The following is a 119,180-nucleotide window of genomic DNA, read 5'->3' as shown; positions in this document are numbered from 1 at the left end:
TGGGTCCCCTCTTCACCCCCCTCCCTCCCATCCAGCAGGACCAGGCCCCCAGAGCAGGCCTGGAAAGCTAGGTCAACAGTGGCACGATGGTAGGTTGATTCTGCACTCCCTGCACAGGTTTCCAATGAGGACCTGATTTCTTACCTCTCCAGAGCCACCCCCAACCCTCACCACTTGCCAGTAGGATATATCCCGCCTCTGACCATGTCACCTCTCCCAAGGATGTTGTAGCCCCACAACACGCGTTCCCATCCCCAGCCCAACTAAGGCTCAGTCCTAACCTTGGCCTTTGCCACTGGATCACAAGATTGCAGGATATCCAATGCAAAAGGTAACAACTTCATCATGGAACAGAAGAGGAGCCCAAGATCCAGAGAGGGAACGCTCTCGACCCAAGGTCATGGCTCCTTGGAAACAGCATATCAGAATCCTTCCATTACAAAGACAAGCAAGCCTACCCTGGTTTTCTGACTGCATATCCAGGGTTCTTCCCACCCAAACATGCTGCTCGTCATTATTGCCTCCCCTCTGAGGGGGAGACTTCTTAGAAGCACCAAAGAAGGTCAGAAGGACAAAGTGAACCATGGAGGAGAATGCTGAGGAGAGGAGCCAAGAGGTGAAGAGGAGGGAAGCACTTGCAAATGAGCACCACTCACATGTCAGACACTGCGCACACACTTTGCTGCATCCTGGTGCCTTAAGGAAGCAGGTTGTTATCATCTTCCATTGTAGAGAAGAGGAAGCTGAGGTTCAGGGAGGGGAAGTGACTTATCCAAGGTCACACCACCAGGAGGGTGGGATATGGACGGACGCAGGTCTGTGGGATTCAAAAGCCCCAAGCAGTTAAGGCGCCCTGTGCTGTATGCTTAGTAAGCACAACATTTACAATGCTCTGTGCCAGTCATGTTCTAAGCACTTTACCTACGTCACAACCCCGCTGTGAGGTAGTTGCTGTCATTAACTCCACTTTATGTACAAGGAAACAGGCACAGAGTATGAAAGGAATCTAAGTAGGGGGTAGAGCTGGGATTGAAAACCAGGCAGTGTGGCTCCAGACACCACACTTTCAGATCGCTGTGCCTTTGCTCATGCAGTAACTGCATTAACAGCTGACACTTTAACTGTTGTTTCCTGAGCCAGGCAGGGCTAGTTTCCCATTTTACAGATGAGGAAGCTGACGCCCAGAGAAAGAAAGTGACTTGCTCAAGGTCACACAGCCAAGTTTCCTGGTCTAATGGAGAGGGTTGCGACTCCAGGCCAGAGCTCCTGCAGCAAGTAATAATTGCACTGGGAGTGTTTACTGTGTGCTCACCAGGTACCCTATGCACAGGAGGGGCTTTACCTGCATTTTTAACCTGGAATCATCACAACCAGAGATCCTAGACACTCTCCATATTCCCATGTGACCAATGAGGAAATGGGCTCAGGAGCAATGAAGTGACTTGTCCAAGGTCATGTACTTGGTCAGCAGAGCTGGCATTCAAACCCTGGTTTCCTCCCTCCCAGTCCACTGCTCCCTCCACTGTACCAGATGCCCCAGGAAGGCAGCAGAGCTAAGAGTAGACAGTCAGCAGGTGGGTGCTCTGGGCTCAACTCTACCTTCTGTCTCCGTGCCCACGGCCATCTACGGGTTTAGCTAAACCTGTTCTTAAAAACCTATTTATAGCTTAAAACTGTACCACCACTTGAGATAATGAATCCCTTAAGTTGACTTCCCATGGTGTAAATTAAGGCTTCCTTTTATTTGTCCGAAATGTTTCTCTTTGAGGATTGGGGAGAGGAAGGGTCGGGCAAGGCCTTAGAACCAGGACACTTGGATTCAGAAAATAGGCTGTGGTCCGAGCAGTATTCGCCGGTGATGGCAATTCCTGAAACCCAGGAAGCAGGGGACATTTATGCAAGCACCTCTTCTGATCATCACAGAGACATGAAGGATGGGCAGTGTGTGGCTGTTATGCCTTTTAATGGATCTCGTTTCCTGTGATATTCCCAACACTTAGCACAGTTTCGCAGTCATGAGGAAGCCACTAGATCCCTAACTGTTGAATGAATCAGTGAACCCTCCTTTTATAGGCTAGGAAACAGAGACACAGAGTGTCAGGGGTCTACCCTGGAAAATGAGACCCATACCAGATGATTCTAAAGAGGGAATCTAATATGGAGAGTTCATTACAAAGTTGTGCGGTGAGCAGAAATCAACCAGGGGAAGCGGAGGCAAACCCGAGGTTAGCAGCAACTCAGGAAGCCAAGACCCTCTCTTGCTTAGGGCTGGAGCTCTACAGGGAGGAGATGGCATCCCCAAGACCAGAAACCAGAGCCACCCAGAGAGGAGCAGGGACCACAGTGGGCCTTTCTTGCAGGACCCGTAACTATGGAGGAGACCTTAAAATTGCTGCAACTGCTCCCCACCTCCAAGGCTGAGAGAGATGGGGAGAAATACCCCAGCTTCTCCTTTCATCTTACTCTGATCTCTCCAGGGCTTCCCATTGGCCGAAACAACCAGAAGCCAGTTGTCAAAGGAGCTCAGGAAGCATGGTTCACATGGACCAGCCTCTGCCATAAGGAGTGGAGCAGAAGGGCAATGAATGGATTTGAGATAAACAGAAAAATTAAGTGGTCCAAATAGTCCCACACCTAGGAAGGAGCCACATAATGTGTTATGCTGTCAGGCAGTTCTCCCTGGCCTCAAACTCCATTTGATCCTTCTAAGGCTCTCTATCTCTTTATCTTTCCACATTCACCTTAAGCATTACCTCCTCCAGGGAGCCTTCCAGGACTGCTTCCCAGCAGAGCTGCTATCTCCCTAGTGTATGTTTCCCCAGTATGTTCTGCATGCCTCTGTCGTGACGTACACCACTGTGTGATTACATCACAGCTGCCGATTATCCCCCAGCCTCCTCAACAGATTTGGCCTCCCAAGTCCAGGCCCAGGTCCAATTTTTTTTTCCCACTGCTGGGAAGGAAATAGTTGTTGAATGAATCAGGGGCAACCTGGGGTCTGAAGTCAGGCCACACCTAGGGTCCAAATAGTCCAGTATATTTATATGTTGTATGACCTTGGCCAGCCCTCATTCCCTTTGTCTTAGTTTCCTCACCTGTAAAATGGGAATAACAATACAAACTTTGAAGAGTAAATGGGAGAGTGTGCAGGAACACAGTTGAGCTCAGGTCCTGGAATCAGACTGTCTACAGTCAGTCCCTGCCTCCTCTTCAAGTTACTTACTTCTACTCCCTCACCTATAAGTTGAGGATATGAATACTTCCTCTGGTATCTGGGAGCATTAAACGAACCAACGTATGGAAAACAGTGCCGGCTGGCAGTGAATGGGCCTGGTGTCAGCATGGGTGGTCCCATCCAGCAGCTGAACACTGAATTGGTAGGTTCTCAGTGATATATAGCAAACAGGGATCTTGATTTTCTTGTTTACCACTGCAGCCCCATAACCAAGAACAGTGGCTGGCACATAGTAGGTGCACAGTGGCTGGCACATAGTAGATGCTCAGTCAGTCTTTGTGAGGCCAATCAACAGTACTGAGTTATATGTGGGGATGTTATTCTGCCCCGGCCCCTGCCACCACCGCAGAGGATGCCTGTTCTATACCAGCCCAACCCAAGCCTGGAGACATCTTATTCAGGAAGGGAAAGTGGGGACTGCTGGGCCTATTGGGAGGAGCTGTAAAGGGCAGGAGACAAAGGTCTAGAGCAAAGGACTAGCAAAGGGATCTAACGTTTATTGAGCACCTACTGTGTCCAAATGCTGTACATACCTGATTGCATTTCATCCTTGCAGGAGCCTGCAAAGTGATGAACCTTACCCTCCCTTTACAGGTGATGAAATAGCAGTTCAGGGAGATGAGAAAACTCACCCAAGGTTGTGCAGAAATGAAGGGGTACAGCTAGATTTGAACCCTGGACTGTTTTGTTCCAAACGCCTACCCCTTCCATGGTACCAGCTGCCTCCCAGAGGGCGGGGGAATGAAATCTGAGCCTCGAGCCATACCGGCAGCTCCAGCAACCAATCTGGAGGCCAGGCTCAGGCTGAGTGACAGCTTGAGACAGCTTGAGACCCGATTTTGACAGCTGTGCCCAGGCTGGCCTGGAAGAAAGTGTGCTCAGTTCTGGCGCCTGGGAACTGGACTTGTGATCACACAGGCAAGGGATGGCCGCCGGCAGCAGCAGGGCGCCAAGGAGGTGCTGGGCCCCAGGGAGAATGTCCTCGGGCCTCGCCCCCAACAGAGAAAGCTCCCTACTAACTGGCTCGGTGGCCTCTAGCAAGTCCCTCCATCATCTCCATTCAGGGTCCTCCCTTTTCACACAGGGTCACCTTGCCTTCTGGGTTGTCATGGAGCTACATGAGACAGTGCAAAGAAACAGAACTGGGGCGAGTCCAGGCCAGGGCTCCAGCACTAATTAGTTGTGTGATCTGAGGCAAGTCACTTCACCTCTCTGAGCCTCAGTGTCCCCAGCTGTATAATGGGCATAGTATATGCCTCACCAGATTGCCAAGAGGATGTAGTGATTAAAATTATGGGCTCTCAGGGTACCTGTTGGCTCAGTCTGTTGAACACCCAATTCTTGTTTTTGGCGTCCTGGGATCAAGCCCTGGGATCGAGCCCTGGATCTGGCTCTGTGCTCAGCATGGAATCTGCTTGAAGATTCTCTCTCTCCTTCTGCCCCTCATCCTGCTCCACGTGCTCTCTCTCTCTCAAATCAATCGATCAATCAATCTTAAAAGAAAAAACCTGAAAAGTATGGGCTCTGGAGTACAATTGCCTGGGTTTAAATCATGCTTCACCCCTTACCTGCTGTGAGCCTTTGCCAAGTAGCTCGACTCTCTGGGCCTCACTCTCCTCCTCTGTAAACTGGAGAAGAATAGAACCATACTCACTTCAGGGAGTTGTGGTGATTAAATGATATAATCAGCAGAAAGAACATAGAACAGCAGCTGGCCCCAGTAAGCTCTCTGTCACTGTGACTAATCATTAGCCCTGGGTCTGGCATCTAATAGTGACTGGTCCTTGCCACACGCCAGGCACTACTTTAAACTCTAATCCTCAAAGCAGTCTTGTGAGATCGGTGGCACTACCGCCCCGTATTTAGTTCACGAGGAACCGAGTTATCCCGGGGTTCAATAACTTGCTGTAGGTCACACAGGGATCAGAGGACCGACCCTGATCTGAGTCCACAACTCCTCCGCCAGGGCACTCCTTCATTCCTAATAAAGGCTCCATAAAAGGAAGATATATCAGGATGTCTGTGTTCCGTGTGAACGTCTTACGAAGGCAGAGCAGATGGCAATAATTTGTGTCCACGTGGAGTACCCTAAATGCACGTTAAAAGATGGGGAAAGCCTGGGTGAGCGCGGCAGAGTGGAGGCGCAGAGGGACCTATCTGCTCAGCTTGCGCTTGTCTCCAGCAGGGGGCGCCCGCTGCCTCCGTCTGGTCCCTGAGCCCGGAACCAGGCCGCTGGGCTGGTGGCCGGTGCCGCGAGTGCCCCGTCCAGGTCGACCTTGAGGACCCCGTGGAGGAGCAGCGGAAAGTGACAATGTTAGCTGGTACAAAACCAGGGACATGCCAAGAGGGGCTTATCTCCCATGGTTCCCAAATGGCGCTGCCCAGCTGCATCGCACAGAGCTTCCAAAAGTTGCAGAAGCCATCTGGCCCCTTCCCCGTGTCAGAATTCTCTGGGTGACGGGCCAGGGATCTGAAACTTTTAAAACTTTAAGGAAATACTATACAGGCGTGAAAATCAATCGTGCCCCAAAACGTTATGCTGAGTGGAAAAGCGAGTAGTCAAATGCACAGAATTTAATGTGTGTGCTTGGGGGGCGGGGGGAGGATAGCCCGAGGCGAGAATACAGAGGCCCACCCTCCATCTGCATCCCACTGAAGCCCCCCACCCCACTTTGTGTGCCCCGCCCCTAGGTTCAACTCTACTTACTCCCCATCCCACCCCTTCCCAAGCAGTAGGCCCTTGGCCACCCCTCTGATCCAGGGGTGCACATTCGGGTAGATGGCCCGCCTTCAGAAGGATGGACCCTGGAGAAAATCCTGCCTAGATGCTGCGTAACACGGGAGGCTGTCTGGACTGGGAGTCCTGGAGGCCCGAATACCCTCATGTGGTCTCCAAGAGGCTCACAGTCACTGCAAGTCACATTCCCTCGGGCTCCTTGTCCTGTGGAGAGGGGCACAGACAGAGAAGGGCCAGAGGGAGACCTCTGGATCCAAGGCCTGACTTGCCTCTAAGGGCTATACTGTAAAAATTAACACTATTTCTATAAGGATAAAACATGCAAAATAATGTTTTTTATTGATATGGAAATTTTATTTTATTTTATTTATTTTTAAAAAGATTTTATTTATTTATTAGAGAAAGAGCATGAGCAGGGGGAGAGGGAGAGGAATAAGTGGACTCCCAGCTGAGCAGGAGCCCAGTGCTGGGCTCAGTCTCAGGCCCCTGGGATCATGACCTCAGCTGGAGGCAATTAACCCACTGAGCCACCAGGTGCCCCACATACAGAAATTTTTTTTTTTTTTTTTTTTTTTTAAGATTTTGTTTATTTATTTGACAGAGATCACAAGCAGGCAGAGAGGCAGGCAGAGAGAGAGAGGAGGAAGCAGGCTCCCCACTGAGCAGAGAGCCCGATGCAGGGCTCGATCCCAGTACCCTGGGACCATGACCCGAGCCGAAGGCAGAGGCTTTAACCACTGAGCCACCCAGGCGCCCCCAGAAATTTTAATAAGAATTTTAAGGCACAGGAATAAAAACATGCCTATCAGGGCACCTGGGTGGCTCAGTCAGTTGGGCATCAGCCTTCCGCTCAGGTCACGATCCCAGGGTCCGCAAGTCCCTGCTCAGTGGGGAGCCTCCTTCTCCCACTCTGTGAGATAAAACAAAACAAAACAAAACAAACCCCCACAAAACCATGCCTATCTCATAACACCAAATTCAGAATGGTGATACCTTTAGGGAGAGAGGTAGGGGAGGAGCCTTAGAATGATGCACAGGGATCTTCAAATGCGTCTATCATGTTAAATTATTTCATCTGGTTGGTGAGAACCTGAGTTTGTTTCGTTATTATCTATACTTTTCCTATGTTTAAGAAAGTTAAAATTAAATTTAACAATTTAATAATTAACCTGGGGGCGCCTGGGTGGCTCAGTGGGTTAAAGCCTCTGTCTTCCGCTCAAGTCATGATCTCAGGTTCCTGGGATCTAGCCCCGCATCCAGCTCTCTGCTCAGCAGGGAGCCTGCTTCCTCCTCTCTCTCTGCCCATCTCTCTGCCTACTTGTGATGTGTCTGTCAAATAAATAAAATCTTTAAAAAAAAAAAGACATACATGCTCATAAAAAAAAAAAAATTAACCTGGGGGCTCCTGGGTGGTTCAGTTGGTTGAGTCTGCCTTCAACTCAGGTCATGATCCCAGTATCCGCAAGTCTCTGCTCAGTGGGGAGCCTGTTTCTCCCTCTCTCTCTGCCCCTCCCCCTGATGGCGCTCTCTCTCTTTCTCTCGGTCAAATAAATAAATAAAATCCTTTAAAAAAATTAAAATTAACCATAAAAGGTAATATATAAAAAAGCAATATACGTTTATAGTTTAAAAGTTCAAGAAGTACAAAAAGAAAGAAAGTTAAGGTAAAAATCTCTCTCCCTGTCCCTCAGTGTTAAGGGGGACTTCCTAGAGGTGACCACTGTTACCAAGTCCTTGTGTATTGTCCAGAAATGTTTTATCTTAAAATCTACACACACTCTGGCACCTGGGTGGCTCAGTGGTTTAAGCCTCTGCCTTCGGCTCAGGTCATGATCTCAGGGTCCTAGGATCGAGCCCCGCATCCGGCTCTCTGCTCGGCAAGGAGACTGCTCCCCTCTACCGCCTGTCTCTCTGCCTACTTGTGATCTCACTCTCTGTCAAATAAACAAAATCTTAAAAAAAAAAAAAATCTAGGGCGCCTGGGTGGCTCAGTGGGTTAAGCCTCTGCCTTCGGCTCAGGTCATGATCTCAGGGTCCTGGGATCGAGTCCCGCATCGGGCTCTCTGCTTGGTGGGGAGCCTGCTTCCTCCTTTCTCTCTCTCTGCCTGTCTCTCTGCCTACTTGTAATCTCTCTCTGTCAAATAAATAAATAAATAAATAATGTTTAAAAAAAAAATCTACACACACTGGGGGCGTCTGGGTGGCTCAGTCTGAATCCTGATTTCAGCTCAGTTCATGATCTCAGTGTCTTGGGATCGAGCCCTGTGTCAGACTCTGAGCTCAGCCTAGAATCTGCTTGCCGCCCTCACCCTCTGCTCCTCCTCCCCCCAACTCTGTCAAATAAATAAATCTTAAAAAAAAAAAAAAAGAATCTGCACACACTAGATATATAATACTAACTTCTGCGGACATTGCTCCTTCCCCACCCCAACACACACTTCATCGTCCTTGTCTTGGATAATTTTCCACAGGCACATGTAGATACATCTTGTTCTTTTAAGGACTGGATAGGATACAATGCCCGGTGGATGTATCCCATTTAACCAGTTCTCTATGGAAGGACACTTACATTTATTTGTTTGCTATTATAAACAGTGTACCCAAAAACACCTTTCAACTTGTATGTCTTCTTGAGTTGCAAGAATAACGCCATGAACTCTTGTGTAAGTGTATTTGTAAGAAGAGAAATCTCGGCGATGAAACTGCTGGGTCAAACTTTATGTCCATTTAAATTTCAGTATTTCAAAATTACATTCCCAAAAGTTCATGCCAATTTATATTCTTACCAGTGATATATGAGGTTGTCAGTTGTTCCAGGCACTCACCAACACTGGATTGTTTATCTTTGTCTTGTTGATTTTTAAGAACTCTTTGTATATTAGGGAAATGAATTTTTTGTCTCCCCTTGGTGTTACCAATTTTTTTCCCAGTGAGGCATTTGGAGTCTCCTCTTCCATTCGGAATTTTTAAAGTTGATTTTAAAAATTACATTTCTATTTATTTTCTTTAATTGAAGAGAAATTCACATAATATAAAATTAATCACTTTAAAGTTTCCAAGTCAGTACTATTTAGTACACTCATAATGTTATGCAACCACCTCCTCTATCTAGTTCCAACATATTTTTATCACCCCCAAAGAAAACCTCATACCCATTAAGCAATATATCTTCATTCCCCTGCCCATCAGGACCTTTCTTTTTTCTGCCTTTTTTTTTTTTTACCATTTGTTTTCATGTAGTAAAATTTATTAATCTTTTCATAACAGCTTTGTGATTTTGGTGTGCATAGAAATGCTTCCCTCACTCTAAGATTATTAAAAAGCAAAGAATTTAAAACATTATTATTAATGGTTAGTGAACTCTTACAACCTGGACACCAGTGTCTTAGATCACCCTCAGTAGTATGAGCTCCTGGAGGGCAAGCACCTTTGTTCCCATCTCTAGCACCAAGCACAAAGTTAAAGAATAAGTATTCAGTAAATTCTGGTTAAAGGCAATTCCTACCTCTAGATTATAAAAGGAAAACGTCTCACATTTTCTTGTAGTCCTTTTAGGGTTGTGTTTTTTTTTCCTTAATTAACATTTTCATCCATCTGGAATTTATTTTGGTAAATTGGAATGAGGTAGAGATACAGCTTTATTTTTTTCCAAGTGGCTAGCCAGTTGAACCAACACCATATTGAATAATCTGTCTTCCCCCACTAATTTGAAATGCCACCTTTAGCATATACTGAATTCCCACATGTATTCAAGTCTATTTCTGGACTCCTTATCCTTTCTCTGTGACCTCTCTGTCTGGGATTCTGTATTTTTTAAAGCTTCCCTGGTGATTCTGACGCAGCCCATCTGTAGTCGGTGCTTATCTATGGTGAGATATGTTTGCGGATTCTTAGCAAAATGAAGGGAAATAGTGTCACAATGTTAAATTTCATTTTGAGGGCCCCTCTTTTATTTTGAGATGATGTCCTTGCTAAACTTCTTCTTTTAAGATTTTTTAAAAAATGAAAGCTGAAAGTAAATAGTCATTTCTTATTTATTTATTTTTAAGTACATTTTTAAAAAGATTTTATTTATTAATTTGAGAGAGAGTGAGAGAGGGGTGAGGGACAGAGGGAGAAGCAGACTCCCCGCTGAGCAGGAAGCCCAATGCAGGACTCCATCCCACGACCCCAGGATCATGGCCTGAGCTGAGGGTTTAACCAACTGAGCCACCCAGGAGCTTCTTAAGTACATTTTCTTTTTTTCTTTTCAAGATTTTATTTATTGGGACGCCTGGGTGGCTCAGTGGGTTAAGCTTCTGCCTTCGGCTCAGGTCATGATCCCAGGGTCCTGGGATCGAGCCCCGCATCGGGCTCTCTGCTTAGCAGGGAGCCTGCTTCCCCCCCACCACCCCCCACCTGCCTCTCGGTCTACTTGTGATCTCTGTCTATTAAATAAATAAAATCTTAAAAAAAAAGGATTATATTTATTTATTTGACAGACAGAGATCACAAGTAGGCCAAGAGGCGGGCAGAGAGAGAGAGAGAGAGAGAGAGAGGAGGAAGCAGGCTTCCCACTGAGCAGAGAGTCCTACGCAGGGCTCGATCCCAGGATCCTGGGATCATGACCTGAGCCGAAGGCAGAGGCTTTAACCCACTGAGCCACACAGATGCCCCCCAGCCCCAAATACCTTTTTGAAGGAGTATAACAAACATAGATGGAGACATGCGCACAAATCTTAAGTGTACAGTTTGATGAATTCTCCTTAAGCGAACACACCCATGTTAGCGTCCTGGGGCTGCCAAGACAAATGACCGCAAACCTGGTGGCTTGAAAGGACAGAAATTTATTTCTTGGTTTTGGAGGCCGGAAGTCTGAAATCTAGGTGTCCGCAGGGCCATGCTCCCTCGGAAGGCTCCCTGGGAGAATCCTTCCTTTCCAGCTTCTGGTGTTTCCAGGAATTTCTTGGCTTGTGACCACGTCCCTCTAAGCCTCTTCCCGTGGCCTCCTCTCTCTCTCTCTCTGTCTCTGGGGAAATCTCGCTCTACCTTTCTCTTCTTAGATGGACACTAGTCCTTGGATTGCGGGCACACCCCAATCCAGAATAACCATATCTCACAATCCTTAACAACATCGCAAAAACCCTTTTTCCCCACATGCAGTCACATTCACAGGTTCTGGGTGGACGTCGCTTTCTGGGGAGAGGGGCAGGGGTACAATGTAACCCAACAGCTCACCATGTGATCGAGATCCCCCATCAAGAACTTGGGCATGACCCCACCCTGCAGGACCCTCAGGCTCTGCCCAGAGGGGGAGGAGCCACTGTGTTGACTTCTGATTCCCCCACCAACTTTATATTTCAAAAAATCTCAAACTTCCAGCAAAATTGCAGGAAGGGTACAGTGAGCTCACCTGTAATGTTCACCTAGAGTCACCAGCTCTGTTTCTGCTTTCGTTTTACTATTTATTATTTGTTTTCGTTAGGTTCACCAGTGACTATATTGGCACATTTGCTTCTTCTCTCCTTCTCTCTCTATATTTATGTTCATTGATGTTTATATTTATACTTCTATAAATATGTATTTTTTCCCCTGAACCACAAGGAAGGGAGTTAGTGCAGACATCCTCGCATCTCACCCCTAAAGCCGCCACCCTTTAGGAGTGAGGGGTGGCCACCGTCTCCCTGCCCACAGCACAATTATCCAATATACAATCCTTTTAAAATATTTTTTTCAGATTTATTTATTTTAGGGAGAGAGGGAGAGAGCGGCGGGAGGGGCAGAGGGAGAGAGAGAGAGAATCCCAAGCAGACTCCCCGCTGAGCACAGAGCCAGACTTGGGGGGGCTCCATCCTAGGACCCTAAGATCATGATCTCAGCCGAAATCAGGAGTCAGCCGCTTAACCAACTGAGCCACCCAGGCACCCCTCCAATATGCAATCTAAATTCAAAATTTTCAATTATGCCATGAATATATCTTAATGTGGGCCATTTAAGCCCAGGATCCAGTGCAAGATTTCATATTACTTCTACTAACTGTGTTTTTTTTTTTTAATTTATTTTTTATTTTTTATAAACATATATTTTTATCCCCAGGGGTACAGGTCTGTGAATCGCCAGGTTTACACGCTTCACAGCACTCACCATAGCACATACCCTCCCCAATGTCCATAACCCCACCGCCCCTCTCCCAACCCCCCTCCCCCCATCAACCCTCAGTTTGTTTTGTGAGATTAAGAGTCACTTATGGTTTGTCTCCCTCCCAATCCCATCTTGTTTCATTTACTCTTCTCCTACCCCCTTAACCCCCCATGTTGCATCTCCTCTCCCTCATATCAGGGAGATCATATGATAGTTGTCTTTCTCCGATTGACTTATTTCGCTAAGCATGATATCCTCTAGTTCCATCCACGTCGTCTCAAATGGCAAGATTTCATTTCTTTTGATGGCTGCATAGTATTCCATTGTGTATATATACCACATCTTCTTTATCCATTCGTCTGTTGATGGACATCTAGGTTCTTTCCATAGTTTGGCTATTGTAGACATTGCTGCTATAAACACTCGGGTGCACGTGCCCCTTCGGATCACTGTGTTTTTTTTTTTTAAATCATTATTACTGCATTTAAGTTTTTCTGGTAAAATGAAGAGTTAGAAATCTTTTTTTTTAAATATTTTATTTATTTATTTGTCAGAGAGAGAGAGAGAGCACACAAGCAGGGGGAGCAGCAGGCAGAGAGAGAAGCAGGGTCCTCCTTGAGCAAGTAGTCCAATGCAGGACTTGGTGCCAAGATCCTGGGATCATGACCTGAGCTGAAGGCAGACTCTTAATGGACTGAGCCACCCAGGTGTGCCCCCAACCCTTTTTCTAAAGTAATTTCTACACTCAAAGCTGGAGCTCACGACCCCAAGATCAAGACTTGCATGCTCTACCAACTGAGCCAGGCACCCCAAAAAGTTGGCGATCTTATGTCCTTTCTCAAATACCTTTGAACATGGACTCATCCCTGAAATTCAAAACCTGCGAGTCACTGCTCTAGACTAGCAACACAGTCCAAAAGAATTCACTGTGGTGATGTCAGTGTTCCTTAACCTGTACTGTTTATACACTGTGGTCGCCAGTGGCCACAAGTAGCTTTTGAGCACTGGAAATGTGGCTAGTGAGACTGGGGAACTGAATCTTATGTATTATTTAATTTTAATTAATTTAAATTCAAACAGGCACATGGGCCTGGTGGCCATAGGGTCAGTCTGGGTCTAGGCCAATCAGCGCACAAAGCTGGGAGCTCAGGCAGAGTCTGGGTCTGAGTTTTCCTGTCCTTAGCCTGTCATCATTACCATCACGCCACAGCATCCAAGTGCTGCGTGGTGGGAGGTCAGCGAGGGAGAGGAAGGGGTTCTGAAGTCTATCCTGGCCCTCGCCCCTGTCAGCCCACTGTTCCCACATCATTTTTTCCTCTGTGCTCCACACATTTATTGAGCACCTACTTTGTACCAGGCCCTGAGAATAAGGGATGGATGGTCTTCGCTGTGGCTTTTGTCAAAGGGGATCGTCAATGTCTGTGAATGTGTTTGTCTTACACACATCACTCTGTCACCCTCTGAGGTCAGGGGCCCAGCTCAGTGCCTGACCCTTAGAAGAAGCCTGGTAAAGGTTTGCTGACTGACTGACTGACTGCCTGCCTGCCTGAAGGGTAGGAATGAAGGTAGAGGGTAGTCTTCCAATTTTATTCCAGAGGCTAGGACAGAGGGGAGACAGGAGATGGTGGTGCTTATCCAGAAGAGTGCTAGTTGGACTCAGGATGAGTAAGGAAAGGGTTAAGGCATAGGCAGGGAGAGAAAGGAGGCCCCTAACTTCCTGGCCTGGGCTTAGGCTACTAACCAGGCTCCCAGAAATCCCAGATGTGGAGAAATGTTATAGATGAGATATTAACCAGAGAGCAGGGAACATAACAAGTCCATCCTGTTTGTTCTAAATATAGATGGGATATTTTAATGATATTTACAAATCTACCTTGTTTATCTTAAATGTTATAGACAAGATATTTACCAAGTTCCCTGGTCACTTTTCTATAAAAGACTGACCATAACTGCCCTCAGCAGCAACCCACCAGATCCTTCTCCCTCTAGAGAGCTTTTTTTTTCTTTCTTCCTTTCCTTTCTGTTCTCATTTCACTTAATAAAAATTCATTTCACCCTTTTGTGTCCCTGGGATTCATTCTTCAACTTGGTGAGACAAGAAATTGCAACAAGGAAACGTAACTTCTGTCCAGGTGCTAGCCCTGACTTGTCCTGTGTTCTTAACAAATCTCTTCCTTTCTCCAGTTTTTTTCCAAGAGTAAAAAGAAGTAGGTGGCTTAGACGAGGCCTTAGGGCAACTCCCAGGGACAGGGTTGATGGAAGTGGGGTGCCGAAGAACACCTCTTTATTTGTCATATATTGGGGTTTTCCTAAAAGTGTTTCCTAACAGTATTCTGGGGGTTAAAAAGTTGGGAGACTCCACAGGATGCCTGGGTGGCTCAGTTGGTAAAGCGGCTGCCTTCAGCTCAGGTCATGATCCTAGCTTCCTGGGATGGAGTCCTGCATCAGGTTCCTTGGTCCACAGGGAGCCTGGTTCTCCCTCTGCCTCTGCCTGGCACTCTGTCAACCTGTGTTCTCTCTCTCTCTCTCTCTCTCTCTCTCTGACAAATAAAATCTTAAAAAAAAAAAAATGTTGGGAGACTCCTAGGGTTTGTAAGGTCAGGATGAGGACAGCCGAGTGGGGTTTTGGGGAAACTCCTCGATTCTTCTCACAGGCTCCAGGTCTGGGCTGGGTCTGCACCTGCTTGAAGGTGTGCCTGCTGGGACCTTCCTTCTGAGGTGGTGAGCCAATCCCTGCAAGGGATGGGGGCACGGTTCAGGAGGGAGCCTTGAGTCTTGGGGCAAGAGAGGAGAGAAGGGGAGGGTATGTCTCACCCACACAAAGACTGAAGGACCAGAGCCCTGGGGTATGTGTAACTTACCTCGTCCCACTCTTGCATGACTCAGGCTGAAACTGGACGCTATGACAGTCACTCTGTCTGAGCCTCATAGACCAGTATCTGGAGCGCTGCCCCTTGCCTTCCATTTGTCCTTCAGGAAAACGGCTGTTGCATTGACAAACTGGTGGTTGTCAAGTCTGCAAAAGCCCCTGCTCCTTTTCTACTCGGCAGACTCCTGTTCTTCAAAACTGGGCTCGGGTGTTGTGCCTGAAGGCTTCCCTGACTTCTGACTTCTCCTCTATAGAATTAATCACTCCCTCTTCCAATATGCAGACTCTGGAGCCAGATAGCCTGGGTTTGAGTCCCTAATCTGCCACTTAATCGCTGTGTTTCCTTGGGTGAGCTACTTAACTTCTCTGTGTCTCTATTTCTTCATCTGTGAGATGGGAAAAGTCACAGCACCCACTCACTGGGTAGTTGTGAGGATTAAATGAGTTAATACGTATAAATACTTAGGACGGTTCCTGGCACGTAGTATGAATTTAAGAAAAAAGCAGATAGCACTACTATTATTTTTCTATGCTTAAGAAATACTTCCTTGGGGCGCCTGGGTGGCTCAGTGGGTTAAGCCGCTGCCTTCGGCTCAGGTCATGATCCCAGGTCCTGGGTTCAAGCCCCGCATCGGGCTTTCTGCTCAGCAGGGAGCCTGCTTCCTCCTCTCTCTCTGCCTGCCTCTCTGCCTGCTTGTGATTTCTCTCTGTCAAATAAATAAATAAAAAAAAATCTTTAAAAAAAAAAAAAAAAAAAAGAAATACTTCCTTGTGAGTATAATGAACACGGCAGATAAGGGTCCTGTCCTCATAACCATCTCAGTCTATGAGGAGAGATAGATGAATAAACAGGAAATTCACTCTGAATTATGAAAAATGCCACAGTAAGGGGAGTGGTGGGTTGAGGGGAATCATGAGAACACAGAAGGGCCCCACTTCCCAGGTTGGGGTGGTCAGCGGTAGTTTCCTGGAAGAAATTATATCTCAGCCGAAATCTAAAAGATGAATAAGATTTAGCCAGGCACAAGGGGAGGGGAGATGGGGAAGGGTTGGAGGCTTGGGGTGGGGGTGGGGAGTGCACTCCAGGGCCCAGGGTATGATGTCTTCTGAGAATGGAAGTAGGAGGGATGGAGGACAAGGGTGACTGGATGCCCCCCAACGAATGCATGTTTTTGTGATCTTTCTCCCTTCCTGGTTTGTGAGCTTCTGCAGGACAAAACTCATGTCTCCTTTTCATTCCATACACCTGCCCGATGCCCAGCACTCAGCCTGGCCCTCAGCAGAGTCTCGGTAAATGTTTGCTGAATGGGAATGAGAGGCCAGAACCTTGCTTTTTCCATCAGGGGGCCCTTCCCAGAAACCTTTTCATGTGTCCAGACTTGTGAGTTAGGCATTCTTCATAGCCCTGGGAAGTCAAGTTCATTTGTTTGTTCAGAATCATTATCTGCTATGCATTCCAGGCTCCTGTGAGTTGGATGGTTCTGTCAAAGGCATCTTTCTGATCCAATTGGATGAGAAAGGCAACTTTCTGATCCAACAAGGTGACCCTGGGTCTCACTTGTGTGGGTCCTCTCTGGATACCATCGGTGTGCGGAAAGTTTGCAGCCTTGGTGTGCTCACGGATCTCCTGGGGTCTGTGCAGGTGACGCACCTTCTGATTGAGCAGGTCTGGGGCCCGGCCTAAAAGTCTGCATTTCTGACCAGCTCCAGGTTGATGCTGAAGCTATATGTCCAGGAATTACACATCATTGCTTCGTTTTTTTTTTGTTTTTTTTTTAATCATGAGTTACAACAACAAGGCGCTAGACAGCATGGTCATTTTTTCGGCCCTGATCACTGTGACGATTGTCAAAGGAGGTTACAGCCAGGTTCTGAAGGGCCTTGGGTGCCAGGCTGAGGAGTTCAGTCTTTATCGTGGAGACAGTAGGGGGCATGGAAACTTTCTGAAGCATGCTCAGGGAGAGCTGACCAAGGAGAGGGGTCCGGAGTGTGGGTGCTGGGGGACCAGAGGAGCTGAGCTAGTACCAGGCGAGAAACGGTGGGGCTGAAGCTCGAGCAGCAGCAGTGAGAATGCAGAGGATGGAGGACATTTGGGGCTGCACTGTGCCCCACCCCCCAGTCATATGTTGAAGCCCTAACTCCTAGGACCTCAATGTGGCTATCTTTGGAGAAGGGGTCTTTAAAGAGGTAATGAAATTAAAACAAGGGCATTAGAGTGGATCCTAATCCAAGTTGACTGACGTCGTGTAAGAAGAAGAAATTAGGACACACAGCAGCACAGAGAGGAGCCCATGTGGGGACACAGGGAGAAGAGAGCCGTCTACGAGCCAAAGAGAGAGGCCTTGGGAGTCCCCAACCCTGTGGATACCTTGATCTTGAACTAGCCTCCAGACAGAATTGCGAGAAAATAAATGTCGGTTGGACAAGCCCCCCAGTCTGTGGTACATTTTGACGGTAGCCGAGTAGATGGCTAGAGAGGGGATGGATTTCAGAGGATTATACAGGTTGTCAACTGGTCGGAGGACATGGGGGGAGGTGCGCGCTGTAGGAGTCTATACAGATGGTGGGGAAACTGGGAAGACCAGGGAGGAGAGAGTGCTGCGAATAGAACAGAAGCAGGCAGTGGGGGAGCGTGGAGGGAGGAGCAGGGCTGGAGACAAGTACACCAGGACCAGGAGGCAGAGGAGGCACCCCTGGGAGCTGCAGGAGGGGCTGTCCAGGGGTCTTTAGGAAACTGGCTGGTGGTGCTTACAATCAAAGCCAGGCCCTTGGGAGGATGTGTCAATCCTGGCCCTTCCCTGCGAGCAGTCAAAACCTGCCCTGGCTAACTTAAGCAGAAAGAAAGGTCGCCAAAAGGATTCCGGAGGCTCCCAGCAGTGAGGGGTAAGCGAAAAGGCAAAGGAGGCGGGTCCGCTGTGAGCATAGCTGGAACCGTGCTGTGGGGACAGCCGGCCGGGTGGGCCTGCTGGGCTCCCAGCACCACCTTCTGTTTGCACCCATTAACAGCTTCCTTCCCAGCCTCCCAAAGGGCCTGGGAAAGATATCCCACTACTGAGGAACCGAGTAAAATGAGCTTATTAGTCCCATTATAAAGATGAGGAAACTGAGTAGCTCAGGAGGGGAAGTCATTTACCCAAAGGCATAGAGTTCAAATCCAGACAGGTGGGACTCCAGCGCCCAGTTCCTTCCACTGCACCAGCTGGTGCCTGGCTCCTGCTTCGGAGAGCCCATGGTCGGAGCTGGGACAATGTTATCAGTGGTCTCCAAGCCAGGCCCCTTCTGAAGCTGGGAAGGAATCTCATCTACCCACCCCCCACCCCCCACCCCACCCCATCTGTTGCTGCTCCCATCTTTTCCCACTGGAGAAACCCTGCATTGCCTCTTCTTAGGAGCTGGGCAGGAGCCGCTGGTTCTAGACCCCAGGAGGCCTCCTGCGTCTGCCTTCTTGCTGCATCCACGCTGAGCCTGGGAGCCGTCTTCCCTTCAAGCCTGGCAACCCAGCTTCAGGTGTGTCAAAGTCCCAGCGCTGCGTGAGGTTCAAACCCATCTCAGCAGGCTTCGTGCATACATTAGTCTTATGCCCCCCCAATCCCCACAGCGTGCCAAGGGGTTGCGAGGTGGAGGAGGAGGGGGCACCGCAACTCAGTATGCAAATGTATGCAGATCACACGGAAATGAGGATGTGCTGGGATTAATGGGAGAGAAAGGCAACCAGAGCAGGCCTGGGGCTCCGCTGCTGCGTGACGCAGCCAGCACGCGGCTCCCGGGGAGGGCGTCTTAGGCTCTGTTTCAGAGCATGTTCTTTGAAGCGATGTTTCTGCAGCACAGGGGAAGGAAGAGCTGCGGAAATTGGTTCTGGATACTTCCTGGCAAAATGTTCTTGGTCGCTTCAGCTAGGCTGGGGGTGGGCTGGGAGAGAGGGGGTGGGGTCTCCGAGCCTCTCTCAGTCACCACTGCCTGCAGGGGCTGTCTCTGTCCCTGATTTTTAAATCAGGGGAGCTTGCTAACACCCAGTTCCAGGCCCCACTGATTACTGAATCCGAATCTCTTAAGAATCTGTATTTTTTTTGCAAGTCCGCGACCTTGGGAAATACTGATGCACACCAGTGGTTCTGAATCTGGAATGTCTCCCAGGCTTTGGGGTACCTGTATAGGATTGTTCTCTTTAAACAAAACAAAGCGAAACAAAAAACCCAATGCCCAGGCCGCAACCCAGACCAATGAAGTCACAGTCTCTAGGGTGTGAAACCCAAGCATCGCTATTCCAAAGAAAATCCCGGGAGACTCCAATGGGCAGGCTGAGTTGAGAAGCACTGTCGAACAGGTACTCTCATGAGACATTTGTTACACCCGTCCTCTCTTCTGGGCTGCGTTCAGCTCCAGGACCTCTACCGGGTGTGCAAGTTTCAAGAGCCTCCCGTGGGAAGCAGACCGTACTTAGGGCTGGTGTTCAGCTGGTAAGTTGTTGAAACGCTGAAATCTTTTCCTTGTCTACCCATTGGTAACAGGTACTACTTTGACCCTTCCAAATGTCCTAGAGCCTTAGCCCCTTCCCCCAGACTCCTGGGACCAAGGAACCAGGAATGGAAGGGTTAATGATCGTTACCTCCCCCTTCTCCCCTCCACCCCTTAAGGAGCCTCCTGACGCTCCTTGGATGGAATCAGTCTGATTGGTTGGGGGCCTGATTGTTAAATATTTGAAGTCATCCCTCATTATGATTCTGCAGTGAGGGTCATCAGCTTTACAGTCAGAAAGACCTAGAATCCTTCCTAATTTTATCTATGTATCTACCTACCTATCATCTGTCTGTCTATCTATCTATCTATCTATCTATCCATCTATCTATCTATCTATCTATTTTAGATTTTATTTATTTAGTTTAGAAAGAGAGAGACAGACTGCAAGTAGGGGGAAGAGCAGAGGGAGAGACTCCCCAGGGCAACTCCCTGCTAGGCACTGAGCCCCAGGAGGGGCTGATCTCACAACCCTGAGATCATTTAGGACCTGAGCCGAAATCAAGAGTTGGATGCTTAACCCACTGAACCACGCAGGCGCCCCTTTGAGCCTGCATTTCAAAACAAAGAGCGCTGGGTTCCACCTAGAGGTGCTGATTCAGTAATTCTGGGGTTGGAGCAGTGGAGAATCTGCATTTCTAACAAATTCCTGGCGGTGCTGATGCTGCTGGTCCTAGGACTACCTTTGGAGAACTGCCTAACTAGGAGATGCCGCGTGCCTGGCCAAGAGTAGGGGCTCAGCCCAGGTTTGGAAAAGGGGCAAAGAAGCCACCGCTTAGCCTGTGTACGCTTAGCCTGTGTACGGTGTGGACTTCTCCCTCCCACTCTGGTCCCCCAGGCTCTCGATTCAGGCCAGCACCGACTGAATGTTTAACCTAGGATTAATGTTTGACCACTAAATGTTTAACCTGGGATTTCCAAGGATTAGGGCTTTCTGCAGCCCCCTCCCCATTGTGAACAGGACCAGATTTAGACCTTTAGGGGCTGCTATCCCTGAGAATAGGATGCCCTGCCCCATATCGCATTCAAAGTCAAACAGCACTAAACCCTGAAATGACTATATAAGGAAATCTACCAAAGATCCCACTTTTCCCATGGTGGCTACTGGAAGGATTTTTTGCAAGTATCAAAACCAGCCTGTGGTGGGGAGGGATGAATAAGCAGAGCACAGAGGAGTTTTAGGGCAGCGAAACTATTCAGTATGATAGCATAATGACGGATGCGTGTCATTCTGCGTCTGTCCAAACCTGTGCAATGTACATCACCGCCAGGAGCCCCTCTTATGTAGACTGTGGACTCTGGGTGATAGAGATGTATCCAGGCAGGCTCATGGATTGTAACAAATGGACTGCTCAGGTGGGATTGCTGATCATGGGGGAGGCTGTGCCTGTGTACGGACGGAAGGTCCTGGGGAAGTCTCCGTGCTTTATTCCCAATTTGTCTGTGAATCCAAATAGAATGCTCTAGAAAAATAGAGTCTTAACCTAAAAAAAAAAAAAAAACAAGCAAACAAAGAAACTTTTAAATTTGGGGGCCGTACCTGGTTTTTGTATTCCCGGGCTGCTCCTGCTTTGAGGAACCCACGTCTAGTGTGGGTGGGTAGTGCACTGCCAAGGCTCAACCCCCCACCCCCGCCCCTACCAGGGGCACAACTCTCCATAGCTCCATCCCCTCTTGTGGACTGGAAGCTCTCTAAATTCCCTTAGACTGTTCTCTGCTCTGTCCAGCTACCTTCATCCTTTTATCACCCCCGTTTTCTCCCCCTACAGAACCCAGCCAGGTACTCTACACCTGTTCTGTCTGTTGGTCTCTCCAGCTAGATTTCTGGGCAGCCCACCCCACCCCCAGGCTGCTTCCCCCACTGACTTCCTTCTTGCCAGATCCAGTGACCCGATCTTAGCACGGGATTTGGAGTCAGAGGCTTGCGCAGGAACGAGGTCACTCACCCGCTGTGTAACAGTGAACAACCTGAAGCACGTCTCTGGTCTGTTGGCTTGAAAATGGGCTACTGTCTCTGCCACCCCTGAAAGCTCAGATTCAAATACAATGTTAAGTTCTGGATTCAGTGCGGCTCAGACATGATAAGATATGTCACTTAAAGGGTGCAGTGACTGTGCAGTGCAGTGACTGTGCAGTGACTGTCGGGACCGTTGGGCACCAGCGTGGCTAGCCACCCATGCCCAATGTGGTGGAAAGAACAGGGCGCTGGTGTCAGGTCTAGGTAGAATCCCAGGCCCGCCCCTGGCTAGCTGTGTGGACTTGGGCAACTCCCTGGGCCTCACAGATTCCTCATCAGTGAAAGAGGATCGTGAATCCTAATTCATAAAGGAGAGAGCATTAGAGTAATGGCAACAGGACAGCCGATATATATATGTTTTTGGTATGTATACCTACTGTGTGCTAAAAACTTGGAATGTATAATATCATTTAATGCTCAGCAGAGCCTTTGAGTGAGGACTGTTCTCCCCATTCTACAGACGAGGCCATGGAGGCACAGAGAGGCAAAGTGACTTGCCTAAGCTCACACAGTCAAATGTAGTAGGAGCTGGAATTTGAACCCAGGAGTTCGGATTCCAAAGCCTCTACTATCTGGCTTCCTTTTGAAGTAGCTCAATAGAGATAAATGGGAGGCAAGACATTATTACTAAGGCCTGTAAGAGTCCACAGGTGATTGCCACCACCCCGGGGCTAGGGATGGTAGGTGCGTTTGTGGGTGGGGGCGGGGACTTAGGTGATGCTCTTCCCTGGGGCTGTGTCTTGCCCTATACACACCTTTCTGCTTCATCACAGCCAACAAGTGTCTTTCCCGTTTCCTGCTGGGGCATCTCGGGCCTAGGGGCCCCTCCCCTCTCTGGCAGGTTCAGGAGGAACAGGCTTGGAATTCCCCATCCTACATAGGGGGAAAGGTTCCTCACCTCGTGAGGCTGACCCCAGTCTGGGGGCCTGGTGTTACTAACAGCAGCCTGCAGGGCTGTGTCATCCGGCTGGTGACTCAGGGCTCCAGGACCAACCCCCTCCCCATTTTATTGGACCTCCACCTGGGAAAGGGATTTAGAATCTGAGCTAGGACTCCCGGGTCAGGGTCAAGGGATACCCACCTGGAGGAATATCCTGTTCTCTGCCTCCTCTCCCATTGCCTTGGCTAAACCTGCGGTGTTGGGAGGAGGGGCTGAGGGAAGTGGGGAAGAGGATGTGGTAACCAGAACCACTTCCTGCCATTGCTGTGTTGAAAGGGCGCTCTCCCAAGTTCCTCTTGATGCGGGGGTTGGGGAGCCAGGGGGTAAAGGAGGAAGTTGGGAGGGGGTGAGGAAAGGAGGGTTCTTGTTTGGATTGACTGCAGGAATCAAGCCAGAGGTTCCTGGCTGGGTGCTCTCTTCCTGCCCGCCCCCCAGTTGGTGAAAACACCCAGCTGGCTGGGAGGTGATGATCATTACAGTAGCAGCAAGCACCTACTACCTTATACCAGGCTCGTTATAGCTGTTAATTTGACCCTTATAATGCCAGGAGGTAAGCAAGCACTATTATTACCCCCATTTTACAGATGGGGAAACTGAGGCACGGACAGGTTATATCAGTTGCCCCGATCACACAACGAGGTAGTGCCAGCACTGAGATTGGAACTCGATTCGCTTGGCTCTGCAGCACAGGCTCAGAGCTTCTATTCCTTAATGTCCCACCCATGCTGTCCCTGTCTTGCTCTGTGACCAGAGAGAGGTAAATTCTCTACTCTGGGCCTCAGTTTCCTCATCTGCATGATGGGGGCACCTGGAGTGGATTAGTACGCTGCCCCCTTGTGATGTCTGTCTCTCTGGTAATTACTTATTCACTCAATTTCTCCCCTGCTGGGCTCAGTTCCACTAGCACAGTGACAAAGGCTATCTTGGTGACTACTGTATTCCCAAATCCTTAGCGCAATGTCTGGCCCATAAAAACTCAACACATACTCGAGTATTTGAGGGTCATCATCAATGGTTTGAGTCTATGATAAACGTTTTGGACCCTTTATATTAAAAAAAAAAATCAACAACTATCCGTGGTTCTCAACGGCGGTGATTTTGCCCTTCCCACCCACCCAACCAGAGGACGTTTGGCAATGTTTGGCAACATCTCTGGTTGTCACAACCAGAGGCAGGGGGAGGTGCTCCTGGCACCTAGTGGGTAGAGGCTGGGGAGGTTAATACACGTGCAATGATGCACAGGACAGACCCTCAAAACAAAGAACTCTTCTGGCCCCAAATGTCAATAGTGTTAAATTTGAGAAACAGGACATCCATACACAGATATGACATATTTTGTACCACTGATGGCAAGTGGGGGGTCGTTCACGGATTCTCCTAAAGCTTGAGTCTGCCACCAGAGGAAGACACCCTGGACTGGAGGGTCTCTTTATTTCCATCTGTCAAATGACATTGTTCGGGGCATCTGGTAGCTCAGTCGGTTAAGTATCTGCCTTCAGCTCAGGTCATGATTCCAGGGTCCTGGGATCTAGGCACCCCCTTCTCCCCCCACCTCAGTCTCCCTGCTCTGTGGGGAGATTGCTTCTCCCTCTCTCTCCCTCTGCCCCTTCACCCCACACCCTTGCTCGTGCTATCTCTTTCTCTCAAATAAATAAATAAAATCTTCTAAAGAAACAAAATAAAATGCTACTGCTCAATGACCTCACACTCTCAGATATGGAATATATCCCCTGAGTCTATTCTAGCCTCTGATTCCCCAAAGGTCTGAGACTGCTTTCCGTTCTTGGGGGTGGGGGGTTGCTGGGGATCAGGGAAGAAGGTGCTGCGTTTTAGGGCTCTTCTCCCTGAGCTCCTTCTCCCCCACCCCTCTGGTCATCTGACCTCCCTGTAAATGGTGATAAAGATGAAAGACTTCAGAGCCAGGCAGCCCTAGGCTTGAGTCCTGGTCCTATGAATTAACTCGCTGTGTGGTCAGAGGCAAGTTCCTTGACTGCTCTGAGCCTCGGGCTCCTCCTCTAAAAAGAGGAGGGGTACTCCTTAAATATACCACCCAGATGGTGGTGGGGATGAAATGAGATGCATACAGGGAAGTTCTCACAGCACTCCACATGGTGAATCTCAAGAAATGCCTGATTATTATGGCTCCAAGGTGAAGTGACTTGCCCAAGGCGACACAGCTGAGCCATGGCAGAGCAGGGACTGAACACCAGGGCCGCTGACTCCAAAGCCGATGCTCATTAATTAGTGAACTCTAGAGCTTCAATTTTCCTGTACGGGAAACGAAATGCCTTTGTCTCACAGATTCATTTATTACATAAGCTTAGAAAGTGCCCAGCAGGGGCGTCTGGGTGGCTTAGTCGGTTTGGAGTCTGACTTGACCTTAAGTCCTGGGACCCAGTCATCAACGAGTTCCAGGCTCAGTGAGGCATCTGTCTGTCCCTCTCCCTCTCCTTCTGCTCCTCCCCTTGCTCATGGTCTCTCTCTCTCAAATAAATAAAATCTTTTTTTTTTTTTAAAGATTTTATTTATTTATTTGACAGAGAGAGATCACAAGTAGGCAGAGAGGCAGGCAGAGAGAGAGGAGGAAGCAGGCTCCCCGCTGAACAGAGAGCCCGATGCAGAGCTCGATCCCAGGACCCCAGGATCATGACGTGAGCCGAAGGCAGAGGCTTTAACCCACTGAGCCACCCAGGTGCCCTCAAATAAATAAAATCTTAAAAAAGAAAATGACTGGTATATAGTGAGCTCTTTAAATCTAGCTTCTTGAGTTGTTATGTTGCCTTCCCCAAGTGATGCCACAGGGGCTGGCAGGGGGAAGAGGACAGGGAGGGAGGCATATGGCTAAAAACTGGGGCTAGAGCTTGTGCTTGGTGGGGAAGGGGCTGGAGGACTGAACAGCCCCCCCATCACCCCCTCTCCCCCGTTTTGCCGTTGAAGAGCCCCAAGCCCAGAGAGATCAGAAGGCATTTGTTATAGGTCACAAGGCGGATTAGAGCCCCAAACCCCAGTCTCCTGATTCCAAGTTAGAATCACAGTCTCGGGCCCAGGTAATTAAAAGCAAACCACGGCCATTACTGACGACTTGTAACAACCTTTAGTAAGCATTTTCTGTCTTTGATCTCATTTTATCCTCACATCAATTTAGGGACAAAGGGCCCTTTTTCGCAGCTGAGGAAGCAGATTCAGAGTGGTAGGACATTTGCCGGAGGCCTTGAAGGAGGAGAGTGAAGGCTGTCTGCTGGCTTCCAGATGCCATAAACTTCCCCCTTTACTATCCTGAAAGATTCAGCCTGTGGAAGACAAGGGTTGCAGTGGTGGAATTCCCCAATTCCTGCCTAGAGGAGCCCACTCTTTCTGCCCCGAGGCGGGGCAGGGAACGGAAGCTGCCAAGAAATGCTTCCAGTGAGGAGAAAAGAGGACAGAGTCTAGCAGTGTGGGAAGGGTCTCATGGATGGGGTCTCACCAGGAAGGGGGAATCACTGGGTTCAGGAAGGTGCCCTGGGGACTCTTCCATTCCCTTCCCTTGGGCTGCCCACTCGGGGCCTTCAGGTGGTGAGCTCAGGGAGTCCTTCGAGGCTCAGCTCCCTCCCTGGCTTTCATTCAGTTCCCACAAGCTCTGCAGTTTGCAAAACCCAACCCTTCCCCTATGGGCCTGTGGTTTCCTGTGGGTCTGGGGTCCTGCCTGACTCGGCATTGGGAACTGTGGACAGGGGGGCAGAGGTGGTGGTGGTGTAAGCCCTTTCTTTGCCTTCTCATGCTGGGGCTGCCCCCTCCACCCCAACACACCCCATCCCCTGAGTCAGCCCCCGCCTGCCAGCGAGGGGCGGGGTTACTGATTCAGTTAATAGCGCCTTCTTAAAGCCCCCACCCGTACAGCTCGAAGCTAGACACCACCGCGCTTACCATGAGCCCCAGCCAGCCCCTGGTCCTGGTGCTCCTGGCGCTGGGCTGCTGCTCTGCGGCTCCCAGACCACACCAGCCCACCCTGGTGGTCTTCCCGGGAGATTGGAGAGCTAATCTCACTGACAAGCAGCTGGCACAGGTAGGCTAACACCCCAATCTGGAGTTGGGGAAGGCTGGCCAGGATTCGCAGGGAGGGCATGGGGGCTCAGAGGAGATAACGTTGAGGCAAGTTGGGGGCGATGGGCATATCTGGAGAATAGAGGTGTCCAGGATCAGGTCCTGGAGGTCCTGTGGAGGCTCGGGACAGTGATGGCAGGAATGGCTAATAAGGGTTTCCGAGGTGGGCAATAGGACATGATGGAGGGTTCTGGAGTGGGCAGGTGCTGGGGTTGCACAGCAGCAAATGCTAGGGGGCCCTGAGGTAGGCACAGGCCAGGGGTCTCCAGGGGTGGGAAGGAGCCAAGGATGTCTACAGGGAAGGGAGTTAGTGGGTGGGCACCAGCACTGGTATCCTGGGTACCAAGTCCTGGGTAGTTGCTAGTCCCTGAGTGCCTGGACAGATGGAATCCAGGCAGGGGAGGGTAGAGAAAGTCAGGGCTCTGGACTATCCCTCCCCCCCACCCCCAGGACTATCTGTTTCGCTATGGCTACACTCTCGTGGCCGAGATGAACGACAAAGAGCAGTCCCTGGGTCCCCCGCTGCGGCTTCTCCAGAGGCGCCTGTCTCTGCCCGAGACTGGAGAGCTGGACAAAACCACCCTGGAGGCCATGCGGACCCCACGCTGCGGCGTCCCGGACCTGGGCACGTTCCAGACCTTTGAGGGCGACCTCAAGTGGCACCACCAGGACATCACTTACTGGTGCGCCGCCGGGCCCCGCGGAGGCGGAGGAGGGGGACGGGAGGGCCAGACACCGGGCCGGCGGCGATCTCGTCCTTAGCCCGAACACTGGGTTTAAATGTGCAGCCCCGGGCAAGTGTCTTCACCTCGGCGCCCCTGTTTCTCCTTCAGAAAAATGGGTCTCGCACGCAGTCCTAAGTCCTCCTGCTCGGGCCACTGTGAGCGTCCCAGGAGAAAAATGGGTCTGAAAGTGCTTTGTAGATGAAAGCCTGGAACGCAGGAAGCCTTGTGCTTTATTGAGGTCGCTGAGACACGGGTGTCGCTACTGGACCGGCTCCGGCCTCACTTCTGACCTCTGTCCTCCCGCCTTCTCCCTGCAGGATCCAAAACTACTCTGAAGACTTGCCGCGCGACGTGATCGACGACGCCTTCGCCCGCGCCTTCGCTCTCTGGAGCGCAGTGACGCCCCTCACCTTCACTCGGGTGTACGGCCCCGAAGCAGACATCGTCATTCAGTTTGGTGTTAGGGGTGAGAACACGAGAAGGGGAAAGCCAGGAGGGTCTTGGACGGGGACAGCGGAGGGAGGACCACGAGAGAATAGAGCGGGCGCTGGACCCGGCTTAGTCTCGCTTGTCCCCGCAGCTCTGCCCGCCGCTGGCCCTTATGCGCCCCCTCCTGCCCGACGCGGCACAGCGCGGGGACGCGAGGCTCAGACAGCTGCTCGGAGACGGGATCTCAGCCCACATTCGTTGCAGCGCCCTTGGGCAGCGCGCCAGCTGCACAACTGCACTCGGCCAACTCCCTTCTTCTCCACCTGCTTTTCCAGAGCACGGAGATGGATATCCCTTCGATGGCAAGGACGGGCTCCTGGCACACGCCTTTCCTCCCGGCCAGGGCATTCAGGGAGACGCCCACTTCGACGATGAAGAGTTGTGGTCCCTGGGCAAGGGCGTCGGTGAGATCCTGAGCCTCCCTGGCCCCCATTCCCTTCTCTTCTCTTAACCCCCCCGGCGCCCTGACCCTGTCCCCCCTCCTCCTACAGTGGTTCCGACCTACTTCGGAAACTCAGACGGCGCCCCCTGCCACTTCCCCTTCACCTTCGAGGGCCGCTCCTACTCCGCCTGCACCACGGACGGCCGCTCCGACAACGTGGCCTGGTGCAGCACCACGGCCGACTATGACACCGACCGCCGGTTCGGCTTCTGCCCCAGCGAGAGTGAGTGCGGGATCGCGGCGGGGGTGAGCGGCGCCCACCATCCTCGAGGGGCCAGAACCTTTGGTTTTAATCCCGGTTCTGCCACTAGTGCTGTGCGGCCTGCAAGTCACTCTCTTGCTTTCTGGGCCCAGTTTCTCATCTGTGAAATGGGGAGAGGAGGGAGGGAGTACACAGAGGGTGTGTGGGTCAATAAACTCATGGTGCCTTCGGGTCATCATGTGGGCCTCCCCAGGACTCTTCACCCAGGAAGGCAATGGGGACGGCAAGCCCTGCGTGTTTCCATTCACCTTCGAGGGCAAATCTTACTCCACCTGCACCACTGACGGTCGCTCGGACGGCTACCGCTGGTGCGCCACCACGGCCAACTACGACCAGGACAAACTCTACGGCTTCTGCCCGACCCGAGGTACCTGGACCCCACCTACCGGATTCAAGCCTCGCCCCCTAGCTCCTCATTGGTCCCGGAATCGTGGCTCCTCCACCCATTGGCTTGTCTCTCCCCTCTACGTTGGGCCTCAGGATCGCAGCGTCCCCGTCCACCATCATAGCCCCTCCCCCCGAGGTCCACGAGCAGGTCCCGCATCCCTCTGTCTTGGCCTATTAGCCTAGCCTGCTGCCTCTCCCCCTAGGCTCCTGTCCCCAGGCCCCGCCCACCACCTAGCCCGCTATGTCTCCAGCCTCCCCTAGGCTTTTAAAATAGGACCCCAGGATTGTCTAGCTCCCTGTTTGGCCCGCACCTGGTCCCTTATTGGGCCCACTCACCTGGCTCACCCAAGGCCCTTTGTCTCCCCAGTCGACTCCACGGCGACCGGGGGCAACTCCGCGGGGGAGCCGTGTGTCTTCCCCTTCATCTTCCTGGGCAAGGAGTACTCGACCTGCACCAGGGAGGGCCGCGGAGATGGGCACCTCTGGTGCGCCACCACCTCTAACTTCGACAGAGACAAGAAGTGGGGCTTCTGCCCGGACCAAGGTGAGCAGGGATCAAGGGTGGGAGCAGCGGTTTTGGGGGAGGGATGGCCAGGGCTGGGAGGTCCGCCCAGGACTCCTATCTCAGAGACTTCTTTCCTCCAGGTTACAGCCTGTTCCTTGTGGCCGCCCATGAGTTTGGCCACGCTCTGGGCTTAGATCACTCATCGGTGCCAGAAGCGCTCATGTACCCCATGTACAGCTTCACCGAGGGACCCCCACTGCATGAGGACGATGTGAAAGGCATCCAGTATCTGTACGGTGAGGCTTGGAGCCGGGATGGGGGGTGGGGGGGACAGAGAGCAGGGCTGGGCTTTGTTGCTGTACCCAGAATGGGGAAATGGTAGGGGAGGGGGCAGTGGGGACCTCAACACTTAATCTGTGGGAAAGCCTGGGGCCAGTGGGGCCAAATGCTGCCTGTCAGTGTTTGGAGATGGGGATAAGGAGCCCAGACTCTAGACTGAGACAGACGTGGGTTCAAATGCCAGTCCAGCCACTTCCTGGCTAGGTGACTATGGATGTTACATCATCCCTCATTTTTCTCACCATGAAATGGGGCTAATAATGGTATCTGCCTCACAGGGTTGTTAGGAGGTTTAAGTGAGTTAGAATAATGCCTGACATATAGTAGCCACCATATAAGTGTTGAATATTTTGTTATCACTTATGATCATTAGTATTATTCTCTCACTTAAAATGGAGATATTAAAGAATGTACTTGCCTTTTTTTTTTTTTTTTAAGTCAAATGAACTATGGTGAGTTTATAAAGCTTTTAGCACTGAGTGCCCAGAACACACTTCTTTCCCACTAGCCTGGAGCGGGAGGGAGAGCTCCTCCATGTCTTGGGTTCATAGGGCCCAGTCAGGGCCCAACACAGCCGGGATTGGACAGACATAACTGGAATGAAAGGTGAATGTATGGGGGGGGGGAATCAGCCTATCAGCGTTGCAGGAATGCAGGTCCAACACCCAAAGTGAGGAGAGGGAGTGCCAGGGGCCTCATTCATGGGGTTTGGGGCCCTGTATATTATACCAGCGCCGACGTGCACACAGTAGAGGGTATCTCAACAGCTGTCTCTTTCTAGGGTCTCGCCAGGACCCTGAACCAGGGCCTCCAACCGTCCGTCCCACCGCTCCACCAACCGTCTGCCCTACCGGGCCTCCAACTACCCGCCCCTCAGAGCGCCCCACTACTGGCCCCACAGGCCCCCCTGCAGCTGGCCCCACAGGTCCCCCCACTGCTGGCCCTTCTGAGACCACTACAGTGACTTTCCACCCGGCGGAGGATATATGCAAAGTGAACTTCTTCGACGCCATCGCAGAGATCAGGAACCGTCTGCATTTGTTCAAGGATGGGTAAGGAGGCAGGGATGTGTGGCCGGGGGAGGGGACTTGTGAGGAGGGACGTGCCTGCCCCTCTCTGGCCACTGGCCTTCGGTTCAAAGTTCAGTGCCCCACTACTCCCTTTTCTCATGCCCAGGAAGTACTGGCGATTCTCCAAGGGCAAGGGGCGCCCGATGCAGGGCCCTTTCCTTATCACTGATTCGTGGCCTGCGTTGCCCCGCAAGCTGGACTCCGTCTTCGAGGACCCGCTCACCAAGAAGATTTTCTTCTTCTCTGGTTAGTCTCCTCCTCTTTCCTCCCCGGTGCCCGCCATCTACATCCTCGCCAACCCAGGAGGATCAAGAGACCGAGAGTAATCCGCGAAACATTTTCTGCGGATTAGAAAAAGGCGCCCCCTTCTGGCGGGTGCCATTTAGCCGCTCTTCACCGTCCCCTTGCATGGTCCTACCGAGCGGTTCGGCTCCGTGGGCACCAAGACTGCGGGCACGTCAGGCGCAGAAAAGGCCTCGCTGGCTTCTTTCTCTTGACATTCAAGGACAATGTGTGTCCACTCCCTGCCCCCAGACCGATGTGGCTCTTCTCCCCTGCAGGGCGCCAAGTGTGGGTGTACACAGGTTCGTCGGTGCTAGGCCCGAGGCGTCTGGACAAGCTGGGCCTGGGCCCTGACGTGGCCCAAGTCACTGGGGCCCTCCCGCAAGGCGGGGGGAAGGTGCTGCTGTTCAGCTGGCAGCGCTTCTGGAGGTGAGAGTCACGGCCACCACCGGCAGGGGGACCCCGGGCGCCGTCTGCCGTCCCTCGGCTCAGCACCGGTCTCTTCCCCACTTCTGCAGTTTCGACGTGAAGGCGCAGACCGTCGATCCCAAGAGCCTCGGCTCGGTGGAGCAGGCGTTCCCCGGGGTGCCCTTGAACTCGCACAACGTCTTCCAGTACCAAGGTGAGGGCTGCAGACCGCGGTCGGGTCCCGCCCCGCCCCGGCCCGCTTCCCACGCTAGTTGGCCTAATTGATTGGTCAAATTCTGAGAGACGGAAAAGAAAAGAAAAGAAAACAAAACAAAAAAACCCTCCCCAGCACAGATGAAGTTCCCTCTAGAGGCAGGGACCTTTCCCAGATCATAAAGGGCCACAAGGGAACAACCAGAACTACAACCCAGATTTCCTACGTCCCTGGCTGGAAGCTCTTTCCCCCACAGTGGGGGCGAGGGGAGACACATGGTTCGCATGGAGGCTCATTCCTTTATATGACAATATTTATCAAGTGCCTATAATATGCCAGGTGCTGTCCTGACACGGGAGATACAGTGATTAAAAAGAAAAAAAAAAAAAAAGGCAATCCATAACTGTGCCTCAGCTTTCCCTTCGGTAAAGTAGGGATGATAGCTGGAGTTATACTTGTTTTCTCTTCCTCACCACTCACATGCAGTCGGTTGACAAGTTCTGTTGACTCTACCACCAAAATACTCACTTCTCACCATCTCCTTTGCAAATATCCTGGTCCAAGCAATACTGCTTGTTGAATACCATGAAGATATTTTCTAGGAGTAGGCAGTGGTTAGGAGCCGAGGGCCATGGTGTTGGGGGCGATTCCAGACCCGTTCCAAAGTCAGAGAAACTACTGGGACACCTGGGTGGCTCAGCTGGTTAAGTATCTGCCTTCCACTAAGGTCATGATCCCAGGATTTAGTCCCACATGGGCTCCTTGCTCAGCAGGGAGCCTACCTCTCCCTCTGTCTGCCACTACCCCTGCTTGTGCTCCCACGTGCTCCTTCTCTCTCTCTGATAAATAAATAAATAAATACATATATAAATAAATAGATCTTTAAAAAACAAAAGAAAGGAAGAAACTACCAGGATCTGATCTGCCCTCAAACCCTTCCAGCACTCCTGCCTTCCCTCTGCTCCACACTAGCCACATCAGCCTCTGGCTGCTCTTTGAACGCATCAAGGTCACTCCTAGCTTTGGGCCTCCACGCCAGTTGTTCCCTCTGCTTGGAAGCTTCTCCACCAGACTGTCCAAGGGCTGCCTCCCTTTTACCCTTCGGCTCTCAGCGCTTAGGCTCTATTTTCAAACAGGCCTTCCCTGGCCCTCATGAGTTATTCACTGGCTTGTATTTCTTTCTTTTTTGAAAAAAGATTTTATTTATTTATTTGACACAGAGAGAGATCACAAGTAGGCAGAGAGGCAGGCAAAGAGAGAGGGGGAAGCAGGCTCCCTGCTGAGCAGAGAGCCCGATGCAGGGCTCCATCCCAGGACCCTGAGATCACGACCCGACCCAAAGGCAGAGGCTTAACCCGCGGAGCCACCCAGGCGCCCCTTGTTTTTATTTCCTTCATAGCTTTCTACATTGTCACAGTCTCATTTACTTACATGTTTGCTTGTTAATCGTCTCTCTTATCCCATGGGAGTGCGAGCCTCGCAGAACAGAGATCATGCCTGCATTTTTGTCTCTGCTCCACCCCCCAGTGCCCCTAAAGGAGCTGAGCACTATAAATATTCAATGAAATGAATGACTGAATGAATGAATGTCGAATGACAGCCCTGGGACAGTCTGGCAGAGAAGCTTCCAAGCAGAGGGAACAACTAGCATGGAGGCCCAAAGCTAGGAGTGACCTTGATGCGTTCAAAGAGCAGCCAGAGGCTGATGTGGCTGGTGTGGAGCAGAGGGAAGGCAGGAGTGCTGGAAGGGTTTGAGGGCAGATCAGATCCTGGTAGTTTCTTCCTTTCTTTTGTTTTTTTAAAGATCTATTTATTTATATATGTATTTATTTATTTACTTATCAGAGAGAGTGAGGGAGCACGTGGGAGCACGAGCAGGGGTAGTGGCAGACAGAGGGAGAGGTAGGCTCCCTGCTGAGCAAGGAGCCCATGTGGGACTAAATCTTGGGATCATGACCTGAGTGGAAGGCAGACACTTAACCAGCTGAGACACACAGGTGTTCCAGTAGTTTCTCTGACTCTGTGCCAGGCTCGGTGCCAAACTTTGGACACTGAGGTTTTCTGCCCTCCGACATCTCTGTGGGGTGGGGGGGAGATGGAGGCGTCCTAGGAAAAGCTTGGAAAGATCTAGAACGGGCAAGAGGGATGATGGTAAAAATCTTGCTGCTGTTTCTGTATGTGTCTGTGGGAGGGTTGACATCACCTCTCTTGTACTCACCTTTCCCCCGCAGGGAAAGCCCACTTCTGCCAGGACCGTTTCTACTGGCGTGTGAATTCTCAGCACGAGGAGAACCAGGTGGACGAAGTGGGCTACGTGACCTTTGACTTACTGCAGTGCCCCGAGGATTAGGGCTTCCCATCCTGCTTTGGCACTGCAGAGAAGATCCTAGGGGGGCCATCCCAATGGCGAAGGAGCCAGTTTGCCGGATACGAACTGGTGGGTTTGTTCTGGAGGACACGGAAGAGTCGAGGTGGGCTGGGCCCCTCTCTTTCCACCTTCCTTTTTTGCTGGAATGTTTTTAATAAACTTGGATTCTTTAACCTTGAGGAGGAGATTTATTTATGTATGTATGTGTGTATGCATGTAACAGAGAGCTTACTCTGTGCCAGATACTGTCCTAAGCACTTCATAAATATTAACATTCATTCTCCCTATTAGGAAGATATAATGTGATTACTTCTATTTTACAGCTGGGGAAATGGCCAACCTATTATTCATTCATCAAACATTTATCGAGCTCCTGAGTGGAGCCAGGCATTGTGCTGGGTACTGGGGAAGGAGAGATGAGCTGGACTATGTTTCTGTCCTCAAGGACCTCTCGGTGTCTTCCAACTTTAGGTACATAAGCGTGCCCTTAGAACCTGCTTAAAATGCAGACTCCAGGTTCAGTCTCCAAAGAGTCCCGCTCAGTTACCATGATGTTTTGTCTGGTGGGGGTGGGAATCACACTTGGAGGGTGTGCAGCATGTGGCCCTTTTCTCTAGAATCATGGTGCGTATATGTGATTCTGAATGTGATATGTGATTCTGTCACGGTTGAAGTCAGGGAACATTTCTCAGCCAAGATGACACCTGAACTTGAACTGAATCTGGAAAGGTGAGCGGGAGTTTCTTTCTGTTCAAGCAGAATAGTCTTCTTAGGGGGTAATTTACCAGAAACCGTTACACCTAGAAATGTCCTATGCTACCTCTCACACACATGCGCATAAAACAACAGACACAGGGACGCTGATTGCAGTATGGCTCATAGAGTGAGGAATGGTAACATCTGAAGTGTACAGAGGTCAGGCAGCGGATGAATGGAATATGGTTGATATACATGATGGTAGTGGCTACCGTTCGCCCAACACTGACTCTGTGCCAGACACTGTGCCGTGGGCTTTATGCGTGTCAACGCCACTAATCCTTAATACAACCCCACGAGGCAGGTACTGCTCTAACCGTATGGGTATTATTGCCATCACTCCCTCCTCCCATTTTACAGATGAGGTAACTGAGGCACACAGAATTACACAGCTCAGCGGAAGTCCTATAGCTGGTGACTGCTGGCAGTGGGATTCGACTGCCAGCTCTTGGGGCAAAGGCGGGAGAAGAGAAAAAGCAGGGTGGGTGTTTGGGGGAAGGACAGATGGCTCTAGTGTGTGGTTTTAGGAAGCAGATGGAAGCCAAGAAGAGACGGATTCTTGAATGGTTGAGGGGAATGGTGGTCTGGACTAGACGAGACAAGGTCCAAATGCCAGGGTGAGGAGCAAGGACGTGATCCCACAAGACGGACTTGACCGGAGGGTTGGGGCAGGTGAACGGAGCTGACGGGCATGTTGATTGCCTTCTGGACTCAGGCCCAAGCAGGAGTTTGAGGGACTCGGAGAACTTCCTCCCGGGCTTCCTTTGGGTAGATTCAAACCGCCTTGTCCATTTCTGCTGAGGAATGACCCATTCCCAGGGGCATGCCCCCGTTCCTTAATAGGGCTTGTTGAAAGCCCCTCTGAACCTCTCTCTCTCTCTCTGGACACTGTTCCATCTCTCTACCTCTCACTCCCACCCACAGTAAAACTTCTCCAAAGTATAGTCTCCACTTCTTCAATTTCCATTCTCTCTGCAACCACTTCCAACCGAACTCCCACCCCACCACACTGCCGAAATCATTCTTTTCTAAGCCACCTATGAACTTCCTGCAGCCAGATGTGATGGCCCTCTGGGCTCATCCCACACATCTCTCAGCTTCTTTGACACAGTAATGCCATTCTTTGTCTTTCTAACCTCTAGATGATAGCATGTCCTTGCGCTCAATCACAGGGAATCCATTCCCTGTGACCTCGCCTAGACTTACAGCTTTATATCTCTCTACTAAAGACTCCGCAGTTTATACACCCAGCCTTAACCTCTCCCCTGAGCTCCAGACTTGTATGTTCAAGGGAGACTTGCATGATCTTTACGTGCCTGAGAGTCTCCTCAACCCAACAGGTCCAACTGAACTCTTGGCATCCATCTGCTGAATGTGTTTCTTTGTCAATCATCACTACCTCGAAAAGAATGACATTATCTGCTTTCAATCAGTCTTAGAACCTGATCAGTCCTAAAATCTAGGTATTGGTTAAACTTCTTATTCTAGTACAGCTTCTCAACCTGAACACTATGGACATTTCAGGCCAGATAGTTTTTTTAGTGGTAGGGAATGTTGTAGGAATGTTTGATATGTGGGGGCAGTGGGATCAGGGATAGATGGCAGACCTGCTCAGGGTCAGTCCTCCTCTCCCAACATTGGGTCCCAATGTGTGTGGGGGGGAGTGTAGAAGGGTAATGTGGAACCCTTGGCTCATGGCCAGGCTGAATTGGTGCTAGCCTAGATGGCACATGTGACTTATCCCCGCTCGATGTCAGGAACACCGCCCTCCAGTTGTGACAATCAAAAATATCCTGAACATTGTTAGGTATACCCTGTTGGGAAACACTAGCCCCAGCTGAGAACTATTGCTCTAACAGAATAAACATAAAGACAAATCCACATGCCATAAGTGTAAATTTCAGTAAATTTCCACATACTGAACACAACTGGGTAACCCACATCCAGATCAAAAACCAAAACACTATAGCACCCTAAAAGCTCCTCTCCTGCTCCCTTGCGATCGCTATCCCTCTACCCTAAGAGTTACCACCATTATTTCTAACAGCTTAGATAGATTTTGACTAGTTTTTACTTTAAATAATATTTTACAGTATATAGTCTTGTGTCTGGCTTCTTCTGCTCAAGATTACATTGTGATATTCATCAATATTGTTTGTGAATTATAGATTGTGCATTCATACTATAGCTTTCCACTATGTGAATGTCCCACTGTTTATCCATTTATTATTTTTTTTAATTTACTCATTTTATGGTTAATGGGCATTTGGGTAGTTCTCCATTTGAGGTTATTATGAATAATGCTGCAATAAACATTCTTGTAAATGTCTTTTGGTGAACATGGGCAGCCATTTCTCTGGGGCATATACCTAGTATACCTCATACAGAAATTAATGGTGCAATTAGAAATATATTGAGAAATTGCATAAGTAGAAGTAGGATACTGTGTATTCAAATGTATTAAGTCTTACTTAATACTTACTTACTCATACAAGTGCTTTGGCAAGGCACATACCTGGGGGTGGAATTGCTGGGAAGACAGGTATATGAATGTTCGGCTTGAGCAGTTAGGATTGAACAATTTTCCAAAGTGGTTCTTCCCATCTGTGCTCTCACCAGCAATGTGCGACAGTTTCCAGGCATCCTTCTTGACTCCTCTTTCCATCCCACACAATGTTCAATTCAGCAACAGGTTCTGTACGTTCTCCTTCCAAAACATACCTTGAATTGGATGGCTGCCACCACTCTCGTCTGGCTTTTACCACCTCTCGCGTGGGGCTCTGCAGGAGCTACCTCCCCAGAATCCCAGTTTCCACTCCTGGTCTGGAGACTTCATGCAACAGCCAGAGCGATCCTGTTAACATAGAAGTTAGATCACATCCCTCCTCTGCTCAAAAACTTTCAATGTCTCCTCTCTGAAGCCTTCAAGAGGCCACATGATCTTCCTTCCTCCCCTCCCTCATCTCCTATCACTCTCACCTCAGTTCACCCTGTTCCAGACACGTTGGCCTTCTTGCTGCTCCCTGAACAATCCAGGCTGCTTTTCCATCCAGGTCTTTCCTCTTGCTGTGTTCTCTGCCAGAGAGCTCTTCCTCCAGATCTTTGCATAGCTGGCTCCTTCTCATCAGGGAGGTTTCAGCTCAGGTATCACATCTTCTGAGGAATCTTCTTAGACCACCTTCTAAAGTAGTCCTTTCCCCTGGTCATTATCCCTGGGCCCTTTTTTTTTTTTTATCCTTAACATATACCAGAATCCCCAATCATCTTGTCTATGCGTTTGCTCACTTACAATCTTTCTCCCCTCACTCCTCATTAGAATTTAAGCCACACCAGGGCAGGAAGCCAGTAGATCTCAGTCAGCGCTGTGTCCCCAGTGCCAAGGACCGTTGCCTGAAACACAAGAGAGCTATCAAACTGCTTTGAATGAATGAATGAGTGAATAAAACCTAGGTGTTTAGGAGATCCCAGCAGAAGCGGGCCCCGGCTCCAGGAGCCAGACACTGGAGCTCCGGTGTAGGGACAGTTCTCAGCTGCAGGTGGGATCCTCAGGCGCTTCCAGGAATTGAGAGCCCAGGGACTTGGAGTGAGATGGTCACGTTCTGAGGCTCAGCACAGCGGGCACTAGGACCCTGCGCGGCGCCGCGCCCGGTGGGGGGCGGCGGACGGGAGGGGGGGGAATCCGCTCTTTCTGTCTGCTGGAGCCAGGCTGCAGACACTTGTGCGATCTGGGCCCGTACTGCCGCTGCCCGGTCCCTTTCCGCACTATGAGCCGCAGGTTCACTGTCACCTCACTGCCCCCCGCGGCGCCCGCCGGGACCTCTGACTTAGAGTCCCACCCGCATTCGGCAACCGGTCTCCGCCACCTCTCTGGGGAAGACGCCAAAGGTAGAGGCCGCAGGGGGCGGGGCCTGCCGGAGTGGGGCGGGGCGAGAGAAGAGGCGGGGCCATGGTGGGCGGGTCTTCTTTTGGAAGGGGCAGGGCCGGGGTTGGAGGTTGGGGGTCTCAGCCGAGGGCTAGAGAAGGAAGAAGAGCGGACCTAACCGGGAGGGAAGGAGGCTGGACGGCAAATGGTGAAGGGAGGGGCCAGACTCGAGGTGGGCGGGGCACAGGGAGGGGGTGGGGCTATAGGCGAAGGGGCGGATCTTGTGATGGAGGGGCTAGGGTCAAACGAGGGCTGAACTGGAGAGCACTTAAGGGGCGGGGTCATTTCGGGTAGGGGGCGGGGCCAGAGGGAAGAAGGTGAAACCAGGGAAAGGGGAGGGCCATATGATTAAGGGGTGGGTCCAAAGGCAATGGGAGGAGGCAGGACTGTCTGTTTGGGGGCAGAAAAGGGCGGGAGCAGAGAGGAAGGGGTCGAGCCAGGAGAATAGGTTGGGGTTAAGGGCTGGAGGTAAAATGAGTCCGGGACGCTTGGTCTGGTGCTGGCTCAGCAGGTTTTTGGGGCCTGGAGGATCTTCCAGTCCTCGGCCTCCCGAGAGACGTCGCGGACAGCGCCTGGGGATCCCGGGGAGGAGACGGGAGCAAGATACGTTACTTTTGGGCAGCTAAATCTTGGGAGGATTCTGTGGGGGTCTCCGGTCCCGACCCGTGGGGACCCAGTTAAGTCCCTCTGCTCCAGCTCCAGAAAAGGGTTAGGTGGAGCAAGCTCAGGCTAGATTGGGGGCGTCCTCCTCGAGGACCCATTGCTGGGTCTTGCCATGGAAGTTACAGGCAGGGTACACAAGAGGGGAGGTGAAGGATCCATCTAGCTTTCAGTAAAGAATCAGTATCCTGGATGCATCCACAGTCTTCTCTTCAGGGGGCACTTGTCAGGAGTCCCCTTCCTGACCCTGCGCCTCTCAGGTCTGGAAGAAACGCTGCCAATCTGCTTGGAGTGGCCCCAGCACGGGGAGGAGGAAGAGCCTCCCCGGGCCGCCAGGGGTCGCTGCTGAGCCGCAGGTGAGCTCACTCTGCAGCCAAACTAATCACCAACAGCCCTGAAGGGGGCCTTTTGGGGTGGGGGGGTGCTTTGGCGAAATCCTGCGTTGTGTAGATGACCAAACTGAGGCCTAGATTTCCTCAGGCCTCCAGCCCCTGAACCAACCGCCTCCTGGACGTGGCCACTTGGATTTCTTGGGCTCCTTCCATTCTTCCTATTTCCCTGTAAACTGTCTGCCTCCTTTCTCATTTTTTCTCATTTTCATGAATGTCCTTTCCATCCTTAGAGTTTCAAAAGTCAGAACTCTAGGAGCTATTCTGAACGCTTCCTTTTCTTTTCCCACCGGATCTGGTTGGTCCTCACGCGTTGGCTGACCCACCCCCAAAACTAATCCTAACTCTCTTCTCTCTCTTCTGGTCACCATCACTCTGTACAAACCTCCATCATTTCTCACATGGTCAGGGCCACAGCCTCCTCGTTGGTCTACCTGCCTCGGATTCTGTCCTAACCACCCTCCACACAAGCTCCCCATAGCTTTTAGGATAACGACCAATGCCATAGTCTTGTCATTCAAACTCTTTCCTCATTTGCTCCTGGGCATACCTGTCCGTGTTCACCTTCTCACCTCCATTAGCTGGGGAAACTCCTACTTACTCTGTAGCTTATGGCTCATTGCACCTCTCCTGAAAACCTTTCTCCCTTTTCCTTGCTTCCAGGCAGAGGCTGTCATTCCTCTTCTGCCCACCCACCGCACCATTAGAGGACATGTCCCAGTGGATGGAAGTTATTTACTTGTGTGGCTCCTCCAACTTAAAAGCAGGGACCATTTCCTTTTATCTTAGTGTTCCGAGTTGCAAGCCCACAGCCCGGCTCTTGGTAGGTGCTTAATGTCCATCAGACCAGAGAGGGAGGGCTGCAAGCTCCTACTTCTCCTACCCTTGCCTTCTCTCCTCCCATTCCCCATCCCCTTGCCCGAGAATAAGGTGGCCCTCTCTCATTCCTACGTGATCGACATGTCTTCCCATTCCCATTTCCAAGCTCCTCTCTGTTGAAGTAAAAGATGGCTCCCAGTTTGGGGGTGTGCAGGTGTGCGTGCTAACTGGATGTGAATCTAGAATGCGGCAGAGGCAGTGTGCATGTGTCTTCGTGTGTCTGGAGGGAGGAGCATCCCACATGAGCTCTGATGGCCAGTGGGGCGGTCAGTGCTTATATGTGTCACTGCATTCCAGTATGTTGATGGGCATGTGTAAATTCCTGTGGGGTGGGTACCTGTGTGCATGAGTTTATGTAAGTTTCCTCTTTTTTTTTTAAACATTTTATTTATTTATTTAAGAGAGAGACAGTGAGAGAGCGTATGAACGAGGAGAAGGTCAGAGGGAGAAGCAGACTCCCCGTGGAGCTGGGAGCCTGATGTGGGACTAGATCCCGGGACTCCAGGATCATGACCTGAGCCGAAGGCAGTCACCCAACCAACTGAGCCACCCAGGCACCCTATAAGTTTCCTCTTGAGAATGATTTGGGTCACTTTTAACCTCTTTCATGCCTGAGAGGTGCCTCCAGGCCTTCCTCCTTGGTAGGTCACTGCACAGAGAAGTAGACAAGGGCACTCTAGGGGAACCGAAATCTGGCGATATCTTTCCTGCAGCTGTTCTTGTGTCAGCCCTCTGGCCCCAAGGAGATGTGGTCCCCACCTCCTGTCCTCACTCAGGCCCATTGGGGAGAAAAGGCAGCCTGTGGAAAGTGGGGAAGGGTTGGGAGAGGTTTGGCAGGTCGCTTGTGCATGAGCACGGTCTTTAATTCTGGACCCAGGGCGTGGGGTTTGCTCCTGGAAGTGCCTCCTGCTGCCACGGGACCGACCAACTGTAGTGGGGACGTAACTGACAACGGATGGGGGTGAAAGAGACAAGTCCGAAGCTGAGCCCTGAATCCACCACGATCCCTGGCAGCAGCCCCTGTACCTCAGTTGTCTCCTCTGTACTATGGAGAGGTTGATGATGACTTAGCTGGACAGAAGTGGACTTGGGGCCAGTTATTACTACTCTGAGCGATTCCTGCCCCCATTATACCACTTTCCACTGTGCCTCTGTTTCTGGTGGAGCAAGACAGGGCACTGGAAAGAAACATGGGCCTGGATTAAGACTAACAGGATCTGAGATGTGTTCCCACAAGTGAGAAGGAGCTGACTTACGCTAGAGAGATGGAACAAGACCCCAAAATAGCCCATCCACGCTCTTCGCTGGGGCTCTGTGGTGTCGCCTTAGGGCACGTTGGTTTCCCTGTCTGAGCCTCAGTCTCCTCGTCTGTAGTCCAGAGGAGGTGAACAGGAAGTTATCTGAGGGTCATGCTAGCCGTAAAAATGCTAGGATTCTTTGGTGGTCTAGAAGGGTGAAGTTCTCTGCCTCCCCCATACCCAAACCTCATGTTTCAGTCTCTCTATCTGTAAACTGGGAAGAATGACACTGAGTTACTGGTATGAATATCTGATCTGGGTGTTCTCCAGTCACCCCCTCCTCAAGCTGGGACTCAGAACCTCACTGCCCAGTACCTCAGCCCAAGGTGAGCCCTGGGAATCTCCATGGCAACAAACTGGTTATGAACGAGGCTGCAGTTGCCATGGTGACGGGCTGCTCTCTCTCTCTCTCTCTCTCTCTCTCTCTCATCCCCCTCATCTCCCCTCCCCTCTTCTCAATGAACCAGAGCGATCTGTGGGCACCAGCTCTCCAGGTGGGGTGAGGGTGGGGGGGTGACTGCCGTGAGAAGGGGGTCCAGATTGAGAAAGGGGAAAGATGGGCTGAATCTGTAGGGGAATGGGGGGCTGTTGGGGTGCCATTGCCATGGTGACAGGGCTGCAGCCTGTTAATTAAGCCCCTGGTTGCCACGGAGACGATGGTGGTTGACGTGCTCTGCGGCGAGCCCTGTGTGTGTGGGGTGTGCTGCGTGCTGGACTCATCAGTTCACTGAGAGGACGGGCATGTAGTTTGGGGAGAGGAGTGAAAGAGGGAGTTCAGGGCCTTGGCTCCTGGAAGACAGAGCTGGGGTGGCTGTGTTAGGTCACAGGGGTAATGATATGCGGATAAGGATGGATAGGGACTGAGCCATAAGGAGGAATACTGTGCCTGCCTCCTGTGGAAGGAAGTCAGGTGGCTCCAGCTTCAGTGGGTAGAGCCCGGGGCTGGAGGTCAGGGAGCCGGGTTCTAGTCCCCAGTCTGCCGCAAGTTCACCCCATGAAGAAAATTTGTATCTTTTCATCTCTGGACTCTAATTTTCCCATAAATGGGGGGGCAAAAATAATTTATGAAGTCTCTTCCAGTTCCCACATCCTGAGACTTGGACAGCTTCCCTGATTTTTTTTTTCTCTCTGAAAAGCATACGGTGGGACGGGGGTGAAATTCAGAATTCAGAAACAGGACCCTTCCCAGTTCTGCGTCTTGTGTGGCTTGAATGAGAGAGTTTCCCTAGCCCTAGATCTTCCTAGGGCTCTCAGTTGGGATGCTAAGCTGGCAGCCGTGTTCTCAGGGCTCAGAGCTGAGGGTCACCTTGCTGGTGACCTTACTGGCCAAGGCCAGGCTGACAGTGCAGCAGGTACCTGCAGTGGTGTCTTCTCAAAGCCACACTGTAGATGGTTGGTCTGAAGCCAGAATGGGGGCCAGGCTCCTTGAGAGGTAAGGGGTGGGACTCCAAGGGATAGGGTCTCCCCTTGGGGCCATCTCCTTACTGGGTTTGTGCTCCCCGGGGAGGGCTCTATGGCTTTCGTCTGTGATAAATGGAGAGAGCACTAAGCTTTCAGAGTGGGAAGAAGTCCCTTGGATTTATGCAACCTAACCCTTTCATTTTGCAGATGGAGATACTGAAGCCCAGAAAGAGGGACTTATTTTTTTCCCAGGGATACACAGAATTTGGGGGCAGAGGACAGGATAATTTCACTGTGTCTTGAATTCCAGTGCCTTGTGAGATAGGAGCTCCGGCAAGGGTTGGCACATGGGGACCCCAGGGGAAGAGGAATCACTCCTGCCTTCACCTGTACTCCCCTGGGATCTAGATGTGGGTGGGCTCAGTCCCTGAGCAGCCAGGGCTCTGGACCACAGATGAATGGAAATACCTCCAGGGGAATATCCCAGATCTGAGATTGCTGAACAAAAATCTCAGTCTTTAATTTCTTTCACAGCATTTCTCAGACAAACATGCTACACATTTTGCTATGTTACCTGTCCCTACAGCGTAGTGGAAAACCATAATGCTGCTGCTAGTGTCGGTGCTGGTGCGGGGTGTGGGTAGTGGAGTGCTTAGAAATTCCTGAACACGGTCTATCCACCTGCTATCCTTTTAACCCGTCATCAATCCAAACTCATCTCACTTTGTGTGTGTGTGTGTGTGTGTGTGTGTGTGTGTGAGAGAGAGAGAGAGAGAGAGAGAGATATTTTCTCCCTGGGAAAGCCAAGACGACCACTTCTTATACCTTGTCTGAATAGCTAGCTCTCCATCCTAGCAAGTCCTTCCAGCGCCCCCAAAACCCAGTGGCAATGATACCTTATTGGTGGATCCCTCTGAAGCCCTTTCCAGTCAGCTACCAAAGACTGTGATTGACCTGATCTGAAGCCACTGATAATTGTGTGCAAGGACTCTGAGTGGCGGATCCTGTCAGTGGCTCTGAAGTCATGTCCCAGAACGGGGTCTCTAGTCATGTGGTTGGCTTTTTAGGACCCTTGAAGATCTGCTGGGCCTACCTCTGGTTGCAAGCCGAGGGGCCACTTCAATCCTGCACCTCCAAGGCCTGGCCACAGGAAAAGGGAAAGAGCTCATCTCACACCTTTCCCTGTACCCCTTTTAGTAGCCAAGAATCAGAGACGGCTCCGCAGTTTGGTTTGACTCTATCCTTCTCCCTTCTGTTGGAGACAGGACAAATTTGGAAGAATATATGTTGAGGAACTGTCCTAAACTAGAGTAAAGCGAACTGATTCTAGACCAAATCCTGCCATTCACTGGCATTGTGTGTCCAAAGGCTGTCATTTCTCCTCTTTGGGCTTTAGCTTTTTCATCTGTAAGATGAAAGTTGTCCATTAGATAAAATGATTGATGTGATCCTCTCTAGCCCTGGAACTCTCCTGAAACTTAGAGGGCCAGTGCTGGGGGCTAAGAGTGAGTCTGAAAATGCTTTCCCCGTGGATTTTCCCTGCTCTTGCCCTTGGATGTTTAGATATTCCAGAGACACAAAGGGTCCACACTTCCGATGCTTCTTCCTGAGATGTCTCCACCACTGGCTCAAGTCTGGATTCTAGGGGTTCTCCCAGAGAGGTCCCAGGACAATCAAGCTTTGGAGGACTGGTGTCAGGGGAGGGGGAGGGACACAGAGCATGCTGGCTCTGGAATCCTCAGAAAGCAATCCTGGATTAGGGGATTAGACACTCCCGCCCCAGGAGAAAATCTGATCCCAAACGGACAGGCGGCCTCATTCCTCCCTCCCCCACTCTGTCCCTGGCCAGCCTCCTACCAGCCTGCCCTCCCTCAGGGCTGCACCATCCCCAGTGGGGAGTCAGCCATCCCTGGAATCTCACTGGTGCCTTCTCTCCTCCTCACCACATCTTCCCAGGGTCATTCTGCAGTCAGAGGGTCCCTGTCTGTGGACTCCTGGGATTTGTCTTGGGGGTGAAAATCTAGGACTCAGTCTAAGAACAATGAGAGGGTTCACTGCAACTCCTCAGGTTCCAGTCTTCCCATTTTAAGACAGGATGAGCCAGACAGTTCAGCCCAGTGATCCTGAACCCCTGGGGGCAGCACAGTGCTTTAGGTAAGGGCTCTGGCCTCAACACCCCACCCCCACCCCGTTCTTCAACCTCTTGAATAGCGATTTGGGAAAGGGTCTGGTTTTCCGCTTCTCTTCAGGGTGGCCTCCCCAGCTTTGCAGACAGGCTCCCTAGGGACCAATATCCCATGGCGCCCCACCCCCGCCGCCTCAGTACTTCTGGCCTTCCCCCTAGGGGTCACCCCAGACCCCCAGCCAGGCAGCCGCTGCGGGGCCACCTCCCCGCGGCCGCGACCTAGTTCCCTGCCGTTATTTTTAGGGCGCGGGATGGCACCTGCCCACGTGCCGGCCCCGCCTGTGCCGGGGAGTGGGGGGCGGGCGGAGCTGCGTCTGCTCGTGGGAGGCGAGGCCCCCGTCCCCCGCAGCACCCCCTCCATCCGACCCGTGCAAGCCCCCGGTTTTCGTGCTAGGGGGCCTCCAGCAGCGCTCTGCCCTCCTCTCGTCTCCTCTTCTTCCTCCCTCTCTCGCTCCCCCCCAAAACCCCGCCAGTGGCTCACGCCTCCTGCATACGGGATGAGGTGAGCAGCGCCGCCGCTGAGAGGGGGCGCGCGCGGGTGTGAGCGTGTGTCCGTGTGCGAGTGTGTGTGCGCCGGGCGGGCGGGCACTGCAGCTTCTTCCTCCGTGGAGCGGAGAGCGAGAGAGAGCTAGAGCGAGCGAGAGAGCGGCGAAGGCGGGCAGAGGGGCGCGGGCGAGGCGGAGCAGCCATCCCCGGGCCCGGCGCCGCGCTGCCACCATGCTAAACAACCTGACGGACTGCGAGGACGGCGATGGGGGCGCCAACCCCGGTAAGCAGCGGCCCGGGGGCGGCGAGGGAGGGGGCGGCGAGGAGAGGAGGCAGCTCTAGGGTTAGAGGCAGAGCGGGGGCCTCCTCCTTCAGAGAAGAGGCTGGGACTGACCGGGGCGGTGGGCGCCCAAGGCGGCCTGGAGCCCGGCTCCATTGGAATGCGCCAGGCGCTGTCCGAGGTGCTGGAATGCGCCGCGCCCGGGGCAGGGCTGGGGGCCCCGAGGTGTTGCTGTTGCCCACAGCCCGGGGGCAGACGTGGGTTAACTAAGCGGGGGAGGCTGTGGGAAGAGGATGGAAGAGCTAGAATGGGCTGACGTGGACCTCGACAGGCGGGTGGAGGGTTCCTTCCCCAAGAAGGGACCCCGGCGTCCTGGCGCAGAGCGTTGACCAGCGGCGCGGGGAGGGGGTGGGGGGGTGCAGTCTGCTGCAGTCCCTCGCTCTGAGACTTCCAGCTGAAAGGTGGGGGGAAGGTGCCCATGGGGGGTTGAAGCCATATGACAGCCCCCGTCCGGGCTGCGGTGTCTCCTTAAGGGGACACTTGGTGCAATCCTGGCCCCCTCCCCCAAAGCTGCCCGAGGTCCGACCTCAGACTGAAGCGTACCTCCTCCGGAGATTTTCGGCTCTACTTTGCGGAATCTCCCTCTCCCTCTCGCGTACCCATGGGTTCCTATTCAGGACGGGAAGCAAGATCACCCTTTCTTCCCTCTTTCCCCTTCCTCTCGGCACCCTGGGATGACAGTGAGGTTTCCAGGGCGGGGGAAGGGGGAGCCTTTCTAGTCAGCTCTGCTACCTTCCCCAGTGAGGCCTCAGGAATGGGGTCCCAGCAGCTGAATCCCCGGCGCCGCGGCGCGGACACTGCGGACGCGCTGCGGTGGGTGCGGAGACTCGCTAGGAGCCCAGGGGCTTGAAGCAAGTCCTTTCGCTGCTCTTGCTTTCCGCCGCCCTCCTCCACGGTTTCCCTGCTCCGAGGTCTTTGGGGCCAGCCACCCCCTCTGGCTCCCAGGCCCCCCGCCGCCCCCCAGCGGTCTCAGCCATCCATCACGGCTGTCAGCCGCCCCCACCCCCCACCCTCCAGCGGCGCTGCGTCCCTTGCGCACTAGCGCGCCTCCCGCTCCGGCTGTCTGCGCTCCGAGTCTTCAAACGCTCCCCTGGGCATTGCTTGACCCTCTAAGCTGAGACTCGTGCAGACCTCCCCGGGGGATGGCCAAAGAGACCCAAGGATTGAAAGAGCGGGGTCTTCCAGGGACTGGGAGCCTAGACTTGAAGTGTTCCGGATCTTGGATCCAAGTCAGAGCCAAGTGGCCGCTTGGGAAAGCTGTGGACACCAGGTTCCCCAATTCTTTGTCTAAGACCCCCTTTTCCTCCCTGAAGTTGAGTGGTATACAGAGATTGGAGCCACTGGCTGGCCAGCTAGCTCATCCATCTCTCCGGTGACCTGGGGGTTGCCTCATCCAACAGCAGCCCCCCTCCCCAACAGGGAGGCTTAGGCTATGGGGGAAGAGGGTTTGGCAAAGTCGAGTCTGCGGCAGATCCAGGCATCCGGATGCGGTGCCCAGGGGACGAGTTGTGTGTGTGTGTGTGGGGGGGGGTCATTGCCATCTGGGATCCCCTTCAGATGCCTTCAGTCTGAGGACAGGGGCTCAGCCGGAGAGATAATCTCTGCACCCCCACCCCCCGGCACAGGGTATTGTCCAATCCCCCAGCCCTTGCTTTCTCTACCCCTAGGTTTTTGCATTTCTGGGTCTTGGGGTTTCCATGGGGTCTCAGGAGAGCTAGAAAAGAGCATTTATGTGTGTGGAACAGGAGTCGAATGAGGAACTCTCTTTGGTTCTACCCACTCCCCATTAGTTTCTAGACTCAGTGTAGAGGGTCTGTCTCCAGACCTTCTCTCTGTGTGTAGGGTCCAGGACCTGGAACTAGAGTGGCCAGGACCTGGGTCAGATGTTTGGGTTCCCAGAGAGAGGCAGACTCCCAGCGATGCCCCAAGATGGTCATAGGGGACCTAAGGACCTGCTGGGCTTGAGGGAAGAGGGTCTATCAGACCAAGAGCCTCTGCCATCTCTGATCTTAGGTTCTTGGGGATGTAGGTGAGGACCTGGGTACTGACCTCAGGGAGGTGGTACTATCCCGAGGGGTAAGAGGACTCCTCCGGACTAAAGAAGAATCCTCTCGACTAAAGAAGACCCCTATCCCCTTGGGGTCTGACGCCCTCCCCCACTCCCCAATCTGGCTTGGGGATTCCCCCAGGCCTGGTCCGAGGCCCCTGAGGGAGGATCCTTAGCCCGCGCCGCTCGCCTGTTTCCTCCCCTGGAGCTCTGACCGCCGCAGCTTAATTGAAAGCCGATTCGGGCTGAGAGCTCCCAGGGGGCGGGGGCCGGGGCGGGGGCCAGGCGGAGAGGGCTCAGCCTCAGTCTGGCCCTGCCTCCCGCGCGCGCGCCGCTCGCCGGTACCCATGAACCTGCGTCCTGGCTCTGAGGATTCAGGGCGAGTTCCCCCGGCTCCTTTGAGAACTCCTGAAGCTCGCCCCTCTCCCCGCAACCAGTGCGCCCGCCGTTCCAAGGAGGGGACGAAATCAGCCCGCGGCAGACGCGGCCGGCGGCCTGGCGTCCCGTCCAGATGGCGGGTGGAAGGGCGGGACCCAGGACGAGCCTATCGAGCCATCCTCTCCCCGGCCCTCCGCTCCTAGCTGGGATCCGGCCCCGAGCCTGGCTCCGCGCTGCGCGTCGCGTTACATAAGCGGCTGCGGGCGCGTGGCCGCCTCGGCTCGGCGCTGCGCTCTCTGCCCGCGCGGTCGCCATGGAGACCGGCGCGGGGCTGCCTAGTAGCCGGATCTCGGGCCAGGACGCCTGCCTGGCCGCCGCGCACCGGCCCCGGGACCCCTGGAGGGAGGAGGGGCTTGGGAGGGGGCGTGAAAGGCAGAGAGGAGGGGCTCCCGTGTCCGGCTGTTCTCGCCGCTGAGCGGACGCCGCCGGGAGGGGCACCCAGACCCACAGGGGACTTAAATCTTGGGGCTTGGGGAGGGGCATGGGATGGGGACCCCGGTCTGAGTGGAGCACCAGATACATGAATAATAATCGTACTCATAATAGCCCCAATGGTTCCGTTTATGTGCCAGGCACACCCAATACGCATTATTTCCCTTAATCCTCAGGACAGCCCTGTGAGTTAAGCACAATTATTATCCCTTTGCAAAGGAGGAAACTGAGGCTTAGAGAGTTTAAGCGACTTGCCCAATATGTCGACACAGCCTAGAAAGCTGGAACTGGAGCCTAAATCTTGACCCCAACCCTCTTCCTTAACCATCAAGAAATTTGCTCTCATTCGCCTCAAACCCTCTTGTGCCCTCCATAGTGTGGTGAGAATCTGAAACATCTTGTCAGCATTTTAAAAGGAGGAGGAACCCACTTCTCTTTTTTCATTTCTCCTGTTCTCTGGCCACAGACAGCTCTTCTGAGACCCTGGGGGTCAGGAAGGGAGGCTGGGGGAATTTACCTCCGAAGACTCCCCCCCCCCCGGAGCATTTATTATGTGCTAGGTTCTCACTGTGGGAAAGGTCTGTCATTTCCAGAAACTCATATGTAAGAAGGAAGAGGTGATGGTGCCCCCCCGCCCCCGTTTGGGAATCAGGAGTTCCTGGCCTGATGGATGAGGTGGAGGTGGGGGCAGGAGAAGTTGTCCCTTGATTCGGTGAGGCATCTCTTCCCTCTTCCATGACTTTGAGTCAGGCTGAGATTGGACTTGTAACAGGTTGTGCTCTAGGGATGGACCCCTGCTGGGTGACTAAGGAAGGTTTCCAGGAGGTAGGAAGAAGGATGGGGAAGGATTTGGGAAGATGGAGGTGGAGAGAGACATGACAGGAGACGAGGGGACAGGAAATTCAGAATACATAGGGCCTCAACTTCATTCGGGATTTATTTATTGGAGAGTCTCCCCAGGGTCTAGAGAGATGTCAGCTACTGGGATTCAGCCCTAGAAGTGAGAAAGGGTGCTGACTGAAGCCAAGGTTAAGTGCCTGTGGGGGTCTCCTACATCTCTTTGAAAGGACCTCTCCTAGGTGTCCAAGAGCTTTTCTCCTTGGGTGATCTCAGCCAGATACATGGTTTCACACACTTCCTCCACATAGTCTCATGGGTTACCGTCATCTTTTCTCTGCCCAACCTCTTTCCTGGGCCCCAGACTCTGTATATCCAAGTGGCTTCTGGACATATTTGCTTGAGCGTCCTATTCTGCCCTACTGTTGATTGAATTCAGCATCTTCCCCACCCTCCGTCTCTTCTCTGCCCCCGTTTACTAAATAGCACCATCACCCACCCATTAACCTATGCAAGAAACCCAGGCATTTTCCTTGATTCCCCCTTCCCACATCCCCAAACATCTGGCATAGAAATATGCGCCAGTAATTCTTGAGTCTGCCCCTTGCCCTGCATTGCTCTGGTCTGGGTCATCATCAACCCTTGCCTGGATTGCTGAAAGTCTCAAACCAGCATCTGTGTTTCTTCATCTAAAGGCCAGAGTGGTTGCTCTAAAACACAGCTCCCTTCATGGTACGTCTTTGCCTGAAACTCTTCGATGATTTCCCATTGTCCTCTGGGTGAAGGCCCAAATCTGTAACATTGTCTACTAATCATTTAAGGACCCAGCCCACACCTTCGGAGGCTCATCTCTTCATAGGTCAGTCTCCACGTTTCAGCCCCTCTCTCCATGCCCTTTCGTCAGACTCAAGCCGGACCAAACTTCTTTCAGCATCTCTGACCCACTCTGTTCACTCTCCCCTCTCAGCCAGCGAACATGCTGTTCTCTGTGCTGGAACACCCTCCCTCCTCCCTCCCTATCTAGCTCTTACTCATCCTTCAGTTCTCAGCCTCCTCGTCACTTCCTCTGGGAAGCCTTCCGTGACCTCCCAGGATGGGCTGAATGCCTCTCCTGTATTCCCACAGTCCCTTGTTCATCTTCTATGACAGAATTTACCACTCTGGGTTGGAAATTCCCACATCCTGGTTTATCTCTCCTGCCTGTGGGTTCCGTGTGGCAGGGATGGTGTCTTGGTCTGTGTTTACTCCCCCCTCCCTCCCCATGCCCGTATTGGCACATGGGAGAGAGCCAGTGAATATGTGTTGACGGAAGATACATGAGGAGCACAGAAGATGCCAAATGGGTCACTTCTCCAAGAGGTGGAGTTTCCTTTGGGCCTCTGGCTGTAGTGTTCTCTATCTTTGCCTCTGGGAAAGAGCATGCTTCCATCCCAGAACACCAGCAAGGTCCCAGGTATGGTCAAGGAGGGGAACCTGGAGAATCTAGGGTGTCCTGGTGAATGGAGAAGGACCCCCAAGGGCAAGGAAGCACTCACATGTTCATTAAAAACTGGGCTCTTTGTACGTGCTGTCCGCTGAAACAGCTCGGCGGGATACCGTTAGCTCCGTTAAACGGAGGTTCAGAGAGTTCAAGTGGCCAAGCAGCTGGATGCGCGGGCAGAGGGATGACAAGCAGCTCACGCCAGACCCCTGGCTCCTCTGCCTTCTCAGGTGATGGCAACCCCAAGGAGAGCAGCCCCTTCATCAACAGCACTGACACAGAGAAGGGAAGGGAGTACGATGGCAAGAACATGGCCCTGTTTGAGGTGGGTTGCTGGGGCGCGCCCCCCTCCCCATTTCATTTCCCCGTTCATCTGCCATCCCTCCCTCCCTCAGGAGGTGTCCTCCTCTCCACGCCCTCCTCAAGCCCACCTTATTCTCCTTCCCGTCACCCCTGCTGCTCCTTCTCCTTATCCTGCCATGTCTTTCCCTGTTTTCCATGCTTGTTCCTCCTCTTTTCCCGAGTCATCCCAGCCCCCGTGGTTCAATATCCTTGACCCCATCTCTCCCGGCCTCCTACAATGTAGCTCGCCTGTCCCTTCCTTAGGACCTTGTGTCTTACCACTGCCACCCTCCCTCTACAGGAGGAGATGGACACCAGCCCCATGGTGTCCTCCCTGCTCAGTGGCCTGGCCAACTACACCAACCTGCCCCAGGGAAGTAGGGAGCATGAAGAAGCAGAAAATAATGAGGGTGGAAAAAAGAAGCCAGTGCAGGTGAGGGCCTTGGGGAAAAAAGGATGAGGGAGGAAGGAGGGGTGGTTGAGAGAGAGGATGGGGAGACAAAAGAGTGTCCATTGAAGCGGTGGATGATGGAGGCAGAGAGCTAGGAGTTAGGGGGTAGAGGGTGAGGAGGGGTTGGGGGATGAGGGATAGAGATAGAAGAAGGAAGGGAGAGGGAGAGGGGTTGAGCACCAGAGGGAAGAGGGATGAAGGGGTGGGGGTGGAGAAAGGCAGAGAGCGGGGGTTGGAGAAAGGGGAGAAGGAGTGGGTCTGGGGTGTTGGCGGTGATTAGGGGCTGCAGGAACTGACGCTGGCCTCCTCGGCAGGCCCCACGCATGGGCACCTTTATGGGCGTGTACCTGCCCTGCCTGCAGAACATCTTTGGCGTCATCCTCTTCCTGCGACTCACGTGGGTGGTGGGCATCGCGGGCATCATGGAGGCCTTCTGCATGGTCTTCATCTGCTGCTCTTGTGTGAGTGACGCCTTCCCCTCCCCGCCCCGGGACCGCTGGGCCAGAGCAGGAACCTGGGGTGGAGGGGAGGGAGGCGGGGAGGCATGAGACCTGAGCTTTTTATAGGAACCACTGCGTATGAGCTTTGAGAGTAAATTAGGTCTGACTGGTCCTTCCTGCATCTCACAGGCTGCTCCCCGATGGCCACTAACCAGGTTTCACCTGGATCTGTGTTTGGGTGTGTGTGTGAGTGAGTGTGTGTATAATTACACAAGTAATGCAGATTCATTGATGAAAAAGATAGGCATAGTGAAGGAAATCAAATCCTTTAACCTGGAGCCTTGAAAACCACAGTCCTTAACATTGTGTTCGCCCCGGGCTCACAAAAAATGGCAGCGTGGGTCACAGACAGCTTTGTAACAGGATCCTTTCCATCCTCCCTAAAATATCAAATATTCACCGAACACCTACTTCTCGCCATGTTTCCATTTCCTCGCACGCGGCCCAAGAGCCACCTCTGCGCGTGTGGTAGCCAGGACTGACGCTAGTACCCGTATTTTATTTCTTTTTAACTTTTATTTTGACAGAATTTCAGACATGCGGGAAATTTGCAAGAATAGAACAGACGTTAACCTATTATCGTTTTTATTCCCTTCTCTAAGTACCGTTTTCGCCTTGAATTTGAGAGCAAGTTGCAGACATGATGCCTCTTTATCCCAAATCCTTCAGTGTGTGTTTACTAAAAACGAGGACATCCCCTTACATAACCACAGTGCGATGATCAAAACCAGGCAATAACATCGAGACATTAACGATGTCTTAATAGTGACCCCTTAATCATGGTTTAGCAGCAGGCCTCATTCAGATTTTGCCAATTGTCCCAATCATGTCCTCTGTAACCGGAGAAAACTCAAGATCACGTTCGTATTCATTTATGAGCTCATTTTAGCCTCCATTAATCTGGAGCAGCGCTTCCTTCTTTGTCTTCCATGGCATTTCCACTCTGGAAGAGCATGGATCAGTAAGTCTGTAAAACGTCCCTCAGTCTGGGTTTGTCCCACATCTGCTGAGGATCAGATTCAGCATGTGCCTTTAGGTAGGAAGACAGCACGCCTATTTTATCGATAAAGACACGGAGGCTTAGAGAAGTGAAGGGACTTGTCCCAGGTCAGACAGCTGGTCAGAGGCCAAACTGGGATTTCCAGAGCTCTCTGATGAGCACAAGTAGCTTGTGATGCTTCCGTGTGCGTGGTGAATAAGAGGTTTTCTTGACAAGAAGGACTTGGCAGGAGTAGAAGTTGGAACACGACCAGGGAGAAGCTCAGCAAGGACTTGTGGGTTTGGCAGGTGTTTATGGGGTATAAGGTTTGGCCTTTACCCAGGGCACTGCGGCCCCTGCCCTAGCTGCCACTCTGATGATCTCTCTCCTGACAGACAATGCTCACGGCCATCTCCATGAGTGCTATTGCAACCAATGGAGTTGTACCTGGTATGTGATGGGGTTTCTTGGAGGGGGAAGGGGCCTGGATGTTTGGGAGGGTGGCCTGGATGGTTGGAAGGGGAGACAGGGCTATAGGGTTTATGGACCTTCAGGACCAAGAGAGACAATACTGCTAACCTGGGGGCTGGGCTGTGATTCTGGTGGGGTACAGGGGGGCAGTGGTATTAAGGGGAAGGTAGGGAAGCTGTTTATGGAGTTGGACAGGGCGATGCCATATCTCCCTTTGCCTGAGACCCTCCTCTCTGTCATCCTATTTTTCTGAGCCATGACCTCCTTAGAGGGGTAATTAGCAACATGGTAATTAGTGCAGCAAAATCCACTCAGAGTGGCTGGCTTAGTCTCCCACCAGTCCTAGGGCTGCAGCCTGTAAGGCGTGAGGCCCAGAACAACTCCTTTCTCACCTCTGTCCCTGAGCCCTCCCACCCCTAATGGCAGCCCAGCTTCCCTCGAACGACTCGCTGACACCAGGTTCTTTCTGCAGCTGGCGGCTCCTACTACATGATTTCCAGGTCTCTGGGCCCAGAGTTTGGGGGCGCCGTGGGCCTCTGCTTCTACCTGGGCACTACCTTCGCTGGGGCCATGTACATCCTGGGCACCATTGAAATCCTGCTGGTGAGAGGGGTCGAGGAGGGGGTGTGGGGTTCCAGGCTGTCAGTCAGTTAACTAATGCTCCCTGGACACCCCCTAGGGAGAGATCCAAGCCACTCAGTGAGGCCAAAAGGAAATCAGATGTGGTTCTGTCTTTTTTTTTTTTTTTTAAGATTTTATTTATCTATTTGACACACAGAGAGAGAGATCACAAGTAGGCAGAAAGGCAGGCAGAGAGGGAGGGGGAAGCAGGCTCCCCACCGAGCAGAGAGCCTGATGCAGGGCTCAATCCCAGGACTCTGAGACCATGACCTGAGCCAAAGGCAGAAGCTTAACCCACTGAGCCAGCCAGGTGCCCCCATGGTTCTGTCTTTCAAGAATTCACAGTCTAGTTGGGGAGACAAGATACAGTAATTACGTAACCGAACAGCTGCCGTTCATCGGGCACCCACTGTGCTCTCAGCAGAGTTCCAATCGCTTTACAGTCATTTTCTTGAATCCTCGTGAGGTTTAAATATTATTATGCCCATTTTACAAACGAGAAGCTCAGAGAGGTGACGACTTGCTCAAGGTCACTCAGCTACTAAGTAGCAGAGGTGGGTCGATAAGAGTAGAATCGTGGTAGGAATAATAAAAAAAAATAAAACTAATGTCACACAATAGCTGCATCTTGGTTGCCTGCCGCGTGCCTGGGACTGCGTTGGCTTCCCAGTGCGCGTTCACTGTCCAGGGCCGGTGTCCAGTAGGTTGCGAAAGAGAAGAAGGATGTGAGGGAGCCGAGTAAAGAGACCTGTTAGGAGTAGTGACTGATGAGAAGAAGTCAGGTTGCTGGTCAGTATTTGAAGGGGAGGCTGCCGATGTGGGTCTTGGCTCTTTGGGCCCCTCGGTGAAGAGGTGGGAGCTGAGGAGGGTTGCCTGGTACACAGAAAGTGGGGCTGACATTTTCCAAGCCCCTACCATATCCAGGCTCCTTGGCCTGCAATTTCTAACAACAGTTCCATGAGTTAGATAATGTCCCCATTTTACAGATGAGGAAAGCAGAGTTCAGGAATTTTAAGGAACATGTGGAAGGGATATGGAGCTGTGCCTTTCTGACCCCAAAGCCAGTGCTTTTCCACTTTATCACACTGTCTTGGAGAACAGAAGCTAAAAGATGCAGCGTCTGGTTTGGGGGCAGAATGGAGGAGTATGGGGACAGAGAGGATGGATGGTGAATAAAAGACCCAAAGAGCCACATTCTGAGAGGATAATAATAGACTTCCATGACTTAAAAAATTAAATAATTTAAAAATTTTTATAAAAACAGTTCTGCCCATTGGGTAAAACTGCCAATATATCAGAGAACATAAAAAGGGAAATAATAATTGCCCGAAGAAAATCACCATTAACATTTTGGTGTATTTCCTTCTATTTTTTTTTGGTTTGTTTTACAACATGATATTGTATTTTGTCTTTGTAAAATAGATCTGTATGGGTTTCCCTAAATAATTAGAAGCTCCCTTTGTAAATATCATTTATAAGTGAAAATAACTTTTCTAAGAATAGCAACATATTAATATTTGGTATGGAAATTTCAGAAAATACACATGTGCAGAAAGAATACAGATGATCACATCTCCTCCTATCAGTGGATGTCATTTCCAGTCTTACGCTACTGTAAATATGCCGTGATGAGCATATTTTTTTTCCCCCAAAGTGTCTTTCTGCACTTTGGGTTATATCCTTGGGGGTGATTCTTCTTGCTGTGTCACTCACCTGACCTCCTTGGCCCTCTTCTGCAGGCTTACCTCTTCCCAGCTATGGCCATTTTTAAGGCAGAAGATGCCAGCGGGGAGGCAGCAGCCATGCTGAACAATATGCGTGTGTATGGCACCTGTGTGCTCACTTGCATGGCCACTGTGGTCTTTGTGGGCGTCAAGTATGTCAACAAATTTGCCCTTGTCTTCCTGGGTTGTGTCATCCTCTCCATCCTGGCCATCTATGCTGGGGTCATCAAATCTGCCTTTGACCCGCCCAACTTCCCGTAAGTGCTTTTGCTCTGAGCCTAAGGCATTGTCTTCCTCCTCCCTGGCTTGGTTTCTGGGTCTGCAATGCCAGCCGCTGCCAACCTCCCTCTCCTCATCTCTCAGAATCTGAGTGATTGTGGATTCAGAGCAACCTCCCTTTGGAGCGAAAAGCTCTCCTGGTTTGGGGGGAATCTCTACAGGGGGGTAATATGTTCTGCAGGTGGGCAGAGTTTCCCCTGTGAGGGTCAACTACTTGTGGGTGGGGTGGGCTTAGGAAGAACCAAGTGGGACGATTTCTGAAGGGATGACTCTCTATGTTAGGGGAGCATTTCCTGGATGGAGACAAATTCCTGGAATAGGACAACTTATTAGTGTTGGACACCTTTTCTATCATGGGCAAGGTCACAGAAGAGAGGGTCTAGGGGCTCAGATCTCTGTGGGCTCTGCCTCTTAAGGACAGATTCCCTTACATGTCACTGCCAGGATGACGCACGGAGGCTGTTGTCCATGGTGCTGAAACACAGCGTTGCGCTAAAACGGTGCTTCTTGGCGGTGGCTGCATATTAAAATCATTTGGGGGAGCTTTGAAAAAACACTGATTCTGGGCTCCATCCCAACTAAATCAGAATCTCTGGATATGGGGCCCTGGGATCTGTGTTTCTTAGAGCTCCCCCAGTGGTTCTATTGTGAAGCCAAGGCAAGGTTATGTCCTTCCCCCATCTTCCTCCCTTGTTTCTCTCCCTAGGATCTGCCTCCTGGGGAACCGCACACTGTCTCGCCATGGCTTTGATGTCTGTGCCAAGTTGGCTTGGGAAGGAAATGAGACGGTGACCACAAGGCTCTGGGGCCTTTTCTGTTCCTCCCGTTTCCTCAACGCCACCTGTGATGAGTACTTCACCCGAAACAATGTCACGGAGATCCAGGGCATCCCTGGCGCCGCCAGTGGCCTCATCAAAGGTCTGGGGGAGGGAAGAGGCCTGGTGTCCAGGGAACACTACAGGGATTGTGGGTTAAACGGTCAGGATTAAGGAACTCTCCTTGGGATTCACTTAAATTCAATCAGTTTTAATTGAGCACCTACTCTGGTCCATGTTCTGTCCTTGGTATCATGGAGGAATACCAGGAAGCCTTCAAATATCTTACCACCTAGTAGCAAAGAAAGTCATCAGTTTAACAACTATTCACTAAGCATCTTCTTAGTTTCTAGGACTGTGCTAAGCACCAGGAATACAGCATAAATAAGTCACAGTCCTTGGCTTCAAGGAGTCTAATAGCAGACACAGATGTATTAGCAAATAAATTGCAATTTGAGTAGATGTGCATTCAATGAACAGAGACCTCACAGTGGAGGGAGCAGTCATGTGTACAAGGTGGCAAGACAAGCCTTCCTAGACTCATCTTAGAAGAGTTTTGAGGGAAAAATAAGAGAGATTTTGAGTTATACTAGGGGAATAAAGGAATTAAGGGAGAAGAACAGCTTGCCTGAGAGCATGCAGACAGAGAAGAGCATATTGTGTCCTTCCAACCACAAATAATTTGGTATGACTGGGGCATAAAGTGCAAAGGAAGGAGGGGCAAGAAATGATGTTGGAGAGGCTGGCATAAGCCAGATTGTGGCAGGCCTTGGAAGCCATGTTGAAGTGTTTGAACCATGTCCTAAGGACAATGAGGAGCCACCAAAGGGTTTCAGATAAGAGAAGAACTTAGTCAGCTCATCATTTCTAAAGGTTCACTCTGGCTGTTAATATGGACAAGGTAAAAGGGAGAGAGAACAGTGGCAGGGAGTCCAGGAAGAGGGTGATGCTGAGTCCAGGTGAGAGATGGTGGTTTTCTAATCTAGAGTGATGGAGTGATGTCAGTGGGTGTGGAGCAGCAGTTCTCCCCCATGACTGTTTTGTCCCCCAGAAGACATGTAGCAATGTCTAGGGACATTTTTGGCTATCACAACTAGATGCTTATTACTGGCATCTAATGCACAAAAACCAGGATTTTGCTAAACATTCTACAGTGCTGTAGGACAGCCCTCCATGACGAAGAATTATTTGGCCCAAAATGTCAATAGTGCAGAAGTGGGGAAACCCTGGAAAAGAGAGAAGGGGCATATTTGAGAAACATTTAAAAGGAATAGTGGGCAGAAGTCGGAGATGGTTTTGAAGTGGAGATGGGCAGGGGAGCATCTGAGGGCAACATAAAACTGTCTGAGTTGATGGTGGTGGTGCCATTTGTTGAGACAAGAGGCACAAAAAAGGAGCTGGTTTGAGGTGGCTGGGTGCTGAGATTGGTTTGGGACATAATGAATCAGCCTGAGATAGCTTTTTATATGATTTTTTACCCCACTAGACAGGACTATTTTGAGGGCAAGGACTAGATCTAATTCATGTGCAAAGCCTCTGGACATGGCCTGGCCCAAAGCAGGAGCTTGGGAAATGTTGGTGGAAATAAAATAGAGCCAAGACCCCAGGAAAGTGAGAAGTGGTTGACATCGACCCTTCCTTTTTTGCTCACCCCACCTCCTGGCCCTAGAACTCTAATAACCTGGCTTCTGGTCTTCCTCCTGACCGTCCTTTCTCCCCCCCACAGAGAACCTCTGGAGCTCCTACCTGACTAAAGGGGTGATTGTGGAGAGACGTGGGATGCCTTCGGTGGGCCTGGCGGAGGGCACCCCTGTCGACATGGACCATCCTTATGTCTTCAGCGATATGACCTCCTACTTCACCCTGCTGGTTGGCATCTACTTCCCCTCAGTCACAGGTGAAGGGGAGCTCAGAAGACTCTGCCTGGGACTGATGGGTGGAGAGAGTCAATAATGATGTGGGAAATTTCTTAGTCCTACAATCTCATCACATGGGCAGGAGCCAACAATCCAGTTCCCATTGCACAGATGAGGGAATTAAGGCCAGGAGAAGCCAAAGAATATGGCCAAGGTCTCAACACCAGTTGGTATGCCAGGACTAGATCCCAGGCTACCTGACTCCAGGGTTGGTGTCCTTTCTTCTTGTTCTGTTTGGTCTCCTGTGGACCCTGTCCTAGCTGTTCCTCTGTTCACAGGGATCATGGCTGGTTCTAACCGCTCCGGGGACCTACGGGATGCCCAGAAGTCAATTCCCACTGGCACTATCCTGGCCATTGCCACCACCTCTGCTGTCTGTATCCTGCACTGCTGGGCTGGGAGCACCCTGGGCGGGGAGGCCTGGGGGGAGGGCAGCTTCAGCTTCTGCCTCACCCAGCTAGATTGGGAGGAGAAAGGGGAATGTCACCCTGGAGATTCTCCTTCATCCTCTACTACAGATATCAGCTCTGTTGTTCTGTTTGGGGCCTGCATTGAGGGGGTCGTCCTGCGGGACAAGTAAGTAAGGGAATCAGGGCTGATTCTGTCCTGGGTGGTGGGTGTAGGGGACTAAATTCTGGGAAACAGACACAGCAGGGAGTGCTGAGCCTGTGCAAGGGGAATTGTGGGAGGGAGGTCTCACAGGGTTGCTTGCAAACTTACCTTGTATTACATTTTATCTTGCTCAAGAAGCTTGGATGGTGTGTGTCTCTCTCTTAGTAGTTAGTACTAAGAGTAGTACTAAGTAGTACTAGTACTACTACTACTATTAGTATTAGTACTAAGTAGTACTAAGATAGTACTACTTACCCCCCCTTTAAAATCTATTAACTCATTTAACATTTCCTAGATGTCTATGTGTTGGTTGTTATCCAGAGTTCTGTGGGGAATAAAGATCAATAACACATACTTTTTGTCCTGAGGGAGCTCTTTGGGGGCTGGTAACCATACTCAACAACAGACTTGGAACGCAGGGTGGCAAGAGTGGGATAAAGTAAAGTACAAGGGCTCTGGTTGTGCACGGGACACTGCAACCCAGTCCCCAGGAGGCTGGAGAGGAGGAGGTGATGCTGGAAGTGCCTTATGCATGTTTTCTCATTTATCCTCTATTTATTTATTTATTTGGTTTTTTAAAAAAGATTTCATTTATTTGAGAGAGAGAGAGAGAGAGAGAGAGAGAGAGAAGTGGTGAGAGAGGAAACACAAGCAGGGGGAGTGGGAGAGGGAGAAGCAGGGAGCCCGATGCAGGACTCGATCCCAGCACCTGGGATCATGACCTGAGCTGAAGGCAGATGCTTAACGACTGAGCCACCCAGGCGTCCCCATATCCTCTTCACTTTAAATGTTGTGTAGAGATTACTTAGGTGACTAGGCATGGGAAGGGCATTCTAGGTGGTGGAAATAGCATGAACAAAGGTAGAGAAGAGAAACAGCTGTGTCTGTGTCTGTGTCTGTGTCTGTGTCTGTGTCTGTGTCTGTGTGTGTGTGTGTGCGCACGCACACACACACACACATGCAAGTGGGTGCCTGTAGCTATAAGCAATTCAGAGCTTCTGGAACATACACTTTTGAAGGGTGTGGGCATGCGCCACCAGCAGGGTGAAGTAGGAGGTCTTGTCACAGAAGTCAGTTTCCATGGTGCTGTCCTGGCTTCCGTAAGGGCTGGGGGAACGGGAACATGAGGCAGGAGCCAGTCCTGGAAGCCTGATTTTTGGTACCAGGACATTAGAGCTTTATTTTATTGAGAACTGCAGGCACCCTGTCAGGTTTTAGCAAGGGAGTGACCTGGCCAAATGGACAATTTGCATATATTACACTTATTCACTTTTGAGGGCAACTTAATCAACACTTATTTCATTTAATCATAGACCTCCCACAGGATCGCAAGGGATTCAGCAAGTCATCCAGTAAAACCCTTCATTTGATTCTCATAGTCCTTCAGCAATGGCCCATTTGAGCATAACCTCTGGTTCCACACTCCAGTCACAGGGCTCTCTTTACCGACCTAGGAGGCCTCTTCCAACTGAAGATAGTGCCATTGTTAGAAATTGCTTACCTTTGATGTTCTCACCACACGACCATGACCACCCAATGAGGTCGGAACCCCATGTTTCAGATGGAGGCACAGGTTCTAACAAGCTAAGAGATTTGGCCACATTAACATAATATTACACAATTGACCATTTACTGTGATCACTCTTGTTCCGGGCACGGTACTGAGCATTTCACCTGTGTTATCTCCTTTTATCTGGTCACCAATCATGTGAGATGGGTTTATCATCATTCTGTTTTACCACTGAGGACGTTGAGGCAAGGAGAGGTTAAATGAGTTGCCCAGGGTCACATAGAAAGTGTCCAGGGTATCAGGAGCTTTGTCTCCTCCCCTCGCCTTGCTCCCTTAGAACCTAGGCCTACGGTGGGCACACAGCTGGTCTTGAGGCTGGTGTAGGAGACATGCCCTTGAAATTGAGGAGGTATTGCTCACCCAGAATCTCCTGTCCCTTCATTCCAGGTTTGGCGAAGCTGTGAATGGCAATCTGGTGGTGGGCACACTGGCCTGGCCATCCCCCTGGGTCATTGTCATTGGATCCTTCTTCTCCACCTGTGGGGCTGGGCTGCAGAGCCTCACGGGGGCCCCACGCCTGCTGCAGGCCATCTCCCGGGATGGCATAGTGCCCTTCCTGCAGGTCAGTCAGGGGCAGAGTGTGGGAAGAACAGCCCATCCACTACACCAGCCAGCCAAGCCACTGCCCAGAGAGGCCACCCAGGGAGCCAAGGCCCCCTGGGGCCCTTCCGTTCTGCACTCCCACTAAGAAGAATGGGTGCGCCTTATTTGGGATTTGGCCTATGGCAGTGTCATCTTTTTGGGGAGAGTTGTCTGCTCTTAGGGGAGGAACAAATGGCCCTCCTTTGGCTGAGTGACCAGGGAGGGAGGCAGCCAAAGGGCAAGAAGATGTAGCTCTCTCCATGGTGCTTAAAAAAAAAGATTCACAGAGTACACAGTCTTGGCCACTTGCTGACCCTGTAGCTCTTCTCCATCTGTCCCACAGGTGCTTCTTTTCCCCTTAAGGGATGATTCGAACTTCATTGCACTGAGTTACCAATGCCAGAGTGGGAGAGACACAGCCAAAGCCTGACATCCCCTTGGGTACCCCTAAAGGGTGAGGAATACATGTCCTCTCCCTCCTTCCTCTGGTTAGGGGAGTCCTGCCTCTATTGCACTAGTCCCCAAGACTGGAGAAGAGAGATGACAAGTCTCTGAGATCTCAGACCTCTATGGTGGCTGCTCTGTCCCCAGGTCTTTGGCCACGGCAAAGCAAACGGAGAGCCAACATGGGCCTTGCTGCTGACTGCCTGCATCTGTGAGATTGGAATCCTCATCGCGTCCCTTGATGAGGTCGCCCCCATCCTCTCTATGTGCGTGCTGGCCTCTTGCCCACTCCATCAGCTCTGGGGGAGGGGGGACGTCTCTCTACCTGGATCCTCCAGTTGCGACCCTGGATAGCCCACCCAGTTGTTTAACGGTCCGTCTTTTGTTATATGGAGATTCATTCCCACATGCACCATGGTGTGTTTTAAGGGGATTTGGCTTCCAAATCCCTCCCTCAGCACCAGAATGTGATCTGACCACCTCCCCAATTTCTTACCCTCTTTCCCACTTTCTTTGTTTATGCTTCTCTTTCTGTTTCTGCCTCCCTTTGCATCTCTGTCTCTCCTGGGGCTTTTCTGTGTTCTAGGTTCTTCCTGATGTGCTACATGTTTGTGAACCTGGCCTGTGCAGTGCAGACGCTGTTGAGGACGCCCAACTGGAGGCCACGCTTTCGATATTACCACTGGTGGGCGCCTTGTCCCCTTCCCTGGCTGCCGGAACCACCCTCTCGCCTCCACCCCGACCCTCGCCTCACCCTAGCCCATCCCCGAGGTCTAAGGATCCCAAACTTAAATAGGGAGCCCATTTCTCTGGCTTTTGTAGCCCAACTAGCACTAGAAAGATTCTGGATCACACATAGTAATATAACAGGACCATCTGGGGTCTCAGCTGTGGTCCCACCCCTGCCCATCCTGCTCAACATCTTACAGACTAGAAGAAGAGACATCAGTTTCCTTGGCTGTGAAATGGGGGTGACAACCGCAGTGACCTCATGGGCCCTTGTGAGTGTTACGGGGCTTGGTGCACAGAAGATGCTTGCTACATGGAGCCCGGGGCTCTTTGGATCATTTCACTTTATGGCCCTTCAGCTTCACAGTTGGCCTGTGGGGCAGACAGGGTAGGAAGGACCCTACTTGCTCTACAGAAAGGAAACAGGCACAAAGAGGGGAAGGGACTGGCCCCAAGTCACCCAGAAAGACTATGGCATACCAGGACTAGGACCTGGGCTGCCCGACTTCCATCTTAGTGCTCCTGCTCTGCCAGTCGCCTCTTCCTGGGGGCACACTCTTACTGGGAGATCCTGCCTCTGACTCCCTCCAGGGAACTCTGCCTTGGAAGGCCTCTGGCAGGGTGGTCTGGCAGAGTCAAAGGCACTGGAGCAAGGTAGTGTGTTGACTCACAAGTTGTGTGAGGCTTGGGGTGGTGCACAGTCTGTGGCTGCTCATTCATCCAGAAGGTCCCAAATCCCCATGGGGCTGCTCGTGGAGATGATGCTGCGAGTTCCCCCAGACCTGAGCCACCCTAGACCTCCAGTTCTTGTCCACTCCACACCCCATCTAACTCCTGCTGTCTGAGCCCTGGCACGAGTGACAGTCCTGCCAGGGCTCAGGGGCTGGGTCTTTTTCCCATTGTCCAGGACACTTTCCTTCCTGGGCATGAGCCTCTGCCTGGCACTCATGTTTATCTGCTCCTGGTATTATGCGCTGGTGGCCATGCTCATTGCTGGGCTCATCTACAAGTACATTGAGTATCGTGGGTAAGTGTTGGCGGGGGAATGGGGAGGGATGGGAGAGGCTAAGGGATGGGAGGGAGTGGGGATAAAGTAAGAGTGGGGGAGGGGATGGGGTGATAGGGGTGGGATTGGGAGATAGAGGACAGGAGCTGAGGGAGGGGGTGGAGCTTTGAGAAAAGGAGGTGGCAGAATGGTTGCCTATCCTCTGTCCTGGGGTGGCCACTTGGGTGTGCGTGGGTCTTACTGATACCCCTGACTTTCTGCCCTGGTTGATCCCCTCGGACCTGCAGGGCCGAGAAGGAGTGGGGTGATGGGATCCGAGGCCTGTCCCTCAGTGCTGCACGCTATGCCCTCTTACGCCTGGAGGAAGGGCCCCCACATACCAAGAATTGGAGGTAAGTGGCCAGGCCTGCGTGGGAGGGCAGAAGGGAAAGAAGGGGAGGAAGGGAAGGAAGGGAGCAGGGTCTGACTCTCGTCACCTGCTTTGGTCAATGAGTGCTCTCCTCCCCGCCACGGTCTGCCCTCACCTCCCCTTCTCAGCCCTGCCTAGTCTGACCTTTTCCCCCTGCAGCACCCGGGGCCGGGCCGAGCTGCCATCTCTTCATCCCTCTGTTCATTCCGTCATGTGTTTAAAAAATGTACAATCGCAGGATACATGCCAGGCCCCCTTCTAGTCTGCAGGAACCCAGTGAGCTGGCAGTTCCACGGAGAAAGCACATGCAGAGACAGACAAATGTAACGTCGTGTGGCATTTGCTCTGGGAGAGGTGACTTCATTCACTTAGAGAGATATAGGGGCTCCTAGAAATCTCTAGATTTGGAGCAATCCCTCTACTTTACTTGTGTGGAAGTCAGGGACTAGAAAAGGTCTCAGAGGTCACAGAAGGCAGAACTAGAAGCAGGAATTTTACCTCCCACTTCTCCACCCAGGCTGCTTTCTAGATGACGGTTATGTAAGCCCGGCCTCACTCATCTCCCTCAGGTTGCTTGGCCAAGAGGAAGGCCTGAAGCCTGAGCTATGCCTAGGACATTGCTGGCTTGCGCTTGCTGGTGTCTACTCAACTGGGGCTTCCAGAGATCAGGGCTTTGTATTACTCATCTGTGAATTCTTAAATGCTCAGCACAGGGTCTAACCCCGAGTGCTTAGAGAATGCTCCTAAACCGATGGCCAGTGCGATGGATTGGGGGGGGCAAATGAAAAAGGAAATGAATGGATAAATAGTTGGGTCGATGGCCAAGTGTATATGTGAATTGGAGGGTGACTGCTGACAGGTTAATGTGTGAATGGACGGGGGCATGTGGATGTCAGGTAATTAGGTGATTAATGCAGGTATAGGGAACTTAGTACGGATACGATTGGGGACTGACAGATGAGAGGGCTGGATGGGTGAATGGATGGATGGATAAGTGAGGTGGATGAGAGATAAGTGAGTGGGTGGGTGGGTGGGTGGCTGTGCGGGAGCTGGTGGGATGGGTTGATGTTCAAGGAAATGGGTGGGTGGATGTTTAAATGGACAGGTAGGGGATGGGGGTATGGAGGATGGATGGCTAGTGAACTCACTGGCTTATGGCACGAGGGTGTGTGGTGTATGGTGGAGGTTGGGCGTGTGTGGTGTGGACCACCTTGCATCCTCTTCAGGCCACAACTGCTGGTGCTGGTGCGTGTGGACCAAGACCAGAATGTGGTACACCCCCAGCTGCTCTCGCTGACTTCCCAGCTCAAGGCAGGGAAGGGCCTGACCATTGTGGGCTCCGTCCTTGAGGGCACCTTTCTGGATAACCATCCCCAGGCCCAGCGGGCAGAGGAGGTGAGCCGAGGCCCTGGTGGGGATGGGGAACGGGAGGGCACTCAGGAAGACAGTCCTTGTCCCTTTACACTTTTCCCTCCTTCCCACCCTTGGGATCGAAGTGGGCTCTGGCTTTTCTGTCGTCTTCCTTAGAACAGGACTCTAAGGGCTCAGAGAGAGAGAGTTCCTTAGAATCCAGCTCTCAGAAGCGAAGACCGTCAGAGCCCAAAGGGCCCATTTGATGCATAAGGAAACTGAAGCCTAGAGAAGTCAGGGCATTTGTCTAAGGACAGAAAACGGAGACTCAGATTAGGACGGCTTGACTGCTACTCCAGTCTTCTCCCTGCCAAAGGATACACCTTTCAGGGTGTTCTCACATCCGTGATTCTCTGGATCCCCACACTGTGTGGAATTGGCAGTGTGAGTACCCACATTTAGTACAGGAGGAAACAGGCCCATAGAGGGAAGGCAGCAGACAGCCACAGAGCTGGCTGGAGGCACAGTCAGGATTTGAACCTGGGGCCCTGGCTCTGGGTCACCTGCTCCTGTCCACATCCACGGTCCATGCTCTCAGAGCAGAGTCCAGAGCCAGGGCCGGTGGGACAGGCGGCTTATGCGGGATGGGGCACCGACAGGTGTTTGAGACCTGGTGGGCAGCAGGGGAAGTGGGCTCGGTCTTCGATCCAGGCTTCTCTCCCCTCGGGCTGTGACTAGTTGTGGAGTAAGGAAAGAAGGCCGGAGGGAGGTAAGGCGAGATAGGGAGGGGCACCCCTAATGGCTTGCGACAGTTGGTGTTTCTGCCTCACTGGGCCGTTCACACCAATCTGTCAAGGCCCAGAGCTGGAGGCCTCCGCTGGTCAGCTTCCTTCAACACGCAGAGGCTGAGAATGTGCTGTGAACCAGGCGTGGGGAGATTGGGGGCGGGGTGTGAGACCAAATCCCAGCCCTCGAGGCGCTCCCATGCTAGTCGGAAGATGGAACATACCCAGAGGGCTCTCAAACCCACTTGAGTTCATATCCGAGTAATAGAATGTGTCGTGTTTACAATCTGTCAGGTAACATTCTACCTTACCCACATCATGTCTTGTCATTCTCCCTGTTCCTAAATGAGGTAGCTGTTATGATTCCCATTTGACAGATGGGAAAACTGAGGCTCCTAGAGGTTAGGTGATTTGCCCAAGGTCCCACAGCCAGGAGGTGGCAGAGGTAGGAGTTGAGGCCCTCTCTGACATCAGGGTAGGGGTCCAGAGTGGGGATGGAGTCAGAGCCCTGGAGTTTCACCCCTACAGTGACAGCCATTAGCTGGGTGGCCTAAGCAAGACTTAATTCCTCTGAGCCTGAATTTCCTCCTCTGTAAAGTGAGAGTAAGAAGAGCCTTACCCTCATAGTGCAGGCGGTATGTGCATTTAAACTGCTTATCATCCAGGCTAACTTTTTAAAAGTCGTTCGAAGCAAATCGTCTGGGCATGCAGGGGAGCCCCGTTCCATGCTGGTCTGGGTGGGGGGTGGTCTAAGGCAGGGTGGAATGGACAGTGGGGGGAGGGGTCCCAGCAGAGCTGGAGGGCTTGCAGGGGGACTGCGAACGATGGCGGGGTGGGGGCAAGTGCGGGGTAAGGTCATGAAGAGCTTTGACGCATCAACAAGGAATGGGAGCCACAGGACATGGGAGCCATGCACAGTTCGGGTGCCCTGGGCTGAGTGTCAGGAAGATCGGGATGATGCAGGGGACAGACAGGAGGAAGGGAGGCCACGAAGGGCTGAGCAGGGCCAGGGAGGCCTGAGGCTCATCCTTGTCTGACACGCTCCCTTCACCGCCACCTTCCCCAGTCCATCCGGCGCCTGATGGAGGCAGAGAAAGTGAAGGGGTTCTGCCAGGTAGTGATTTCCTCCAACCTGCGTGACGGTGTGTCGCATCTGATTCAGTCTGGGGGCCTCGGGGGGCTGCAGCACAACACGGTCCTCGTTGGGTGGCCCCGAAACTGGCGGCAGAAGGAAGACCATCAGACGTGGAGGAACTTCATTGGTAACATGGGGAGGGCGTGGGGCCATTGGGGGGGAGCTGTGGGGAGGGCGTGGGTTCTCCTTCCTGGGCCCGGGTGCTGTTTCGCAGATGTGACAGGTGCGGACTCTGCATCTGCAGGTGTGGGCGTTCAGAGCTGGCCATGTGCCAGACGCTGCACTGGGTGCCGGGACTCAGGTGTGAAGGAGGTAGTCCTGGGCCCCGCAGAGCTGGCTCAGCCCTGGGAGGGCGTCCGTGGAGGCCCGTGGAGAGAGCTGCAGCTGTGAAGTCAGAGAAGCCGGGGTCTGAATCTCGCCTCTGGCCCTTCCTAGCTGTGTGATGGTTCACAAGTGACTCACCCTCTCTGAGCACTAGATCCCTCGGTAGTAACACAATAACGAACGATTACAGACCACGCTCCGTGGGCCAGACTCTAAGCCTCTCGTTCTCTCAGCAGTCCCGGGAGGGTTATTCCCTGTTATCGCCACTTTATTGGTGTGAAACCAAGGCACAGAGAGACTGAGGAATTTGCTACAGGTCACACAGCTGGTAAATCTAGAGGCTGCCCTGGCGACTACTCCAGGCTATTCTGGGTCCTTAATGGGGGTGGGGGTCATAGTTAGAAGGCAGTTGAGAGCGTAAATGAGGCCACGCATGGGAGAGTCCCTGAAAAGAAGGGCACGTGGTGTTATTGCCATTGACAGGTGGGGAAACTGAGGCCCAGCGAGGCTGAGAGGCCTTCCCAAATCCAAACAACAATGAAGTGATGAGACCTACATGGATGCTGGTTTTCTGACGACTCCGTCCAAGGCTGGGGTGGGGGTGAGGTGGGGCGCTGGGTGCCAGGAGCCACTGCGGCCGCCAGTGGGTGCGGGAAAGGGACCAGGGTCACTGTGTTCCCATCTGGCCCTCTCCTTGGCCCTCCCCAGAGCTGGTCCGGGAAACCACAGCTGGTCACCTGGCCCTGCTGGTCACCAAGAATGTGTCCATGTTCCCCGGGAACCCTGAGCGCTTCTCGGAGGGCAGCATCGACGTCTGGTGGATCGTTCACGACGGCGGCATGCTCATGCTCTTGCCTTTCCTGCTGCGGCACCACAAGGTGAGGGCGGGCGTGGCTCCGGGGCTCGAGCAGTGGCCAGCCTCCAGGCGAGCTCCTCCCCGAGAACTCCTGGGAAAGGGGGTTAACTACCCCCCTTGTCTGGGAACTGATTGTGTCTCCTCCTGCTGTGTCCTTGCCTATAAAGGAGAGCAGTGCTTGACCCACACAAGTGATGCTTTAATGGGGGACCCTTACTTAAGGGAGTTCTTGTAGGCAGTGACCCCTGAGATAGAGGATTTCGGGTCTGCATATAGGCATGGGAAGGTGGACGGGAAGGGCGAGGGACAGGGTCCTCTCTAGGTTCGGGTTCTGGATCTCTCCTCACTGCATCTGGGCTGGACCTTTCTGGGTCCCTTTCACCCCTCCAGGTCTGGCGGAAGTGCAAGATGCGTATCTTCACGGTGGCCCAGATGGACGACAATAGCATCCAGATGAAGAAGGACCTGACCACCTTTCTGTACCACTTACGTATCACCGCGGAGGTCGAGGTGGTGGAGATGGTGAGTTCCCCGGAACTGCCCGGAGGTTTTGGAGTCCTTCCTGGCCCTCTTTGCCCTTGGCCCCAGCACCGAATAGGGCAAGCCCCAAATCCTTCAGCTTATGACGATGGATCTCCTCCCCACCCTATCCACCTCTTAGCCTCTCACATAGTCACCCAAGAGCCAGTCTGTCCCTCCATCCGTCCGTCTGTCTCTCCCTCCCTTTCTAAGAACAGCCATGCCATTAGATGCGAGGCGCTGTCTCGTACACTTTACGTATATTCTCACAGCAACCAGTGAAACAGAACTATCGGCATTTTCATTTCACAGATTAGGAGTCGAGGCACAGGAAGGTTAAGTAATTTGCCCAACAGTACAGCTAAGCGGCAGAGCCAGGATTCACGTCCCGGCAAGCTGGCTTCAGAGTCCACGCCCCTCGTGATTACGGGCCAGAGCCTCTCCTCTCTCCTTTCTCCCCGTTTATTTATCCCTCCATCCATCCCTCTGTGTTCATTAATGTGTTCATTCACTCAACCACCCATTCATCCATATATGTATTCATTCATCACTGTTCCTTTATGAAATGTCTTCCCCTTCTCCATTCACCCAGGTAATTAATTAATCGACTCATTCATTAATTCACCCATTCATATGCCTGGTCCTGCGTTGGGCTGAGCAGGGAACGAGCTGCATTGCCTTCGAGGAGCATTGCCCGATGCTTTGTCCTTGCCTCCCACAGCTATTGGTTAAACTAGGTCATTAGATGGAGAAGCCCTAGGCTGGCGGAAGGAGAGGAGGCTGCCTCCCTTCCCTTGGCCTCACCCCTGAACTCAAGCTTTCCTCCCTTGCCCCCGTCACTGCCCGCCCACAGCACGAGAGCGACATCTCAGCTTACACCTATGAGAAGACACTGGTGATGGAGCAGCGTTCCCAGATCCTCAAACAGATGCATTTAACCAAGAACGAGCGAGAGCGGGAGGTGAGCTCGCCCTGACAGGGCTCTGAGCGCCTCAAGCTGCTGCCCAGTCTGGGTCTGCACGGCAGGGAGGGCCCAGGGCTCCCACTCCTGGCCGCTGGCACCGCCTTCACCCTGGAGCGTTACTCATCACCCTTCCCCCCACTCGAGCCCGCCTCGCTGCACCTACCAAGCCTGCCAGCCATGATGCCAAGGGCTTTGGCTTGGGTGACAGACTCCCCCCTCTGTATGTGACTTCTGGGGCCCAATGGAGAACAGCGGAAGCTAAATATATATGGATAATGATTCCTCAGGGGCACGGGCTGCGAGTGTGGGGGACGAGGGATCACGTGATAAACCCTGCCAGAGCGGGCACCAGATGGGCCATAACTAGCTAACGGTGGGAGTTGGGGGCTCACCTCCTAGGGTGTGGTTGCGGAGTTCTCAGGGGTGATGACGATGAGTCTCCCATGGGTTGTGGGTGTCAGACTGCCCAGGTGTAGGTAATGTGGGACCACTCGTCCCCGGGAGCTGGGAGGACAGCCGCACCTCAGGGAGTGGAGGCCTCGGGGAAATGAAGGATGGTACTCTGGGACCAGGGACAGAAGAGCTCTCGGAGGCAGGTGACAGGGTGTCTGGGGAGTGGGGGGCAGATCCTGTAGGTGAAGGTGACAGACCACGGTTGAGGTGGTCTCCCAGGTGTGAGTAATGGGTCCTCAGGGGAATGGGTGATGGGTGCCTCTGGGAGCTGGGAAGGATGAACACTCCAGGGCTGATAGTAAAAGATGTAAGAAATGTCAAGGGCACTGACCACTCAGAACTGGCCCTGGGCGCTAAGCTAAGATAGAGCCCTGTGAGGGCGGGGGCAAGCATTAACCCTTTGGTTGCTGGTGGGTGTTCTGCCAATGCTTTGGAGCAGCCTGGTGAGCAGGGCAGTAGCTGTTTGACAAGGACACACTGCAGTATTCCAACAGCTGGTACCGCTTCCAGCAGTGCGCATCTGTGGCTGAGCAGCAGCTCTGGCCGTAGCGTTTTGCAGGGCACGGGTGCTGAGCGAGAGCCGAGCTGGTCCTAACCCGTGTCACTCTCTAGATCCAGAGTATCACAGATGAGTCTCGGGGCTCCATCCGGAGAAAGAATCCAGCCAACACTCGGCTCCGCCTCAACGTCCCAGAAGAGACAGCTGGTGACAGCGAGGAGAAGCCAGAGGAGGAGGTGTGCGGCGGGGGTGGTCTGGCCCCAGCCGGTGGGGGCAGAAGCTTTGGCCTCTACAGGAGTTACAAGCTGCCCCGTCATTCCTCTCCCAGGTGCAGCTGATCCATGACCAGAGCGCTCCCAGCTGCCCCAGCAGTTCTCCATCCCCGGGGGAGGAACCCGAAGGGGAGGGCGAGGGAGACCCAGAGAAGGTGCATCTCACCTGGACCAAGGACAAGTCGGCAGCAGAGAAGAATAAGGGTCCCAGTCCGGTCTCCTCTGAGGGCATCAAGGACTTCTTCAGCATGAAGCCGTAGGGGCCTGGGGCCTTGGGGGCTGGGGGCTGGGTGAACCTACAGGGTCTTTACTCCCCATGGCAGAGCAAAGGAGCAGAGGAGGTCCTGGTCGGAAGACCCAGCCCAAACCTTGTCCGGGTTTCCCCATCTGAGAACTGGGGGGTTGCACTGATTAGTGAGGATCAGTACTCCCAGGCGGAGCCAGTGAAAAAGTGAAGGGGGAGCGGCGGTGGGGGGGCAGTACCTACTGCGGGGGAGGGGGGCGGTGAGGGTGGGCGAATGGTAAGGGGTGATGATGGCCCAGGTCCTCAGTCTCTCCTTTTTCTGACCTATCTCTTGTTCTTCTCTTTGCTTCTGTGTTTCCTGAAGGGAGTGGGAGAATTTGTAAGTGCTTCAGGATTTTTTCATTCTCTCTTCTGGGTTGCCAGTGTGCCTGGTCTCCTGACTCTTATCATGAACCCTCAGTTCGTGGTCCTGGCCTTTGGGGTCTCTGAATAGCCCAGTCTGGAGAGGCCTGGGTTGACCTGGTGCCAGCGGCCCAGTGCCCCCGAGGCTGGGAGGGCCGTGGGTCCAGCTTTCCCAGTTCCAGCTCACGCGCCCTCCTCCCCTCTGCCCCCCCACCCCCCATCCCAGAAACCAGTCCAACGTGCGGCGCATGCACACCGCCGTGCGGCTGAACGAGGTCATCGTGAAGAAATCCCGGGAGGCCAAGCTGGTTTTGCTCAACATGCCGGGACCTCCACGCAACCGCAACGGTGACGAAAATTGTATCCTGGACCTAACGTTGGGGGGTGGGGGGTGCGGGGTGGGGGCTCGAGGCGGACGTCAGGGGGCCGGGGTCCTAGTCCTGGGATGGAAGAGCTGAGCCCGGTCCTGCTTCAATTACCTGGGACCCGGACGGTTCCAGGGCCCAGGGTTCCCTGGCGCCGATCGCAGCCCCCATTCCACCCGGGAGCGGGGTGTGGATGGGAAAGGGACGGTCTTTCTCCTTGACGCGCGCTCAGACATGGAGTTCCTCGAGGTCCTCACCGAGCACCTGGACCGGGTGATGCTGGTCCGCGGCGGTGGCCGCGAGGTCATCACCATCTACTCCTGAGAGCCAGGACCTGCCATCCGGGCCCGAGCGCGCCCGGCCGGCGGCCCCGGAGCTCTCGCCGCGCCCCCCGCCGCTGTCACCGTTTACATACAGACCCTGTGTCCGCGCCCTGGCCCCTTTCCCCGCTGCCTGAAGCCCGGAGGCCACGCCGCTGGGGGCTGACTCGGAGAGGACCGCCCCAAGCGGAGGCCGGAGCCCGGGCGCCCCGTCGGCGCGTTGCTCCGCGGGCCCGGCGTAGCCCCGCGGGAGGAGACGCTGCAATAAGGCCGGGGAGGCGCAGAGAGCTGGGGGCGCGGGGCCGTGAGGAGTCCCGGCGGGCCTTGCGGCCCGGTCCTCTCCCCCGCCCCGCCCCGTCCTCGGCGCCGCGGCGCGGGCCCGGCTCCCCGCGTCCCGAGGGCGCGCGGTGGGGAGGCCGCGCTCGGCCGGATCCACAGCCCCCCCGCGCGGGGCCGCGCCTATACATAGTGTACAGGAGACATCGCGTGTATTTTTAACGTCCCCATATTTCTGTGACTAGAAGCGCAACGGACTTCTCTGCTCGCCACTGTCGAGCTCTCCCGCTGGAGCGCCCGGGGGAGGCGGCGGCCTCGGGGAGGCTGGGTTTTCCTGGACGTCCGAGAGTTTGGGAGCAGAAGTGCTTTCGGCTTAGGCGAGAGTCGCGGTCCTGGCCCCTCGGCACGCTCGCCCCGCTCTCGCCTCCTCGCCCTTCCCGCGCGCCCCTGGCTTCCGACCCTTTCCACGAGCTCTTTTCGGAGATGGGGTGAGACCAGTGTCCAGCTTTTCCTGGATCCGCCTCCCAGCGGCTGCGGGGAAGCGCGTGGCCTCCTCTAGGCTCCCGGCGTGCAGGCTCCAGGGCAGGGGAGGGGCTCCTCGGGGATGGGGAGAGACCGAGGAAGCCCCGCCCCCGTGCCTTCGCTGGGGCAGCAGGCGTCTCTCCTCGTCGGCTTGTCGCCTGCTCCCCCTATCCCATGGCTCCTCGCCAAAGACTGAAGCTGGGGAGCTGGACGGCGTCCCCTCCCCGGAGTTGCGTCCCTGGGACAGGCGAGGGAGGAAGGGGGGCGATTTGGGTTTAGGGGCCAGACCCACCGGGGAGGCTCCAGCGCTGCCCCTGATGTACCCTCTCCTGTCCCCATCCGGCAGCTCCGGCCTCGAGGACCCAGTCGCCCTCTCCACGTCCCGGGGCCCGGCCTCGCTGCCCAGCAGCGGCCTCTAGTTGCGTCTCCCAGACACCTGGGCCTGGGGGAGGGCTGGGGTCGCCATGTGCTTTGTTCTTAGCGCCTCTCTGCCCTCCTCCAACTAGGACCCAAAGCCTTTGGCTTCTCCAACTCCAATCCTTGGCGCTTTTGCTCCAAGCAGCCCGGTCAGAGGCGCCCTCTATCCCTAGAGAAGGCGCATTGGGCGGGTTCCCTTCCCCCAGGGCACGTTACTAAGGGGGATAGGCACTGCATGCTCGTTCCAGCGCCCTCTGGGTTCAGTACCTCCAGCCCCAGGGCCCTGACATTTGCACCTAGTTAGACATCCTGCCCACCTCCCAGACAGAGCTGGGGCTACTGGGTACTCCTGACCTCACCACCTCCTTCCGTTTGAGCCCAAGGCAGAGAGCTGGAGCTGCTGCCATCTATAGCCTGGGTCAGGTGTGGCTGGAGGTAGGTCTGGACGTCTGCCTGTTAGGCCAAGCCCTCTGAGATTTGGTGAGGGGGCCAGATAGACTCTTCAGAAAGTTGGATGTATTAAGACACCAGCCCCGGCCCCCACCTGAACCCCTGCATCTTCCTAAACACCGTCCTCTGAGAACCACAGCTGGGCCTAGGCTTCTGGGTGTTCTGAACATCCTAGGCTAAGTGGTGGGCTGGGCAGAAGAGGAAGGGGTCTGTATCAACACCAATTAGGGAACCAAAGTTGCACTATCTGGGCCCAGAATGTCCGGTTGGCAAGAGCAAAGTTTCCGTTGAGGAAGACAAACATCCCACAACAAAACCCAACTTTTCTGTGCTACATGTGCAATATTTGTTATGAATGTTCTCACAAGTCATTCATCAAATTATCTTTATAATCATTGTAGCTAGATGTTTCATGTCCATTCAAGTGACTTTTATTCTGAGTGCAATATTTCAATAGCCTTGTAGTGATAACTAGTGTTGCTTTTGTTTTAGACGATCTATGTGCAGGGCAATGCAATGAAGTTGAAAACCCTTGTAAATAGGAGAGGTTGCAAACCAAATCAAGATTATTTATTACTATTATTAGGCCTGCCTTTAATTTTCAGTGTGTTTCAGTATTCCGCATTCTGCCTCAGTATTGATCTTGTGTTCTTTGTGCCAATACGGAAAGGAGCGCGTTGGTTCTTTCCTTTATTGTTGAATGCTCCCATTTAATGCTTTACAGCTTTTACTGTATTTTTTAGACTCCCGTCTGCACAAAATGCAATAAAAATAATTTTATTATACCCTTCACAGCCTGAGGCGTGCTGTTTGGACACCCAAGGGGGAAGAGTGAGTAGGTGGGAAGAGGGGCACTCAAGGTGGCTCTTTGGGAGCCTGGCGTCATCAAACCCTGTCACTGGCAGAAGGGGGCTGGGCTGGTCTTCCAGGTCTGGTGGCCTGGTCTGTGTTCTGATGGCTGTGGGGCCCTGTCCTGGAGAGCTCTGCCAACATCCCTTGAAGGCAAGCACTAGGCAGGTCGGGCTCAGTGCTAACCCCAGGCCACGGAGGCCTAGTGCCGGTCACTTCACCACACCTGCCCCAGGGTGTCCCGGTGGGGCTACTGAATGCCCTTCCAGGCTCCCACGGCCTCTAGGACTCTAGAGTTCTGCCAACTCCTCACATATAATGGACAGAACAGAGGGTGGCAACTGAACGGAATCAAAACAGGAGGGTGCCCTGCTCCACTGGCCAGCAAGGGCCTCCTCAGGGGCCTGTTTTCCTTTCCTAGAGTTGAGGACAAGCCTGCTGCCACACAAACACGGATGTTTAACACCACATCATCATTAGCCAATAGGCTGTAGCTCTGGAATGTTATTAAAGCTTTTAAGTAGGTGGGATGCGTGAGGACAGCCCAGGCTTAGGAGGTCTTCAGGCCTGACCATGGGAGGAGGACGAGAGGGGCAGACCTCACGCCAGACCAAAAGCGGTCAGGGCTCTATCAGGGACCCTCACCTTCTGACCTTGGGAGGGAATGCTCCTGCAGACAGAAGGCCCCAAAAAGACAACACAGGTTTTACTTTTTCATTTTAATTAAAAAGTAATCATCTCATCTTATTAACAACACAGAATTCCAAAGAGGAAAAAACCCACTCTGTAACACAAACATGTCAGAACATAAAACGCTGCCACCTGGGGACCTTGAATTTTTGCAATCATTTGTTTACTCAGCCATTGGCAGGGACTCCGCTGAAGTCACTGCTCTCCCTTGTCCCGCCAGAGGCCCCTCGAGACTGTGATCCACAGGGCTCTAATGAGCACCTCCCTGGGGAGACGGCAGCTCGCTTTGGCTCCATTTAGAGCAGCAGCCTGAAGTCCTCCCTCTTAATAATTTCACTCTGGCTCAAAAGTTAGGAACAGCCACCTGTATTAAGGACATGTCCAGCTACCAAAAGTCTGACATCAAAATGGTCCCTACTTCCTGCTGCTCAGAAAACAGAACAAGAATCCAAATGAAAATAAGAACCTGATTTCTGAGCCAAAAGCTCGAAACAATCACTGGGGGGGGAGGGGGGGAGGAAAAAAAAAAGGGTGTTCCCTGCCAGAGTCTAGAGCTGCCTTCTCAGAACCTCCATGAAACTAGCACTGGAGAGGGAGAGGCTGACAGAAATGTTAAGGGGTGAGAGTGGTCAGTTCTTGTTGAACTGCTGGTGATGGGAGCTGTTCAGCTCACTGGAGATCCTCCAATGAAATGAAGAAAAAAAGAGAAAAAAAGAAAAACAAAACAAAACAAAACAGGAACAAACCCTAAACCCACAACCCTGGATGATGTAGAAAAGCGCCTGCTTCTGTGGCTGCCACGGACACTTCTCGACAACTCCAGGGTAGCTGGTCAGTGAGTCCTCAAGCAGACATGCGGGGCGGGGGCGCGACGGCGGCGCTGTGCTGGCCAAGCCCAGGCGGGTCTCTGCAACCTGGGGCAGGGGCTGCGGACCGGAGCTTGAGATCTGGCCGGCCTGCGCAAAGCTGGAAAACCTTGGCAGATTCAAAATGAACAAAGGCGGTGGCGAGTGACATGAAAGCGCCATTCCAAACTCAGCCGCTCGGGCTCAGCTTCCTCCTGCCACCTCCCACAGCCGCAGCCTCCGAATCCGTGAACAGAGAGACCAGAGAAACCCATGACATATAAACTGAGCCCAGACACCTATACTGCCCAAGTGACCCCAGAGATATTTATTTTCTACAAAACAAAAAACAAAAACAACAAAAGAAGATACACCCCCAAATGCAGTATAAACTCTGACTCTGGAAGGAATAAGCAACACAGCCTCGGGCAGAAGTGAGAGCAGGTGGTAGAAACATTCGATGTAGACCTGGAGAGGCGCAGAAAACATCCTCCAAATAACTCTATTTGCACGCAGTAGGTGGGAGGCCAGGGGATGAAGGGACCGGGGGTAGTTGAGAGACTGAGCCTCAGTAATGCCTCTGGTAAGATCCCATCGGGGCCGGGGGTCGCCCCACCTGTGCTGCGGTTTGGCTAACCAGGTGGGAGAGAGCAGGGCCACTCTGGATCAGGGTGTCCAGAGCCTTCTGTACACTTGGATTGTCAAAGTTGATACCTGTGGAAGACACGGGCCTCTGGCTAGCCATGTTGCTGACAGGTGCCAGGCGACTGGAAGGTTGGCCAAAGAGCCCTTGGGAAGGAGCCCCAGGCCTGGGGCCCATGTTCCGAGCAGATCCTGCCTGTCCCAAAATGTTCGGAGGCTGATTGCCAGAGGCCTGTGACCTTTGCTGAGGCTGGCTGTTCACTCCTGTGGAAAAATTCTGGTTCTGGGTGTTTCCGGCAACAACTGAGGGGGATGCAGAGCCGCTATTGGCCACAACCGTGCCACTATTGAAGAGGCTGAGGATTTTGGCCTGAAGCTCCTGCTGGGAGGTGGGGGGTACAGCTGGACTGGGTGTAGCAGAGGGGAGTACTTGGCCACTCTGGAGCGGTTGGGAGCTTGGCTGTGTCTTCAGCGAGGGACCCGAGGTCGCCCCGAGTGGTTGGCGGGAAATCGGGCCTAAAAGACAGAAGGAGGAGGTATCCAGTTGAAAGTACCCTCCCTGGGCAGGCGGCTTAGCAGCCAGGGAAGAACAATAATCACTGATCACATCAATCACATAACACACAGACTATAACATCACTTTCCCCAAGGGGCTACTTCATGGTATGTGCTGTCTCCAGGAAACAGCTCAGGTGCCCCAGAGGACTTAAGGACAAAAGGGCATCCAACTCGGTTACCAGGTGGCCAGCAATCCTAGCCCACCGGTCACCACATTCACTACAGGGACTGAAATTCAGTACCCAAATCTTAAGTTATCATTACATCAGTAAGAACAGCCCGTGGGAGAACCCAGGGCATGGGCTCACTCCCCTTACCCACCCCAAAGAGTGGGGCCTGCCACCCTCCCAACAGAGCCTGGGGGTTAGAGAAATGCAGAGTCAGAACTTCACCTCGGCCCTGCCACGTAGCTCACCAGGCAGAGAGTCGGTGCTGCTCCTCATAAGGCGCTCCTTCCGCTCTCGTAGGTAGTTGATGATCTTGTCGGTCTCTTCCGCAGTGAGGTACCGATTATCTGCCAGCAGGTTGAGGAGGCTTTGGATGGCCGGAGGGTGCCCCCCGCGCACTCCTTCCTCGGGACCTCCGCGCTCCCTTTCTTGCAGAATGGCCTCATCGGCCATCTTGGCTGCCTGTCTGGCAATCTCCTCACGTTCCTTCTCCCGACACTCGTTCTTATAGCGCTCATAATTTCTGGCCACCAGCACCATGGCGTCTGCCTGGGGCATGTTGCGATGCTCTGTAGGAGACAACGGCAGGAGTTATTTTCTCCCCTAAGACACCTGAGTGTCTACCTGCTGGAGTCTACCAGGCCTTTCCTAACCTCAAACCAGCAAGAAAGCCATTTTGGTGACAAAAAGTCTTGGGATGCGGAGCGGGGGGGGGGGTAGGAAATGAAGGCTGGGAACAAAAGTGAATAGATTTCTTTGGTGGGGAACACACACCTTCCGCAGGGCTGGTTCTTCGGGGGGAATTCCTAGATCACACAGACTGGTAGCAAAAATCAAAGAAACATGACAGTCTCCCACAGATTCAAAAAGACCACACAGGGAATGAGCATGGGAGGCAGGCTGTGGGGGGCCAAAAAAAGGGCTTCTGTAAAGCCTGGCTCTCCCCTGTGATGCTTGGGATGGAGCCGGCCTACTGTTTTTGAATTCATCAGTTCAAAGGTCATGGATTAAGATCAAATGTAACCCTGAACAGCTTCCTCTCCTCACCCGCGGGCAACGTGACTTACAGGGTGGTGAGAAGCCTCAGAACTTTACATAAATGTCCTCCCGCATCTTGAGAACTAGTCCTCAGAGAGACAAACGACTGAATGACCTAGTGGAGACCCTTACGTACTTCAGGGTTATGTGTATAACCTGTCAGGCAAGGAGATTCCGTGTGTGGTGGGAAAAGGGAAAAGTCCCCACTAGAGAAGCAATGACAAGGACATCAGTTGGCCAAATCCCAACATTCTGAGTGCGAAATACTAAATAAAAGCGACTTCAGGGAAGGGCTTCGAGGACTTCTGGGGCCTCCTCCCTGCTCTCCTGCCCCTTCTACTTCTCCAGCACACTCACAGGTAGCATCCTCATCGCCTGCTCTGTCCTCTGCCCCTTACTGCGGGGCCGGGTAAAGCAAGGCAGGGCTCTGCCGCACTCAGAGCAGCCCGCACCAGAGACGCGCCCGGCCTGCTCTCACGGACGAGAGCGGACGGTGCGCCTCTCTTCTGAAGTGACTTCATGCTGGCGGCTTGAAACAGGACACAGTAGGAGCATTTACATCATGGAGATCAGCAAATACTGTACACCACAATGCCTCCTACCCGCTCCCCAGAACTAGCTGTTAGACATTTGCTGGGATCCCACTGTCTCTACCTATGGGCTAAATATGTCTTCTCTATAGCAGGCCCAGAGCTGTACCCACTGAAAACTGTATCCGCTGAAAGAGTATCAGATGAGAATGTGGCCATGCAGGTGTCCTCAAGTGCACTTATAAAAGGGCCCTGCCATGTTTGAGCTGACCTACAAGTCATGTGGCAAAACTGCCTCTTGTGAGTAAGACATGAAAGAATTAATGACTAGTGACCACCTCCGGAAATCCGACCCACTGGGGCTTCCGTACCTTGAGGGGTTCCGAACATGATGTTGACTGTGCAGGAGCGGTGAATCTGGTGCTGCTGGGTGATGACGATAGCAAACGGGGACCCACCCCTGCTAACATCCTCCAAGGCTTGTGACAGAGACACCTCCGTGTTGAGGAAGATCAAGTCCACTACCATGCCCAGGTCTCGTACCTTCCGGCCCACAGACTCCGCATAATCTCTGTAGAAACGAACGGATCCAGGTGAGGACTGCCTGAGCACCCCCAGTGTGTAGCTGCTGCACCTGTCAGCAGTGTGTGCTCCTAAGGGGAGCTCAAATCTTAGTGTATCCAGTGCCTCCCCAGAACCCTCTTCAAGAATCTAGACCAGTTCCATCCCTTAGACTAGTTCGGAACAACTGTGAACTAGCTCAGAATGGTCGCACACAAGTTGCCATTAGTGCAGTACTTAGTATGCAGGTCCTTCCCTGGGTCCCTGTAGTCCAGTGGTCCTTCCTTAAACACCATCCTGCTGCCCAAGACTTGAGGCATGTGTCTGTCTTTGGGGCGGCTACATAATAGAATGGGGAAAAATGGGCTTTAATGCTACAAAGATAAATCTGGATCCCAGCCTTAACATTAACTTATAGAGTTGTTAAGATTTAAGCAAATCCCTTAACCTCTTACAAACTTGTTTCTTTACCAATTAAACAGGAACAATATGGCTCGGTTCATGTTACTCCCCTGACTTTCCTTCCAATCTAAATTAGATCCTTGATGTATTTCTTCTCCTAGGGCTCATCGTCCAATACATCCATTTTTTGTCATCTGCCTGACTAGGCTGTAAAGCTCGACAACAGGAAGGGGCCCTGTGTGTGAGCGGACCACACAGGCCCAGTAGCGAGCTTCACCATGTATTTAAGAGAGGAGCTGAATGAATATACATGTAATATGACGAGAGTGAAAATTAAAAATAATTTAAGTAAAGCGCCTAGCAAGGGTGGTAGAGTAGGTACTCGGAAAATGACAGCTATTACCATGTGTCGAGAAAAAAAAAAAAGCGACCTACAGTCAAAGCAGCATCTACCTCTAAACAAAGGCAGCCCGGAGCCTGGGAACTCTGCCTGCTGCTTGGTGTCTCAACACCTATTTCCCTAGTCTCTGCCTTGAAATTAGCTCTTTAACCCCAAACTGCTAGAAAACACATGAAGTTATTTACTAACCACCTGGGGAAAGGAAACATAGCTAGTGCCAGAGCCTGCAAGCTGCTATGCCCCTTCTGCCTCTCTGCTCGGTCTCTTCAGGAAAGAATGTGAAAAAGAGGCGCGCGAAAAGGTACCGTGAACTCTGGATTGGCCGGAATGGTCTCTTAAGAGTTCTGCAAGATCACGGACCTTCACGAAGAAGGTTTGGCTGACAAATGCAGAGACATGCACCTCTCAAAGCACTTGGGATTCAGGGTTTTTCCATGAAGGGGGCATCTGCTGCTTTGCATGACCAACATATATTCCCTCCCTCTCCAATTTCCCTTTGGGAATGCACCCTTCTACGGAGTCCACATGATTCCACAGACCTAATTCTACCTTCAGCTCTAGGAATGGGCACATAATCTAGCCCTGGTCAATCAAGGTATCCCAGCGCTGCTAGCTCAAGGATGGGAGAGTAAGCTAGGTCAGTCCAGTGAGAAACAGTTCCAGGCTTTTAGGTGGAAGCACGGGGAAAGAAGCTTCTGCTACAAAGATAAACGTCTAGAGTCAGCGCCCTTCTGCGTTTTCAAGTAGAAAGCATGTCTGAGAATGAAGGCGACACAGAGACTAAGTTTTGATGACATGGTCTGACCCTGGATGTGGCCATACCCAAAGTTCCCCATCAAGCGAACTAAAAATTTCCCTTTGGGTCTAAGACCGTTTGCAATGGCTTTTTTGTCAAGCTACAACTGACAGACCGAACTCTGGCTAAACACAGGAGAGCAGTGCTGGAATATACAGCCCAAATCCAGTGGGTACAGCTGCCAAAGGACGTCTTAATTTCTCTTCTGACGTTTCTCCTTACTCAGGAGAAATAACCAAAGGATTCTTACTTAGTCTGCTTGTTGACCACAATCACAGAACAATCAACAGGCCTCTCAGCATCGAAACGTCTCTGGATTTCCTCAAAATATTGACGATAAAGTTCTTCTCTACGCCGTTCCTCACGTTTCAAACGCTCTGTAAGACACCAACAAGGCAATCTGAAATATGGACTGTGACTTTCTATAAAAATAAGTCATAAGGCTTACTGTGAATCCCAAACTACTTGTAGGACAAGGCTGTAACATAAACACACTCTGGTCTACCTCCTAAAAATAACCAGCGTAATTGTTCCTTACTATTATAAATTCACTGCAATGGAAGTGTTCGATTAGAGGGCATGGTCATTTTTAATGTGTCATCTGATACACACGACACCAAGGCTGTTACTCTAGAAAGGCTGTTACTAACTTATCCCCTCAGAGGGGTGGATCACCCAGTGCTATTTCTTCACATCTTAGTCAACACTGGAATTGTCACTTCTGAAAATTCCTGCCAACTTAATAGGTAAAAGATGGTATTCTGTTATTACTTTAATTTGCATTTTGGGGACAAATATTTAAGACCCTTACTGACAGGTATTTTTAATTTTTTCTGTAAAAAAAAAAAAATCATGCAGTAAAGTTTTATTACAAATTAAAAGAGCTTTTTAATTCAACTATGAAATAATTTAAAAATCTTTAAAGATGTATTATGAAACATGAGTATTTGAAAAAACATGTTTGGGGGCGTGTGGGTGGCTCAGTGGGTTAAGCCTCTGCCTTCAGCTCAGGTCATGATCTCAGGGTCCTGGGATTGAGCCCCGCATTGGGCTCTCTGCTCAGCGGGGAGCCTGCTTCCCCCTCTCTCTGCCGGCTATTCTGCCTACTTGTGATCTCTGACTGTCAAATAAATAAATAAAATCTTAAAAAAAAAAAAAAAAGGAAAGAAAAACCATGTTTGTCTTTACCTAAAAAAGAGATGCTGTTAGATAAAAATTATAAATAAACAAAAAACCCCACATGATGCATAGGCAGTGCAAACAGTTGTAGTTATTTTGTTAATTGGCAAAAAGCAAACACTTAACCCTCTTTAGCTCTAATCTTTTGTTAATTTCTTCCTGCTGGAATCCCATATTCATTTCTTCTTGTTACATGACTAAACCGGATGGTGGTACTAATTTGCATTTTATAAATTATTTTCAGCTGTATGTTCCCTACATATTAGAAGGATATTTGCATTTCTCCTTTCCGTGGACTGCTTCGCCAAGACATCAGTCCCTTTCCAATCAGTTATTCGTTTCCTGTCCCATTTGTCGAGTGTCTCACCAGTAACAGAAATAAACTGCTACTTTACCTTTTGCACGAGACTGACTTTCTGGGCCCGGAGGGCCTCGTCCATCAAAGCTATCTCTGTAGCGGTCAAAGTAAGCATCGTCCTTCCTCCTGCAATAGTCATCCATTCGCAGGTATCGGTCATAAGAGCTTTCTCTCCTGAAAAGCGGAACAAATTTGCACAAAGTTAAAACTCACCTATGCTGCAAAACTCAGATAGAGAGAATTCTTCAACACCCACTCCTCTGTGAGGAAGAGGCACAGTAAGGCAGGACTTTGGGATTAGACAAATGAGGTCTGTGTCTGAGACTCATTGCTTATGAGCTGACTGTGACTGTGTTAACCTGCTTTGCAAATGACTGGGAGGATGTACAGAAAGCTCTCAGAATAGTCCCTGGCTTAAAGTAAATGCAAAATAATTGATAGTAACTACTGATATTAATTTTATAATACATACAGACATATATTTCATGTAAATACACAGATAAATTTCTCATCACCTTGAGCAGAACACTCAGAACAGAAACTCTGTACCCACTAAGCAGAAACTCTTCACTTCCCATCCCTGTAACCACTAATCTATCTTCTGTCTCCATGCATTTGCTCTCTCTGGGTATTTCATGTCGGTGGGATCATACAGTATTTGTTCTTTTGTGTTGTCTGGATTACATCCTTTAGCATTACGTTTTCAAAGTCCATCCTTGTTGTAGCAGATGTCAGAATTACCTTCCATTTATTTTATGGCTGGAATACAAGTCCACTGTATGGATAGATCACTTTTTTTATTCATTCATCTTTTGCTAGACCCACCTTTCAGCTACTGTGGAGAGTGCTGTTACGCATACTCACATACAAGGATCTGTTTTGAGTCCCTCTTTTCAGTTCCACTCCCGAAAGCGGGAGTGGAACTGATGGGTCCGAGTAATTCTGCTGTATTTAATGTTCTGAGGAACCTCCTGCCAACTGTTCTCTGCAGCAGCCACACTATTTTACATGCCCACCAACAATGCACGAGGGTTCTCTCTCTCCCCAGCTTGCCAATATTTGCTACTTTCTTTTGTTGTTTGCCTCGATAAACGATTCAGTGGTTACAGCCAGCCTAGTAGGTATGAAGGGGTGGGCCATTGTGGCTTTGATCTCCATTTCCCTTCTGATGAATGATGCTGAGTGTTTTTTTCCGGGACCTACTGGCCACGCGTACATTTTCCCTGTGTTTCTGCACTGCCAGAACAATTTGCGATCCATCTTTTTTTTTCCATTTGCACAATGCTGCCTTTCACAGGTCACATGGAGAGATCCAGATTCATTCACTAAGCATAATTCATCAAACATTCACACATTCAGCAAATATTTATTGAGTAGCACATCTGCCACTTGCTAGACATTGGAAATACAAGGCTGATAAAGTCACTGCCCTTACAAAGCTTTCAATTTGTTCAACAGAACACCCATAAAAAAGACTGTTACCAAAAAAACCAACAAAAATCCAAGCAGATGGCTGCATATGTACCTGTACATGGGCTCTCGGGAGTCTCTCATATCTCTGTATCTGTCGTACATGGGGTCCCGGTGATCTCGAAAATCCCTAGAGTCTCTTAGATCACGAAAGTCTCTAAAGTCTCTCATGTCCCGAGCATCACGCATACTTCGGCTGTCTCTGTGATCCCGAATGTCTCTGGCATCTCTGTGGTCCCGCAAGTCTCGGGGGTCTCGCATGGCTCTGCTATCACGGGCATCCCGGCCATTTCTGCCATCCCTGGGCTCTCTCCTTGGACTTCCTCGGATTGGGGATCTATCACGTCTTGTATCTCGAACATCTCCAAAGCCATATGGATCTCTGTGGGAGGTAGCAAGGAGGAGCTAAGACAAAGAAATTGAAGGTAGCCAACCCTTCAGCTCTTTATTGGAGGAAGTCCCCACCCTCTCCAAGCATTTTTCTCTAAAACACAGCAGCCAAACAGTGAGAACATGACTAAAATTTTAAAGACAGTTACCCATCTGGTTAGCAAATAAAGACTAGTAGGTTCCAGGATCCCAAAAGATTAGGACATCAAAAGAAGAATGTAGACCCAAAGCCAAAGGTTTCGACTGGGGTCACGTATTTGTCCCAGAGCCGTTCGGTATTCCTTACGCATGCCATGCTATCATCTAGATCTCCCCAGGTTTTCAAAGTTCAAGCATCTTTCCCCCAGAACCTGTTTTCTCCCACTAGACATGTTTGAAAGATTTTAAAAGGGGGAAAAGTTGGGGAGGGACATAGTAAGGAGCAACACTCATGAAGAAAAAAAAGAGCAAATGCACAATTTCATATATAGTAACAGTGATCAAAGTAGTTGTTCCTGAAGTACAGAAAATCTCACTTAAAATATCTAGTAGGGTAGTCAAATTAAGGGGAAAAAAAGAAAAAGTACAATATGACACACAGTAAAGTATAAGAACACTCAGCTTCTCTGTCTTCTCAACAGTTACTGAGTAGTGGTCTCTCTCAATCTGAGTTTAATGCAGAACCTGGTTCCCCCTTTTTTTTTTTTTGGTCTTTGAACAGTGTCTGAAGTCACAGATATGTTTGGGCTTCATAAGACATTCTACCCCACTGGAAACTAAACCTCAACATATCTAAAATTAAACTTCTTATCCAACCCACTTCTTAGTCCCATTCCCGACTTTTTCACTTTTGCTGGAAATTATCTTCCTGGTTACCAAGGTTTAAGTTCTTGAAAGTTAATGTTGATTCTTCCTTTCCTTTCTCCATTAAGTCACTTGAATCCTGTTCACTTTTCTTTTTCATTCCTACTGGATTCACAAGTTTACAAAACAAAACAAAAAACCCAAACCAAACCAAAAACCAATCTTCCAGATTTCAATTCATTCAACATATAAACATCAGATTAACTATCAGATTTCCACCTGTTACTAATCACAGCTTGACAATCACACTTTCAGGTACTCCTCCCTAACAAATCCGGACCCTTCCCAACTATTACTGCTCCCCCCATATCCTGATTCAATCTCATCTGTTCTGTTCTTAGGACTTAACTAGAATGATCCTATCTGCCTCAGGATTTCTGTTCACATGGTTTTTCAACTTAGAATATTTTTCCTGCACTAATGCCAGGATCACCCAAACCTCACAGGAAAGTTCATGTCCCAAATCTTCCAAGAGATCTTCTCTGATCTCCCTAGTAAGTGTTGATCTTTCCTGCTGCTCAACTCTTAGAACACTTACTATTTCTATTACTCATCTCCGATAGTTACCTTTTCACAACGGCGTCTCCTTGCTTGACCTACTTTAAGGATTACCGCCTCCATAAAATCTGCCCCGAACTCTCGAACTTCCCCAACAAAAATGCTCCTCCTTCAGTCCTTTCCATCTCAATAAATGGCACACCTACCTACTCAGATCATTAAGCCAAGAAGCTGAATGTCATCTTTTCCAAAGCCCCATCCCCTCTTCCAATTCCATTTTCAAATTCTGTTCATTCTTTCTCTAAAATCTGTATCAATTCTGTTCATGTTTATGTCCTTTAGTACTGCTGAAGGCCAACCCATAATGACCTTTCCCTAAAACCACAGCAAGAGACTTCTACCGTGGGATAAGACTTCCTCATTTCTGCTCTTGCCTCTTTTCTAATCTTTCTCTGTATTATCCTAGAGTGATTTTTTCAAACATGTAAAAACCTCTCACTGGTTTCCCACAGTATTCAGAATTCAATCCAAAATCTCCAGTAAGGTTAAGTCAGGTACTGCACGGTCCTGGCTGTCTTCTCCAACTTCACTCCCTCCCCTCCGAAGTTCGAACACTATCTTGCCACACTGGCCTCTCAGCTGTAACTAGCCAAGGCTTTTCCTGATGCCTCTGCTTGAGCAGCGAGAACAGAACATACTCATTCTCTAGGTCTCAGCGTAATATGTGTCTCTTACCTTTGATTCTAATAGTCTAAGAGTTTATTTTCTGCCCTTAAATCCTGGCCACATTTTCTCATAGCACTGTTTTTACTTGTCATTTATCACAATTCGACATATCTATTTACTTGTGTAACATCTGTCTGCTCTACTAGACCGTGAGTCCATGAGGACAAGGGCTGTCCATCTGGCTTTCCACTGTAAACCCACTAGGTCAGTTTGTGTCTGACATGCAGCAGATGCCCCATAACTTACATTGTATGTATTTCTATCACTGCACTTATCACAGGGTTCTGTCATTACCTGTTTACACTGCTTCTCTACTGAAGAGTAAGTTCTCCTGAAGTCTTTGGATCCCTAGGACATCAGCATGGAGTTCAGTAATGTTTAATAAATCGAATTATTCAACTCAACTGTAAGCCTCTTACGAGCAGTTGTTCATATTTTGTCTAAACTTTTGTCATTTACCATGATTACACACACTGGGCAGCCATCACAATGCCATCAAGTCTGGTAGAAAGCCTCAATTTTACTTCATGTGGGCACAGTAAAAAGAATTTAAATGCCAATTCTGCATCTATGAAAAGTCCTTGTCATATATTTTAAGGCTCACACACACTCTTGATTTATGGGCGCAAACATGGGAGACCAGGGTTAAATGAGGAGGCGCTAAAGATTTTTCCTATTAAAGTGCAGACTAACCAAGATTCTTTGATTTTTTTCTATCATGTCCTAGAATCTTCCTCACGTGTATAACATCTGATAAGAGTATATAATGTGGGCAAAAACTCAGGATCCTATGGAAAGAGACAAGTATTTTTGGATTAATGATCAGCAGATAAACTTGCCTTGGGGAGCAGTCAGAAGTAGTCATTAGAGACAGAATCAGATTTCAAGTGTTCTTGGCAATCAGGGATGAGAGATACCATGAACCTGACAGACCACAGACCACACACAAAGCCTTCAGGTGGTGGCAACGAGGGGTGGGGATATGGCTAAGAACACCCAGTCATAGCACATTATTCATAGCCTTAGGATAATTAAAAATGCCATATTGTCCTCATGGTTTTGAATCCACTGAAATACCTTAAACTTACCTTACTTACCTCCATCCCTGGAGGCTAACCATAACCCTAGATTCCCAAAGTCTCAGATCACGCTTCCAGTGTGAGAAGGCAAGCACTCCCTTTCCCTCAATGAATCTAAAGTCCATATGCAACAAAACTACTAATTCCCTCATTGCTTTCTGGGTAAAATGGAGAAAAGATGATATTCACAAGGGGGAAAGAACCAAAGAACAGTGGAAGTAGGAACAGAGAAGATAATAATATGAAAAGGCAAAGCTTTTCTCCTTTCTCCAAAAGACGAGCAGTGTGGCAGAAGCTGTTTTTCTAGAGACAAAAACAAAAAACCTTTAGGGTCACTTTAGGACCCAAACAAAGATCTCCCCAGAACAAAAGGGCTCCTGCTGCTGGCCCCAACAACTTTCTCAAAACAAGAACCAGCTAACAAAAGGGAGGTACAGGGTGCAGGATTCAGAGTGCACAAGGAGGAAGCCTCTGAATGAGATACTTGACCTTAGATAACAGCAAGTTTCTGGAGCACAATAGGGTTCATAATCTCATCCCAGAGGTGTTTTACTGGAGAACAACCGCAGTGTACCCTCAGGTACCAGGTCACTAGAAGCTAAAAAGAACTGAACCTTTTAAACAGAACCAGTTAAACAAATTTCAGCACTGGAGTCCACAAACTGAAGGCAGATGACAAATATGACTAAAATTGCTATACATTTCTCATCTATTCAGCTGGGGAAAAAGCCAAATGCTCTTTGCCTTGAGAGAAATAGTCGTATCACTTGGAAACATCTCAGAGGGAAGAGAAGGCTGGGTGACGGGAAAAGCCATGGCTCAGATGGTAAAGTGATGTGCTTCTGGTAGAACAGCTTCTCTTCCGGGGACTACCAAGAGGTATGCAGAGTGCTAGGCATTTGAAAGCCTACAGAGTAAGAACAGACAGATGATCATCTTGGAAGTCTGTGATGGACTTTAAGCTTCCCTTCCTCCACAGACTGAAACCCCAAGCCCAGGATGGTGTTCTTTGGCCTTGGCTCTACAGAATGTCAGGGAGAAAGGCCTCTGTCCTTTTTTGTCAGCATCTCCTTTATGTTCACTGGAATATTTTCCCTTGGAGGGCAAGCTTTTTTTTCTTTGGCCGTTCCTGAAAAAAAAAACCAACTTCAGTAGTTGCTGGTACTTCTGTCGCAGATATTGTCCACAAATATCATTATCTAAAATGGCTGGCTGCTGCGTGATGTTGATCCCCCACCATGATGGCTCCATGTTACTGTGAGAAACGGAGACAACAGACTTGTGCAGAATTTTGCCGATAGGTGCTGTTAGGACATGGGGTGCAATGAGTTATCGCACCTCACAGATCCAAATTTTTTAAGTGTCCACGCTTCTCCCTAGGAAGAACGCTGATGATTTTCTCAAGGACAAATATGACTTTTTTTGTCGGTAGAGGCGGCACTTCCTGAGAACCGATGGCTGTTCTTTAAGTGTTAGTGCAGAGGTAATCACAGCCTGGAATCTTAACTTGCGAGGCCCACCTAGAGCTAGCGTAAGAGCAAGTAGTTATCAAAAGAACTAGCGGAGATAGGAGTCATCTTGAGCCACATCATAAACTCGTCTACAGCTAGAATATTTCTGATGAGCCGATCCCCGATGACTTTCACCGAGATGCACCAAACCTAACATCCTTAACACACAGGGGAAATTCTCTGCAGAGCTTTTGGTGTAGACAAATTAGTTCTATTTGCTCTTTTTAATGTCAGACTGGAAGGTTTAGGAAATCGAGTCTCACTTGGAGGCCACAATTGTGTAGGGATATGTTCCAAGACCTGGACTGCCAGGGTGTTGAGCTGAAGACAGAAACTGAGAACATCTGAGGTAAAACCAGAATCACGGTACAGTCTCTGAAGAAAGTAAGGGCCAGTGCCTAGCACCAATGCTAGACAGCCTACATGGCAACTAAGCGATGTGCTCGAGTCCAGTGAAGTGGTCCAAGGGTTAAATGATGAGAATTCAGGCCGAAATTTGATCCAGAGCAGGGATCCCTGATGCAGTTTTGTGCTCGGCTGGACAGTGTGTCAGAATTACACACTGACAGCTGGAGGCATTGGGGAGGCACATTACCGAACAGAGAGCAATGCCAGCAGAACTGTGGCTTACAGAGACATCTTCATGAAGAGGTGATAATCCTGTGAAAACTCCCAAAGACACTTAGGTGTTTTGACAGTCAAGGTTAACGTCCAGAAAAACAAGGTGTTACAAAGGTCTTGCCAGCATGTTTAGAAATAATTTTATTAAAAGGAGCAACACCGAACACATTAAAATACAACTCCAGGGAACTATCTGCCACAAATATACTCCCCCCACCCTGCCCGTGCACAATGCATTCCGTCTGGCTGGGGGACACGTAACTGATTAGGGTTGCCAAATGAAGGCAGTTTGGCAGTTGTCAACAGACTGGTATATTTTGAATTACTTCAAGGCTCTGACTGGGAGTATGTACCCGAAGAGTGATACCCAGTGATACCCAGTGTTCATCCTTAGAGAAATGATTAGCCTCTTCCAGGCTAGCCAGTTGTCCATCTTGCCTACTTATTCCATTTTATTTCTGCCTTATTGCTATACCATAAGAGAAAATATATGATCAGTGTGATCAAAATGTTAGTGTTCTGTTTTGAATACAATATCAAGTTTGTCTGGCTTTAAAATTTTTATTCTTAGAGATAAAAAACTGGGACTCTCTGCTCAAGTTTTAGACAGGGCTCCGAATAGATTTACGAAATGTGAATATCCTCCTTCCCTGAACCTTATTAAGCGCAACTGTATGACACTTCGTCATATTAAATAACACGCTGAGGAACCCAGTTAGGGACATGGCACCAAGGGGGAAGACTGGTTCTTGATGGCAATTAAATGAGCCCAACTGTGCCTCCCATTGATTGCAAAAAGAAGCAGGAGGCTACTGCCCTATTCACATCCCAAACAACCTCATTTTAGAAATTATTTGAGGAACGTGGTATTTTATTTTTTTTTAAAGATTTTATTTGAGAGAGAGAGAGAAAGCGTGCATACGAGCAAGCATGAGTGGGGTGGAGGGGCAGAGGGAGAGGGTGAAAAAGACTCCCTGCTGAGCAAGGAGCCCAACACAGGGGTCAATGACCTGAGCCAAAGGCAGGTGCTTAACCAACTGAGCCACCCAGGTGCCCTGAGGAAGGTGATATTTTAAAAGGGTATATAGAAGTGACGTATTTGTATTTATGTCTCTGGTAGGGAGAACATTTTTTTTTTTTTTTTAAAGATTTTATTTATTTATTTGTCAGAGTGAGCACAGGCAGACAGAATGGCAGGCAGAGGCAGAGGGAGAAGCAGGCTCCCGCTGAGCAAGGAGCCCGATGCAGGACTCGATCCCAGGACGCTGGGATCATGACCCGAGCCGAAGGCAGCTGCTTAACCAACTGAGCCACCCAGGCGTCCCAGGGAGAACATTTTAAAAGCCCCTTCCAATGTTGTTTGTATGGTTTTTTTTTTGTTGTTGTTGTTATTGTTTTTTTTTTTTGGTAGGGGGATCTACTATTAAAAAAAAGAAGAAAAGCATATAGCTATTTCTTCTATTACACAAGAAATTATAGAGTTGCATTTTAAGAGGGGATGAAATTAATCTTTTTAATTTAATGTTCTGGCAATAGCTATATTGGATTCCAAGCAGGGGAGATGGTTATTTTCTCAACATTGCCAATGTCTGTTGAATACCTATAATCAATTGGAAATGTTAAAAAGATTTAGCTAAGTATTATTAATAAGATGGCATAAATCAAGAGCACAAATAGGAACTACTCTATTCTGTGATGTGCCTTGTTTTTTTTTTTTTGCGGGGGGCGGGGAAGGCGTGTTGCCTGCAAAAACACACAGACATTATCCAGAGATTATAAGCATCATGGGGACAAGAGAGGGGAGAGGATTTTACTAGTGGAGCCAGTGTCTTTGTAGATACCAATTCCATACTCCTTTCGGTAAGTTACCTAGTTCGGGAACACATGCATTCTTGCTCCTTGGAAACCGGATACACACTCTATCTCCTTTCAAGCCTCTTGGCAACCACAGCTTCCAATGGGCGCCCTCTATTTCTGACCATTAGATGTAAACTCTTCACCCTCTGTATTCCGTGTTTGTTGGGGCATGAGAAGCAACACAGATGGGACTTCCCAACATCTACAGCATGGTTTGATGCGGCATAATAGAAGCAGACATTATACGGAACTGCTGAAGTTCTGCAGGATTCATTTAAGTTCTTCAGGATACTCACTCATGCCCACAAAATCAATCAGCACAGTATTTACCTGTAAGTTACAGGCATTCCTTCCAGTGTGAGAGCGGACAGACAGAATACCAATGTACATGTTCACTTCTGCAGTGAGACCAATAGCCAGCCAGGGCATCCACCCGGTGGCTGTAGTGCAGCTGTGGCTGTGGTGTCAGAATCAACTCCTCTGCACTGGCAGAGTGCTCAGAGAAGCCAACTGAAATCACCACCTTGCTGCTACCGTCTGCCTGAACTCTGCAGAGCAATCATGTATAATCTATTCCTGGTATCTTAGAAAATACCCACCCTTCACATCCAAGTGGGGGCAACATACACCAAACACACAGCAGCCATTCCTTCCTATGAGCGGGGAACAAAATAGAGGTGTTTTTGTCTCGAAAGACAGCTGTATGTCATGTGTAAGTTAGCTGGGTATATACCAGGTGATCTGCGGCGCTAGCAGTACAGACCAGGATTCATCGTACTCAGCAATGTTCAGTTCAATATAAGAAATGTAGTCTATCATGGTACGTAGTTTAGGTATGTAGTTTACTGTGGAAAACTGGTATTTTTACTTAGAGGTAAAAGCAAAATCCTTACTGAGTATCCATCTGGCCATGAAGAGACACCAGATATGAAACAGATCAAATCTGTCTGCATTCCACACAGAAGTGCACACACTGCATCCACTCGTGTGTGGTTAGGGTGCTAGTTTGGATAACGCCTCTTTGGTGCATATGGTAACATAAACAGGCTCTTCTTTGAGAGAAGGGGCCAATTTAATGCATATCTCGTGGGTATACATCAGGACTATCTCTTCTGTAGATACTGGAAGAAAGAATGTGTTAGGGAAATGCCTTTTGTTTCCAGGAAAGCTAAGAAAAAGGGAGACTGTTGAGAGCTGGAGTGTTTTTGCCCTTTTTATTTCCCCTCAGACGGTAACCCAAGCATGCGCGCAGACAGGGGTCTGCAGCACGGGCGCGGCAGCCATCTCTCAAGCAGCGCTGTCCATAAACCCGGTTCACGTGCGGCCCGCAAGCCATTTGGGACGAAGAGTCGAATCTCTGCTGCCCACTGCAGCGCAGCATGGCGCGCACCAACGACCCTGGGGCACTCCTCCTGCAGTGGAGGCTCCCAACGACACGTGAGCTGGGGACAGACAGAGGTTTATCCTCTTCCGATCGCCTGCAACTCACGTTGCAAGCTGAACTTGCTGGGTTTGTCACCGAAAACGCAAAGCTTCTCTGCATCTCCTGATGTATGTTTAAAAAAAGCAGCAAGGCCCTTCACACAACGTTCATGTTCTTATTGTTTGCTTGAGCGTTTCTGATTTGTTGGGGGGAAGAAAAGACCCTTGACGTACGAAGTTGGGCTTAACTCCCCAGAGCCCAACTCTCCCAAGGTAACTCACTGCTTCAGGGTACTTTACCTTCGTGTGGGGCTGGGTCTTGATGGAGCCGTATTCATATTTCTTCTTTCCGCTGCCTTATTAATATCTGAAAAGAATAATCAACCCATCTGTTCAATGCTATGGAATAAAAACAAAATCATCAGCACATTTCAAATGAAAGCAACAACAAAAAAACTACAATGACAACCAGATGGTGTAAGAAAATCCATTCAGCAGACACACTGTCACTTGGGCAATTTTTATTAAGTTACGGCAGTACATTGTCATGGTTTGGTAAGGAATGTCCCTCAGTTTATGCTTTAACACGCTATCAAGTCCTAAACCTAACTGCCCCCTCCAAAAGTAGAGAAGGTTGCCTTCTAAACTCTTCGAGTGCCAGCTCAAAGATTCTTTTTTGAGGGCAGGAGAGTGGGAGAAAGACAGGAGAGACAGAGTTAAAAAAAAAAAAAAAAAAAAAAGAAAGAAAGAAAGAAAGAAAAAAGAAAAAAGGAAAAAAAGCAGCAAAGGAAAATAATTCCATTTTATGTTATAAAGAAGAAACAGCCAGACTCTGTTGCTTAAAACTGCCAATATGCCATGAAGCAGGGCCTACTTTTAATGTGCCTTGTGTTGCATTCCATTGTATAGAATGTTCCAGAATGAGAAGTAGAAAAGAATATTTTTTTCCTAAACGAAGTATATTACATGTTAGCAACTACAATCCTCACAGGTAAGTACTTCAGAATAAAAACTGGCATTTGGTTAGGTAGTAAAACACTCCACACAAGAAGTTTTCATTAGAGAAGTGTGGCATTTACAACCAGGTAAGGGAGAACAGTGGAATCATACAAACTTACAGAAAAGCCAGTTTGTGCAGTTAAGGCCTACTTGCTAAAAACAAAACAAATCTGCTTTGCAAAAACCGAAATGAATAATAAAAACACCATGTATGAGTAAGAACTGATGAATTATCTAAAGAAATGTACCAATCTACGTCGAAAGATAACACAGGACAATTTTTATGTGACTTACAGATTAATAACTGTATTAAAAATTTCAATCTTTGGTTGCATGAAGAAATGAAACTGTGTCCCGCTGCAGTGTAGTTTTGTTCTCCATGTTTCATATTAAGCAACTGGGAGCATATCTAATGACATTTAATGGTATTAAGCACTCACATAATTAGAGTACTTTAAAATAGTAATTATGTATTTAAAAAATTCCAACCAGAGTCCTACGGTGTGAGAGATCACAGTAATAACACAGAACTTAAGAGGTCTGCTACAGACCTTACCCCGCTATGCTGTCAACTTTGAGTTCCTATTTAAGTGAGAATAATCTTCAGTTCCATTTTAAGTCAGAGTTTCTGCTGTATCTAGGAGAAGAACGACTTTTGATAAACTGAAGGTAACATAAATCTAAACAATAAGAGAAGCATATTTCACCCCAAGTTGCCTCTCACACTTTCAATTAAGTAGACACAATGCTATCATCCCTCTATTAAAAAAAAAATAAAACTAAAAAAATAACGTCTATACAGGACTTGGCCAATAGTAATATCTGACCATTGCTTTGGTATGGCAAGTAGCACTTTCACTTACAACCCCCAAAAGCTCAGCAACAGCCGAAATGCACATTATATAATGATTAGTTCTTTTATGTGTTATTGTGAAGAATATTGGTTTAGGTTTCGAAGGGCCTACTGACCTAATCTACTTACTTTGTACTGCTCTCTAATATGGGGTGATTATGATTCAGAAAGAAATGTCACCTCTTTGATTGTTTAAGTAGTTTTCTATGGAATATACTGAGGGTAGTAGGGGTGTGAAGATTTCTTTTAAATAAGCACGGGATCTCCCAGCAGGATTCCAGGTATTATTGGATGGTCTTGTGAATAAAGAAAACTTCTCTACTAAACATTGACTTGACCTGAACATTTAGGTTAGAGTACAGAACCTATGGTACCTAATATGGTACCATTTTAGTGGGCATGTTTCTATTAATGTGATATAATTTGCTTACATGGTATGAAAAGGACTATTACACTATCAAATTATATTCATTTCTGTGAGCACCTACATATTAGTACTGGGGAGACCAAAGTAGTCATGTATTATACACTTTTGGGGCAAAGCTGGCTCCAGTTAGAATGAAGGAGGTAAATATTTTACTTTGAAGTTAGTGAAATTTTTTTGCAATTATTTGAAAGATTATTTAAAATTCAAGATTATTTTATCTTTAAACCATTTTGATTATAATTTGCCTCCTACTATCTATTTTCACTAAATAGCCTAAAGCAATTATATCTGGATGGTGTGGCTTATGTTTCTTCTGTAAAAAAGAGAACTCTTAGACCATTTTAAGTTTCTTCTTAAATGCCAAGTGTTTGTTTATTCACCTCTATTTAAGAGTTCCTTATACCTCCATCTTGGGTGAGATATGGAGAAAATGAGACCTGAAGTTTTTGATAGTTTCACTGCCACCCAAGAGGGCTGCTCAGGTTAGAGGAGGGTTGGGGGGGTGGGTTTCAGTGAGAGTTATGAAAGCAAAACTGTTATCACCACCAAGACCTATACACAAAAAAAACCTAACACATGGTCACATAGAACTTTTGGAAAACCTAGGAGTTCAGAAATACAGGAAGAATAGAGAAGCTGCCAAAAGTAAAATAATTTCAGGGAACTGGTCACAAAGCATAATTAAGATTTAAAGAGTCAAGGAAAAAACCCTTGTCCCAACCCCTCCCCCCGCTTTTGTTGGTCACATAATTTAATAACCCACCAACTGGGAGGTTGGAGGTTGTTTGAAAATGCAAATATTGGGACTGGTAAAGGGGGCTTTTGTATTAATTGGTTAATTAGATTTTTTCCTTCTTAACTCTTTACAGAGATATATAATCTACACCAAGGAAATAGAAATAATGTTAATATAAAGGAAAAGAAAAAAAAGATGGAAAGACAATCTGGCCACCTTTCTGGACATTAGGTAGGGAACCATAATTGGAGGGAATTTAATCAACAAGAGGGTAGTGGCAACTTTGATGTTTCTTTCCCCTCCTGCTCTATCTCATCCTGGCAAAATGCCCTTAAGACCTGAAGTCAGTCTCTCATTGTCTCTTTCACCTCAGCTTGGTTGGTACCTCCATACTTTGGTAACTATATTAGTTATGTGAATGTCATTCAAAATCACCATCACAAGGTACCTTGGCCTGAATATCTTCTAAGGTTTCTTCTGAAAATAGTTAAAAGCACTTTTCAGTTAAGGATTTTTAGGCAAGAAAAGTAACACCAACTGAAGGGGTCTACATAAAAGGAAACAAACCAGAAAATAATCTAGAAAACACGATGTCACACAGGGAGTGGCAAAGCTGTTTTAAGTCACAAAAGATTGGGGTAAAGAACTTTCAAAGAATGACACAATGCCTACTGTACAATTTTAGTTTAGACTAATATGCTAGACAGCGTTCATACAATGGTCTTTGTACAATGCTATAAATAAAAATGCATGTTTCATTCATAGTACCAAGAATGGCTTTGCTCTATTTTTTCTAATTGTACCATCATAAAAACAACTCTTTTCACCTTAAAATCAATTTTTATCACAAGCTATCATAATGGAACACCATAAGGACTATTCTAGCATGAATTGCTGCACTTAGTGACAGTATCACTGTTGGACTGTTGGCTGCTGAAAGAACCCAGAAGCCCATGTAATTTTGATGTGATTATAAATGAAATAAAATTCCCCAAAGGCTTAGTTGAAAACCAACTAATAATCAGTAATTACTAAATTGGAACTATGTAATGATAAAGATAACGCCACTTGAAAAACCATACTGACAAAAAAGAGGTTATCACACATTAAATTCCCCAAACTGGGAGGGGAAAGGATTGGACTTCTCAGTTCAACTATATTTATGAAGATGGCCTTGATGGTGTACTATAACATCAGGAATACGTAACAAGTTATAATACAACGCGTCAGGGATAAGAGAATGCCCTGCTTGTTGTTTCTCAATCCTTTAAGCTTACTTTAAAAACTACGCATTCCCTCATATTGGATTCTTTCTTTCATTCTCTAATTAAAATAGTGAAATCTGAATTTGTGGGGCGCCTGGGTGGCTCAGTTGATTAAGCGGCTGCCTTCGGCTCAGGTCATGATCCCAGCGTCCTGGGATCGAGTCCCACGTCGGGCTCCTTGCTCGGCAGGGAGCCTGCTTCTCTCTCTGTCTCTGCCTGCCACTCTGTCTGCATGTGCTCGCTCTTGCTCTCTCTGACAAATAAATAAATAAAATCTTAAAAAAAATAGTGATTATATCTTTAACTATATTAGATTATTATTCCTAGGTACAGGAATGGGGGAAACAATGATAACTTATATTTACAGAATGCTTACTCTGTCCCAGAGCCTGTACTAAGAACATCATGTACATTATCTCATTCAATCCTTTCTACAACGCTTGGAGGTAAGTACTATGATCTCTATTTCGCGAATGAGGGAATTTGAGATTTAGAGAAATTAACTGACTTTTCTTAGATCACATGATGGTCAGGAGGCAGAGCTAGGATTCAAATCCAGATTTGTCTGACACCAAAGTGCTTAACTACTATGCTATACTGCTCCAACAGGGAACAGAAAAACATGGTTTCCATTATGAACGCTTGCTAAGACTCCCTGATCAAAATGACAGAACCTGGGATAGGCCCAGTCTATGCCAGTCACACCAATGTTTAAGTGCCCCAGATACCCAGCAGGGCAGAGCCTACTTATTAAATTACCACTTCGGTTTCTATCACCTCAAACTACATTGAACAATGCAGGGGTTAGGAGTGCTGTTCCCATGCAGCGGAAAAACTTGACTACCTAAAAACTTAACGGCAGCCTACTGTGGACCGGAAGACTTACTGATAACATGAACAGTCAATTAACATGTATTTTTGCATGTTATATGTATTATATACTGTATTCTTACAATAAAGGTAGAGAAAAGAAAATGTTACTATGGAAACCATAAGAAAGAGAAAACACATCTACAGTACTATAAAAAAAATTCACATATAAATGGACTTGTGCAGTTCAAACCCATATCGTTCAAGGGTCAACTGTACAATGTTTCTGACTTTGCTACCGATAATCTATTCACTTCAACACTTTAGAAAAAAATTCTACATCATTTAATTTTCTGCCCTTTTTACTTCTTTCGAGGAAAGAGCACTCGCCTGATCAGCATATCTGAGTTCCAGTCCTAATGGGAGTGATGGATAGTTAGTCAAGTCATTTGATTTCTCTAAACCTGATGAAATGGATACTCTACCTTTGTTGGTTATGCTGATTCAAGGACAGCATCAGCATCACAATTTAGACTCACAAAGATGGAGCTAATCTAAACTGGTAAAACAGCCTGAGCTACAAAAAATGTAAAATACAGGCTTATTTAACACAGGTAAAATTTCCGCTGAACTGTACAAGTAGAAATCCTTACAGAACTGAATTAACACACTTAAAAACAGTTTCTAATCAGCTCAATCAGATGCCTCTAGGCCTACTATGTGTCACACTCTGTACTACGCCTTACACATACAGAAATAACAAGGCTAAAGTTTCTGCTTTAAAGGAGTTCACTGTTTAATAAAGGAGAGTGAGACATACACATGGATAATCATAATCTAAAGTAGGTTTACTGCGGAGACAATGAAGGCTTGTGTGGCAGGAGAGAAGAGACTGAAAAGAATAAGGGGTAGGAGGGACAAAGAGGAGGCAGGGATGGCCTAAAAGAAGAGTCCTGAAGGATGAGTAGTTTAGAAAGTTCAGAAAGAGAAGAGTCATTCCAGCCCATGTAAAGGTGAAGGAATGGCGTGAAGAACATAAGTAGGAAGTTTAGTGTAGGGAACAGGGGGACAGGAGGAAGAAAAGAGAAGAATTACAGATGCAAGCCAGAGTTAGAAAAATGTCACAAAAAACTTTGCTGCTGAAAAGGAAAAAATTGGTGGCAAGAGGGTCTGTATACACTGAGCTACCATAATAGAGTCTCAGTGAAGCTATATTAATAAAGGATTCCTATACGTATATTATCCAAAAAAGGGGTGGCAGGAGTATTTAAACCTAAGATATTCAAAATATTAACTATAGTAATGATTTTCAAGGATCACTGGTTTGACAATGAAGGGTACAGGAATGAGAAAAGTATTTAAAAGGTTATGATTCTACCTTCAGTAAAGGAATATAAAATAAACTTGGGCCCAAGTCAGGAATTAATAGTCAACAATATTAGTTTAACCCACTGTTCTGGAAGAAACAGACAACCAAGCACCCTTCCTTAATTTTTCCTAATACTTAAAAACAAACAAACAAACGAACAAAAAAACAACTTAGTGTGATTAAAAAAAAAAACACATAACACACAATTTATCATATTAACTATTATTTTTTTTAAAGTAAGCTCTATACCTAATGTGGGGCTTGAACTCACGACTCAGAGATCAAGAGTAGCATACTTTACAGGTTGAAACAGCTGGGTGCCCCTCATACGAACTATTTTTAAGTGCATGGTTTAGTACATTGAATATTTTCACACTATTGTACAACAGATCTTCAGAACTTTTTCATCTTGCAAAACTAAAATTCTTTATACCCATTGAACAGTTTCCCATGTCCCCTCTCATTTATATATATATATATACACACACACACACACACACACACACATACTTTTTCATTCTTCACGTCGCATTCTTTTCATGAAGAAATATCAGTACCACCTGAGAAGATGGCTAAACCTCATTCTCAGACCTCATCACAAACTTTGAGAATCTGAGGATGAAGCCTAGGAACCTGTATTTTAACAAGCTTCTCAGGTGATCCTTGGCAAGTATTTGGGAACTGTATTATCTATTTATCCCTTAGCTTATGTACAACACATACTTAGATCCTCCATTTAGAAACCTCTTTAAACTCCTGTATTCAAGGAGTAATAACCCATAAACATAATGCTACAAAAAAAAAGTCATGACAATGGCTAAAATCTGTCAAAGTATAACCCTTGAAAACAGTATAGATAACATAATCATATAGCTACCTCCAAAGGAAATGGAATCATGAACCCAAGTTTCCACTGTACTAAAGTTAGTAATAATATCCAATTGTAAGGTCAATGTCCCTGCCCCCCAAGGGGCAGTGTATACCAACAACTTCTCTTCAATTTCACCTGATCATTTAAAAAGTATCCTGAAAACTTAAGCTTTTTCCCCCAATTACCTAGTTATAAAAGAGCAAGAAAAATATTATCCACTGAGCTTGCCACTTTTTGATAGCGTATTATCCAGTTCTTTGGCTAATAAATGGCAAAATTTCAACTAAAGTTCTCTCTAAATTCTGCACACTAGACCTGTTGATATTGTTTTGCTGGCAGGGGCTAAAACTCCTGTTTCTTCTTAGGCATCTGGTTTTCATATCTAAATGCATCTCTTTGCAAGAAGAGAAAAATGGTCACACATATGATTTCACATCCACACCACTAAAAGCAAAGTGGTGGAAATCTAAATTTAATAAGCAGACCATGGAATCTTGGTAGGTCTGCTTTCTTTGTTTTCAAGAGGTAAAAGCATCCTACTGATGCAAATGGAAGGAATTAAAATACTAAAAACTCTACAGATATTCTAACTATTGCTATTACCTCTAGTTCAAACCATGAAGCCAAAGAACATTTTACAGTTAAATTACAGTTTTGCTTAAAATGTATACCAACCATAAACCAGAGTTGCCAATTCCTATTAGTAATCTGGGATATGAATAGATTAGTACTAGAATCTGATTCAATCTTCTATTTCTAGCGAAAACTCATTTTCTAAAGCCTAAATCCGGGGTTCTCAAAACCATAATGTACATAAAAATTGCAGGGTTTGCTTCTGAAAGGTAGATTCTCCAGCCCCCAACTCCAGAGTTGGGGGGATGGGAAGCTGAATACAGATTTGTATTTTCAACAAGCTGTTCTAGTGACTGATGCTGTCCTGAAATAAGTTTATAATCTTAAGTTTTTGTACTGAACGAAATAATATTTTTCTTATTTTTTTCTTTTGGATATCAAGAATAATTTCTGAAGAGACATTTAAAAATAAATTTCCTGCATCATCTCTGATGGTAAATACATGTTATTACTATCTCAATCTTCAACTGGATAATTAGGTATACTCACTTAAAGCCAAATTACTCATAATTCAAAGTTCTCCAAAGCTTGCTCACTAACTGTAGGATCAACCTAATCGTCAGTAATTCAATCACTCTAGATCCAAACCAGGGGACCACTCAAGATATTTCATAGAGCTCAAGTTATAAGACATTCTGCTTTCTAAATGTTCTCCAATGCAATTTAAGTTGCTCTGATCCTTGCCTAAAGTTGTCAGTCTTTATGTAGGTCAACAATAATGTTGTTTCGAATAGGAAATAAAAGGAAAAGAGTATTATGGTGTGCAAAAGTTCTGATTTTTTGAGGGGAATTTTCTTAACATAAAAATAATTGATAATGAGCACTGAGTGTTTTACACAACTGATGAATCACTGAACTCTACCTCTGAAACCAATAGTACACTATATGTTAATTAATCAAATTTAAATAAAAAAAGAAAAAAGCACTTGGTCCAGTTGACCTATTTTTCTTTTGTTTATTTCTGTTTTTTTGTTTGTTTGTTTGTTTTTAGTGACAGGCTAAAGAATGAAAATGACCATCCCTATAAATATTCATATCTGGTGGTAATAAAACCACCATTTAAAAAACAGCAGGCATGCTGGTATTATATATTTAGCTGTCAGTATACTTCATACTTCTCTAATGCGCTACGGCTTCAGACAGTGGCCTTACCCTGATCCTTTCATTAACGCTTCTCATTAATGAAAGTAGCATAGAGGGTAATATTCTGTTGGTCACTGCTCTTTTCACTTCTTGATAGTTCAACTCTGCTTAAGCCAAATAGTCTAGACAAATGTGTATGCTGTTCACAGGACAAATCTTTTGGCACAAAAAAAAGCTGACTGAGCTTTAAAACCACCTGTCTCAAAACACATGGTAATCATTAGTAAACCACAAGGTAAAGAGAGGAAACAGAGCGTGGCAGAAAGAACAGTCAGTTTAGGAAAACACTAGGACCTAAACATGTACATAGGAGGATAGCAAGACAACGGTACCAATGATATCTTCCTCTCTTGGACATCTACAGTGCATATGTTTAGCATATTAAAGTTCTGGAATAAGGACACCTCTTTATCTCATTATTTCCCAATTTTGCTTGACCACAAAATCTTATCTTCAATAGTATCCTGAATATGTTCTACTAAGTATATGATTTGGGCAAAAAAATCTAACTTCTCTGAGCCATTATTTCCTCATAAGCAAAAAAAATTTAGTAATATCAGCCTACCTATCTCACAAGATGATTAGTGGGAGCAAATGAATTGGTACTGTAAACCTGCTTTTAAATCATAGGCACTGAAGGTTGTATGTGATCATTACCATTAAGAGTAATAGTTTAGGAATAGATGTTTCATTCTTTATATGGGGAGTCAAAAACAAAGAAACAAAGATAGTTGAAGGGAATAAAATTTTAAACACACTTCCTCCACAGGTATCTCATTCAAATACTAAATACATTTCCTCCACAGGTTTCTCATTCTCTTACAAGTACAAATGAATTCCAATACGTCTCACAGTAGTAACAAGCCATACAAAGGCACTGCCATCTGCAGGCCACAGGGATAGAATGCTTGCAATGGTACTTAAGAATGAAGTTTCAAACCATGAGGCACTCTTTTTCTTTCTTTCTTTCTTTTTTAATCATACTTCTAAAACCTTTCTCCAAAGGACTTAGCTTTTGAGCACTGATAGCTTGAACCTCCATGTGCTGAAGTTCAGAAACGGACCTGAATAAAAAATTCTCATTTCTTCTCTAAACAGGACTGATCACCTTAGCCTTATGTAAGTTCTACACTTTGCTCTTACCAAGGTAACTCCAAGGAATGTGGATTTTTCTTTTTAGTAGACTTTGAAGAAACAACACCTGAATGGTCTGAGCAGACTTTTCTGAGTTTCCTTTCAATAAATTAAAGTAAATCTGCTCTCTCTCACACAATGTTTATGAACAGACTACAAATAGAACAGACTGTTTACATAAATAAGTTAGTTTGTCAATGCTTCCCTTTGTTTGAAAAACCTAATTAGCGTGTTTCAACAATGCATCAATCGGCAGCATCTGATCTAGCCAGGAGAAAGGAGCTCCTAATGCCTTCTTGAAATATGTGGTGTTCACTGGCATGTGAGCCTGAACCACCTGCAGCTAGAAAAATTCCTTCCACTGGGCCCTGGAATACAGTTTCTCCAGCACATTTTACAAGGAAAACTACAGTTTCTATGTTTTAGGTTAAAAAATCATGTCAGAGGTTTCAAATGAAGATGACACGTGTCATGACACGAGCTAAAAGAAAGGCAAAGAAACTAGAATATAGAAAGAAACAGATATTAAATAGCCAAGTGATCTCCAATACCCACAATGCAAAAGCTTGGGCTTTACTGGTTGGAAAAAGGCAACATGGAAGTGAGTTTTCACACCCGGACTGACTCATACAGAAAACATTAAATCTACAGTTGTCAAAAACCAAAACTGCTCCATGGTCATACGCAGAAACAGTCAGGTGGTTACCATGCCACAATGCTACAAGAAAACTGCGGAGGCACACCGGCGCACTGGAGCTGACAGTTCCTGCAGTTCCCTGGGACTAGCGCTTGTAAGTCAATAATGAGAACAGTTTACAACGAAAAAGCCTTGTAATATCATCATCCCCAAGATCCTGGAGCATTTCACGGAATCCGCTATGCCTCAGGGAAAAAAAAATCCATGCACAGAGCGAAAGCCAGGACGACAATTAACCCCGTACTCCTAGGGCAGCGTTTCCCAAAGCGTGGAACGCAGAATAACTTCAGGAGGAACAAGGACGCACTGTTTAATAGATAGGTATTTATTTTTTATGAGCATTAGAAAAATAACTGGCTTTCCATTATACGGTTTGTGATTTACGTTTCCACCTTAAACAAGTGTATTTAAGAAGGAGGAAAAAGGAGTCAGTTTAAAGAAAAAAAATTAACATTTGGTAAATAAATAACAGTACAGAAGGTACACGACAGAAAGGTGTAACGCGAGAGACTGAAATTTGGGAAACGCCGTCCTCAAAAAAACCCCCGGCGGGTCGTGGGGAGCGGAGAGTGACCTGGGTCAGGAGACAGAAGAGCCAGCAGTTTGGGGCGTTGGCTCTGTCGCTAGTTTCCACGGTAACCTCGGGCACAGTTTCTTTCCCCATCCTCGGGGCCCGGGGTCCGCGTTATAAAATGAGTGGAGGTATCACGCGACAAGGAGACAGACGCCCCGAAGATGCTGTCAAGGGGCCGCGAGGCGGCGGCGACGGGGGCCAGCGTTCGGTTTGCCGCACGGCGCTGCACGCCCGGTAGAACGCCCGGAGAGGCGGGCCACCTCGGTCCGAGTTCGAATCCCGCCTGCGCCACCGACTCGCTGAGGACCCGCAGGCGAGCGACTTCACAATTTCGAGAAAGGGACGCGGGGTGTGCAGGCCTATCCTACAGACAAGCTCGGAGGACTACTGTCGGCGGTTCGCGCACAAACAGGCGGCCGCGGTGCGGCGCCGCCCGGACCCGAGCCCACCACCGGCCGCCCCGGCTGTCCGGGCCTGGGCTTGACGGGAGCCAGAGGCCGCGCCCCGCACCGGGCATGCGCAGCTCCGCGCGCACCCGGAGAGGAGCCGAGGCCGCGGTCGCGCGTCGAGCGGGCCCTCCCGCCTCAGCCTCCCCATCCGGCCCGGGCCCCTCAACCGCCTGCCGTGAGCCCCACGCCTCGGCGGACGGCCACCGCTTCCCGGCACTCACCGCTACCAGCGCGGCGGGCTCCCGGCCGCTCCTTCGCCTCAGGCCCGCCCCTGCCGCCTCCACCTCAGCCCACCTGCCCGCCGTAGGACAAAGGCGCCACCAACCGACCGGCGCGGGCACGAGGCAATGGCGGCCGGGGCGGAGAGTGGGGGCAGAGGGCGCGCACGCAGCGGCAGGCGCGACAATGTCGCAAGAGCGCTTGGGTTTACGGCAGGGCTGAGTTGGGCGTCGATCTCCTTAGCAATCAGGGCGGGGAAGTGGCTCCTGGCGGCCGTTGAGAACGCTAGGGGTTGCCTAGTAACGGCTCCAAGGCTAAGGATGGGTCCAGGCTTGGTCCTCCGACCCCAAAGGCTTCGCCTTTCTTCTGATATTCGGAGCGCCTTTTCTCCCATTCTAACTGTGGAAATAGATCATTTAAATCCTAAAACACTGTGATTCCGTTTTTCATAAAACACAACAAAAAACAAAACACCTTTGGATGTGTGTGTTGGAGAATAGTATATGTATTCCCGTTACCTCCGAATCCCAAGGAACAAAGAAAGCAGAGAGGTAGAAAAACGCTTTATTTAAATTTACATTTAAATAGGCTGTGTACCCTATTAGTTTTGCTGACAAGGGGCAAAAGGCTTCTGTTGATATTAGTTACAGGTTCTTTTTGAGTTATTTCTTCCTGGAATATTTAGTCAATGTCAAAAATAAATACCGCAGAATGTAATTGTTGACTATGAAGCATGCAAAATGCTGTATTCATTTTTTTCTCTAGAATAATTTGTCAGAGGGGATGGAATTTGTTCACACAATTGTAAATACACTTCATTAATCACAGCTATCGCTATATGAACCAGGTAGGCTTTTTTATTAGTTAGGAATTGTCTCAGACCCCGCTGGGGTCTAGTTTTTCTCTTTGTGAATAGTGCATGCCAAGGAAAAATGGTGGCTGTGGAATTGGAATGCTATGGGAAGTCAGATTTCTTTGACAACCATTCATTTGCTCACCCCTTCACTCATTTGCTCACTGAATGTTTATTACACACCTACTAGGTGGCCCTATGATTTATTAGACACCTACTTTTGAAACACTGTCATGAGCAAATGCAGACCCATTTCTGCTGTCTTTGAGATTACTTTCTAGTGGAGAGAGAGAATTAGGGAATAATCACACCTGAGTGTGTAATTACAAACAGGTAAATATTTGAAGGAAAGAAACAGAGACACACAGTATTGTCTCGTTAGTCTCACCTGTGATGAGTGCAGGGTGTGCCTGATGCCTTTGGACAGATATGCGTCATCTTTGGGTCCTTAATAATTCATAATTCATCATGGCACCTGGGATTTCCCACCTCTGCTGAGAGCTCCCAGAGCAGATAGGGACATCTACGCCCAGGAACTATTTTTTTTTCTCTACTTTTCCTAGGTTGTTCACTCACTCTAGGTGAGAAGTCTCCGGATTTTGTAGATTCACAGGCTTCCCTGGTATCCTTTTGTGGGTAGGTTAAGAACCACACTGGACTCAGTTCAGAATCTTCTGCTTCTTTCCTGTGTTAGCCCTTTTTGATGTTTATGCCATAAAATTGTATGCTTTTTCATTTTTTGGTTGAATTGATTAATTCTTTTAATTTTCTGATATCCTTTAACTTATTATTATTATTATTATTATTTTTCTGGTGAGATATACAGAGACAGAGATTTTGTGGCCCAGCTTCCTCTTCCTATCTTTTCCCATCCAGAACATTTCACATTATATCAGTTGTTATTCACGCCCATCCATGAGATAGATGCTATATAATTTGAACTTCAACAATTCCTTAACATTTCAAATTTTTATCTTTTAACTCTGCTAGGTTTGCAAAATTTAACTGTGTTGAAACTTACCACTACTTCTGTGGTCCCTAGACCAGCAAGCAGCATCAGTAACACCTGAGAACTTGTTAGAAATGCAGAATTTCAGTCCTACACAAGACTCATTAAATTAGAAACTCTGAGGGTAGGACCCAGGCATTTGTCCTTTCCCAAGCCCTCCTTGGTGATTCTGATGCATCCTAAAGTCTGAGAACTACTGCTGTAATGTATTCATTTTATTTGCTGTGTAGTATTATTTTGTATGAATCTGTCACAGTTTGTGTATCTGTACTAAGGAATGGTTAGATTTTCTTTCGGCTAAAAGTGTGCTGCTCTGAACACATTAGTACGTATCTCTTTGGGTACATCAAGGACACACACTTAGGAGTAGATTTGCTGACTCTGTAGTATATATCACATCTCTAACTTTAGGAGGGTTAGCCAGACTGCTCTTCAGAGAAGTATGTGTGGTGTATTAATGCATGGTTCTGTCTGCAATGTATAAGTACCATTTCTAGATACCCTTATCAACTTTAGATATTTTTGGATTTTATTCATTTACTTATTTTTTGCTTATGACTCTAGGTATGCAAAAATATTTTTGTTGTTTTAGTTTGAATTCTCCTGAATTTAGTGATATTGAGCGTATTTTCTTATCCAAGTTTTTCCCGAGTTTCTTCCTTTATGAACTGCCTGTTGGTATTTCTAGACCATTTCGCATTGGGTTTATTTCTGTTTTTCTTATTGATCCATAGGAGTTGTTTATCTATTCTGGATACACATCTCATGTTAGGGTTCGGTCTTCTCTCTGTGGTTTGTCCTCTTACTTTGTTAATGGTATCTTGTCATTCACAAGTTTTACAGTTTAATGTAGTCATATGTTTCAACCTTCCCCTTTATAATTTGTGGTATTCTATGTCTTGTTTACGAATTCCTTCCCTTGGGGCACCCGGGTGGCTCAGTCAGTTAAGCGTCTGTCTTTGGCTCAGGTCATGATCCCAGGGTCCTGGGATTGAGCCCCGCATTGGGCTCCCAGCTCAGTGGGAAGCCTGCTTCTCCCTCTCCCACTCCCCCTGCTTGTGTTCCCTCTCCCTCTGTCTCTCTCCCTGTCAAATAAATAAATAAAATCTTAAAAAATGAAAGAATTCCTTCCCTTTGCTAATGTCATATAGATGGTCTCCTTGGTAAGTACTGTTTTTTTTAATACTATTTTTTTAAAGATTTTATTTATTTATTTGACAGACAGAGATCAGAAGTAGGCAGAGAGGCAGGCAGAGAGAGAAGGGGAAGCAGGCCCCCAGCTGAGCAGAGAGCCTGATGCGGGGCTCAATCCCAGGACTCTGGGATCATGACCTGAGCCGAAGGTGGAGGCTTTAACCCACTGAGCCACCCAGGCGCCCTGGTAAGTACTGTTATTATGTCAGTTTTACAGGTGAGCCAGTTGAGGCACAGAGAGCTTCTATATTATATAGCTTGCCTAAGGTCACAGAATGCTGGAGGTGAACAGCCTGGGCTCCTGACCTCTAAGCATGTAACGAGATACTAATTCTGGTTTAGGAACTTCTTGCCGTCTTGCTCTGCTAATTGTCTCATGAGAACACTTCTCAGCCTTTTCTGTAGACACATAGGGTGTGCAGAGCTCAGATGTGCTGCCGGTTAAGGCAATTCTCATTCACTACATAATGAAGCACTGTGACTCTAGATGTCAAAATCTCTAAAAATATGTTTTAAAATGTTCAAATAATTTCAGATTTACAGAAAAGTTGCAAAAAATAGTACAAAGAGTTCCTGAATGTCCTTTTCCCAGATTCCCCAAATATTGAACGTTTTACCTTGTTTGCTCTGTAGCTGTCTCTCTGTTTGTTTCTCTTCCTCTGTGTTATCTCTGTGTCATCTAATCCACAGCCTAATTTGAATTTCACCAGTTGTTCCACTAATGTTCTTGAGAGCAAAAGAAACAATTTGTTTCTGGTCCAGGACCCAGTTTCAGGTTACATGTTGCCTTTACTTTCATCTCTTGGGTTTCCTTTGATCTGTGACAGTTCTTCAGTCCATCTGTGTCCTTCATGACCTTGACATTTCTAAAGAGTACAGGCTACTTATTTTATAGAACAACCCTCACTGAGGCTTGTCTGATGTTTCTCCATTGTGAGATCCAGGTTCTACATTTTTGGCAGGAAGACACAGAAGCGAGGCTGTGTCCTTCTCAGCCAGCAATTTTCTTTTGAGTAGAACCCTCTGTGATATTATGTGCATAAAATGCATTTTCCAGGCAAAGTGATTACAATCTCTTCTTTCCAATTCCCAAAGGGTTCACACGACCTAACAGAGGCCAAGAAACTCATTTCTCCATGCTGGTCTTGAAGGGATTCCTTGCCAATAGGAGACAGGGGAGGGGAGAGGCATTGAGAGTGGAGGTGACTGCCAGCCTAGCTGGGACCTGCCTGTGCGGCCCTAGCCATCTATCTGGTGGGCCATGAACACAGACCTCTGACGCTCCAGCTTTCTTGGTTCAAACCTATTGAGGGAATTTACCATTTATGAAGTCTCGGTAGATTAGTACATAGGCTGTAGAATCAGACTGGCCTACGTTCACAACTCTAATCTACTACTTCCTAGCTGGCAGACTTGGATGTGTTCTTTAATGTCCCATGACTCCTCTTCTTCATCTGTAAAATGGAAATGATGATAGTATGTGCCTCATAAGGTCAATGTGAAGTATGTTAAATGAGGTAGTATGTACCACGCATAAAGCTCTTAGAATTATGCCTGATTCGTGCAGGCTCAATGGGTCATAGACGTTTTATGATGCCATGGTTTGTGTCTTTCTATAGATTTATTTGTATTTGCAGTTTGTTAGAAATCCTTAGAAGACAGGGGCGCCTGGGTGGCTCAGTGGGTTAAGCCTCTGCCTTCGGCTCAGGTCATGATCTCAGGGTCCTGGGATTGAGCCCTGCATTGGGCTCTCTGCTCAGCAGGGAGCCTGCTTCCTCCTCCCCCTCTGCCTGCCTCTCTGCCTACTTGTGATCCCTCCCTCTCTCTGTCAAATAAATAAATAAATAAAATCTTTAAAAAAAGAGAGAGAGAGAAATGCTTAGAAGACAAAGGCCCTTGGGTTTTCATGGGCTACTCTGTTCACAAGTGGAATAAATAGAATAAATGTCACTGGGAGTTGAATGAATGAATGAATGAATCCTGGTTCCCCAGGACGTTGGGGGGGGGTGGAAGGGACTTTGTTGTGATATGGAGTTCCTGGTGAACCCCAAATGAACTAATAGCTCCTCAGAGTAAGATTCTGCCAACAAAGTGGGTCAGAATGGGACAGCTTGGCAAGGTCTGTTGTATGTTGAAAGGAGTGTTGTATGTTGAAAGGGACAACTTGGCAAGGTCTGTTGTATGTTGAAAGGAGTGGCTCAGGGAACTGCAGAATAGCCACACTGAGGTCCCTCCCTGCCATCAGGGAAACCAGCCTCTATGACATGCCCATCAGTGTTAGTATAGCTCTGTACAACTGTGGGAATCCAGGTAATGACCTTCTAAAGATATCCATATCCTAGTCTCTGGAACCTGTGAATACATCACCTTACATGGCAATGGGGGTTTTGGATGTGTCATTAGGTTAAGGATCTCGAGATGGGGAGATAATCTTAGGTTGTCCAAGTGGGCCCAATGTAATGTAATCACAAGGGTCCTTATGGGTGGGGGGTGGGAAGGTTGGAGTCAGAGAAGGAGATGTGATGATGGAAGTATGGAAGTGGGGGCTGGGGGGAGGGTGTGGAGGTGGGAGAAAGACAGGAAGAGGGAGAGAGGGAGAGGGAGATAGTGGGAGATGTAACTACACTGCTGGATTTGCAGGTGGAGAATGGGGCCATGAGCCAAGGAACACAGGAGGCCTCTAGAAGCTGGAAAAAGTGGGAAAACAGATTCCCCCCGGAGCCTCTAGAAGGAACACAGCTTTGCTGACCATTTTTTTTTTTTAAAGGTTCTATCTATTCTTTTGACAGACAGAGATCACAAGTAGGCAGACAGAGAGGAAGGGAAGCAGGCTCCCCGCTGAGTTAGAGAAGCCCAACACGGGGCTTGATCCAATGACCCCGAGACCATGACCCGAGCCGAAGGCAGAGGCCCCAACCCACTGAACCACCCAGGCGCCCCAGCTGACACATTTTTAACTTCTGACTTTTCACCCTCCTGAAAACGTGGTAAATATACATTTTGCTTTTCTAATGTTTCCGTGATTTACTTTTCCCCTTTTAATACCTGATTATTTAATCCAATTAATATTGATTTTGAAGTATGATATCACAGGTAGATACAATTAGATTTCCTCTTCTTCCAAGCCATTGCAACACAAAATAACACCCCAAACCATTTTTGTATCTGTTTATCATATAATATTCTTTTTAATAGGAGGATTAAATTTAGGGGTTTTCATTGCTTCTGTATCATTTCCTATTTTTTTTTCCAGAAAATAAAAACCCAACATGGGGCTTGAACTCATGACCCCGAGACTCTGAGCCAGCCAGGTATCCTACTCTTTATTGATTCTATAATATCCCTTTCTTTTGGGGGCAGTTCACATTGTTTTAATTATTATTACCCTAGATGGCACATATTCAGTTGTTTTATTTCCAGAGCCATGTGAAATATACTTATGAAAACGTTTTTTTTTTTTTTTTTTTTTAAAGATTTTATTTATTTATTTGACAGAGAGATCACAAGTAGGGAGAGAGGCAGGCAGAGAAAGAGGAGGAAGCAGGCTCCCTGCCGAGCAGAGAGCCCGATGCGGGGCTCGATCCCAGGACTCTGAGATCATGACCTGAGCCGAAGGCAGCGGCTTAACCCACTGAGCCACCCAGGCGCCCCTACTTATGAAAACGTTTAAAAGGAATTATCTTTGATGCAGGTAAGTAAATCTTTTTTTGTGCTACTCGGATCCCCAGGGCAATCTGATTAATGCCTCCCTTCCTTTGAAATTCTCAAAGGATCCATCTCCAAATTTGCCCATACATATTGGGTTATAGAAATAGAGTATAAGTATAATAATCATAAAAATGGTGAAGGATGATGTCAGAGATGAGCCAAGTCCTGGATCACTGTTTCCTGGTGATTCTGATTCCGTGAGTTCAGGGTAAAACTTGAGAATATTAAGCAAACAAACAAACAAACAAACAAAAAACAAGTCTCCTCCCAGTTTTACAAACCACTGGGCTTGGTGATTACAGAGATAACATACCTAGAAACCATTTACCATGTTTCAGGGTCTCTCACAAATTACCCAGACTGAGACTGTTAAGTCTCCTTTATGAGAGTTGGAACTGGATAACTGGCCAAGTCAGTAGAGGCAGAATCTGAAGGATGAATGTTCCAGATTCAAAGCTTAGTGATGTGAAGCAAGTGTTTCATTCTTGTTCATAGTTTCTGGGAACCAGGAATTCGGGAAGGGCTTAGTTGGGCAGTGCTGGCTCCAGGTTCGTCAGACAGTGTGGCTGCAGCTGGAACAGCAGGGGGCTGGAGCAGCTGGAGGCCGGCGGGACATCTTTCTCCCCTCACATGGCCTCTGCATGGGCTAGGCTGGGCTTCCTCACAACATGGTGGCTTCAGAGTAGTTGTGCTGCTTCCATGGAGCTCGGTGCCCTGGGAGAGTGGTTGAAGAACCAGGGAGGAGATGTGTTGCCCTCTCTGACGTAGTCGTGGAAGTCATATGCCTCCTAAGGCTGGCCAGATTCACGGACCCCCTCTCAATGGGAGGAGTGGCGAGGGCTCTCACTCTGAGCAGAAACTGTGGGAGGGAGATAGAGCTGTGGCCACCTTTGGAGAATACAGTGGGCCACAGAGTTCTCCCTCATCCCCGTAGCTGGTACACCAGATCCTTCCCCCTAATGTTTCTCAAATTGGTCCTCCCCCCGGCCACCACCGAGTCCAAGCTGTTGTCACCCCTAGCTTATACTGCTTTCCTTGTCTCCAAACTTGGCTCCTTGCTTTCACCCGTTCTTCTCTCCCTATCTTTTTCTTCCATAGAATGTTTTTGTATAACAGATCTGATTATCACTCCCCATGGTCCTTGGGACAATGATAAACCTGCCTTCAAGGCCCTGTGAGATCTGGAACTTTGCCATCCAGACTTAACATTTTGCCACTATCCCTCTTGCTTTCCAACCTGCAAACACACGGGTACCATTTTGGGCCCTACATTCACCACATTGTTTCCGCCTCAGGGCCTTTATACCTCCTGTTCCCTCTGCTTAAGTACTCTCTTAACCCTTTTCCTACATTTCCATCTTCCCTCCTCCTTTCTCTGTCACCTCTTTAGTGAATTCTTATTCACCCTTAAGGTTGTGAAAGTCAATAAAGGGAAATCTCATGCAGAGTGGAGTTGGGAAGCCCCGAAGGGGAAGTTCTCACCCACAAACTTACCAGGGCAGCTAGTTTCACATTCCTAGACAGGAAGACTACCCAGCAGGAGGAAGGAAGATTTTCTCCTCGCCCAGCAACAGCCCAGCCCATGAGAAACTGCCATAATTCAGCCAATGAGGAGCCATCATCACCCTGAGCTCCTGCTTTCCTCCAAGGGGCTTTTGTTCAGAGCAGCCCCTTCCAACTTCCTCCTTTTTCTCCACAGAGTAAAGTTCCTCTGCTTTGTGTGGTTTGCCATAGCCTGCATGTCTCAGATTGCAATTCTTCCACAATTTCCAAATAAACTCATTTTGCTGGTCAATACCTGAGTATTTTACATTTAAGGTTAACAAGATGTTCTTTTAAATCTGAATCCCAATCCCCACTCAAAATAGAAAGATAGCATAGCCTGGTAGCTAGGACCATAGACCAGGGATTCAGACTACTTGAGTACAAATTCCGGCTCCACTATTTACTCACAGTGTGACTTTCAGGCATGTCACCTAACCTCTCTGTGCCTCGGTTTTCTCCTCTGTAAAACAGGGATAGTCATAGGACCTCCCTGAAAGGATTATTATGAATGTTGCTGAGTTAACATCTGTAGAACACTTAGAACACTTAGTGCCTGTCGTGTACCGCACAGTAAGCATCAGCTAGCTGGTAGTGGTTTGTCAACCCGACCCACGCTCCTGTTGGACTACGCTCTCCCATCTTGAAATTACTCTTCCAGTCAGAAGCCATTTAATGAGATGTGAGGGAAATCCTGGGAGTACCTCCTAATCTGTGACTTTGGACCCACAGTTGAGAATAAAGGGGCGCTAAGTATTTTCTTAAGCAGGAGGCTTTAGTCCGGGGTTTGTGAACTTGAATGGGAAAAACCTGCTTCTTTGTTCTCATTTACCTCTAACTGAAATTAAGCAATTCTTTCCATTATGAATGTAAGCAACAGAGGTATTAGCAGAGCCCGCTACATTGTCTCCAGTGGAAATCACAGATATTTCATATCACAGTACAGTTATTGCAGATGTCTTAAATTATTGTTTGCATTCATCATTACTTTGAAATTATGGAAAGCTTAGACTTGTAGCTAGATCTTATTATGTAATCCGTTAACGAAGAAGCTCATACAGGACTATAGACACATTTGTCTTTTTACCATTTTGATGACTGTATTTCAATATAATTGGTTTTCTTTGTACCGCTATCATATTTTATGCATTCACAAATGTTTTTCTAAGAAAGGTCCAAAGGCTTCTATGTATGGTCAGAGGATTCTGCAAAACAGACACACACACACACACACACACACACACACACACACACACACTCTCTTAAGAATCCTGCTCTAAAGAAAGAAGTTAATGTCTGGGGTGAGAAGCCCTCCTTAGGACAAAATAAAAGGTGAATGCTTTCTTTGAGTCAGTCACTCTCCGAGGACTTTATATATACATCCTTATTTAATCCTCCCAACACCTTAAAAGGTAGGCATTAGGGGCGCCTGAGTGGCTCAGTGGGTTAAAGCCTCTGCCTTCGGCTCAGGTCATGATCCCAGGGTCCTGGGATCGAGCCCCACATGGGGCTCTCTGCTCGGCAGGGAGCCTGCTTCCTCCTGTCTCTCTGCCTGCCTGTCTGCCTACTTGTGATCTCTGTCTGTCAAATAAATAAATAAATAAAATGTAAAAAAAAAAAAAGGTAGGCATTATTATGATCCCCTGTATATAGGCAAGAAAATTGAAGCTCAGAGAGATTGGATAAGTTACCCAATGTCACAGGGCAGTATCCCAGTGGTAGAGTTCATACTTTTAAGGCCAACATCTTGCTTTCCACATAAATCTAGTCCTTCACTATCCTGCAGAGTAATTATCCCATTCCTCCATTTTGCAGGTGTGGAAACTGTGTCTCAAATAGGGTAAGTTACTCTTCCTCATAGTTAAGCAACACAGTCTGTCAAACCCACATCTGTCAGGCTCCAGAGCCCCCGCGTCCCACCGTGCCCTGCAGAGTTAACTAAAGGTGCCATGGAAATGTAGCTTGGGCGAGCTGACGGTTTATCAGATACATGACTTGGGCAGACCTTTCCATGCCATCCATCAGCATTAGATGGTTTGGCGAGAAATGACTGCTTTTCCTACTCCAGCTGTGGAGTTACAGAGCAGTGTGGGGCGCATCTTCGTGGATGTGAAATGCACACTGGCATTTGGAAAACTCCATTAGCCGCTATTGTCTAGACAGAGAGTGAAAGGGGAAGCAGGAGATGTAACAATACACTAGTAGGAAGTTCTGTATCGGGCTCACACTAAAGCGGAAAGAACCATTATTTTGAAACCATTAAAGATGAAGTTGGTAAGGATCAGTGTGGTCTTGTGACCTGTGAATCTAATGAAATGAAAATGAGGTAATGGTATGTTTTATAACTATTGAGGGTCTGAGAAGCTGGAAATTATCTCAGCGTGAACACTTGAAGGGAACAGGGAACAATGGAAGCCATCTAGAAAAGGATCTCTATTCAACTTTATTTATAGTAGGTATTCGTCTTGTCTTTCAACACCAGGACCACAAAGGAGTGTGTTTCACTTTGCTGGGTGTATGAAAATACAGCCGCTGTCACAGTCCCTGTGCTTCCTGCCATAGAACCCGGCATGTTCAAAGGAGGGAAAGCTGGGTGCTGACTAGCTGGCACTGGGAGATGGGGCAGGAGGCAAGGGAGGAGAAGAAGGGAGAAGAAAAGAACCTAAGATTCTTCTCATCGTTGCCCAGCACCCATTCTCTAGACCTGAGCTGTGTGATTAGCTGTGTGTGACTATTTACGTGTATTAAGAGTAAATGAAATAAAAAACCTAGTTCCTTGGTTGCACTGGTCATATTCCAAGTACTTAATTGGCCCCTGTGGTTTGGCTAGTGGTCCTCACATTGGATGCAGATATAGAGTATTTCCATCAGCACAGAAAGTTCTGTTTGACAGCTTTGGTAAATACCCAGTTCCTCCTGTGAGTCTAGGGGCATTCAAAGTCCAAGGCAAGTGGTACCCTATGACTGTAACATCCCTGGGCCCTGGGAAGATAGAGGATTAGGGTCTTTCGAAATGGCACATGAGTCCCACGTTCCTGTGTGACCTTAGGTGAGCTACTTGTACTTTCTAGGATGCAGTTTTCTTATATTTCTTTCTTTTTTTTTTTTTTTAGATTTATTTATTTATTTGTCAGGGACAGAGGGAGAGAGAGCGAGCGAGCACAGGCAGAGAGGCAGGCAGAGGCAGAGGGAGAAGCAGGCTCCCTGCCGAGCAAGGAGCCCGATGCGGGACTCGATCCCAGGACCCTGGGATCATGACCTGAGCCAAAGGCAGCCGCTCAACCAACTGAGCCACCCAGGCGTCCCATATTTCTAATACTAATGATTAATATCACTTCCACTGGATATTATGAGGAAATGACAAAATTAGTTTTATCCTTATCATAACCGTGGGAGCTTTCAGGCCCATTTTACAGAGGAGGAACCAGAGATTTAGAATGTACTCAAGGCCATAATCGGGAGCAGAACCAGGCTTTGGACCCAGACCTCTGACTTCAGAGGCCACATTCCTACCCATCAAGCTAGTTTCTCATCTGCAAACCAAGGGCGCTTAGTTGAAGTCTTGCAGAAACAGAAACTGAGATAAGGATTTGAGGGCAAGTAGTTAATTTGGAAGATGATTCCATGAAGCACCGGTGGGGAAGTGAAATAGAGAGGGAAGGAAGCCCTTGTGGAGAGGGTTCATATGCTGGTTACATCACGGACAACTGAGGCTTCCTCTTGATGGCAGAGATAGTGGAGAACACATACCTCTGAGTTATCCCATCTAAGGGAGGAGGGAACTGGGGTATTCATTCACCAGCTCTTTGTCTGTCATTGGTAAAAGGATGCTCCCAGGGACATTCCCCCAGGCACTTCTGTCCTGCTCCCCTCAAGGGCTAAATATGAACTTGTGGCCATAAAAGGCCCTTCAGGAGAAGGTCACAGGTGCTTAAAGGAGGGACAGAAACAGTGAATGTGAAGGGCATAAAAATGGTGTACCAGCAAGGTGCTCTTTCTGTTCTAACAAATTAATAGCTGGTGGTGCTTGGTATTAGGTATTTTACATCATAAAACCCAAAACTATAAAGATTAGCAGTCTCCTAGAGCATGGGTATGGGAAGAGC

At 49.2% G+C, this 119,180-nt stretch overlaps 3 protein-coding genes across 6 annotated transcripts; 2 read left to right on the top strand and 1 right to left on the bottom strand.

Annotated features, from left to right (window-relative positions):
- Positions 1-26,321: 26,321 nt before the first annotated feature.
- Positions 26,322-34,175, top strand: LOC111141396 (matrix metallopeptidase 9). Its single transcript, XM_022493911.1, has 13 exons — positions 26,322-26,475; positions 26,964-27,196; positions 27,556-27,704; positions 28,003-28,131; positions 28,219-28,392; positions 28,625-28,798; positions 29,186-29,362; positions 29,464-29,619; positions 30,444-30,714; positions 30,839-30,978; positions 31,293-31,443; positions 31,533-31,636; positions 33,868-34,175. Exons 1-13 carry the CDS (start codon positions 26,338-26,340, stop codon positions 33,984-33,986), a joined length of 2,115 nt encoding a protein of 704 aa, XP_022349619.1. The 5' UTR covers positions 26,322-26,337; the 3' UTR covers positions 33,987-34,175.
- LOC111141395 (solute carrier family 12 member 5) lies at positions 29,113-73,496 on the top strand. 2 transcript variants are annotated; one of them, XM_022493910.1, is made up of 27 exons: positions 29,113-29,116; positions 46,181-46,263; positions 51,785-51,879; positions 52,198-52,329; positions 52,662-52,808; positions 54,222-54,276; positions 54,770-54,900; positions 56,658-56,899; positions 57,628-57,839; positions 59,463-59,633; positions 59,931-60,029; positions 60,171-60,228; positions 62,222-62,396; positions 63,008-63,126; positions 63,447-63,545; positions 64,497-64,616; positions 64,883-64,987; positions 66,231-66,399; positions 68,206-68,401; positions 69,307-69,476; positions 69,845-69,976; positions 70,827-70,934; positions 72,003-72,125; positions 72,218-72,417; positions 72,770-72,784; positions 73,034-73,167; positions 73,405-73,496. In XM_022493910.1, the coding sequence occupies exons 2-27, from the start codon at positions 46,212-46,214 to the stop codon at positions 73,494-73,496; spliced, it is 3,351 nt and encodes a 1,116-aa protein (XP_022349618.1). In that variant the 5' UTR covers positions 29,113-29,116; positions 46,181-46,211. The 2 variants fall into 2 exon arrangements, with proteins under 2 accessions (XP_022349618.1, XP_022349617.1); XM_022493909.1 differs by lacking the exons at positions 29,113-29,116; positions 46,181-46,263 and adding an exon at positions 38,525-38,645.
- A 3,222-nt stretch (positions 73,497-76,718) lies between these two features.
- LOC111141417 (nuclear receptor coactivator 5) lies at positions 76,719-106,860 on the bottom strand. Of its 3 annotated transcripts, none has more exons than XM_022493950.1 (8): positions 106,771-106,860; positions 94,890-94,956; positions 85,698-86,024; positions 84,210-84,346; positions 82,886-83,012; positions 80,848-81,047; positions 79,157-79,477; positions 76,719-78,699 (listed from the first exon to the last, which is right to left on the bottom strand). In XM_022493950.1, exons 2-8 carry the CDS (start codon positions 94,925-94,927, stop codon positions 78,110-78,112), a joined length of 1,740 nt encoding a protein of 579 aa, XP_022349658.1. In that variant the 5' UTR covers positions 94,928-94,956; positions 106,771-106,860; the 3' UTR covers positions 76,719-78,109. The 3 variants fall into 3 exon arrangements, with proteins under 3 accessions (XP_022349658.1, XP_022349659.1, XP_022349660.1); XM_022493952.1 differs by having other exon boundaries at positions 78,087-78,699; positions 79,134-79,477; positions 106,771-106,859; XM_022493951.1 differs by lacking the exon at positions 106,771-106,860 and having other exon boundaries at positions 94,890-95,264.
- Between the last annotated feature and the right edge of the window lie 12,320 nt (positions 106,861-119,180).

The sequence above is a fragment of the Enhydra lutris genome, unplaced genomic scaffold, assembly GCF_002288905.1.
Source record: "Enhydra lutris kenyoni isolate GAN:26980312 unplaced genomic scaffold, ASM228890v2 scaffoldscaffold6, whole genome shotgun sequence".
Taxonomy (NCBI): Eukaryota; Metazoa; Chordata; class Mammalia; order Carnivora; family Mustelidae; genus Enhydra; species Enhydra lutris.
The sequence above is the reverse complement of the archived record's forward strand: the minus strand, read 5'-3'. Positions and strand labels throughout refer to the sequence as shown.

What these genes read in the sequence shown, in the direction of transcription:
- LOC111141396 (XM_022493911.1), top strand. Translation starts at nt 26,338, where the DNA reads ATGAGCCCCAGCCAGCCCCTGGTCCTGGTGCTCCTGGCGCTGGGCTGC. An exon ending in CGGCTTCTGCCCGACCCGAG is followed by an intron (nt 28,799 to 29,185) that starts GTACCTGGACCC and finishes TTGTCTCCCCAG; the next exon opens with TCGACTCCACGGCGACCGGG. An exon ending in CAACGTCTTCCAGTACCAAG is followed by an intron (nt 31,637 to 33,867) that starts GTGAGGGCTGCA and finishes TTTCCCCCGCAG; the next exon opens with GGAAAGCCCACTTCTGCCAG.
- LOC111141395 (XM_022493909.1), top strand. Translation starts at nt 38,525, where the DNA reads ATGAGCCGCAGGTTCACTGTCACCTCACTGCCCCCCGCGGCGCCCGCC. An exon ending in CTCTGGGGAAGACGCCAAAG is followed by an intron (nt 38,646 to 51,784) that starts GTAGAGGCCGCA and finishes CTGCCTTCTCAG; the next exon opens with GTGATGGCAACCCCAAGGAG. An exon ending in TGCCACCACCTCTGCTGTCT is followed by an intron (nt 60,030 to 60,170) that starts GTATCCTGCACT and finishes CCTCTACTACAG; the next exon opens with ATATCAGCTCTGTTGTTCTG.
- LOC111141417 (XM_022493950.1), bottom strand. Translation starts at nt 94,927, where the DNA reads ATGAATACGGCTCCATCAAGACCCAGCCCCACACGAAG. An exon ending in GTGGTCAACAAGCAGACTAA is followed by an intron (nt 81,048 to 82,885) that starts GTAAGAATCCTT and finishes TCGTTTCTACAG; the next exon opens with AGATTATGCGGAGTCTGTGG. An exon ending in CATGTTCGGAACCCCTCAAG is followed by an intron (nt 79,478 to 80,847) that starts GTACGGAAGCCC and finishes TGTCTCCTACAG; the next exon opens with AGCATCGCAACATGCCCCAG.